The sequence below is a fragment of the Bidens hawaiensis genome, unplaced genomic scaffold (genome assembly GCF_021521415.1).
Source record: "Bidens hawaiensis isolate Kalapana, Puna unplaced genomic scaffold, B.hawaiensis_p1.1 tig00017357_1, whole genome shotgun sequence".
NCBI classification, from domain to species: domain Eukaryota; kingdom Viridiplantae; phylum Streptophyta; class Magnoliopsida; order Asterales; family Asteraceae; genus Bidens; species Bidens hawaiensis.
The window spans coordinates 160,721-304,899 of record NW_027492631.1 but is presented as its reverse complement, the minus strand read 5'-3'; the positions used below and the strand labels follow the sequence as shown (position 1 = coordinate 304,899).

Sequence of the window (144,179 nt, the reverse complement as noted above, 5' to 3'; positions counted from 1 at the left end):
GACCCGATCTCTTTCTTTTATGATTTAATATTTATTTATACTTATATTTTACTTTTAATAATAAAAATATATATTTCCTTCCCGCCTTTTTCTCTCTCTTTCTTTCCGCCGTCCCCTCCCTCTTCCTTCTCTCATTCCGCCTTCTTTTCCCTCTTGTCGCCGTCCCGCCCTTAAGCCTTGTTTCCCTCAACTCTTTGCTTGTCCTTTGGTTCTTCCCGCCTAAGGATGTCTGCAGCTCCACGCGCCAGACTCCTTACATGGAAGCCTGCGTGAAGACATCTTGTTCCTGCGATGCGTGAAGAGAACTCTTCTCGCAGCGCGCTAAGAATGCATGTTCTTCCCGCAATGCGCTAAGAATGTATGTTCTTCCCGCGATGCGCTTAGAATTCTAGTTCACGCAGCACGCTAAGGATGCGATTCTTCCCGCAGTGCGCTAAGGGTTGTTGTGCCAGCCTTCGCGCTCGCGCACTCAGCCTTCCCGCGCTTAACCCTTGTATCTTCTGTTTAAATCTAGCCGTTTGCTTTTGTGTTGTCTCATCTGTTGTGCTGTTGACCTAACCTATCTAATGTCTGAATAGTTACTTTCGGCGCAGCATGCGTACCAACCCCCATTGGTTGGTAGAAAAAGTGACTGACATTATCTTTTGAGATCTGCTTTTGCCATGCTTGACCAGTACCTTTATCTGAACCGCCCATGCTTTTTACTGTTCCCTGTCAGCTTTATCTTGCCCCCTGCAGCTGCCATATCTTTTGATATCTTTACTTTTCAGAACTTTTTACCGTTGATATCTTTTCTTTTACTTTTTGAGATCTTTTCCCCTTTTTCTAGGGTTTATGTCTCCTAGGGTTTTCCTATATATAATAATAATATTTTCCTAACACATCACACACAAACACTTAATCTCTCCTGTTCTCTTGCTCCTTGCTCTCTCTGCCGTCTTCCTCTCTGCCTCCGTCTTCCTCCCTGTTCTGCCCTGCTTTTCCGGTAATATATATATATTATATATAATAATTTACTTATTTAATTATGCTAACTTATAATCAAGACTTAAAACAAATCATTAAAACAATAATCTTAATTATAGGTTAACTTTGCTTGTTTAAGAGTTGATTCTTGCATATCTTTCACCGCATCGTTTATCAAGTGAGTTATCTCGTATCTAATCCCTTTTTATTTTAAATGCTTTGGGATGTTCATGTGTTCATACAAAACTTGAGTCTTAAACTATTTATGAACTTTAGTCGCGCAGTATCCCATGTGTTGAGGACGTAGACTTAGCTGTTTATTTGTATGTGTGGATCATTAACCGTATGGACGGTCTATTCCGCAGTTTTCATGGTACCATTAGATGAACACGGGAGAACTATCGTTTATGATTTTCTCTTTTGTATACACTTGCACAGTTAGTCTTGTTTGTGAGCTCAATTGTGAGCACTGGCAGTCTTGTCTCTTAGAGTTGGTCCCGATCAGATTACACCCTTGTTGAAAACCAGACATACACATGTTGCGCGCAGATTTATTGTTATCTATGTATTGTATTAAACTTGATTTCTCACCAACACGCAAGTGTTTGACGTTTATTTTAACACATGTTCAGGTTTGCAGTAGCTGTTTTGGAGCTTGTGGACACGTAGGAAGTTTTTACTTTTGGACCTAGAATTAAAATGTATCAAGACAAGTTAATGTTGTTCGAATGTTATAATTTATAATATATTGATTTATGTTTGATTTATGTTCTTTATTTTCCCCGCTGCGCGTGCGCGATAAAATGTGTATTAATAAATATTGACACCAATAGTGTCGCGAGTAATGAAGCAATATGTGGCGCCCCGATGTATAATCCGCCTTTGGTCGGGGTGTTACAATTCCCCCTCCCGCCTCTGTGCGGGATTGCTCCCGGCTTTGCTCATTCCTTCAGGTGACACTGAATGATCGAGAGCTAAGTACCTAGTGCATGTAGCCATGCTGCGCGGGTGGCCTTCCCTCATGGCTTGTATCCGAGGCTGCGGGAACAGGCGGAGTCTTTCACCATGGGAGGCATTTCCTGCGGGAACAGCTTGCGTACTGCGCGTAAGGACGTCACGTCTCTGAGCATGGTTGGTCCTGCGGATCCAGTTGGTTTTTGCGCAGACGTCCCTGTTTAAGGTGAGTCTTGCGGGACCAAATGGGCTCTACTGGGACCTACCTCTTCAAGTCCCCCCAGTCCAATGTTCTTCTCATGCGTGTTTAATAAAGTGAGGTGAACTTTTGGACTTTGAGCAAAGGGTTTTGAAAAGGGTTTTGTAAGGTTTTCCATGGGGATTCTTTCCGCGGAAGTCCTTGTCACTTGCAGAAATGCCCGAGTTTCCTGCTTGGTCTTTGGGTATGATGCGGGTAGGTCTGTAACCTCCTCGCAAGTCAGGAGTATTGAGTCCCAGTTGTATGGATTTTCCATGAGGTTTTGGTAGTTTTGAACATAGTGATCAATTATGTTAAGACCACCAATTCCATCCTGGAGCTTCAAACAACGTAGTTCTCGACGTTCCCGCTATGCGGGGATGTTATTTCCGTTTCCGCTAGCATTGCCCAGAAGATCCTTCTTGGTTTCAATTCCCAGCGGAGCGCTAGGTATGTGAAGGGTTTTGCCTTGACACTGTACCTGCGCTCGTCTTACGGTTACTTTACTTCCAAGGTATTCCTGGCGTCAATTCCCTGCGGGTGCTAGGTATGTGGAGGGTTTTGCCTTTACACTGTACCCGCACCCGTCTTGTAGTTACTTGGTTGCCGAGGAATACTTGGCTTCAATTCCCTGCGGGTGCTAGGTATGTGAAGGGTTTTGTGAAGGGTTTTGCCTTAACACTGTACCCGCGGCCGTCTTACGGTTACTTGTTTGCCAAGGTTTATTTGGCTTCAATTCCCTGCGGGTGCTAGGTATGTGAAGGGTTTTGCCTTTACACTGTACCCGCATCCGTCTTACGGTTACTTGTTTGCCAAGGTTTATTTGGCTTCAATTCCCTGCGGGTGCTAGGTATGTGAAGGGTTTTGCCTTTACACTGTATCCGCATCCGTCTTACGGTTACTTGTTTGCCAAGGTTTATTTGGCTTCAATTCCCTGCGGGTGCTAGGTATGTGAAGGGTTTTGCCTTTACACTGTACCCGCATCCGTCTTATGGTTACTTGTTTGCCAAGGGGTAAGGGGTATTTTCCCGCTTACCTTTTAATATTTTCAAATTTTTTGAATTTTGAAATTCGAAGAGTTGGTGAAAAGATAAGAACAGTCCAAACCTCTGAAACGTCGTGCGACGGTTTCTTCTGACTGTGTCAGGACGTGCAGGAAGTTATGGTGACGTGACAGAACATGGTCATTCCAGACGCTTTTCCTGGCGCGTGGGCACGATTTTTCGGGCGCGTGGCCGCGAAATTACTGGCACACGTCCTGTCAACAGCTGTTGCCAGCCTGCTTTTTGCCACGTGTCATAGTTTCATTGCACCTTCGATTTCTCTCTCCTCCGCATTAAATTCACCGCATTAATTGCGATTAGTATATAAAGGGGGAGAGGCCTCTTTGTAATCCACACTTTCACCTCTCTTCTTCTTCTTCTTAGTGATTTCCGGCAAATACTCCCCTTTTTCAGGCAAGCATTTTCCCGAAATCACTCTTCTTTCTGCAAAAATGTCTTCTCATGATGCTGAAGCTGTAGCCGACGATAGGAGTACTGCTGGCGAGTGCCAGTGTGCTCTACCTGTCGATCAGTACCAGTACATCGTCAGGAAGTTCATGCTCGAGTCTCTCGAGCCTGAGTTTCCTGAATCCCACCAGACTGTGTACGATGCCCCCAGTGGCAAGATCGGGGTATATGCTGCATTCTTTGTTTATGGGAACCTTAGGTTCCCATTGACAAAGTTTGTGTACCGTGTCCTGGAGAGGCACGGGGTGCACCTGACCGAGGTGCATCCGATGGCGATTGCCAAGGTCCGGCACTTCGAGTGGGTGTGTCGGATTCTGGGTATTGAGCCCTACGTGGACCGCCTGATGACCTTTTATACTTGGAGGTGCGTCCAGGGGTGGTACACCCTGACAACCCGTATTAAGGGTTTGAAGATCTGCGTGACCGAGCCCAGTCTCCGATCGTGGAAGCGGGAGTTCTTCTACATCTCTGCCCGCGCCATCCCCATTGCTATGAAGTTCAAGAAGGGTCAAGCGCTTCCGAGCCTTCACGCTTCCAGCTACCAGGAGGCGGAATGGTTCGCGAAGATATCCCGGGTCCAATCTCCGGTTTACCGGTTTGCGGAGTCCGGGATGGTGCTGCTGGGGATGAGCCGGGTATGGAAGGATGCGTCCCGGTTTCCCATCCTTCTTGAATATGGTTTGAACTCTATTCCTTATGGTATGTCTTGTCTTTCTTGCTGATATTGGTTAATTTTCTAACTGTTTCTTTTTCTTTCAGAGGGGAATAATTTGGAGTCGCTCCTGTTCCCGCGGGAAGCTGACAGTCCCGTGCGGGTGGGCACTCGTGCTCTGGACGACAATGAGTTGCCCATCCTGGAGCAAACGGCGGATAGGTTTGTGGAGGTCTATCCGCCGGGCCAAGAGATCCTGAGCCACCGGCGGCCAGGTAAGGAGATATTCTATCCTAAACCCCTCAATGCTGTACCCGTTGCTGGAAATCCTTACATCCTGTCTTCTACTGAGGAATCCGCAGATGGTCCTCCCCTTGTGCGGAAGAAGAAGGCTGCTGCCGGCGTGAAGGGGAAGGAGAAGGCCTCCACAGCTGATCCAGTGGTTCTCTCTGACTCGGAGTCAGATAGTGAAGAGGTGGCGGGGAAGCCCGGTGGTGAGGAGACCACTACTCCGGAGGCTACGACCGTTACCTCCGGAGAACCAACGAAGACGACGGTGACCGGTACCAAGAGGCCGGCTCCATCGGGTTCCTCCCCGCCCGTCCGTACGTTCAGGGTCAAGAAAACCCGTAAGTACAATCATAATGTCTGCAGATTTATCGCTATAAATTTATCTAACACTTTCTTCTTTGTGCAGGCGTGGGTGTTGACGCATTCCGGGGTGAAGCGCAGGGGAGTATCCCCCCGCCAATGACGGTAGGCTCGGTCAGCCTTCCTGAGGCGTCGACCCAGGCGCCTGCGCCTGCATCCGCTGGTCCAGTTGCTCATTCCTTTGAGCCAACTGTTCCGGCAGAGATGACGTCACTGCCGGCTGTGAGTGCGATTTTTACAGCATCCTTCACAGAGCCGGCGGTTACTGCTGCTGCTTACAAGGCGGCGACCACGGCGGCGACCACAACGGCGAGCACGGCGGCTGCCGCCATGCCCGCGCCACCGGCACCGATGGCCGGACCATCAGGTACGCGCAGGGCTTCCCGTCGATTTTTGCCACCTTCCCGTCTGCCTGACCTGTTGGATGGATTTCCTTTAGGTTCAGGTGATGGGTTTGGCGGCTATCGGCCTGTCATTGACCCTACAGGTGCGTAGGGTTCCTTTCTTTTTCCCTTATGTTTTTTATCATCTTTTCCTTACTGCTTTTGTTTCTTTTGCAGTGTCGGATTCCAATGAAGTGTATGTTCCTCGATGGAACATACGCCGAGGAACAACCCTTCGCACACCTGTGGAGTGCGTGGACTGGGCTCGCCACGCTGCTCCTCCGGGTGCGTTGGGGGAAGCCATGGTTAGCTACCAGGAGGGTAGGCTAACTAATGAGCTTCGGGTTCTCCAGGCCCGGATGCAGCCGCGCGTCGAGCTGCTTTGTCGTGAAAACGACAAGTTGAAAGCAGCTCGCGCCAAGGACATATCTGAGGCGCGTGCTCTTCGGGAGGAGAACCAACAGCTGGCGGCAGCTGCCGCCGACAAGGAGAAGGCCTTCAAGGCCCTCGAGGTTGAAGTTCAGGCGCGACTCGAGGCCCGCTCCAAGGCTGCCCAAGCTGTGAATGAACAGCTTCGGCTGGCCAGGGAGACTGCGCGAAACGCAACCGAGAGGGCTGCCAAGGCTGAAGCCGTTGCTGAGCCTTTGCGTGTGGAGAATGAGGAGCTGAAAGGCAAATTAGAGGCTCTCCAACGCGCTCATGATGCCTTGGCAATGGAAGATGCCAAGAAACTCCAGGAAATCCTGGACCAGAGGGGGGTGCTTGACCAGACCCAGCGGAAGCTTAAGGGCGTCGAAGAGGCTGCCGCAAAGGAAGTTTTACTTGCCAACCTTAACAAGAGCGAAGCCGAACGCGCCCATAACGAAGCTCAAGCTGCCCTCCAATGGCTTCTTCGAGAAGCGTTGCCTCAGGTATGTTTAGTTTTATCTTCACGCTTTTCTTTTGTAAGAAAAGGTTCTAATACTTGTGTTTTCTATGTAGGTTGTGCGTCGGGTCTTTTCAGAGACCTCTTACGATGATGCTATGACCGCAGCCCTCAACGCTTCTCATGAGGATGGGGAAAAGGCCGGCTTCTTGCTTGGTCTAGGGTTTGTTGAGAAAGGCGTCCCGCCTTCCAACTTCCCTTTGTTCAATGTGGATACCGAAGCCATTTATGACCAAGCATTGAACCAATACGCCGCCTTCCCGCATCCAGTGGTGGAGAAGGTGGACGAAGTAGCTGCTGCTGATGATGGGTTAGCTGTCCTCAAAGCGTTCCTCGAACCACCCCGTTCTTCTGACGGGGCGGGTCCAAGTGGAAGCGTCCCTGAAGCTTGATCCTGAAGATCCCTTCCCATTGCTAAGACTTGTAGTTTTTTTTTTTTTTTTTCTTTTAGGCGGGTAGTTTCCCGGCCATTCTTGTAATATATTCTTGAAATATTAATCTTTTTGCGTATAAGATTGTTATTTCCTTCTTTGGGTTCCTTGCTTTATAAACTTATGACTTGCATACTTAGTTTAAATTAGCAATTTTCCAAGTGTTTAGAATAAGAACCTTTGAACGTGGTTGATAGTGGGTTAAAGTTTCGCTTCCTCCTTCGTGATTGTGCGGGTGGAACCGTCACTTGCACTTGGTAGGATGGCTAAACTTTAACTTATATCTGACCTGCGTGTAGGTTTTCCTTTTCGAAATTTCTAAGGCATTAAGATAAGTTGACCTTTGAACGTGGTTGATAACAGGAAGTCTTGCTTCCTCTTTCGTGATTGTGCGGGTAGAACCGTCACTTGCACTTAGTAGGATGGCAAAACTTTACCCTTATCTGACCTGCGTGTAGGTTTTTCTTACCTTTTGAGGATAAGTTAACCTTTGAACGTGGTTGATAATAGGTGTGAAGTTTTGCTTCCTCTTTCGTGATTGTGCGGGTAGAACCGTCACTTGCACTTAGTAGGATGGCAAAACTTTACCCTTATCTGACCTGCGTGTAGATTTTTCTTATCCTTTTTAAGAATTTTGTTTTGAACCGTTCTACGCGCGGTTGTCGATAGGTTAGTGTTCATTTTCCTTTCATGATTCATGCGGATAGACCGGCATTTTCATTTAATGGGATAATTGAATTCTCCTTCAACTGACTCTGCGTGAAGGTTTGCCACGTTATTGGGTTCGTGCGGGTAAGACCGCCTTCCCACGCAACGACTTCACGTAATGTGAATGCCGTCACCAGTGTTGGATAGTTTAACCGTTCGATGCGCGGTTGTTGATAGGTTATTATTCAGTTTTCTTAATGATTCATGCGGATAGACCGACACTTTCATTTTTGGGTGCTGAACTTTTTCCCCTTCAACTGACCTGCGTGAAGGTTTGTCACGTTGCTGGGTTCGTGCGGGTAGGACCGCCTTCCCATGCAATGACGACGTAATTATGCGGTGAAAACCGGCATATTAGTTCAGAAAAGTATAAATGTAAAATCATCAGCTTCGGTGTTCTTAAAGAGAATCATTTCCATTAGAAGTGGCTCTTGGCCTTTTCTTTACAAATTGGAATTGATTTACATGCAGACTGTGTAAATGAGCTCCCTTCCATGTTGGGATGGGAGTGCCATCGAGCCGATACGCACCTGGTTCGGGATCTCGTTCTTTACGCAGCATGTAGTCTCGATTTTGAAGCTGGAATTGATTCGTGTTTTTCCCAGCTGGGGTTCTATACGCACTCGCCTGCTCAGCCTTTATTACGCCACGAGGTGCGCGAGCGTCCCATCTCTGACAAATGCTTCGACCATATCTTTTACATCTATGCATTCTTCAGTGTTGTGGCCCTTTGTCTTGTGAAAGTCACAGTATTTGCTCCGATCAGCATCGTGACGATATCGGATTATTGGAGGCTTTGGCCATGGGAGCTCTTCAGTGGCGAATATCTCAGTGACGCTTTTGGTGAGTGGCGTCCATCTGGAGTTCCGGTGCGACTGTACATTATCCCTTCCGTCCAACCGATGTTGCAAGCCGGATGAGGTGTCAAAGTTTACCCTTGACTGCCAAATGCCTAGCTTTCGTTTTTTATTTAGTCGGGCGGTGAGGACGTTGTCTTCTCTCGTCCTCTGGGTGTAGAGGTTTGTGCTCTGTGGGAGATCTCTACCCAGTTGCTTCTCTGTTTCCGCATAGCGTTTTGCTGCTGTCATGATGCCATCCCATGTGGATGGCATGCCATCTTTACCCGTTAGGGTGCGGATGAGCTCTGGGTCATGTGCGCCCTGGATGAAGGCAGCGCGAACGAGATCTTCGCTGATATTGCCCAAACTTAGCTTCTTTGAGTTGAAGCGAGTGATGAAGTTTGGCAGAGATTCATCTTCCTCTCGTATGCATTTGAGGATTGTCCATTGCTCCTCGGTATACTTCCGTTGCTGGCTGAAGTGTTGGCTAAATTTCTGTTGGAAGTCTGCCCAGTCGTAGATGTGGTTGACCGGTAGACGATCGAACCATGCTCTAGCAGCCCCCACCAGCGTCATTTGGAACATGTAACACCACGTGGGTTCCGTCCAATTACTGACGGTTGCCCCCGCTATGAACCTGTTCAAATGATCGTCTGGATCAGATATACCGTCATATGTGCCTATGTTAGGCATTTGTTTGGCACTCTTTGGGGCGATTGCTTCAGCAATGTCCCTTGCAAATTTGGACGTTCCTGCATTTGCAACGTTTGGTCTGAACGTTTTAGAGAAGTCCCGTGGACTTCCACCTGTGCTTTTTGGTTTGAAGGCTTGTCCAAAATGCCTTTTCGGTTGGGATTCCGTTTCCTTACGCTTCCCTTTTGCCCTATGGCGAGGGTTCGCGTCGGAGTCGGATTCCTCCGAGTCATCCTTCCAGTATTCGAATTCGTCGGCCTGTTGCACGGAACGCAAGCGTTCGTCCAACTCAGCCTGGAATTCCTTTTGTCGTGCCTCCGCCCATGCCTTAACTTCATCGAGAGTCTGGCGGGGGAGTCTTCGTTTCTCAAACTGGATATCGGTGGATCCCAATAGGTGATCATTTACTGCACTTGCCCCAGCTTTGGTAAGTGGGGTAGTGTTCGTAAAATTTACTTCACTTGCCCCGGCTTCGGTAGCCGGGGTAGTGTTCGTAAAAACTGTGTTGCCGGTGTTCATCCCAGTAGCTGGGGTTGTGGTTACCGGAATTTCTCTAACCATCTTTGTAGAAGTTTGAAAAAACCGGAGAAAAATAAAGTTCTAGCTTTATGCACGGATGGCGCCAATGAAGAAACACTAACCGGACCCCGGGCAGATTACTGGTAACCTGGGGGTTGGATAGCTGTTTCCCACGAGGGGTTAGACCCTTGGAAGATGGTTCTTCTGATAACCTGCAAAACAGACACCGTGAGCTCGTCACTGAGAAGGGGGGGGGTTCCTCCTTGTGACCACCCTCCGGCGTGAGAATCAGACTAGATTGCTCTTTAAATATAAAAGTATATTAAGAGATTGCTAGAGCAGATATCAGGTATATCATGATGATAATATGATAATGTAATAAGATATGATAAGATGAGATGGTCATACCATTTGTGGTATTTATAGCCGAAGGTAGGTTTCCAAGGAGGTATGGCCGGCTGCAACAGTGTTCCTGTTCATCAACAGTAGCCTACGCACGTGCCCTGCTGGTAGTTGGTGGGTAGGCAGCGGCTGATAGTGACCAGGCCTGCTGTATACTGTTCCCTTTCCACCAACTGCCGGCTACGCACGTGGTATGACAGTAGTTGGTGAGTAGGCAGCGGCTAATAGTGATACAGTACATGAGCATGCTGCTCGCCATGCTGTATCAGTGAGCTGTCGTATCTCTGATCAGATCTTTCGCCCATACCTCGTCAGGTACAGTAAAAGGTCCTTCAGTATACAGACTGGCTTATTTGGGCGGGAGTATTCCCCCTCCCGCCTCTGTGCGGGATTGCTCCCGGCTTTGCTCATTCCTTCAGGTGACACTGAATGATCGAGAGCTAAGTACCTAGTGCGTGTAGCCATGCTGCGCGGGTGGCCTTCCCTCATGGCTTGTATCCGAGGCTGCGGGAACAGGCGGAGTCCTTCACCATGGGAGGCATTTCCTGCGGGAACAGCTTGCGTACTGCGCGTAAGGACGTCACGTCTCTGAGCATGGTTGGTCCTGCGGATCCAGTTGGTTTTTGCGCAGACGTCCCTGTTTAAGGTGAGTCTTGCGGGACCAAATGGGCTCTACTGGGACCTACCTCTTCAATGCTGTTAAAAACACGGGCCAACTAGTAAATTATGTTGGACGACTAGGTCATATCAAATGAAGATTTTGAAAAGGCGTTATAAAAAATTAGGAACGACTAGATCGTGAACATGCCGACTAGATCATGATACAAAAAACGGGATGACTAGATCATGATGCAAAAACACCGAGACGACTAGATTAACCAAAACCTTATTAGATGAATTTTACTAAACGACATAAAAGGCCCTGCACTTTGCTAACCACATATAACCATACTTACTAACAGTTGACCGATGTTGACCGTCACATAACCCTCCAACAATACTTTAATAACAAATATGAATGCATCAAATTCTACATAAAGGGTCAAAAGACAATTTCCCTTGGGGCAACACTTAAAAGGGCAGCACCCCCTTTGTCTGAGCCATATTTAATTGGGCTTGGCTCTTGAATCATGAAAATAAAAACAAAAAACAAGAAAACAATTAAGATTAAGATATAACCATGTGAGAATCAATGTCATTAAACATTGCACATAAGCACACACACATGTGATGTGTTTAGAAAAATTAGCGAAAATTTATCATAACAACATGCACTTCAAAGTTATTTTAAAGACGTTTGGGTGAAACTTTATATTATATATATACACACACACACGTCTGTAAACGAACTGAACGTTCAATGAATAGTTCGTGAAATATTCGTTTATGTTCTTTCATTTAATAAACGAACGAACATGAACATAAGATTTGTGTTCATTTAATTAAATGAACGAACATAAACACATGTTCCGTTTGTTCATTTATGTTGGTGAACATATATTTATGTTTGGTTATGTTCGTTTGTGTTTGTTTACATTTTTTTCATATATGTTCATTGGGGAAAGTAACGTAGAAACTAAAAAACTGTATTAAGCATGCGAATCAAATAGTGTACTTATATATACAAGTAGTGTAAATACACATTTACACTACTTGTATATATAAGTACACTATTTCATTTACACTACTTGTATATATTAGTACACTATTTGATTCGCATGATTAAACATTTACACTACTTGTATATATAAGTACACTATTTGATTCGCATGATTAAAACGTTAATTTAATTTGTATCTTATCCAAACCCTATGTTATGTTAGTTTATCTTTGCTCAATTATGTTCATTTCTGTTCATTTATGTTCATCTATACTTTAAATGAAAATTGGTTTTAAATAATCCCAACTATCACTTATTGGCAAATAATAGGCCCAACTTTGCACTTGGCTGGTGGCGGTCCTAATTAAAGGGGTATTTGTTCTTAACGGGCCGCGACTAACGAATGTTAACCCCGTTAGTGATTTGCTGACGTTGACCTTCTTCTCCGGTAGGAAACCTGCCGGAAACCTGCAACTCGCCTCCGTTCTCCCTAATATCGTTACACAATCTCTCTCTCTATCTTTCCACTCATACGAAACCTAACCGACGTGTCGCCGTCGTTGTCTCCAGCGAAGTCCACCCTCGTCAATCGTGCGTCATTCGAGGTAATTGACACTTCATTTGACTCGTTTTGACACCCTTAACAAAAGCCCTATGCTTATTTTGTAGATCGTGTAACATGGATTTCGAATTTTTGAAAATAAGATCGGGTTTGGTATCTAGGAATTGGCCATGGAAGAAGATGTAATGTACTTCATTTTCAAATTTCCGATGTGTTTTGAAGAGGGAGGGAGACGGTGTGATGATATTAGAGAGAATGGAGGCGAGTTGCAGGTTTCCGGCCGGAGAAGAAGATCAACGTCAGCAAATCACTAACGGGGTTACATCCGTTAGTCGCGGCCCGTTAAAAACAAATACCCTTTTAGTTAGGACCGCCACCAGCCAAGTACAAAGTTGGGCCTGTTATTTGCCAATAGGTGATAGTTGGGATTATTTAAACCAATTTTCCTACTTTAAATGAACATAAACATTTTCATTTTTTAAACGAATAAACAAGAACACAAATGTTTGTCAGGTTAAGTGTTTGTGTTCGTTTAAAGTTAAATGAACGAACGCAAGCAAACCTTTATCCGTGTTCATTTGATTTGTTTAGAGGGGATAACAATATATGAGTTTTTTATCACCAAAAGAAAAACCACAAATAAACAGAAGTTATGTATATTGTATCATTGCATATTATTTATTGATTTGCGTGCCCAATGATTATTATTCAAATTTGTCTACAACCGGAGAAGATGTACATGCATCCAAATGCTTGATTGTATGAACGTATGATCGAACATACACAAAACCAAAAGAAGGTGATACACAAAATCTTATCCCAGTGCCAATAATACAATAATACATTTATTTCAGAAATCGGAACGAATAATATGTGAAGAACCAAGAAAATTATATAATGAATCGTCATCTATAAGATTGAATCTAATACATAAAGTAATTATGTAACTGTCTTTGTTTCGCGCTCTCACTATTTATGATTCAAGCCTCAACCATTCATCATCATATGTTATTTCACTCTACTTTTCTTGGTATTCGTTTATAGTTTTTTTATGCGTTGTTGATTAGATTGAAAACGTATGAAATGTATACGCCAATAATCATGTTTAATATGTACAACACCTCTTTTTATTTGTTCTATACACATAATCAAGGACATGTATGTTAGGACTAAAACTAGTGTTCATACGCCTGTATAGGGGACATCAATCTCTTCCATGTGGAGATAGGACCTCACCAAGGATTTATGTCGAGTCTATATCTTTTTATGTTAGTGTTGGATGAGTTGTCTATGTCAATTCAAAAGATAGTTCCATGGTGCATGCTTTTTGCATATGATATTGTGTTAGTGGCGGGGACTAAAAAGGGTCTGAATGAAGGGTTAAAAGAGTCGAGCAACTTTAGATAGCAAAGGTTTAAAAATTATTCACTTGATGACTGAGTACCTTCGTTGTGATTTCAGCAGTGTAGGCGACGACGACACTCCGATTACAGTTACCTATTAAGCATTCCGCAGGCAATAAGTTTATGTGTGGTCTTACGATACTCCCTCGCCATTTCTTTTGTAATTTGTTTTGGTAGATCTCTATTAGTATATATTTTAGGTCGGGTGGTTTGTAAAACTATTTCTTATTGGTGTTGATGGTGTCTCTTAAAGTAGTCTCTTTATCCTTAAAGATAAAGAGATAAGACTTGCTTACATCTTATCCTCTCCAAAATCAATCAGTAGATTTGTTTCTTATGTATTTACCGGGTAAAATTGTTACTGTCGTATTTATATTTGTATTATACTTAACAAGTGCATTTAATAATACGTGGCATGTATGAGCTAATGCACTCCTATTGATATTTTTTATTTTGTCACGTGGAGATTGCGTGTATCACTCATGAATATAAAAACCAAAAAGATAAAAAGAAGTTAGCAACAACTTAAGGGATGAAGCTCCAAACACTCAAGTGATTAACCATGATAAAATAAACACAAAATGATGGGTAGCACGTAATACTTAGTTGTTTGTGAATGTTCATTATTCAGATTTAATTACAAACTAATACATTGGTCTTCTAGTCCATGGCATGTGATGGTTAAGACTTGAGATTTTATAGTCTTAGGTTCGAAACCTAACTCAAAAAGGTTTTTTCACAAAACCCGACTCAAAAGGGTTTTTCTATAGTGATGAAGTTCTTCATTGATGGTGTTCCTACGTGAGTAAGCTTGGGACGTCAAAATCAATATGAAAGGCTAACATCAAATGCTATTAAAAAATTACAAATTAATATCGAAGCCCGTGAGGGTGTTTATTTGGACGGATAATTAGGTGGGCAATTAGAGTCAGTGTTGTAAAAGTCGGATTCCAAGGCCTTGGAATCAACGATTCCAAGGTCTCGGACATCAACCTTGGCGCGTTTTCCCAACTCGGTCACCATTACTCGCCAAGGTCCAACTCGGTCAAAAGTCGGAGTACTCGGGATTACTCGGCCTCCAAGGTCAACTCGGCCACCAATATATTTTTTTTTTGTAAAAAAATAAAAATAACAACAAAACATGAATTTTTGAATTATATTTTTTTTCATAAGAATTATGTTTATTTTGATATGAATTATGCTTGTCTTAACATATATATAATATCCAATAATTATTTTATGTTATATTTATCATGCCCCGAGTACAAGCCGAGTACTCCCCGAGTACTCCAAGTACTCCCTACAAGGGGGTCGGCCGCCTAGGGACCGCCTAATGAATTTTACAACATTGATCAGAGTGTAAAGGAAGCTTCCCCAAATTTGTTTAAATTGTAAAAGATATAGGCAAATTGGAAATAAACAATACCAACTTTTGTGTATTGACTGATAATAATCCAAACTTTAAAAATTAATATCAGTGGTCCCAACTTTCAACTATTTTTGCCTCAACGGATTTCCTTTAAAAAACACTTAACGTCGTTAAGTTTTTTTTCCAAGTTTCAAACCGATGCTTTAGGGCTTTTGATCGGAAGGATGATAAGATTTGACTAATGTAAAACTTATCACGAAACGATTATTCAATGACTTGATTTTTGTTAATTGGAAATTCAAACACCCGAATTGAAACATTTTTTTCGTCGCTTGGATCATTGTTTCGTGATAAGTTTTACATCAGTTGAATCATATCGTTCTTCCGATCAAAATCCCTAAAACATGGGTTTGAAACTCAGAATAAATTTAACGGCGTTAGGTGTTTTTTAACGAAGGTTCATTTGAGACAAAAATAGTTGAAAGTTTGGACTGCTGATAGTGATTTTTAAAGTTTGGATTATTATCGACCAATACACAAAAGTTGGGATTATTTATTTCCAATTTAGATAAAATAAAAAGATGTAAAGTCAAGGAAAGACATTGGAGAATATGAGGAAGATTTGGATGGAGCAAGTGAGTTCTGGCTAAGCGCAATATTCATATGTAGAGGGCAGAAATGAGAAATGGATAGACTTCCTACTCGAGGAGCTCAAGAACGGAAGAACATTCGGGTCTTCGATAGTGTGTGTGCCTTTTGCGAAGTGCGGGGGCTGGGGGTGAGGAGGCGATGGATCATATCATGATGGGTTGTGGGATAGCGACAGTGGTTTGGGAACACATAGGCGGTTGGTGCAATGTTCCCCCCAAGCTTCAGCCTTTCGGTTAGAGATATGTTAGAGCTTCAAAAAGATATACAAGCTTGGTGTTGTTGAAAATGAGGCGTTTCATGAAATTATAATAATCACTTGTTTAAGATTATGGAAGACGAGAAACGAAAAAACGTTTGAAGGCAAGGGGTAATTTTGAAAGGGATAATATGATATATAAAAACTTTTAGCTTTCTTTGGTTCATCATGTATAGGTATAAGCTTAGATAGTTAACTTGGTTGAATTAGTGTAATTTTATTTTAATGTAATTTCCTTATGTTGTTGGCGGTTCTCTTGCTTTAGGTAACTCATGAACGTGTTTTTTTGATGTCCGTTTATAAAAGTTGATAGTTTGAAAAAAAAATAAAAAAAAGCCCAAACTTTGTTGCATGTTGGTGTGGTCAACTTTGTGCCACGTGTTGCTTAATTAGTTTTTGTGGTCCCCACTTCCAGTATTCGAGGAGCATCACGAACATGTTTTCGTCTTATCCTAGGTATTATTTTCATTTTATTTATAAGTTAATTGCCATCCATAATAACGATAGCAAGGATTTATATCCACGCGTTCCGACGCACAGGCTTATATTTACATATAACTAGTTATTTACTTGCGCATTGCAGCGGTGAGTCAACGCGAATTCAATCGCTATTAGTTATGTTCGTTACGATACTAGAACTAAAACAAAATGAAAACAAAAAAAATAAAAATTAAGGTGAGTTAATGGGTGGCGTCGGTTGGTCCCGGATGACAGTGACGAGCCAACGCTAATTCAGTCATTATTAGGTACGTTCGTTACGATACTGGAACTAAAACAAAATTAAACAAAAAATAAAAATAAATTTGATGTTGGCCAATGGGTGACGTCGGTCGGTCCCAAACACTGAGGCAGTGGCTCTACAAATCTCGTATAACATATTATAAATATTTTGTTAACATGTTTAAAACAATGTTTATTCGGTCGGTAAACCCGGACATTGGTACAACCCGATCGGCAGTGGCAAGGCGACTCCTATTCGGGCGTTGGGGGCGGCGGTAAAAATCCGAGCGTTCCGGTGGTGGATCAACGCGAATTTTGTTGATTTTGTTTACATTTGTTACAGTAATGTAACTAAAATGAAGTTCAATAAAACTCGGGCGCAGGTAAAACCCAAGCGTTGTCGGTACCAGACATTGCTCGGTGAGTCGATAAAACCCGAGCGTTGTCAGTCCCGGGCGTTATGTCAGTGAGTCTATATGAATTTCGTCGGTTTCCACCACGTCCGTTACGGTGTGGGAATCAAAGCAAAACAAAAACAAAAAAAGAAAGAGGACAAAATGGCTGGACGAATGTGGTGCCGCCACCTGGCCCAATTAGGGTCTTACGGAATCGGTCGGTTTGTGTAAAACAAAAAGGTCGGTAAAACTCAGTCGTTGGTAACGTTGTCGGTCCTGGGCATGGCGGCGGTAAGTCGATACGAATAACCATTTAGTTATCAAATTTAAAACAATAAAAAGAATTGAAAAAAAAAATTTACTCGGCCCACTCACACGTTGCCAGGTGAACCAATCATCTTGTTGCGACACCAAATTTCAACTTTACAGTATATAGATAATGTAATCCACAGTCTACACCTAAGTGTGTGTCAATTTTGTCAAAGAGTCGTCTTAAGTCTCTATATTGCCCTCTATATTTCGACCCAGCAACACCATCGGTGTCATTGAACGTCGCTGGTTTCCCCCACTGCCATAAGGTTCGTTAAACAGCCGTTGGAAATGAAAAACCTCAAAATACAGACGAAGCATTCAACGAAACAAAACCAAAATCACTGTTAACAAAACTGATGTGACTCAACCGCCACCATTGACGCCGTTAAACACGTCGACAACGAAAATTAAACGGTTATTTTGGAAACATTAACCATGAGGCGAAAAGATTGGGAAACTAAATGGGGAAAACTGACTTTTTATGCCAAAAAAATATGAGGAGGTTACAAAACGTGTACATAAAATGCATTAAAAATGTGTTTAACAGTCACAAAAATCTTTGCTATTTTAATTTTTTAAAAGGATTAAAAAACAGTTTCAAAAACCCAAAATCCTGGCTTTTCAAAATGGTTTTTGAAAAAGCCAATAAGCTAATAAGCATTTTTCAAACTCAATCCCAAACATGCTCTAAGTGGACATCAACAATAGTAGTGAGTTGTATCAAAATAAACTCTGATGGTCAATTAATGAATAGTGGAATTATTGAGAAAATGACATTTTGGTATTTAATGTATATATATATATATATATATAATATATGGAGGTTTTCTAGGGATACCAAACACCTCATATATGTCCCGTATAGGGCCCTGTACCTATACAGGGCGCATAAGAGTAGTGTTTGGGATGTCTCTAGTATGACCCTAATATATTGATTCTACATTATGTATAGAAGGTAATAAAGTAATTAGAAAGAAAAAAAATTAGCGGTTATGCAACATCTTATGTATTATTTCTTAAACAGTGAATAATATGAAAGACGGAAGGTTTTCTTTCTTTCTTTTTTTTATCTTTTTTAAATCACCGATTTGTAGTTTAACCAATGGTGTTAATACTACATTCTACATTATCGGTAGGTCATCCATTGTGGATTAACGTCACCACCACCATCCGTTCGAAGCCACTTCGACAAAGCTTGCAGGTGCCGGCCTCCCTATGCCCCTTTGAGAATTAACTGACTATCGCCCCCGCCCTTCACGCCCCTTTGGCACAATATTTAGTGCCTTCAACCTTCAAAAGCGTTACTGACTCGGCTGGTGGCCTCCATAGGATTAAACTACAACATACAACAATGTTATTGTTCAAATTTTGACACCTCATGATATTGGTTTTTATTTTTCTTTAAATTTCATTTTATCATTTAATTTAATTTGATTTTTCTTTTAACAAATTGTTTTCGTTGACTTGACACAAAAAATTGAATAAAACTAATTAAGAAAATTGTTGTTCAAAAAGAATAATCATATGAGTAACCGGCGGTCAAGTAATTCTACGAAGGAAGACAAAAACAAGAAGGATGAAAAGGACTTGTAGTCACACCTAAAAACCCTAAAAATAAAAAAAATTAATAAAAAAAAACATAACTCAAACTTTAAATAGAAAAGAAAAAAGTAAAAATACAAAAATATTTCCACCGTCTTTCTCGTTCTAAAAAAATAAAAATAAAAATAACACAATGTTGAGTGAAAAAACATCATTGTGTCTTTTAGTTTATCATTGTGCTTTGTGTTTATTTTCGTCATTAATTGCTTCTATTTTTTCTTGATATTGTGTTATATTACTAAAAATTGTGTGATATTTTGTTCAGCATTGTGCCATATTTTGTGATCTATTGTGTCTTTTCTTAGTTATAATTGTGTCTTTTGTTCATTTTCGTCATTGTTTTTTTTCGTCAGTTTTTTTAACGGGAATGATGGAGGAAACATTTTAATTTTTAAAATTTTTTGTTTTTTATTTGTATTTTGAGTTATGATTTTTTTATTTTTAGTTTTTGAATTTATTTTTAAGGAGTTTCTTTTTGTAGTAAAAAATCATTCTCACACTTCTCATTTTTGTCTACCTTTGTATTTAACTTTGCCCGAGTAACTGATATCTATTATTAATTTAGGAAAAATTTAAAATACAAAGAAAGACAAAAATAGAAGTGTGGGAAAGACTTGTTGCCCAATAAAACCCTAAAAAAATAAAAATAATAATAATAAATCATAACTCAAAAATACCATAAAAAAGTTAAAAAAAAAATTAAAATATTTCTCGTCTTTTCTCGTTAAAAAAACAAAAATACACAATGTCAATGATAGAAGACGCAATGGCGAAAATAAATATTCTTAACGAGAAAGATAAGGGAAACTTTTTTTTTATATATATATTTTGGCTTATGATTTCTATGTAATAATTATTTTTTTTAGCTTTGTATGTGGCCACAAATATTTTCTATTCTTAATTCTTATTCTTCTTGTCTTTTTCAATTTTGTCAAACCTGTTATAGAATAAATTGACCCAATAAATATATATCCGGGTAAAAAATAAGTTTACTTCAGTTAAATTAGGTGAGTGGAAAAGAAAAGAGGTAACATGATTTTACAATATATATATTTTAATTTAATTTTATTTTATTTGGCAATGAAGGGTCAATATTCAACAAGACCTGCGCGTTTGGAAAGCGAATGAAGTCGCAACTTGGTACAAAGAGCCGACAAAGGCGAATTAAAATTTTATTTCTCTTCTTAAATTAACGGTTTGAAAGCATCCAGAACTATTTTTTTATTTATTTTAATATAAAAACAAATCAAATGCGTCAGTCAAGTTGGACCATTATTAATTGATGCACAGAAACATGAAAAACAAGATTTTTTCTCGTTGTAATATGCTAAAAATATTACATACCAAATATGCTTAAAAACACATAGTTGCTCTCTCTATTCTAGTTCATTTTAGGATTGAAGATTAAATTGTTGACATTTAATTAGAAGAAATGACATGTTTTTGGTAAGACTAAGTGTAGTGGACGGTAAATATGGGCAACAAGGGGTGGTGATAAGCCGATAACATTAGAGATGAGCAAAAATCGGTACGGTACCGAATCAGTATCAAGGTTTTGAGTTTTCGGAACCGGTACGGTACCGGTATTTCTCGAATTTTACCTTAAACACCGGTACCGTCCCGGTACCGAACCGAACATTTCGGTACCGGTACCGGTACGGTACCGAGCTCATCCCTAGATAACATCGCTCTGCTAGGCGACAAAGGGGCGATAAGTTGGGGGCGACATATATTTGTCGTCAGGTGTGTTTATAAAGATGTTAATATGGCGATCAACTATAGACGGAGACGATTTTTAGGCTACAACACTGCCCCACAGTCTACATATCACCTCCTTGCCACATGTCAACTATAGGTGGGGTGATTTCTAGATCAGTTGCAATGAAGGTAGGTGAGCTAGCAAAAGCTTAGCATAAATGTTCTGGTAGTTACCTAGCTTATAAAATATGCCCAAAAACGACGTAGCAAAATGTACCTTTTGTTCAAATAGTATAAACTGTTTTTATAACTTTCAGAGCTAATGTTATTCATTTATTTTTTTTAACGGCCAACGAATCTTTCAAATGAGCTACTAGTTAAATTCACTGCATCGAAATACCCTCGTCTTTTGATTTCGAAAAAACCCTCACCTAAGACCAACGCCTATAAACACTCGCCCGAAGACACGACAGTGTGGTGAGATAAACACGTTCAGTTCAAGGATTCAGCTAGTGAAAGACACCTAATCGTTTAGTCTCTGAAACTAAATGTTGTGGGCAGGAATCAAACCTGAGTCACATGGAACACCAAAGTCTCTTCTTACCACTAGCTCATTGACCATTTTAAATACCCAATTTTTACTTTGCTATATATTTTTTTTCTCAGATTTATTGATTTTGATTTCTTTGTAGTCATTAAAAAAGGCGTGAGTTAGGGTGAACGAAGCGGAACCTGTCCATCCCGATCTCTAGCAAAATAATTCCACCCATCTCTCTACTATCACCCAAATTCCTTCCCGTCCACGCCTATTTCTTCTTTGCTCTTCCATAAATGCATCAAAAACAACCCAATCAAGTCACATATTTCCAGTACCAGTACCAGTACCAGTACCAGTACCAGTACCAAGACTCCCGAAATGCTTGACGAAGGTCTTTCCAAACTCTCACGTATTTGTTCCTTTAAAATATAAATAAAGGTAGGTAAGGATATACAGGCATGCTTACCTCACGTGCCACTATTAGACAAGTCATCTTCCACGTAGCACACCTTCCCCAATTAACACCTTCGCCGTCACCGTCGTTTCAACCTCCGTCAACTCGCCGCCTCATTCTCCTATAAATATTCAAACCCACAACTCATTCCACTCATATTATTCAACACCACCTTCTAATTAATCAATTAATCACTTTCAAATTCACCTCAACAAAAAATGGAAACTTTAACCGGACTACTCAAACACATCGCCGGAATATTCCCCGACCGCCGTGCTATCTCCGTCTCCGGCAAGTTCGATATCACACACTCGCGTCTTGATCAGTTAATCGACCATGCCGCCGGTTTACTCATCTCCGCCGGAGTTAAACCACACGACGTCGTTGCACTCACGTTCCCAAACACCGTTGAGGTATTTAATTTAGACCTAATTTCATCGATTAATCTGAAATTGATGCGATTAATTTGATTTTTTTGCGTTTATAGTACGTAATCATGCTTTTGCGACGTGGGTTTGCGTTAATTTTATCAATTAATCTGAAATTAATCCAATTTGACTATTATTCTGCTTTGTGGGTTTGCCTTAATTTCGTCAATTAATCTGAAAATCCACTTTTAATATTATTACGGTACATATGCATGCTTCTGCTACGTGGGTTTGTCTTAATTTCTTCAATTAATCTGAAATTAATCCAATTTTATTATTATTACAGTACGTGATCATGTTCTTGTCGGTTATTAGAGTCCGAGCAACAGCTGCGCCGTTGAATCAAGCCTACACAGCAGACGAATTCGAGTTTTACTTATCGGATTCCGAATCGAAGCTCTTATTAACCGGAAAAGACGGAAATGAGTCGGCCGAAACCGCCGCGTCAAAGATCGGAATCCGTCACGTAACCGCTGCGTTAAACGATGTCGGTTTAGGTATTCACCTCTCCGCCACGTCGGATGCGTCATCCGACGTGGATAATATTATTAACGAGCCATCCGACGTGGCACTCTTCCTGCACACGTCGGGGACCACTAGCCGCCCGAAAGGCGTCCCGTTGACTCAAGTCAACTTAGCTTCGTCCGTTAATAATATTAAATCCGTTTATAAACTAACGGAGTTAGACTCCAATGTTATTGTGTTGCCGTTGTTTCACGTCCACGGGTTGCTAGCCGGGTTGTTAAGCTCGCTCGGCTCGGGAGCCTCGGTGACTCTCCCAGCCGCGGCGAGATTCTCCGCGACCACGTTTTGGTCGGACATGAATAAATACCAAGCCACGTGGTACACCGCGGTCCCCACCATCCACCAAATAATACTCGACCGACACGAGACTAAACCCGAGGCGAGTTACCCGCGGCTCCGGTTTATCCGAAGCTGCAGCGCGTCACTCGCACCGACAATATTAGCTCGGCTCGAGGAGGCGTTTAATGCGCCTGTTTTAGAAGCGTATGCGATGACAGAAGCCACGCATTTAATGGCTTCCAACCCGTTACCCGAAGACGGGCCCCACGTGCCCGGGTCGGTAGGGAAACCCGTGGGTCAAGAAATGGCGATTTTGGATGAGAACGGTGTTATACAAGAAGCCGGTGCGAATGGTGAGGTTTGTATTCGGGGGCCGAATGTTACAAGCGGGTATAAGAATAACCTGGAAGCGAATAAATCCGCGTTTTTGTTCGGGTGGTTTCATACGGGTGATATCGGGTATTTTGACTCGGATGGGTATTTGCATCTGGTGGGTCGGATCAAGGAACTGATTAACCGTGGAGGTATTGTTTTCTTAATCTTTTTAACTTTTTATATTAATATTCTGTTAATTAATTAATTAATTATTATTAATTTGTGATTCAAGTATTTGACATGAATCTGATGCTGTTTTATAGTTTGTGAAAGAGAATATTTGATAGATAACTTATATGCCAAGCTAGTTACTTAACATTTAACAACTATTTATTTTATATTTTATGTTAATATGGAATATTTAAATAAACAAGATTTGTTATTTTTAGCAAGACGTGCTAAAATGTTAATCTCTGTCTCATGTGTTTTGTGCTGTGAAGCTTTACTTTATGTGTGTGTGGGGTCCACAGCCTTTTAAAACAGGCCCCCTAAATATTGCCGTGTCATTTAATAATAATAATAATAATAATAATAACTGTGGATCTAACAAATTTCAAATCTTAAAAGCAATTGGATCCGAGTGTCACGTTTCATGTTATGTCACACTTTGACACCATGACACAACACATGACACATCCATTTAGTATTTTGTTGTTTATAAATTTTAAAAATTAAAAAGTAGCATGAAATAAAATTCGGTTCGATTGGTGTTTACAGGTGAGAAGATATCACCTATCGAAGTGGATGCAGTTCTCTTGTCGCACCCTGATGTCGCTCAAGCGGTTTGCTTTGGCGTGCCAGATGACAAATATGGTGAAGAGGTACTACCACACATCCAAAACGTTGGTTTTGTTTTTTCTTTTTTAATTTTGACATTTTATTTTAAGAAGTATCTAAACGGGATGAAATTGCAGATAAACTGTGCGGTGATACCTAGAGAAGGATCAAACCTTGACGAGGAAGAGGTGTCGAGATTCTGCAAGAAGAATTTAGCATCGTTTAAGGTTCCTAAGAAGGTGTTTATCACCGATTCTGTTCCAAAGACTGCAACTGGGAAGATCCAAAGGAGGATTGTTGCGGAACACTTTCTTACACGTATTTCGACTGCTAAAGTACCCAAGTTTGGAGCTTAAATGCATCTTGTGTTATGCGCTGTCACAGATTATATGAAGAAATATTAGAAGTGTAATCTTCAAATTGTTAATTGGGTCTCTTAATTCTTTTGATATATTTTTTTTAATTTTTTACTATGTACTTGTTTTACAAAGATGTTATAGACTACTTATGATATATCATAATACATTGCATATGCTTTATTATTACTATTGAATTAAAATATATAGAATATAAAATTAATGCATTTTAAAGGGTTACATTTTAAAATTGATGAGTATATAAAGAGGTGTTTGCTCTGATAGCCTGTTCAGACAGTCAGACACCATTCAAATATTTATAGCATTTTTTGCGCAAAGGAACGGCATTGTGATTCAGTTAGACGTTAAAAATGTTTTCTTAAATGGGGAGCTTAAGGAAGCTATTGTATACATGGACCAACCACAAAGGTTTGTCAAAATGGGTGAAGAAGCAAAAGTTTACCGAGTAAAGAGAGCCTTGTATGGCCTTAAACATGCTCCAAGATCATGGTTTAGCCGAATTGAAGGCTATTTAAAAATCAAGAAACGAGAATGATATAATAAAGTAATATGATCATACACCATCCGTCAAGAAGGTTTGGAATACCCGAAATCTCAAAGACCAGCCTGCTTAGATCCGTTTTGATCGGAACCAAGTTGATTAAAAAAAAAGACAGCTCATTTAGACCGGAATGCATTTTGCACATAATCTGTGCCGACCCAAACCTGTTTTAATATATTACCTGAATTTGTCCAACTCGTTTAATTTGCATGGTCAGGTTAAGTTGTTTATGAGGCCGAATGTTACAAGGCACGTATAAAGTTAACACCGAAGACAACAAGTCTATCCGGGTGGTCCCACTCGGTAATATCGATATATGCATTTTGTTGGCCAAGATGCCGGATCAAGGAAGTAGGAATTGATCAGCCGAGAAGGTATTTTATTTATTATTTTCTATCAAATATTTTGTGGAGTTTTATAAAAGAGAATATGCTTTCTGTAACCACTAAATATTATATGCCAAACTCGTGTAAATTAACCAATTATTTTGTTGTTTACGTATTAATTGATGACAACTAAAAAAACAAGATTCATGTAAGGTGTTTATGGTTGATTTTGGCTTTAAATCGAACCAAAAACTGAAATTTAGGTTTATTGATTGTAGAAAACCGATCGGTTTCAATTTTTGGGTTAGAAAACTTATACGTTTTGTTTTCCAATTTAATATATATCGGTTCGGTTCAATTATGAAGTACCTTTTTATATTTTATCTGTGAGCTTGAAATATTTGGATCTAAACAAAAAGGTAATAATAATAACATAAAAAATACTATTTTTGCCCTTAAAAGCTTGGTCTATAATTTTGTTAAACAAGTTACTATTGGAATAATAAACCCGGTAACAAACATTAAAACAAGTCCAGTGCGATTTAGTTCCACTGTTCAGTTGAATTTTGTATGGATTTTTCCGGTGTGGTCAATAATAGATCCAGAGTTTCTCATAAGTGTTGGTATAAATCGATCAGATCAGAACTAGTCAAGTCACATAAATTACATAATCAGTTTATTTCTTAGGCATAACTTATTATTCATGTTGATATCATTCTCTCGTGTTTTCCATAGCTATAAAATACAAACAATAAAAAATTTGGCATATTATATAATTATACATGTGGACATTGGTATTTACAAGGTCACATATTTCTTGTCAAAGAAAGAAATAAGTCGTTTTCAAACCAGAAACTCCGTTGATTGTCGATTGAAGGCCACACGTAGTCATGCTATGTGTCTTGATTTTATTTCGTGATGGAGATATAATAAAATATCATATCAACATATTGTTTTATTATTGATTTATTTATGTTTAAGTTATTTATAAAATGTTTTATAACATGACACCTATTCGCATCCTGATGTCGGTCATGGTGGTTGACAAAACTTTAAAACTTTTTATTATTTATATTTACATAAATAATATTGGGTTTTGCGAGTAGTGGTTTCGCGGTCGGTCAAGCCGCATTAAAAGCTGCTTCAGGTAAGGTGGCAAAACATGAAAAGGCGTGTCTTGACAACCAACATGTATTTATTCCTTTTGCTTTTGACACTTTTGGTTTCCTCGCGCCTGAAGCTGTGGAGCTACTTACCCGTGTTCAGCGGGTCATGCATAGTAATGTTATGACTCCAAGATCAGCAAATATAGTTTTTAAAATATTGGGTTTTGCGATTCAAAAAGGGGTAGCGGCGCAGCTTGTTACCCGCTTGCCTTCTGTTTCGATGTAATCCAATAAACAATTAATACGGCAATATCATGATTCAAGTGGTTGTGTGAAAAAAAAAATTTACATAATAAATTGTACTTCTGTCTAATAGCATGGGTAATTGTTAAAGCATGAAATTTTTATGGTTTTAGGTTTGAAACTTGACTTTATGGAGTTCTCTTATATTGGTGGGTTTCCTCATTTATGATCTTCATGTGTGAGCCGTGAGGCATATCTGAAACGTCAAAATCAGTATGGATGGTTGGATTTTCGTCTCGGAAGGCTCACTCGAGTGTTGAGAGTAGTTCTTAACGTTGTTTACAAAAAAGCATGGCCGGCCTTGAGGGTGTGCGAGCCGCAGCCTCGGCCGAGGCACCATCACATATTATATATAATCATATATATGGTTAGTTTTATTTGAGAACTCAAAAAAAGTTAAGAACTTTTAGGAACTCTTAAAAACCAAATATATTTTTAACTTTTTTTATATATTAACATTATTTGAGACTTGTTTTATCATATTTATAAAAAAAAAATTTTGATTACATATATAAATCACAAGTTACACATGTGTAAAATTTATGTGATAAAAATTTACATGTGTAAAAAAAACATAGATATGGGTAAAAAAAAACTAATTTTCATAATAATAATCGTAAATATAGATGTCAAACAGTACACTTAACTAACATTAACATACAAAAATTTTTATAAAAAAAGTTAGTTATTAAGAGTTCCTTCAAGTTTTTAAATAATTTAAGAGTTCTCGAATGATACTAATCACATATATATATATACACACACATACACACATATCTAAAAAATAATTCTTATGTATTATAATTGGATATCTCTTAAATTTGTCGGGTCCAAAAAAAAAAATTTAATTCACAATCTACTGGATAAAATATGGGCCCAAACAAAATGGCAAAATTAATAATAAAAAGAAATAATCATCAGTTAATAAAAACGTCGAACAAAATAAGGCTTCTGAGCTTTGGCAACGCCTTGTCGTTCTCGCTCCCACTCCTTCAATTCCCTACCACCATCTCTAGCAGTCCACCACTGTCGGTGCTGCCGAACAGAACACTAGCCACTACCATGCCAACTCAGTGACTCACCAAGGTATGATTTTGAGTTTTAACTATTTGATTATTTTATTTTATGATTGTTCCGTTATTCGGTCGAACGGTTAGATATTTGGATAACTACTTGAGTGATAAATATTATTTATTAGTATTTGGTCAATTGTGGAAAACTTATTGTATTTGATTTTTAGGCTTGTAGCAATCGATCCATTATGTCTCATAAACAATTATCCGGTGCTCAAAGGCGTAAAAAGAGAAAACGAGATGATTCAATGAGAAAGTCTCAAACCGGTGCTATATATAAGCTGGAGTTATATCGTTAATGTCGATTAAAAGTTTAGCTTATATATTTTGTTACTTGTTATGGCCTACGAGTCTTTTTATTTCAGCTCGGCCAAGGTTTATGAACTCTCGAAGACGGCCTTGTAAAAAAGTTTACGATGACATAATACTTACTAAAAAAAATTACATTTAACTTTTGAAGAAGATAAAGTTGTGACAATCCCTTAAATGGAATATTGAGCTACAGAAATAAATTTTGATTAATACACTAGTATCCAATGAAATTTGGCCTAAAAGCCACGGGACGTCCAGACATTCCTTTAGTTAAATCGGTTCTTGGTTGTTTACCTTTGTATTACCTTTATCTGATTAATAATTGTTGAAGTATTGGAAAGAGTAAGGAGAAACTTTTTGCGGGGAGGATTTGGAAACGATAGGGAGATACATTGGATCGCATGAAACAATGTTATTAAGCCGAACAAGAGTAGTTTACGATCCATCAATGTGCCGCTTCTTGTTAGATGATGGAGGGAGAATTGAATACATTGCTCTATGCCCTATGGTTCAAGTGTACCTCGTGGTGTGGGCTGCATTTAAACGAGGCTTTTGATATAGACCCGCAAAATGTGTTAGCCTTCAAAAACTTGTAGAAGATCATAAGGCTTTTGGGACAATTTTCTGATCGTTTTATTTCTTAAACGAAGATGGATTTTGATAATAACTTGGCTTTCAAGAAAAGACTCGGATTCCTTAATCAAGAAATCAAGTAGGGATCTTCTTAGGATCATATCATTTTTGTCCATTCATTTGCTAGTTTCATCGTCCAAAAAGGGAATAAAGTTTCGCGTGGCACTATTTATTCAGCCTTTTGGTTCATATGGTTTGCTACGAATGGTGTGATCTTCAAAATATTGAAACTCTATGGAGTTCCTTGTCCTGTTTTGTTGTTACAACCTGTTACTATTTTTTTATTCGGTCCTACCATATTCTAGTTGTATTGCCCGGCCTCTTGCTAGCGTGTTTAGTTATCAATGGTCGTTCTAAGAAAAAAAATGGTTTTAATTGTTGCTTCATTCAGCTTCATATAGGTTTTAGCTGTTGTATTTTATGACTTATTCACTTACAAACTTTAAATTTTTCAAACATTTTATAACTTATAAGTCATAAGAAGGTTAAATAAGGAATCCCAAACACGGAATTTCATAGAAAGCTAGCTAATGCTCTCATTAATGGCCAAATCACACTTAAGTTAAGTATGCTGTCTAACAACCAACTAGTTTGTACTTTGTTCTTAGTTATTATTATTGCTTACATGTACACATTTAGTCTACATTCTTAATTCAAGTACAATATAGATGAACACTACTTGACCACTATGGTGAAGTATTGAAGGTTGTCTTCATACCAAACTTGGGCTTCAATAAACAGAAAATTGTTTTTTTCAGACATTTCAGTTGGGCAAGCCCAAGTTTAAACTGTTTTTCTCCATTAAATATTAATTTGCAAATCATTATTTTATACATTTTTTAAATGTTAAAAGATGTTTCATAAGTATTAACTGTACTATGCATGACAATTATATTCTTCCTCCCCCCCCCCCCAAAAAAAAAGATAGACAGAACAGTCGGTTCGGTTTACATATAAGATCGAAATAGTTAACAGGACCGTCAAACCTTCTTTTTAAGCATGAAATGAACTAGGGATGAGCAAAAACCGAACCATAACCGAAAACCAAACCGTTAACCAAAAAAAATTAACCATAACCAAACAAAACCAAAGGTTATGGTTAAGTGAATATGATTAGCCGAGCATTCGCCTATGGTTACGGTTAATGTGTCTCCGTTAAACGAGTTTAACAAAACTAAACTTCTTTTGTTTATGCTTTTGCAAAATTTTCAATCTTTTATACTTTTTGTCCAACTTCAAACATTTAAATTTACGTCGCAACTATTTTAGCATTGTTTGAAACACCATAACCAAGCTTGGAACCAACATATTTTAACTTCGGAGCTTGGAACATCATAACCGAACCAATTTCAACTAGGACAAAGGAAAAAAAAATACATTGGACAATTAACCTAAATTAATCAAAACCAACCTACAGCCAAAGGTTTAACAACCATTGAATTATGGTTAAGCAATCTTCAATAGCCAAACCTCGGTTATGGTTATGGTTATGGTTATGGTTAAGGTTAAGCCCCATAACCAAACCAAACCGGCTTTGCACGCCTCTAATATGAACCGTATAGATCTCAAACCAACTCAGTTTCTTTAGATGATATGGCTCAATTTCAAAATTTTATCACAAATAGAAGTCAAGATTTACCAGATAACAAACAAAAGATGTAACCAAGCAAACAAATTCAAAATAACCAAGCAAATCATCATCAGCATGTCTGCAAAACCACTTAACAAAAAAACATAATCCTAGTATGCAACATAGTACCACTTCAAACCATAGTAAACTAACTACCAACATAAATCCAATAGCATGCCATTAAGCAAATGACAAATCCATCAACCAAAACAAACCTCTTATCAAGCCCCGTCCGCAAGCTCTTCTTCATCTTCATACTCATACCCTTCTTCGTCAGCGGTTGCATCCTGATACTGCTGATACTCGGAAACCAAATCATTCATGTTACTCTCGGCTTCAGTAAACTCCATCTCGTCCATCCCTTCACCTGTGTACCAATGCAAGAAAGCCTTCCTGCGGAACATGGCAGTAAACTGCTCGCTCACGCGCCTGAACATTTCCTGAATCGATGTCGAGTTACCAATAAACGTGGACGCCATTTTAAGCCCGGTTGGTGGGATGTCACAAACAGTTGACTTCACATTGTTAGGAATCCACTCAACAAAGTAAGACGAGTTCTTGTTTTGAACATTAATCATTTGTTCATCAACTTCTTTCGTGCTCATTTTGCCACGAAACATGGCGGATGCGGTTAGGTAACGCCCGTGTCGGGGGTCGGCTGCACACATCATGTTTTTAGCGTCCCACATTTGTTGAGTTAGTTCGGGTACGGTTAGTGCACGGTACTGCTGGGACCCACGTGAGGTTAAAGGTGCAAAACCGACCATGAAGAAGTGGAGACGGGGGAATGGGATGAGGTTGACCGCAAGCTTTCGAAGGTCCGAGTTGAGTTGACCCGGGAAACGTAAGCAGCAAGTCACACCACTCATTGTAGCAGAGATCAAGTGGTTCAAGTCACCAACTGCAAAACATAATGACAGCAATAACTAAAGTTAACCACTTTTCAAGTTTTGAAAGTACTATTATTATGAAGGCAAGGGTATTTTGGTCATTTTACAGCTTGGTGTGGTGAGCTTTAGTGTTCTGAAGCAGATGTCATACAAGGCTTCATTGTCAAGCACCATACATTCATCAGCATTTTCAACAAGTTGGTGAACTGAGAGTGTTGCATTGTAGGGCTCAACAACAGTGTCTGAGACTTTTGGTGATGGGAATACAGAGAAAGTGAGCATCATGCGGTCCGGGTACTCTTCTCGGATCTTGGAAATGAGAAGGGTTCCCATTCCTGACCCGGTTCCACCACCCAATGAGTGGCACACCTGGAAACCTGCAAGTAGTCAAGAAATGTGTATGTAAATCAGTAAATGCTATTTCAAAGTTAATCAACACTCAAAATTATAATTAATCAGATAAAAGGTTTATAATTATTCAATATTATACAATACACACACACACAAAATTTTATATATAACTTTTCAGACTAAGTATAAATTTTCAAATGCTTCAGACTTCCCAGTTTACTGAAATTTGACCAATTTTACTGTTTTTAACCAATTTTGACCACAAATTGACTGATTCCAATTTTAGGGGCCGATTAGGTGAAATCAAATCGGTAACCAGACGATTTTTACAACACTGATAGTAATCAGAATAAAAATCAAAACACAGCAAACTATGCCAACAACAAAGATATAACTAATGACTGTTATCATTCAAAATCAACTCAATAACACTCAAATAAATAAATGAAATGAACTTTATACCTTGAAGACAATCACAGTTTTCAGCTTCTTTCCTTACAACATCCAAAACTGAGTCAATAAGCTCCGCGCCTTCAGTATAATGACCTTTCGCCCAATTATTCCCAGCACCAGACTGTCCGAACACAAAATTATCCGGCCGGAATATCTGACCATACGGGCCTGATCGCAGACTGTCCATAGTACCAGGCTCCAGATCCATCAGCACTGCGCGTGGAACAAACCTTCCACAACTCGCTTCATTGTAGTACACATTCACTCGCTCGAGTTGCAACTCATTGTCCCCGTTATACCTATATTACAAGATATTGTTGATATATTTTATGCATTTCGGAGATAATACAAGTGTTACACAAATAAGGACTAGTTAGCAGTTAATCCCTAGTCCGCCGGTGACTAATTAATTTTTAGGTAATCAGTGAGAAAATCAGGCGTCGGACCTAATCAGCCCTAACCAGACCTGGTCGGACATTAATTTCAGCCTTTATTCCCACTGTTTGTGACAGTTTCCGGCCAATTTCCAGCAATTTTGTACATATATATACATAAAAATGTGTGTGTGTGACTGTGTGTGTATAAACTATATATAAAAATGTGTATATATATCAAAATCACATATAAAAACATGTGCATACGTAAAATTACATATAAAAATGTGTACATATGTAAAAATTACAGATAAAAATGTCTGTGTACATATATAAAGCTGATGCTTACATATAATAATGTGTACAAATGTAAAATTACATATAAAAATATGTACATATGCAAAAATTACTAATTAAAATGTCTGTGTACATATGTAGACTGATAATTAAAGATAAAAATGTGTATATATGTAAAAATTACTAATTAAAATGTCTGTGTACGTATATAAAACCGATAATTACAGATAAAAATGTGTACATATGTAAAAATTACAGATAAAAATGTGTGTTATATCAAAATTACATATAAAAATGTGTGCGTGCGTAAAATTACATACAAATATGTATACATATGTAAAGTTAAGGATCAAAATGTCAGTGTATATACATAAAACTGAAAATTACATATAAAAATGTAGGTGTGTGTCTAAATATTACATATAAAAATGCGTACATATGTAAAAATTACACATAAAAATGTCGTTTTATAACTTTATATATATAACTATAAAACTAAAAATTACATATAAATATAAAAATGTGCATTTATGTAAAAATTACACAAACAATTAAAAATCGCTAATCCTCACTCCACCGCGAAATAACGAGTTCTAGAACACTGTATAATACAAAATTGAATCCTATTAAAGATGAATTAATACTAAAACAACATATATTTAAATTTAAACATATACATACTGAGTATTACCTTCCGGTTGAGTCAATCCCGTGCTCTGCACACACGACCTCCCAAAACTTAGCTCCGATCTGGTTGCCGCACTGGCCGCCTTGCACGTGCAGGATCTCGCGCATTTTGGATGGTGATTTTAGAGAGAGAGAGTTAGGGTTTTGAATTGTAACAGACTGAGAGGAAATGAAGGTTGAGGAGGATGAAATGGGTGTTCTAAATGGTGTGGAGTAACGGAGACTTCTGTTTGCCGTTAAGTTTGTGGTGAGTGGTAACGGGTAAGGTGGGTTTGACGGTGACGTGCCGTTAAGTTATTGAGTGGGAAGTGTTTGAATTTTGAATTTTGGTTTAAAACTCAAAACCGGTTTATGATCGGTTTCGGTTCGGATTTTGATTGGTTTCTCTTCGGTTTTTGTCCAGTTTTGATTCAGTTAACCGGTTTTGATGGAAAAAATTACAAACCGGTTTCGAACTTACGATTTCAATCGGTTCCAAACCAGTTTCTACATAATCGGTTTCAAACCGGTTCGGTTTCGGTTCGATTTTCGGGTCGGTTTGGTTAGCCGGCTTATTTGCCCACCTCTAGTTGACTATCTAAACAGAGGTTATCTGCGTCAGCGACTCGGTATTTGTTGATTTTTGTTGTCGAAATACAGTCTTAATTTAATACTTGGCTGGTGGCGGTCCAAACGAAAGGTGTATTTTGTTTTTCCAAAGGTTCGCGACTAATGGAGTTTAACCATCCGTTAGTCTGATGCTTACATGGCATGATTAATGGACCGTTGGAAAATAGATACATCTTTGGTTGAGACTTTTATCAATATCTATACTATATATAAAGCATAAGTGAGGGACCTCTTAAATTTTAAGAGGTACCAAACTTATTGTTTTAAGTACAAACCATAATGCATAAAATTAAGACATTTTAGGGGCAATATTGTCTTTTAACAATTTTGTCTTTTAGCAAAATCATGTACACTAATTTTAATTTATTAAAAAATAATTACAAGTTTGGTCATTTAATTTTAATCATGTTTTGTTAATTTATTGAATAGCTAAATATATACCCCTTATTTTAAACCAACTACCCCCACGAAGTTTAAACGTTTATAACTTTTTCGCACGTTAATATTTTTTTAAAAACATTATACCATAAAAAAGTATTTTATTCTCTTTAATTTAAGTATGGTGTTGCTATATTTTTCTCATACTAGAAATTTAATGTGTTACGTGATTACCATTAGGGACCGTCAAACGGGTTGGACGGGTTCAGACGTTTGGGTCATGGGTCGAAAAGGTTAAGGTTGGAATGGATCGATACAAAAAAGGTTAATTTGGTTTGGGTCAGGTTGGGACGAGTTCGGGTCAAAAGGGGTCAAATCATAACAGATTTCGGGTTAAAACAGTGTCAGGCGGAATGAGTTGCGGATCAAGATGTGATCAATTTAGCTTTACATGCACACCGACACCTTATTGCGCGCCTACAGTCGTTGTGTGACGTGCTTGCTAATATCGGTTAAACTTCCAATACCACATTACCAACATACTATCGTCGGGTTATGTAACATCCCGAAATTTCTAAAGTAATATTTAATATATTATTTTGTCGGATGAAATAAACGAGTTAGTGGAACAGCATAATATGAAGACTTAGTAGGATAATTAGATGGGATTGGATATGGACCAAAAGGAAATATGGGCCTTCGGTCCATGGGCTTGAGGGAGTATAAATACTCCCTTAAACCCCAATCCTTTCCATTCCATCCATTTATCCATCCTAATCTCTACACACACCAAAACACGCACGACCCGAACCAAGATCCAAAGGCGAGGACCCGAGCTTGTTGGTGCTAGATCGTCGTGACGAACCAAAGTAACAAGACCAGCTCGTGTTCGTAGTTCGACTCATTTACGGTACGTTTATATCGAGAACTTGTTCGTTTAGGTTTGGATTAGTATAGAAATGATATATCTGTGTTTGTATGGTAAAAACGAATCCAACAAAGCTAAACTTACTGAAAATGGTTATGATTTGATGGGTTAATCGATTGATAAAAGAACCCGTAACCTATATGCCTAAATCGCACCCTTTAAACATCGATGTTAGGTCGATTTGATGGTTGGGGTTTGTAGGCGCTGGTCAGACGATTCCGTGGATACCTAAATCGAGTTATTTGGTTAAGAAACGAAGGATTTAAGAGCGAACAGTACCTGCAGCTGATGAACTTCGCCTGCAAGCTAAGTTCGCCTGATGAACTTCGCCTGCAAAGCTAAGTTCGCCTGATGACAACTTCGCCTAAAGCTAAGTTCGCCTGATGACAACTTCGCCTAAAGCTAAGTTCGCCTTATGACAACTTCGCCTAAAAGCTAAGTTCGCCTAAGGTTTAACTTCGCCTAAAGTCAAGTTCGATTAGAAAATAAATTAAAAACCTAATGGAAAATGTGTTAAGACAGTTAATGTAAATAAAATTTTTCCAAGCTAACCTGGCAGCTCGACCCCAGCCAGGGGCTCTGCCCCTTGGACCCTGCTAGGGGCTGCCGCCCCTAGACCCCGCTGCCAGGGGCGCTGCCCCCGGACCCCCGTTCGTTGTGGGTCATATAAAGATAGAAATACAACATGAGTAGTAGTAGTTAATTGATACATGTAAATATTATACAGTTAGCCGTGCACAGCTCAAGAAGGGAATAACTATTAACGGAGAGCGTAACAGGATTCAGGTGAGTTTCTAGCCCCCATTTCCTTGTTATGTTTTCGGGGCTGTGTGCATACTCGATGTGAAGTGTGAATACACTTACCTTAAGTGGTAAGTGTATGCTATAGATGTTATACGAGGTAGCTATTATATAATACTTGTTGGTGCGTGAACGATCTTCGGATATTGCACGCATCGCCAAGGACAGTGATTGCCAAGTGGTTATTAGTGTGTATGTATGCTATGATGTGACTTGCTTATTATGTAAATGATATGAAGCATGTTGTAGATAAGTAGAGGTAGAGCGTGTTAGAAGTGACAAGGATGTAGTAAGAGTGATAGTGGCATGACGATAGTACGTGGTAGGGTAAGCCTATGCGTAACTACGTCATTAAAGTGGCAAAGTGGCAAAGTGGCATAACGCTAAACGTTATTAAAGTGGCAAAGGGGCAAAGTGGCATAACGTTATACGTTATTAAAGTGGCAAAGTGGTAAGGTGGTAAGTGTAAATAAGAGGCTAAGTGGTAAGGTAAGCAGGTTAGATAGTGGACTACGTGTCTTCGGATACGTATATGATGCATGTAGTGGTTGTATGATAAGTTGCTTGATTAACTAGAACTCACTCAGCGTAGCTGACTTTTAGTATGCACGCAGGTGAGTAGGAGGAGGCAACTCGCTTGAGGAGACACGTGGCACTGAATAAGAGGCTGGCATCGGAAGACTCAAGATGTTTAAGTTTAATGTTTCGTTTATTTTGAAAGGCAAAATGATGTTTTAAGACAAGACGTGTTTTGATATGAAATGTTTTAAGAAAGTTTTTATATTCCGCGAAAGTTTTAATGAACTCTGATTTGTAAGAACTGTGTTTATGAGTAAATCCGACGCGAAAGTAGGGCTACTGGGTTCGGGGCCTTACAAGTTACGTGTGCACTGTTGTGAATTCATACGCATACTTAAACAGTAACACTGGTTACACATTCGATGTCATGTTTGCGTGCATACCTCGCCGCATCGGTGGGCACCCAACTAGTTAGTCAATAAAACATAGTTGAGATTATTTAAAAATTAAAACCAATTTTCTTTAAAAAGAAGCTGATGATTATAGCCACGTAATGCTGCCACTTAGTGCTACATAGATGCTTATTGACAATTAGGCGTGTCAAGTAAGCATCAGACTAATGGATGGTTAACTCTGACAATCGTGTACCTTTGGTAAAAAATACACATTTAGTTAGGACCGTCATCAACCAAGAGTGAAGTTGGGACTTTTATTTGCCAATAAGGCATAGTTATGATTATTTAAAACCAATTTTCCTTGTTTTAACGTTGTAATTAATGACGTTAAATCAGTCGATATCTGTTAGGTTTGTAACAGTAGTGAAAAAAGACCTTTAAAAAGTAAACGCGTTAAAATTATATTGACACTCGAGTAATTTATGATGAAAAAACATATTTAAAGCAATGTATTGTCGGTTGATAAAACTCGTGTGGCACCGTAACTATAAACCAAAAAATAAATTTGTCAATGCCCAAATACAACAAATTAGCGTGTTATAAAAACATGTACATTTAGACGGCAAACCAGCACAAATACGGTCATTATCATGTTACGACACCGGAATTGATTAAAAACGTTTAATAGGTAGTGATTATATAAAGCTGATTAATTTCTTTTTTCTTTTCTAAATTATTTTCTTTCACATGAATCTTATCATGATTTTATTTTTAACGTCACATCTATTTGGAAAAGTAAAGCATTATGTTTTACAATAAGCAAAAGAGCCATCCTCATTCATAAGCTAACTTTGAACATAAGCCAAATGAATCATGGGTCGCCCTATATAATTGATAATGATTCTATACAATTCAACTAGCTAGTTAAGAACTTAAGAAGATCATAAAATTTTGTATTAGGCAGATTTAATATAATATTTTGTCTTTTTATTTTCCCTCTTCTAATATAAAAATACGTACGTACACAACATATGCATGCATTTTTGTATTAGAAGAGGGGAAATAAAAAGGCAAAATAATATATCGATAGTATCTAATACAAAATTTTATGATATTATAAATGTGTGTTTTAACTTAAGAACAAAATATTATAAGCTTTCGTGATGTTGTAATCTTTATTAAGAATTTAAAAGTATTCTTAGACTGTATGTCATGAAAGGACTTTCAGTACGGCCATGTCATTGTAAAGTATGTGGAAGGGTAATAATTAAGCTCCTAAATAGGTGTAATGGTTTTAACCTTCATTGTATCTAACGCCGTTAGCCACCAATGCCTTGGTGCTCTCTTTGGCTTGTGTATAATGGAAGTTAAAAGGATGATGTGGCATGGTGGTGGCACCTCTTTGAGTCTCCACAAAACACAGTCTTATATACCTTTTAAAAAAATAAAATTTAAACATGTTTAATTATAGGGTTGCAAGCATTTAAAATGAAATAGAAAAACAAGGAAATTATGTATGTATATCTAATCTAACAATACTAATAAAAGAAAATAATGAGGATGATGTGTCAATCTCACATTCATTCCTAGTCTAATCTTTATTCTCATTTATCCTATCTATTCATGGGTTATGGGCAAAAAATGTTTTGACAAATGGGTTATAATTTCCTCTCCAATTCCTTAATCACTCATCTTATTTATCCTATCTATCCATGGGTCATGTGTCAAAATAATTTTGACAAATAGGTTATAATTTTCTTTCTAACTCTTTAATTTCTCATCTAATTTATCCTACCTATCTATGGGTTATGAGTCAAAACAATTTTGAAAAATGGGTTATAATTCCCTTATATTTCTCTAATCTATCATTTCCTTCATCATATCTATCAATGGGTAATGAGTCAAAACAATATTGACAAATGTTGTATATAAAGAGAGTTTTTTGAATTTGTAAATGAGATTCTAAACTTCTTATTATTTGTACTATATATTTTATTTTCTTTTTTATCTTTAATTTTGTTCATGTCTTTTAAATAACGGAACTTATTTATTTTTATTATTTGACAAATCCCGTGTATTACACGGGTTCAAAAGCTAGTATATGTATATATCAAATAATGAATGAATTATACATATCTTTAAACAGAATTCAACTGAATGACATAAATGATTAATTTGTAGAAAATGAAACCTCAACACACAAATGAAAGTAATGATGAGATCTTTGTATGAAAGCAAAGCATTAGGTGAAATGAAAGTTCATTATAATCATTGTATTCTTCATTTACAATTTTCATATTTTTGATACCCACAGTTTCAATGGGTCTTGTTTTTGAGTTAAATAAAATTGTGAGAATAGTTGTTTAATGATACCTGTTATAAAATCTAAATATAAACAAACTTTTAATAGTTCAATAGCATGTACTCATTAATATATTAATATTTAGTCCATATATTAGCATATCTATTTTGAAGTAATTAGTGTTCTCACGCATGTCACATCGGTTTTTTTTCACATTTTTCCGGTTTTTTCACTTATTCCCAGTGTTTCTCGTTTCTTTCTGAAATGGTCTACCATCACACACAACACCAAGGATAAACTGTGGAGTGTTCCCGGCTTCCGTGAATTTATAGTTGGGACAAACAGGGAGACGATATTCCCACTCTTTCCCGGCTTTCAGCGGACTCCACTCTGTCCCCTCTAAATGGATGAATTTGTGTTCAAATTCTAAAGTTGGATTTTAGTTATATATGATCATGAAAGACAACCATGTATATGACCAAAATTATGATCGTGCTTATGTTAGGATGAGTATGAGTGGGTCGGCAGGTTTTAGTTAATGCTTAAAACCACACATCTAATTGTTTGTACTTTAAGTTACAAAGGGTACAACTAATTTAGTAATTGAAACAAAAAAATGGTTTAAACAGAAAAAATAAAAGCAAATGTGGTTGGGCCCCACAAGATTTTTGATTCCGAGTAGGCCTGTAAACGAACCGAACGTTCGGTGAACTATCGTGAACCGTTCGGCGGGAAGTTCGTTTATGTTCGTTTATTTAATAAACGAACGAACATGAACAAAAAATTTGTGTTCGTTTAATTAAACGAACGAACATGAACACATGTTCCGTTCGTTCATTTATGTTCTTGAACGTTCATTTATGTTCGTTTATGTCTGTTTATTTATGTTCATTTATGTATTAATATTAATAGAAAATAATTAAATATTATCCGGATAGGTCATCTACTTAAAGGTTTTATATTTGTTAATTTGTGTTCATTTAAGTGTTTTCATTTAAGTTCCTTTATATTTGTGTTCATTTAGGTTTGTTCATACACATTCGTTTATCTTTATTCAATTATGTTAGTTTAGATTTTAAACAAACGAACACAAATGTCCATTTTTAAATAAACGAAAATGAACATAAATATTTGTTCGATCAAGTGTCCGTGTTCTTTTAAAGTTAAATGAACGAACACAAGCATGCCCTTGTTCGTGTTCATTCGATTCGTTTACAGGCTTTCATTATTCACATTGATGAATACATCGGTTTCAATCTCTAGGCTCTGCCAATTTTATTTATGTTCGCTTGTGTTCGTGAACCATTCGTGAACACATAATGTTCTTAATGAACGAACACGAACATAAAATCTCGTTCGGTAAGTGTTCGTGAACCGTTCGTGAACACATTATTTACTTAACGAACGAACATGAACAAGGCCTTGTTCATGTTCGTTCAGTTCGTTTACAGCCCTAATTCCGAGAGTCCAAGGCAAAAAAAACATTGAAAGCATAAATTAAACCTTGTATTTTAACGCCACCTGACCCATCGTGAAAACACTATCCCAAGCCCATAAGAAGAAACACCCATGTTAGATCTATACACGTGTGTTTCTCTGATTCTCTGCCATCCGTCCAAAGACAAAATTGTCAGTTGGTTTGAGTACTGACTTTCCTCGGTCAATAAATTCATGGGAAAAGTTAAAATGTAAATGGAGATAAAATGAGAAGTATGAGAAGAATTTGTGACAAAACAAAAAACCCCTAAAAAATTCAAAAAAATAATAACAAAATCATAGCTCAAAATATAAATAAAAAACAAAAAAATTTTAAAAACCAAAATGTTTCCCCCGTCATTCCCGTTAAAAAAACGCCGAACAGACACAATGCCGAAAATGAACAAACAACACGATGCAAAATAAAAAAAGCACACAATATGTCGCAAAATATAACACAATGTTGAGTAACATAACACAATATCAAGAAAAAGAAAGAAACAATTAATGACGAAAATAAACAAAAAAACACAATAATCTTTTTCCTCAACATTTTTTTTTGAATGAAGATGATGGGAAAAACATTTTTTTTTTGTTTTTGAGTTATGATTTTTTTTATTATTTTCTTAAGAGTCTTTTTTGGCTACAATCTTTCTCATCATTTTCATTTATGTCCTCATTTGAAGAATAAGTTGACATTTCACTATATATACTAGCCAACCAAACAACATACAACATACTATCTTTTCAGTTGAAACCTTTTCTGTGTTTACAAAATGAAGAGGGAGGTTTTTCTTATTGGTATCATTGTCACATTCATGTTTCTATTGTCCAAGTTGGATGCTCACAAATGTGATGCATATCATGACATTCCAAATTGCTTTGATGGTGGAAGGATTCGAGATACGACAACTTCGGCTTGTTGCAAAGAATTAAAAGAACATATACATTGTGTGTGTCAATATACCGATATTCATAATTCCCCCTTGCCCAAAAACCACCAACAAATTCCTGAATTGGTCATACAATGTAATATCAAATTTGACATTAGGTGCATAGAACTTCACCGGTAATTTAGTTGTGTCATGATACACATATTTATGAATAAAAGAATGATTGAATGTATATTGTGTATGTTGTTTTCCATTTTTAAGTTCCGGATGCATCTTCTCAGCATGATCGTGCAACAAAAACAAAAAATATACTAACGTATAACGTGTGTTATAAACTTCTAGATTTTCTCTCTTTAACATCCTAACTTGTCAAAACTAGTCTAGAACCAATAACTTTTTATTAACTAATTATTACAAGCATAATAATAGAAGTAGAAACATGGAATTTATATCTCTAATTAAAAAAAATTATCATAAATAACTTTACTATAGAAATCATTGTATTATATTAAAGTTAAGCTTTAAAGTCACAGTTCATGGCTTTCAATTTAAACCACAATATGTTATACGCAAGTAAAACTCTCATTTGGATTTGGATGAATTTCTTCCACGAATTAGGTTTGATAATTGAGGAAGAAGATGACACGAGCTCATTACTTTAATAGCAGCTGTGATCGAAATTCGGTCCCATGATTATTGAAGAGCCTACCCATAAGGTGGCCTTATGGGCAGGCCCTAGCCCAATAATCCGAGCAAGGCTCAATGAAAGCAAGCCTAATAGCACAAGATATTCTAGAAGACGGCTGGAGGGAAACCATTTGCGAGGGAAACTCCATATAGCACGTCCGATCTAGTGGGTGGCCCGAGGCACGCATGACCCGGGATAGGAGGCAATAACCAGGAGATAAAGATCTTCGGACGGACAAAGCCTAAGGGAAAGAGGATCGGACCAAAGGACTCGGACGGAAGATATAAACCATTAGACCATATGTATAAACACCCTCTTCTATAAATAGAGAGAGGATAAACATTGTAAGACATACATAATCAATACAAAGCACTTTCACTCTTCACTACTCTTTGATCTCCATTCTTGTGATTGTTAGGAACTTTCCCCGTTTACTCGGAATAGGTTCCAACATTGGCGCCATCCGTGGGACCTCTTGATCACGGGTCTCATTAAACCTCTAAAAGAATGGTCGATCAAATCCACCGCTGTGACATCTGACCCGATCCGACCCGACCCAGGTACCCGTTTCTCCGATCCGATCTCTCTCTTTTATGATTTAATATTTATACTTATATTTTACTTTTAATAATAATATATATTTTCCTTCCCGCCTCTTTCTCTCTCTTTCTTTCCGCCGTCCCGTCCCTCTTCTCTCTTTCCGCCTTGTTTCCCTCTTTTTCTTCTAACTCTTTGCTTGTCCTTTGTTCCTTCCCGCCTAAGGTTGTCTGCGCAGCTCCACGCGCCAGACTCCTTACAAGGAATCCTGCGTAAAGACCACCTGTTTCAGCGATACGCGAGACGAACTCTTCTCGCAGCGCGTTAAGAATTGTAATTCTTCTCGCAGTGCGCGAATGAATGTATTTATTAAATAATGACACCCAATAGTGTCACGAGTAATGAAACAATATGTGGCGCCCCGATGTATAATCCGCCTTTGGTCGGGGTGTTACAGATTGGTATCAGAGCTCGTTGACTTTAGGATATGTGGTTAGACGTAACGGCCTAGAATACCTAAGAGTCCCTTCTCGCGCATGAGAGAAATCTCATGTTTGTGCGCTTATTGTTAATTACTCGTTATTTATGAATATGCTCGCGCTTGCGCAATATATGATTTTATGTTTTATTTCGCGATATTTCGATTTTTGTTGAATTTCGATTTTTATTGATTTTATTTACATATTCGTTTGTTGGGATTGAAAATCCGAAAAGTCATGGTGATACATGAATAGTTGATTTTCAATTTCCATTTACGATTATGTTCTGAGGTTGGAGACTTGAAAAGTCATGGTGATACATGAATTGTCAACCTCCAATACTCATTTTCTTGTATGTTTTATATTGAAGATTGAAAAGTCATGGTGATACATGAATCGTCAATCTCCAATACTCGTTTACTCGTATATTTTAAATTGGGAATTCGGAAAGTCATGGTGATACATGAATTGTCGATTCTTGATTCGAATTTGTTACCTTTATTAAGTCTGCATTTTGGGTCATTTATTTTACTTTAACTTTTGACAGTAACTGACTCCGTGAAACCAAGCTTTATAAGATTAAAACTTTGCGATAAAAAAAAAAAAAAAAACCAAGATATTAACTAAAATTAAAAATTTTTATAGAATGCCTCCGCTATCTCGCCGATTTCAGAGAAGAGAAGCCTCGCGCATGCGTAGACAGCAACGTTCCCAGGAAATGGCCGCCGCGATAGCCCAAGCTTTGAGCCAAAACAATACCAACACCTCTGGTTACAACATTAAATCCTTTAACGCGGGTAACCCTCCAAAGTTCACAGGTCTTGAAGGAGCCACCGTGATGCTCCAGTGGCTTGAGAAAATAGAAAACGCTTTCCTCCACACCCAATGCCCCTCAGACAGACGAACCCTATATGCTTCCAGTGTCCTGGAATCCAGAGCGCTTACATGGTGGAATGGAGTAGCTCATGCGCGTGGCGCAGAGGCTGCTTCTAGCATGACATGGGAGGAATTCAAGGAAATTCTTGCGCGAGAATTCTGCCCTCCCAACGAAGTTAAGCGCCTGGAGGAAGAATTTTGGAACCTGAAGCAATACAGTGGAGAAGCGCGCGAGTACGCGACGCGCTTCCACGAGCTAAGCTTACTGGTCCCTCACCTTGTTACCCCTTCACGCCGAGCAATCGAGAAATTCCTTGGGGGTCTCCCCATGGAAATTCAAGATTCTGTATGGGCCAGAAACCCAGTTACCCTCTCTGACGCCATCGAGTTGGCCGCTGTGCTCAGCGACAACCATGTCAGAGCAGGAACCCTGTTCCTGCGGGGAACTGAGAAGACCAAACCTACCAAAACTGTCCCTGAACCAACAGAAACCAAACCTGAACCCTCAAACCGTAACAACCTCAAGCGCAGGCGCAAGGCCTATGCGCTTACCAACACGCCCATTGTCCAGCAACCCATCTACCAACCCCCAGTTTACGCGCCTAACCCTCTGTCAGCCTACCCAACACCTCCTGTAGTCCACAACTATGCCTTAACCAACCCAGCACTCCCTGCCCCGCCAACTAAGAAACCTTACACAGGAAACCATCCCTTTTGCCCAACCTGTAGATTTCACCACCCAACCCAAACCCCGTGTCGACTTTGCAACCGATGTGGCCGTACTGGTCACACTGCTGAAAACTGTAGAGTCCTTCCCGCCAACCCAATTGCGCAAACACCACCAGTCTACCCGCAGAATCCACAACCAACCTACCAAAACCCACGACCCAGATCGTGCTTTAACTGCGGTGATCCCAGTCATTTCCGGAACGCGTGCCCAAGGCTACAAGTTCAGATCACACAAGCGAATCCGGTGAACCAGATTTCAAACCAAGTGACGCGTGGACGAGCTTTTAACATAACCGCGCACCAAGCGCAAGCGAATAATGACGTAGTTAATGGTACATTTTTGCTTAACGGATTTTATGCTTCTGTACTTTTTGATACTGGCGCCGATCGAAGTTTTATCTCTCGCGCCTTCGAGCAGAAGCTTGCGCGACCGCGCAACGATTTAAAAGAAGATTTTTCAGTTGAATTGGCTAACGGCGAAACTGTTTTAATAAACTCGGTGATTAAAGATTGCACGCTTAATCTTAACGAAAACGATTTTCTAATCGACCTCATCCCTATGCCTCTTGGAAGCTTTGATGTTATCATTGGTATGGACTGGCTCTCGAAGAATCGCGCCGAAGTTATTTGCGCCAAGAAGTTGATTCGCATTCCTCGAGAAAATGGTGATCTTCATATCTACGGCGAAAAACCCTCCAGTGGTCTTAAACTTATGTCTTGCGCCGAAGCCCAAAGACTCATGCGGAAGAAGTGTATTGCATTTCTAGCCCATGTGGTTAAACCTGCTGAAGAAAAGAAGCTTCGCGATATCCCCGTCGTGCGTGATTTCCCTGAAGTTTTTCCTGATGATCTTCCTGGTATCCCTCCCGCTCGTGAAGTCGAGTTCCGTATTGATCTTGTCCCTGGTGCTTCCCCCGTAGCTAAATCTCCTTACCGTCTTGCGCCCGCTGAGATGCAAGAATTGGCCAGCCAACTTCAAGAGTTGACTGCTAAAGGATTCATTCGCCCTAGCTCTTCGCCCTGGGGTGCTCCGGTGTTGTTCGTTAAAAAGAAAGATGGATCGTTTCGCATGTGTATAGATTACCGCGAGTTGAACAAACTCACCATTAAAAACCGGTATCCCTTACCGCGTATTGACGACCTCTTTGATCAACTCCAAGGTGCCTCTTGTTTTTCCAAGATTGATCTCCGCTCTGGTTATCACCAGTTGCGCATCCGCGATGAAGATGTCCCGAAGACTGCTTTTCGAACTCGTTATGGCCATTTTGAATTCTTGGTCATGTCCTTCGGTCTAACCAACGCACCCGCCGTTTTCATGGATCTAATGAATCGGGTGTGTAGGCCTTTCTTGGACCGTTTTGTGATCGTGTTTATCGATGATGTTCTGGTGTATTCTAAGACCAAGGCCGAGCATGAGCAACATCTTCGGTTGGTGTTGCAAAAGCTTAGAGCCGAGCAGCTCTTTGCCAAGCTCTCCAAGTGTGAATTCTGGTCTGATGAAGTACAGTTTCTTGGTCATGTTGTAAACAAGATGGGTATTCATGTCGACCCATCCAAGATTGAAGCAATCAAGAACTGGATTACGCCATCCTCTCCTTCTGAGATCCGTTCCTTTCTGGGCTTAGCTGGTTATTACCGGCGCTTCATTTCGAACTTCTCGAAGATCGCTTTGCCTTTAACAGCTCTGACGCACAAAGGTAAACCGTATATTTGGGGCTCGAAGCAAGAAGAAGCCTTTCTAACGCTCAAGCGTTTGTTGTGTGAAGCTCCTGTTCTTGCGCTACCTGAGGGTAATGATGATTTTGTCGTGTATTGCGATGCATCCAACCAAGGTCTCGGTTGTGTTCTTATGCAACGAGGCAAGGTTATCGCTTACGCATCAAGGCAACTTAAGGTTCATGAAAAGAATTATACAACTCATGACCTCGAACTTGGTGCAGTTGTTTTTGCCTTGAAGATCTGGAGACACTACCTTTATGGTACTAAGTGTATCCTCTACACTGACCATAAAAGCCTTCAGCATATCTTTGATCAAAAGGAACTCAACATGAGACAACGCCGATGGAACGAACTCATCAGCGATTACGATTGTGAGATCCGGTATCATCCTGGTAAGGCTAATGTGGTAGCCGATGCGCTCAGCCGAAAACCCTGCCAGCTTAACTGTATCTTGCCGCGCACCCAGCTTCACTTCGCGCCGATTCAAAGCAACCTTGAATCGCGTATTCGTGACGCGCAGCGCGCATCCATCAGTAATGGTAACCTTCGCGCCGAGCTAGCGTGTGGCGCGGAAGCACTCTTTGTGCCTAATCTGAGTGGAATTCTCTGCTATCTCAATCGCATCTGGATTCCCTTTGATGAGAATCTTCGCGCTGATATCCTGAGTGAAGCGCACAAATCTCGGTATTCTATTCATCCTGGCACTGATAAGATGTACAAGGATTTGCGCATTACTTATTGGTGGCCCGGTATGAAAAAGGATATTGCTGTGTTCGTAGCTAAATGTCTGACTTGTTCTAAAGTGAAAGTTGAACACCAACGCCCATCTGGTTTGCTCGAACAACCAGAAATTCCTACGTGGAAATGGGAATGTGTAGCGATGGACTTTATTACCAAGTTACCTTTGACAGCAAGCAAACATGATAGCATTTGGGTAATAGTGGATCGATTGACTAAGTCTGCTCACTTTCTGCCCATTCGTGAAAACTACCGTGTTGAGCAGCTCGCGCAGCTTTATGTCAAGGAAATTGTCTGCCGCCATGGTACTCCTTTGAGCATCATATCCGATCGCGATGGCCGTTTTATATCTCGCTTTTGGAAATCTCTCCAATCTGCGCTAGGAACTCGCTTGGACATGAGTACGGCATATCATCCTCAGACTGACGGTCAGTCTGAGCGAACTATTCAAACTCTTGAGGATATGCTCCGATCTTGTGTTCTTGATTTTGGAGGTAATTGGGATTCACACCTGCCTTTGATTGAGTTCTCTTATAATAACAGCTATCATTCCAGTATTGGTATGGCCCCATTTGAAGCACTTTACGGTCGTAAGTGCCGCTCCCCGATTTGTTGGAGCGAAGTGGGTGAAACTCAAATCACAGGACCCGAACTTGTTCAAGAGACAACCGATAAAATCGCCAAGATCCGTGATCATCTGCTGACTGCCAGAAGCCGACAGAAGAGTTACGCAGATCGTAGGCGGAAGCCTCTCGAATTTCAAGTTGGTGATCTTGTTCTCCTCAAAGTGTCGCCTTGGAAAGGTGTTGTCCGCTTTGGGAAGAAGGGTAAGCTTGCTCCTCGATATGTTGGACCATTTAAGATTCTCGCGCGTGTGGGAAAAGTTGCCTACAGACTTGACCTGCCGCCCGCGCTCAGTAATGTGCATCCAACGTTCCATGTATCCAATCTCAAGAAGTGTTTAGCCGACGAGAACCTTCACATCCCACTTGATGAAGTTCAAGTTGATGAATCTATGCATTTCGTTGAGAAGCCTGTTGAGATTATGGATCGCGAGGTTAAGCAAACCAAGCGCAGTCGTATCCCTATCGTGAAAGTTCGCTGGGAGTCCAAGCGCGGAGCCGAGTTTACATGGGAAAGGGAAGATCAAATGAAGATCAAGTACCCGCACCTGTTCTCTGCGCAACCTACTTCGAGATAAATTTCGGGACGAAATTTCTTAAAGTAGGGGAGACTGTGACATCTGACCCGATCCGACCCGACCCAGGTACCCGTTTCTCCGATCCGATCTCTCTCTTTTATGATTTAATATTTATACTTATATTTTACTTTTAATAATAATATATATTTTCCTTCCCGCCTCTTTCTCTCTCTTTCTTTCCGCCGTCCCGTCCCTCTTCTCTCTTTCCGCCTTGTTTCCCTCTTTTTCTTCTAACTCTTTGCTTGTCCTTTGTTCCTTCCCGCCTAAGGTTGTCTGCGCAGCTCCACGCGCCAGACTCCTTACAAGGAATCCTGCGTAAAGACCACCTGTTTCAGCGATACGCGAGACGAACTCTTCTCGCAGCGCGTTAAGAATTGTAATTCTTCTCGCAGTGCGCGAAGGACGGAAGTTCTTCCCGCGACGCGCTAAGGATTTGTAGTTCTTCTCGCAGCGCGCTAAGAATCGTAGTTCATCCCTCGACGCGCGAAGAATTATAGTTCTTCCCGCGGCGCGCTAGGAATTTTAGTTCCTCCCGCGGCGCGCTAAGAAATGTGATTCTTCCCGCGGCGCGCTTAGAAATGTAGTTCTTTCCGCGACGCGTTAAGGATAGTTCTGTCTGCCTTCGCGCTCGCGCTCTCTTGACCTTCTGTGTCTGCCTTCGCGCCTTAGCCTTCTCGCGCTGAATCCTTCGAGTTTTCTTCTGTTTAAATCTAGCCGTTTGCTTTTGTGTTGTCTTATCTTTTGAGCTGTTGACCTAATCTGCTTTATGTCTGAAAAGTTACTTTCGGCGCAGCATGCGCACCAACCCCATTGGTTGACAGAAAAAGTGACTGACATAATCTTTTGAGAATCTGCTTTTGCCATGCTTGACCAGTACTTTATCTGTCCTCTCCCATGCCTTTTTCTGAATCCTGTCAGCCTTTTTCTCTTTTTCCCTGCTACCATATCTTTTGATATCTTTTCTTTTCAGAACTTTTTACTGTTGATATCTTTTCTTTTACTTTTTGAGATCTTTTCCCCTTTTTCTAGGGTTTGTGTCCCCTAGGGTTTGCCTATATATAGTACTATTTTCTTAACACTTCACACACTACACTTACTCTCTCCTGTTTTCCTTGCTCTCTGCCGCCTCCCTCTCTTGCCTCCGTCTTCCTCCCTGTTCTGCCCTGCTTTTCCGGTAATATATATTATATATAATAATTTACTTATTAATTATGCTAACTTATAATCAAGACTTGAAACAAATCATTAAAACAATAATCTTAATTATAGGTTAACTTGTGCTTGTTTAAAGTTGGTTCTTGCTTTATCTTACACCGCATCGTTTATCAAGTGAGTAATCTCGTACCTAATCCCTTTTTGCTTTTAATGTTTTGGGATGTTCATGTGTTCATACAAACTTAGAGTCTTAAACTTGTTTATGAACTTTAGTCGCGCAGTATCCCATGTGTTGAGGACGTAGACTTGGCTGTTTATTTGTATGTGTGGATCATTAACCGTCTTGTCGGTCTATTCCGCAGTTTTCATGGTACCATTAGATGAACACGGGAGAACTATCGTTTATGATTTTCTCTTTTGTTTACACATGCACAGTTAGTCTTGTTTGTGAGCTCAATTGTGAGCACTGGCAGTCTTATGAATCTTAGAGTTGGTCCCGATCAGATTACACCCTTGTTGAAAACCAGACATACACATGTTGCGCGCAGATTTTATTGTTATCTATGTATTGTATTAAACTTGATTTCTCACCAACACGCAAGTGTTTGACGTTTATTTTAACACATGTTCAGGTTTGCAGTAGCTGTTTTGGAGCTTGTGGACACATAGGAAGTTTTCTTTATTTTGGACCTAGATTAAAATGTATCAAGACAAGTTATTGCTGTTCGAATATTATGATTTATAATATATTGATTTATGATGATTTATGTTATCTACTTTTACCCTGCGCGTGCGCGAATGAATGTATTTATTAAATAATGACACCCAATAGTGTCACGAGTAATGAAACAATATGTGGCGCCCCGATGTATAATCCGCCTTTGGTCGGGGTGTTACAACCGCCACCACTATTGTCTCACCGGAAAAAGGTTTTGGTTCGTCTATCCACTATTTCGGTAAACAAGCACCAACCTTGTTCAGGATCTCCGGCGTTATATCCGTCGCCGGAATCTTTTTCCCGACTCTTCGGAATATTCCGTGAAGTCAAGGATCTGGAAATATCCTCCAGCGAGTTTTGAGAAGTCAGACATGACGATTGCTTTCAACCAACAAGACACATGCTCGTTTTCTTTTACTAATTCCAGCCACTTCGGCGACAGGCCACCGCAGCCGCCACCCCCGGTTCCATCGTAACTAGCACCGTCGCTAAGTCCATAGGGCCCACAAGTGCACATCCGTACCGGGAAGATATAAAGAACACCGATGGACCAGTTTTGTTCGAAAATGAAGACGATATGGAGGTTGAAGACAATACGGCCGAAAGGCCCAAGATAACCTCGGAGTTCATACGAACTCACCGAGACGCTTAGCAAGCGTCGAAGAGCAAGAGTATGAAGAAAACTTCAAGTGTCTACATGATATTTAGATCTACACATGTTTAGTATAAATGGAGGAGTGAATAAGCTCGATTAGAGCCCATTCTGCCCCTGTTCGCGCCATTCAACTAAGTTTGGAGCCCCCATCCGCACACGTTCAAGCCTATTTAGTTAGGACAGCAAGTCTTCTAGTTGGACTCTGTCCAAAGGGACAGAAAAGCCTTGTGATATTACGGAATGGTTTTTATTACGGTGACGCCAGAGACACCTAACCGGTATCTCCACTCCTAATGAAAGTAATCGGTTTGCCCTCTTCATCTTGTTTAAGTTACTTTAACACACCATATAGGTTATAAGAATTTTTTTTATACTATCATTAAATCTTGACGTTCCACAAGCATGAATTTCTATATGAAAAAAAAATGTGTCTAAATATAAAAAGTAAAATAATAAAGAACGAAAGAAAAGTGAGGTCAAATCATACAATTACTGTGACATTTGAGCCAAAATAAGGTACATCTCAGTACGCAGTTATCGATTAAGCAAATAAACGCGTAATACGTAACAATCAAACGATTAACTGAACAGGTCTGGTTATGACCCAGATATCCCGGGGGGCCATCAATAAGTGATATACGTTTAATATAAGCTAATATACTGATATTATGGCCTTAGTTCGATAGCAAACAAGTAAAACGAAAACATGCTCGTTTAACTACCCGCTATAGATTTAAACGCGAAAGATAGTTACAAGCCAAGCATTGTATCATCTGCTAAGCCGAAAAAGACTTACCAAACACTTATTTGAAATATTTTAGGCGATCCGTGAAAATATTTTCGATTTTTACAAATGAATACTATATTTTTATGAATTTACACAAAACTAGCCGAAAAACGATCGTTTTCGCACTGTTTAACGCATCCGATAAGTTTTTCGCGCCTAAAACCGAATCCGAACTAAATTTGGATTGGGCTTTTCGTATTTGGGCTTGTAAAATAGATTGTTGGGCCAAAAATAAGCCCAAGGGGGCCCAATATGTGGTCCGGCCGCCAAATTTTAACCCCCCCCCCTAAGTAAACTTTTTTATATATTAAATTTGTGTAGATATTTTACAACATGAAAATTTGTGTAATCTGATCTTCTACAAGTCTCCAGCAAAAACCATCAAGAAAACTAGGTAAAAACTTTATGATTAATCGATTTTTGATTCATTTAAACTCGTTTAATAACATATAAACATATCTTGATTGTTAAAAATCATAGTTAACCATGTAAAACCTTCAAAAATCATTCAAAAACATACTTTGATGTTAAATCTAGTTTCAAATCATAATCATGATCTTTTTTGGCCATAAACACGGATTAAAGGGTTGAAAGGGCATTTTTACGGGTCAAAAGTTCGTTTTTGGAGCACTAGCCGAAACCCTAATTCAGGGCTGTTATGTTGATGAGATATTGCTTGGTTTGTGATATAGGACTTTTATCTAGCCTACATAGGAGCACAAGAGTTTGAAAAGTTGATTAGAAAGGGGGAAACGAACCAAAACCGCTAAGGTAATGCCGAAACACTCGCTTACGGGCTGTTTAGGTCAAGGTTGTGATGTGCATATTATTAGGACTTGAAATTTTTCAGGGACATCAGGGACCATGTCAATGAGTCCCTGTTCAAATTTGGTAATTTTTTGACCATCCGAGAATATTTGACAAATTTATTACCGAATTGGAATGTTTATTTGGGAAAAATAGCTAAAATACTTCAAAAATTATGAAATTTTTCTGGCAACTCATATTTGATGTATTTTGATCACATATGAATTTTGGGATCATTTAGAGAAGTCTAAAGGTGTTTTGTGTATATGCATTCGTGTGAATTTTTATAGCCGAATTTGGGCCGAAAAAAATATTGCACGAGCTTTTTACTTTCTAGAATTGATATAGGTTGTTTTGGGACATGACTTGAGTATTCAGGAATTTTTGTGGAATTTTTGGAAATTTTTTGGGATAAACGGACGATTTTCAGGTAAAATATATATGATAAAATGAATTTTTATAAATTAATAAATCTGTAAATAATTCCAGAAATATTTTTATAAAAATATACATATTTAATTGATAAGTGACTAAATTTTCATAATTTAATGATTAATGGTTAATTAATTATGCTAATTTGAAGATTAAACAAATTCAGTTTTTATAAAAACCGGCAAGTTCGCGATTAACGAACCTGCGGGAATATCAAAACACCAAGAGTAATCAAAAATCATATTTTTGGACTAATTAAGTAAAAACGAACTTTTATATGAGAAACCTGGACAATCCGGGTGGATTGTGCGCGTTTCTTCTTAAATCAAACTGAATAAACGGAAACGGGCCCCGTGGCTAATTCGGGACCCCAGTATGTGATCCTTCTTTATAACTTAATTATTTTATTAACCAATACATTTACCCAAGCTTATTTCCCATAAATATTTTCTGAACGCGTAAACGAACAACTTGGCCCAGCTGGGAAAACGGGAATCTGAGCCAAGTTCAGTTCTAAGTATTAGACATTGAACAACATCACAGCCTAGGCTTCTTGCCACTTTCTGGGCGTTCCAGCTATACCCAGATTAGTTATACAGCCCAGTTTGGTATTGAGATTATAATAATATTAAAATATTAATATTATTATAATATTGATTATAGGAAACCGTGATTGCAAGTTATACAAACTCGAACCGACGTGCTACTGATTATCTACTAAACAGTGAGTTTCATGACCCCACTCTTTAAACAGTTTTACGAACTTTTGGGGTGAAAAGCATGTTTGATTTCATATACATACCTGAAACATGTATTGATATGAATTATCTAAGTGCTAACACACGAAAGTCCCCACGATCACAGTGATTAACTTTGAGCCGGTGGCTTGTGAATAGTACTATTGGTTTGACAAACCCAAACGGAATCGGCCTGGTTGCCGTGTCACATAGCGCCGTTTGCACATGACCATATTTATACAAACAGGCTATGTAGTGTTAGACATAGTTATCGGGGCATGTTGTGGGTGGAAGGGGAGCCACAGTGGTTGATTGAGCGTGGGAAATGGATGCACGCAGCACATACAATCAAGGCTTCACTGTTGCTTAGCATAATTACATCATTTACATACATACATACTTATTTCATGATTACAAGTGTTAACTTGTGAATACTCATTACTGTTTTCTTGAAACTCGTGAAACTCACCAACTCTAGTAGTTGACCCATTTTAAACTGCTTTTCAGGTGTACCTAAATCGGAATGATTTGGTGATCTGTTACTTGCCCAAGGTGTGTGGTTGATGCTATGTGAATAGAAGCAAGGAAGTTAGTAGTAAGATCGTATAGTTAACGAACTAGTTTGGTTTGTATCACCTAGACTATAAAACGATAATAAAACAAGGAAATGTAATATATTGTAAATTAGTTTGTAATGTTTCTTTATAAACAATATGTTGATACCAGATGTGTATGTTACATTCCCGTTTTACGCTTCCGCAATGCGCTAGTCGGGGTGTGACAATTACCTACTTTGTAAAGTCTCTGTTATTATAAAAGGTTGTCAAGTCACTTTTGTAAAGTATTACTTTAATATTAATATGTTGCAAAATAGGAGACATGGTCACATGGGGAGACACATTTAACAAGGATGATGGGAAATTTGCCTTTTAAAAGTTGATGTGACTTAACCACAAGCATACATCTTTTTGGACAAGCCTTACCTGCCCATACATTATTGAACTTTATTTGTATTTTAAACATTGTTAAAGTTTGAAGGCTGCTCCCCTTCTTAGGGGGTGTCCTGGGCCATTACTTTAATATGAAGGCCCTTCTAAATGAAGCTCCCTATTTAACAATTCCTTTAGAATGAAGCTTCTGCTAAAAAAATCCTTCAGAATGTAGCTCCCTACTAAACAATTCCTTCAGAATGAAGCCCCCTGCTAAACAAATCCTTCAGAATGAAGCTCCCTACTTAACAATTCCTTCAGAATGAAGCCCCCCTGCTAAACAAATCCTTTAGAACGAAGCCCCTTACCAAAAAAAAATACTTTTATAGCAAAGCCTCTTACAAAATAATTCCTTTAAAACAAGTTCCTTTACTAAACATTCCTTCGTAATAAAGCCCCTTCCAAGGAAAGCAAGTCATAATGGAACCCCTTCCAAGAAGGAAGCCTCCTTTCAAGACAATCCATTCATAATGATACCCCTTCCAAAACAATCCCTTCATCACAAACACTCCTCCCAGACAATCCGTACTAAAGCCCCTTTCCATATTGCAAGAATCTTTTTCAAAAAAGGAGATTCCCTTTCCAAGGGATGAGGTGTTTAAAACCTCCTTCTAGGAAGAAAAAATATCATTTGGGCAAGAGTTAACTGCAAAGGAAAATAACCTCTTCCAGATTTTCTTTTTTAAGAAGAATAATCCCTTTCTAACGATGGAAGTATTTGAAAAGTTCCTTCCGTAAGGAAGGAGAGACTTCTATAACAACTTTTTGCATTACAAAAATTTTATCTGAAGGAGAAGAATCCCCTTCCAAGGGATGAAATGTTTAAAGGTACTTCTTTCTGTCAAATGTCCTTGCTACATCACAACATCCCATACTACAATAGTTTTCTAGAAAGAAGAGAAATCCCTGTCTAGGGGATGACACACGTGAAAGGCCAATCCCATGCAGAAGAAAACCCCTTCCTACACCAACATGGAGCCGGGGGACTAATTTGACATTGCACCATTGTGTCATGGGTTTTCTTCATTGAAGTCTTTTTACTACGGCAAGGGGGACCCCATTCATCAGCTTTTATGCATAAAGACGTATCATATAAAGAAATCGCCATCTTAAAGAGACTTCCAAGAAAAATAGTCCCTTTCCAATGAAGGAGGTATTGGAAAGTCTCTTCCAAGAAGAATGAAAGCCTCCTACAGCAACACCTCAAGTTTCAAGAGTTATCCTTTTAAAGAAAAAAAGTCACATTCCAAAGAGTGACAAAGTCTCTATGGAAGGAAAAAACCTCCTGTAGCAGCACCTTACATTCCAAGAATTTTCAAGGAGAAGAAACCTCCATATCCTTATCAACTTTTATCATAAGGGAGTGGTCCCCTCCTATTAGCCTCTTCCATCAGCCCCTTTCACCATCCTTCATGTGTAAGACTCCTAACATGTATTAAAAATATGCTTTTATAACAAATATAATTGGTCGATCATTGCTTATAATTCCTCCATGTGGGATAAAGCTCTCTTTAAGAGGCATAATACTTAGAATTCCCTCATGTGGGATAAAGCCCTCTTTAAGAGGCATAATACTTATAATTCCCACATGTGGGATAAAGCCCTCTTTAAGAGGCATAATACTTATAATTCCCCCATGTGGGATAAAACCCTCTTTTAAAGGCATAATACTTATAATTCCCCCATGTGGGATAAAACCCTCTTTAAGAGGCATAATACTTACAATTACTCCATGTGGGATAAAGTCCTATTTAAGAGGCACAATACTTATAATTCCCCCATGTGGTATAAAGCCCTCTTATAATTCCCCAAAAATGGAGTAAAGCCCTCTTTAAGAGGCATAATACATATAATTTCCCATAATGGGAAAATGACATAAATTCTCCTTCATGAGTGTGAAAGGAAGGCCCGGCTGAGGGGCTTGGATCCATATACAAAATAGCCCCATCTATGAGGCTCAATACTAGTAATTTCCCTCAAGGAAAATAGCCTTATGCACGAGGCCCGGTAATTATAATTTCCTCAGAGGAAAATAGCTCCTTCTAAAAGGTTTGGAACTTACAACCCCCCTCCACCCCCAGGCAGGAGGTATAACCCAAAATGTGCTCAAATGCACCTTTGAGTCGAAATGCAATATCCACTCACATCTTTAACGTGATTCATTCATCTTAACAAGAACTTATAGAAAGAATTAAAATCACCATGATTAATGCTAGTGGTTTGATACATTTTCATCACTTATTATCACATCAGAAATTGTCTATGCCTTAGTTTCTATGTCCAATACTAATAAAGCAAGAATAGCATGATCATTATTAGAGCCTGTTAATCTGTTACTAACAACTTTGGTAGGGTTATTCAACAAGAAGAAAGAGATTACGTGCAAGCAACATAGTAACCCAAGAAAGAAAGCTTAGCATTGTCTTGGTTATGATAAAGAAACTTCGGTTTAAAAGTCCCTTATCCCAATCATAAATAATTAGCATAAGGGACTGGGGGACTTGAAGAGGTAACTCCAAGATCAGGCCCATTGTATGGGGATGATTTTAGAGATGCGTAATCTTTGTCTCATCCATGACTTCTCCATCTCGACTATACTGGGACCAAATTTGAAAAGTCAAAATAGAAGAAGGACCGCGTGTTTCTATTGAGGTAGATTTAAATTATCAAGAGAATTGGATCAAGATCATGTGAACAAAGTATCATCTACCTCAACCAAAATATCAAAAGAGGATCTCGCCCGAAACTGGTCCAAGGAGTGGGTTTAAAAGGGATGAACCTATCCCGTATGTGATAGATGAGCTAGGACTACATTAGTCTCTTGTTCATATCAAAATAGGGAGGGGGACTTGCAAATCCTGCTGTGGAAATAGGTCTCCGTCCCATGATGAGGTCCAAGTCAGGAAAGCCCAGAAGAAACCAAAATACTTAGGGAGTTCTAGTTACTCTAACCAAACATCCTACTAACCAGATAAGAAGGAGATAGAAAATGCAACTTTGAAAGTAAGAAAAGGGAACAAGCAGTTATGAGAAAGGTTGGCGAGTCGAAAGGTGTCATCACATCTTTCGGGGAGCGTGAGAAGCTTTTTCAGAATTGTCACCAGTTTAGGTATGGACCTGACCATGGGCTGAAAAGATAAAAGGGGGATTGGATAATTTAAGTCAATGAAAAGTCCGAGTTGGTTCATCACCTTTACCACCGATGGGGGAGACCTGATGAAGCTACCCTACAAAAGGAAGCCCAAAAGAGAGTAACCAAAAGACCTCCCAAAGTAATCAAATGAAATCAAAGGTTCCAGAAGGATTAAGGGCATGTCCGATCAATCTAAACAAGTGGTGATATTAACCCAAAAGAAAGGATTAGAATAACACATGTTTCTAGAATGGATGGGGCCTAAGTTAAAGAGAACAATGGCCCAAAGGAAAGCTCGTAGGACAAGAACCAACATATAATAGTTCTATGGATATTCTTTTGGTATCAAAGATATCCCCCGGACATATAAAGGTCAATCGGAGAATAAGGAAGATCACATAAGAGGTCACGATAGAGTAAGAATAGGGACTTGTTGTGAGTTTATTGTACTCGTCATAAATAACGAGTACAATGGACTGGGAGACTTGAAGAGCCTACCTCGGAATTGGATCCGGAGGTACTAAAATTCATTAAGTAAGAAAGAAGGCCCAATGCTGAAGGGAGAAAAGGAACACAATGGGCTAGGTACCAAAAGCCCAAAAAGAAGAAAGTGAAGAAAGACACGAGCGACAATAGTTATTAAGTCTATTACCCTTATCATAAATAACAAGGGCAATAGACTGGGGGACTTGAAGAGCCTACCCATAAGGTGGCCATATGGGCAGGCCCTAGCCCAATAATCCGAGCAAGGCCCAATGAAAGCAAGACTAATAGCACAAGATATTCTAGAAGACGGCTTGGAGGGAAACCATTTGCGAGGGAAACTCCATATAGCACATCCGATCTAGTGGGTGGCCTGAGGCACGCATGACCCGGGATAGGAGGCAATAACCAGGAGATAAAGATCTTCGGACAGACAAAGCCTAAGGGAAAGAGGATCGGACCAAAGGACTCGACCGGAAGATATAAACCATTAGACCATATGTATAAACACTCTCTTCTATAAATAGAGAGAGGATAAACATTGTAAGACATACATAATCAATACAAAGCACTTTCACTCTTCACTACTCTTTGATCTCCATTATTGTGATTGTTAGGAACTTTCCCCGTTTACTCGGAATAGGTTCCAACAATTATTTTTATGTGTATTTTACTTTTGAATTCCGCATTAGGCAGTCTAGGTTTCGAGTCTATCCAATATTGTTTTCCTTTCTGGTTTGAATAAAACTATATGTAAGATTAAAAATTTAAATTCTTAGGGAATAATCAAAAGACAACCCCTTCTTAAAAAGAGAACTTTAAGCTACTAAAGAACTCGCGAAAATTTGCGTGATTTGACATATTACATATATGTAATAATTTTGTATTAAATATATGTAATACAACAATATTGTTGTATTACATTACGCATTTACGCGTAATACAATACTATTACATATGTAACAATATTAGATATATGTAATATGCAACAATATTGTTATATTACATATATATGTATATGTAGGGGAAAGTTAATGTATAAATAAAATTAACGTGCTAAACATGAGAATCAAGTAAAGTAATTATATATACAAGTAGAGTAATTATGTAATTACATCATAGAGTAATTACGTAATTACTCTATGATGTAATTACATAATTACTCTACTTGTATATATAATTACTCTACTTGATTCTCACGTTTAACACGTTAATTCATTTGTATTTGATCCAAACCCTGTATATGTAATATAACAATATTGTTTTATATTACATATATATCACATTTTTTAACAATGTTGTTATATTACATATATCTTATTTTAAAATAAGATAATAAATAATAAAATATATATAATATTATTTCAAAATAAGATATTAAAATAGTTTATAATTTAGCTTAAAATAGATAAAAACAAAAACAAGTTAAATTGAGTTTTTTAAGTATAAAAATATATTAAATAATAAATAAAATGAAAAAAAAGTACAAACAATGAATAAAAATAAAAACAAGATACAAAATAGAAATATTTGAAGCAGTATAACAATTCTCTACAATATACTGCATGCTCTCTAAAAGAGTTTAAACACGTCTTGTGACAAACAATAACTCTAATAATAAGTTGATGTTGGATTTGAGTTTTTAATTGTGAAGGCATATTCAAAATATGATTATTCAACAACTTTTCACAAATTAAGAGTTGATGTTGGAATCGAACCCGTGACATTCTGTTTACAAAACCAGCAACTTACCAGCTAGTCCAGCGCTTGTAGTGTAAATAGAATGGTTCCTTCCTAATTTATAAGGTGGATCCTCTAATATTTTCTATATATCGATACATTATTATTTCAAAACTCGAGTGGTTATGGGGAGCCATCATGTTTTTCCTAACCTGCAATGGCTACATGTGCGGATGCGTGATGTAATAGCCCCATCGTTTTAGTAGCATCATTGTTACAAACGAGCTTGAGAAGAGAGAGAGAGAGATGATTTGTCTTCCTGTGCTTTATGGGCGGGATCACGTTACAAGTCCCAGTCCGATTTTGCGTGTTGTGTGCCACTGTTGTTTATCGGCGGTCTCAATCTGTCCCCGACTGTCAGTGACTGCGCTTCGACCCGTTAAAAATGTTGAAATTACTTTTTTGCCCCCGAATCTTCAATAGTACATTGTGGAATCCGTCTTTGTCATCTTCATCTCATCTGGCTCAATACTCTTTTTTGTTGGCGATTATATTGGAGCTCGATGTGTCAATACTCTTCTTCGTTGTTGTCCGACTCACAATCCAAGTCAAACATTCGATCGATCTGAGGTGCGATGCTCGTGTGGTGTAGGGACTTGTTACCAGACACGCCTTCATGGAAAATTTTTATGGTGAACATTGTCTTACCATCACCTGTAACAACCATTAATCAATCAATAACACTAATAATTTGAAACTTTTGCAAACAGAGTAACCAGTGATCACTTACCGTACAAGTTATAGGGGTCGTAATACTCACTTTCAGGCCTAATACTGTATGAACCATCCTCCATTGCTACTTCCACACCAGTAATCGACCAAGAATTGATTATCGATTGAAGCTTCGATCAACAAATTACGGAGAGACAAGGAGTTATGGAGGCCGACGACTCAAGTTTGACCAAAGTTATAACCTAAATCGGAGGAGGTAAAGGATGAATCGCAAAAAGACGGTCCTGCCCTTGCTCGAAGATGGTCAATAGACGGTCCACTAACGGCCGGAGACAGACTAAACCCGCTGATAAGCACACAACGCGCAAAATCGGGCTGGGACCTGTAAAGTGCTCCCGCCCATATAGCACAGGGAGACAAATCATAATTAAAAAAAAAACAAATAAAAAAAACTAGCATTTTTGATCTTTGGCATAGGCTTGATGCCATTCTATGTTTGATATTATTCTTTCTTGTAAAAATCGGAAATCATACCTAACTACATTGTGATAACATGATCATTTACAGATATGTAAAGAATGCACTCATATGATTTGTAGCGTGTTTGTATTTTCATGGTATATTAACTAACATAATATGTTATGCACAAATATGACCTGCTAACAAAAGTTAGAAGTAACAAAAGATAATGAATGCATAAACTAGTTGGGTGGTAATGACTCTAATAGATATAAATAAGGGTCCAGCTAGGGACACCGCCCCAGCACCGTCCTAGGCGCCATGTATAGGCCTATACGCGGCGTTTTAGAGTACGATTTGACGTTCTAGCCTGGCCTGTCATAGGGTTGTCGGATCGTACGGGCTATACGCCTCGTATAGCCCTATACGCGGCGCCTAGGGTGTTGTATATTTTTGAAGCCCAGCTCCCTCCCCCCCCTCTCTACCATTTCTTCTTTTTTCCTTTATTTTTTTTTTCTTAACCCTCACCCTCTTCATTCAACCAACACCAACAGCCATATATGTTTCCGGAGTCGGACGAGGAGATGCCGGACGGGTAACGGTCAGTCGGAGTTGAACCATGTATGTTTCCGGAGTCGGACGAGGAGATGCCGGACGGCGCTAACGGTCAGTCGGAGTTAAACCAGGTTTCGTTTTATCTTTATTTTTTACATGTTAGGACATGGTTGTAGATGTTAGGACAGAGATTTGGTGAATGATTTACTTTAGAAATTTGTCTAGGCACCGACCGTTTGACGGTAACCCTAGTTCGCCGGGCCTCCTAAACTAAAAATAGATTTCCCGTATTGTTACCGTTAGCGCTAAAATTTTTATTATATTATTACTATTAAAATATTAATATTATTATTAAGATATTGTTATGAAAATATTATTGTTAGTAAAATAAAATACTATTATTGTATTTATTAAAATAGTATTATTATTATTAAAATAATAATATTTAAATACTATTTAAATATAAATTATTATATTTTTATTATTATTAAAATATTATTAAAATAATTATAGTAAAATACTATTAAAATATTAATTATTATATTATTATTATTTTTATTCTAAACATATAATTATTAGTATTAAAGCATTTAGTTTCGGATTATTATTAGTACTAAAATATTATTATTATTATTAGGTACCTGATGTACGCTAGAGAGTCAGATGTCGGGGTTAGGCGGCGACGCAAGACTTTCGGAGGTACGTTTGTATAACGTATTGTATAATATAATATAATAATATTATTATATGATTATATTATATTCTGTTATATTGTATATTATGTTATATTTATGTTAGTGAGTTTTTATAGAAATGTCCACCAGTGTTGTTTTATTATGGTTTTTTTTCCTTTTTTATTTCTTTTCTTTTCTTTTGTTATTATTAATGTTATTTATGATTATTATTAATATTAATAATATTTAATTATCTATAACATATTATTATTGGAAATTCGATAAAGCGCGTTTAGTAGCAGGACTTATTTGGGAAAATTGACAGTGCGAAACGAACTTTTAAACTATTGGCTGCTTTCGTTATGGACATCTTCAATCAGTTACATTGGCTTACTTGGGAAAACTGCCATTTCCAAACGAACTTTCAATTTCTTGGCTGCTTTCGTTATCGACATCTCAAATCTGGCTCTTCGATTTCTTCGAACTCCAACGGTCTTGACCGCCGGTGACCACCAGCAACCGTAGTTGTGTTCACTCAAACACATATCAGTCGTCACTAAGCTTAAGCTTAGGCTTGTTATTAGTTTAATTTTTAGTTGGGGGTATTCTAAGTTGTTCATGTTGCATATATTAAAGAATTATCGGCTTTTATATATACGTATATATATATAGTAGATGTGCGGTATAAGAATTCATTGAGTCGAGATAACCAGCACCAGATCGAGACGCTAGTTTGATGAGTTTGAATCTCTCGGATCCGCGGTATCCGCTAACGGCAGCGAGAACAGGAGCCCCTACTTTGGACAGATAGGTGGAAATTCGGTCATTGCTCCAACATAACGAGCACCAGATTGAGATATTAGTTCGCACTTAGCTGAACCGGTTGACACGTTTGCAGACGTGGGTTTAGGTTCGGTGCTTTCCCGGATATTAACACATATGTTTACAACATTCGTTGACACGTTTGCATAATACACAATGAAAGCACAAACTCAAACAACAATCCATACAATAGCAATTGTCTTCGTTATTTTTCTCTTCTTCTTGTTTGACTGGTCGTTGAAGAGAATTGCTATTGTATGGATTGTTGTTTGAGTTTGTGCTTTCATTGTGTATTATGCAAACGTGTTAATATCAGCGCCAGCACGGAGCCTAAATCCATGTCAGCATATGTGTCAACCGGTTCAGGTAGGTCCCGGCTAATATCTCAGTCTGGTGCTCGTTGAGCTGGAGCAATGACCGAATTTCCACTTATCTGTCAAAAATATGGGCTCACGTTCTCGCTGCCGTTAACGTATACCGCGGATCCGAGAGATTGAAACTCATCAAACTAGCGTATCGATCTGGTGCTGGTTATCTCGACGCAATGAATTCTTATAACGCACATCTACTATATATCTATACGTATATATAAAAGCCGATAATTCTTTAATATACGCAACATGACCAACTTAGAATACCCATAACTAAAAATAAAACTAATAACAAGCCTAAGCTTAAGCTTAGTGACGACTGATATGTGTTTGAGTGAACACAACTACGGTTGCCGGTGGTGGCCGAAGGTCAAGAGCGTTGGAGTTTGAAGATATCGAAGAGGCAGATTTGAGGTGCCGATACCGTGAGCATCCAAGAAAGGGTTCGTTTGGCACTGTCAATTTTTCCCAAGGTTATCACCGTAACTAATTCAAGATGTCCATAACGATAGCAGCCAATAAATTGAAGGGTCGTTTTGCAATGTCAATTTTCCCATATAAGGCCTGCTACCGAACACGCTTTGCCGAATTGTGAATAATAATATATTATTCATAATTAAAATAATATTAATAATAATTATTATAAATAACAAAAAAAAAGAAAAAAGAAAAGAAAAGAAAAAAAAACATAACAAGACAAGCGGGTGGGTTTTTCTAGAAAAGCTCCCCTATCGGCCTCCTATAGACCTATCCACGGCGTCTTTTTATGACTAAGACGCCACGTATAGGCCTATACGCGGCGTCTTAGTTGGATTACAACCTGCCCTGCAAAGGCTGGGCTAGGTTGTCAACTCGTACCTTAGACGCCACGTATAGGTCTATACGTGGCGTCTTGATGTTGCTGAATTATTGGAGGCCGGCTCCCCTCCTTTCCTTTCTTTATTATAAATGTTTCGTCGTTCAATGAAAAACAATACAACATTTGTACTATATATACCCAGAATGTCTTGGTTTAACCATTTATTTCTAGAGGAGGACCCGGGTTACGCTGCTAACGATCGGCCTGGCACGTCGTGGTTACCCGACTTGAACCAGGTTTCGTCATATATTTATTTAGTATGAATTTGGTAGTTTTTTTTTACAAACACATGTTGCATTACGTTTTGTTAGGAGTATGTCGGGTATGATACCCAGCCCGAACAGTTTTATGGTAACACTGGCTCGCCGGGCTTGCCAAACTTGACCAAGTTTTGTTATACAGTCTTTTTGTAAATATACGGTTATCTTATTATTATTTTAATATTCTTATTTATTATTAAAATATTATATTTTATATTATTATAGGTATTATTATTATTATTAATTATTACCGCTGGCACTATTGTTTGAATTTCTAATTTATGTATGGTAGGAGTACTTCGTGTCGGATTACGGTAGACAGCTTTCGTATCCTTCATCTGTCGCCTGGTCGGATTACGGAGGTCAGGCTACGTCATCGTACCAACCACCAGTAGCAAATGATCCGTTTTATGGAACCAAGTCTTCATCGCACCACGGGCGAAATGATTATGCCAGGCCAAACCCAAATAACGAAGATGGGTACGATGACGACTACATACGCGATGTGAAGGTTTCGTATAAAACAGATGCTGTAAGACACCGTGTGTTTTGTTTAAGTTAATATTATTTGTTTGTATGTTATTTAATAAACGGATTAAGAATTAGCATAAAATTGTTTCAGATTTTTGAGGGCCGCGAGGAGTTGGAGAAATGGGTAAAAGTTAGAGGACGAGAGCATGGGTTTGTTGTTGTGGTCCAGCGGTCAAGGAAAAACGCCGTGGACCTTGCATGCAATCGTGGAGGCGAACCCAAAATAAAGGCGACGGTGAGACGTACCGGCAGCATCAAAAAATGCTGTCCGTTTAAGATCCTGGGCAGGTACGACTCGAGGAGTGTATGTTGGAGGGTTCAAGTGGTAAACAAGACTCACAACCACGATCCCGTTGAATTCGAGGAGGGGTGTGCGTCTTTAAGAAAAATGAACACCAACCAGCTGGATATGGTTGAGATTTTACTCAGGGCCGGCGTGAAGCCGCAAGAAATCGAAGCAGCCCTCTGCGAAAAGTTTCCCGGTGTGCAACCTGCATTAAAAGATATATACAACCACACCGCCAAGATTAGGAGGGATGGGCTACTAGGCGACACCCCTATGAAGGTAGTTCAAAACACTTGTAGTTTTAATGTGTACTTGTCGTGCTTGTAATATTTAGCAGGCGCCGGAAAACTTTCTCGCAGGCAACGGTTTCACGTTCCATACCCGGGAGAGTGATACCGACGACAGGACGGAGGAAATTTTCTTCTGTCATAGTAAGTCGCATAAGATGTGGCGTGCGTTCCCCGAGGTGCTGATGGTTGACACGACGTACAACACCAACATGTACGACTGGCCGTTGGTTCAGTTTATCGGTGTGACACGACATCACAGTCGTTTTGTATCGCCGCCGCGTTTGTGATCAGGGAATGGCAGAGGAACTTCGGCTGGGCTATGGAGAAACTTAAAAAAATTCTCTACAACTGCATGGAGCCACACGTGATCCTGACTGATGCGGACCAGGCCCTCATGAACGCATGCGACGCGGTTTTCCCTAATGCCACCAAAAATTTATGCAGGTGGCACATATCCGAGAATATAAGGAGAAAATTTAAGGGCCTATATAGCACGGAAATGGGGACGGACTTTGCGTACTGGTGGAAGATCCTGTATCAGTCGCCGACGATTCAGGAGTACGACCACCGTCGCCTCAACATGGAGCGTCATTTGATACGGGACGATAGAGCCGGTGAGTCCTTCGTATCACCTGACAGTTTTTAATAGCCTAAACATACGTGTTAATAACGTTTCCTTTTCATTTTTCAGAGGTTTGACAATACATTCGCAAGAGCTGGCTGGATCCATACAAACACAAGTTTGTAGCCTGCTGGATCGACGAACGCCGAAACTACGGCGAAACTACGACGAACCGAGTTGAGAGCCAGCACGCAAATCTGAAAAGCTACCTCAATGGAAGCAACAACTCGCTCGACACAATTGCCAGGCAAATCCTTAAAATGGTCAACTCGCAGATGAAAGAAATCGGTAAATCTTTTGAAGTCTCCCGCTCGAAGGTCATGGAAGGACATCAACAGCACGTCTGGTTGAAGAAGCTAATAAACAGGGTGTCGATTCACGCTCTGGGTCTACTTGTGAACGAGTTTGGGTTGATACACAAGATGCGTGACGGCGGCGCTTTATGCGACCACCATTTGTATTCGTCTTCGGGGCTGCCATGTGCCTGTCGGATTGAGGGATACATAGTTAACGACACGTGTATCCCAATAGAGGATGTTGACCCGTTCTGGAGGAGGCTTAATTTTGATCCAGCCTGTCCGCCGAATGAAGAGCCAGACTACGCAGCAGGTCTACGGGACATCACAGATACGCTATCGTCCATAGATGACCCTAATCAAAAGAAAAGTTTTTTCTCCAGGCTCTTGTCTGCTATTCTAGGGAGATCTAAAAAGAAAGAGCCAGAAAAAAGAGAGGATCCTCGGGGGCGTCCCAAAAAAACAGATCCCCCAAGGCACAGTGTATACACCCCCGCTCCAAATCTCCCCAGACACAGCTCCTACAACCCATCCTCATCACAGGGGCCCAGCCAAGAAAACCCTACCCCATCATCGCTGAATCGTTTGTTGTCCCAGTCAGCGTCGCGGTTTAAAACTCCTCGTGGACGACCTACGGAAGCTCACCTCGGGTTTCCTTTGATGGTTTCGCCTGCGCAAGTATCGGCGATAGAAACGTTTAGGAGCATCATTCCTAGCTCGGCCCAGCCGTTCGTCGCAGACATCAAAAACGTACGCCCAGATGGTAACTGCGGTTTTCGATCAATTGCAGTGGGTTTGGGGATACATGAGAAAGTTAGGCCGGATATTAGACGGGCGATGCAGAACGAGCTGGAAACGAACGAAGGGTGGTGGAGGGCGATGTTCAACAAAGAGGATGACAGATTGTACGGCTGGGTTCATTCCAGCATTCCGTACTACAACACGGTCAAACCGGTGCCGCCGAGTCGTTGGTTCAGCTTACCCGGTCACGGGCACGTGGCTGCTCAGACATACGCGTGTGTGTTAGTCAACCTAGTTGGAAATCAGACCGAATCTTACTTCCCATTGAGAATCGGTCCTGACTTGGTTCCGAATCCACAGGTTATAAGCATCACTAACTGGGAAGGTGATCACTGGATATATATAAACCTGGTAGGGGATTTCCCAATGCCTAGGCCAAACCCTAATTGGGAAAGAAGCGCCGTACCGGCGACGCTCGAATGGAAAACACGGTTCGGACAACGTTTGAAGGAGTACGAAGACATACGGCAGGGTTGGCGAAGGGAATCCTCTAACGTAGGTCTAGACAGCTTATAGAAGACATGGTATCAATGAACAAAAAAGTTTATAATAATAATAATAAAAAATATTAAATAATAAATAATAAATAACAATAATTAAATAACAAACTAATATTAACATTAATAACTAAATAATATAAAAAAATAATAAAATTAATAAAAATAAAAATAATAATAAATAATAAATAATAATAACTAAATAACAAATTAATATTAATATTAATAACTAATAAATAATAAATACTAATAAATAATGATAATTAAATAAAAAAACAGGCCACAGACGCCACGTATAGGCCTATACGTGGCGTCTAAGACCCCTTATATCAGCAGACGTCTGCTCAGCTACCAGACTTAGGCCTAAGACCCCACGTATAGGCCTATACGTGGCGTCTGTGGCCCCATATTATCAACAGACGCCTGCTCAGACACCCACTTTCAAATTTCAAAACTCCCGCGCGAACGACCGAGCATCCACACACGAGCCTATATCGGACGGCGACCGAAATACCAAACGAGCCGACGAGATTTCACCCGACACCGACACCGACACGATATGGAGGTAATTTTTTAATATTATATTACTGATGATGATTAGGTTAACATGATAATTAATATGTGTTGTTAATGATGTGATGATGTTGATTATGTTGTTTGGATGGATAAAACTGTCTGCCGAACTCAGGCTGTAAAATGGCCGGAGTCCGGCCGTCGGTTTACCTGGACTGTCAGACGCGGCGTATAGCTCTATACGTCGCGTCTGATATAATTTTTTTTTCTGTTTATTTTTAATAATAATAATAATAATATTATTATAAATATTATTATTAATATTATTATAAATTTTATTATCAATATTTATTACTAGTATTTATTATTATTATTATTATTATTATTATTATTTGTTATAAATATTATTAATAATATTTATTATTAGTATTTATTGTTATTATTAATATTTTTATTATAATAATTATTATTATTTGTTATAAATATTATTAATAGTATTTATTATTAGTATTTATTGTTATTATTAATATTTTTATTATAATTATTATTATTTGTTATAAATATTATTATTACTATTTATTGTTATTATTGTAATTGTTATTGTTTTAATTATTATTATTATTTTTTATTATTATAGTTTGTGGACGATGAGATTGAGCACGAGCTCTAGCAGCTCGGGCAGGGCCGCGGGGCCCAGGGGCGGGGCCGCGGACCCCCCGAGGGCAACAACGTGTTGCTCACCTACCCTCATGTGCAGTTCGCTGAGGGTTCGGACGCCCACACACGATACATTCGCCTACGCCAGATGCATCCGTTTCCCAGCACGATTATTTCCTGGTCGTTTTTGGAGTCCTGTGACGCGCACCAGCGAGCGGCTGAGTACATTGGACAGGATACGCCCTGGAGCCGATGCTTAAGTATGCCGCTATCAGCTCACCGGGAGCTGACACTGGAGGTTTACTCCACGATACGCGTTACGTAAGTTTACTCCACATGGTTATGTTTTTAATATATTATATTATATTATATTATTGCAGGCCCTGTGCGCCTGGTACGCCAGAGATTCAGATGAGGGTGCCAGGTGCCGATACGACACAATCGGAGGTTTACTTCCGCATGTTCGGGCATGACGTCCATCTCTCGATGGAGGAGTTCGCGGTTGCTCTGGGCTTATACATCGCGCAGGAGGTACGCAGCCCGATATACACGGAGAGCATCCACCAGATGTCGGAGGACGAGCTGCGGGTATGGTGGCGGGCCATCAGCGATCACGACTTCGGGAATAGGACCTTGGGCACCAGTTCCAAGGTCTCGTTTATTAGGGACCCACTGCACAGGTACGTTCTTAAAATGTATTCTATTGTTTAGTATAACGTAATATATATTAATAATATAATATAATATAACAGAATAGAATAGAATATAACATTATATTATTATTATTATTGTTAATAAATTATATTATCTTATATTACACAAGTACCTTCATAGGCTGATTGCGATGTCCATTGCGGGTCGTAATCAGGGCGCGGATCACTGCAGCCTACGCGACCTGTTTTTTTTAGGTGTTTGCTGACTCACAGGCACTGCAACCTCGCTAGGGGGTTTGCAGACTATTTTGTCGCCTACCAGTTCAGGCAGGGACGAGGGTCCTTGATGGGTGGCGGGTAAGTCACCCAGCTTGCGATATCTCTAGGCCATGGAGACCTGGTGGACGGCCTGCGTATCACTCCGACCCGTCCCCACCCGCTGGATCGCCAGCGTTGCGGCGGCATGCACATTGTGCGTTCGTTCCCCGGGCCCCACGGCCCTCGGGACCGACTGGTGGCCAGGGCGGGGGCACGTGCGCCTTACGTCCCGGTGCCTTTAGTCGAGCCTCCCCCGATCGCGGCACCGGAGGTGGAGCTTGTACATGAGTCTGTCGACGCGTGGAAGGGGGCCGGCGGGGATCCTGACGACGGTGGTGCCGGACGTGAGGATCCCGGCGCATCTCAGGTACGTTTTAATATATTATCGTTTTATCGTTTCTTTTAATTCGACTTCGTATTAAACGTATTTATGTGGTTTTGTTGTTAGGGGCCGACGCAGCACGTTCCACGCACATATCGCGCGGTGCGTCTGGGTCCCGCCACCGACGCTAGGTTGGAGGCCCTAGAGTTGGAGATTAGGCGGATGTCGTGCCAGACAGACTGGCGGATGAGCCAGATTTCGCGCCAGATCGACTGGCTTGTTGCCCGTCGGGTAGCGGAGCTGTCTGGACAGCAGTACACCGTGCCACCACCACCGCCACCACCCCCCAGTTTTGACCACGAGGTAAGCACGTCTGGCGTGAGACACGGACGGGGCGACGACGTGGATGCCCCGGACGGTTCGGGGCTGAGGCGCAGGGGAGAGGACGACGTCGACGTTGGCGACGCATTCGGGGGGCTCGTGGGCCACCACGACGACATGGGCATGGACATGGGGGACTTCACATAGATTTTATGTTTTAGTTGTCGTATTTTCTTTTATTTGTACAGATTTAACAATGATTTTTTGTATATATATGTGTTAACTGTTTTTCACCGAAAGAATATTAAATAATTAATTAATATATAATGATAATAATAATAATAACAAAATAACAAAGAAAAAAAATAAAAAAAAACATAATAAGACAAAATTGGTTGGATTTTCTAGGAACACCGGCCTATACGCGGCGTATAGGCCGGTGTTTTAGTAATTGGGCGGTGTCCCTAGAAAATCCGATAAATAATCAGTTACATCAAATGTTTATTTTCATCAAATTGGTGCGGGTTTGACTCCCACACAATAGGCATTAGGTGGATTTAGAAGTAGATGTTAGGATGCGTATTCGCCATTCAAAAATGTAAAAATTGTAAAACCGACTGATTTAGTTAATTTTAAGTTTCATTTGCCACCTATTATAATACTAAGTAATCCAAGGTTCAAGGGCATTTTTTGCAATATGAATCCAAGAATATTAATGTTTAATATTGATTTATATTGATGTATGCCATAATAGAGGTGAGCAGAAAACCTGGTTCCGGACTTGACACGGAACTAGACTCGGTTCTATCTCGACCTGCGGAACCGGGTTTCAGTTTCTCCTCGGAACCGGTTCCACCTCTACAAGGCCACAAAAACTAGTCAAAACCTGACCATACCTGAAATCGGCTGGTAAAACTCGAACGTTGATAAAGCCCGACAGTTGTCGATCCCGGGCCGTGAGTACGAGAATTCGGTCGGTTTCCATCATGTTTGTTATGATCCCGGAACTAAAAATATTGACGTTCGTTCGGTTTCCGTTACGTTCGTTACGGTGACTAAACTAAAAAACCAAAACAAAATTTACGGACCGGTTCGGTGCCGCCAAGTGGCCCCTTAGGGTACTTGCGACACAAAACTTCTTATTTATTATATAGTATAATATAATATAATGAACCTTTATCCAAATGTAATTTAAAATACAGAAGATGTAAAGTTTAAATGTACAATAAAACATCAAAATCAGACATACAAAGTACCAAAGTTTAAACATAAGTTGACAAAATAATAAAGTTTCAACATAAAAAAAAATGTACGAAAATATATAATTATTTCTACTTGATTTATTCGCAAGGATCATTTCAGTTATATATAGATTTCCAAATTCGAATTTGATTCAAAACCCACATTCGAAATTTGGTTCCAATAAGAATCCAAATCGAATTCGGTTTGTTTCAAGTCTGATTTAAATAATAACACCTCTGGTTGGCATTGAAAGTAATATTTTTAGATATATTATCAGAAGCTAAGATATTTTTTTTTATTACACAAAAAGTGACTTAACCTGATCGTATTAAAATCTTAAATCTTTTAGATATATTGTTAGACTTTAGTAGTTAACAATAAACACTCGTCCGTATCATTTGTGTAAAATATATTTCAATAATAAAAAATAACTCAACGTAATATCATATAAATAAAGTTAATAATCATGAGAAAAATAAATAAAAACAGAAATAAAATTGTAAGGTGGTGCACAAGAGGCTGAGAGACAATTTCTCACCCCTTATAATCTCTTGTTTCTCCTTAACACAAATATTAGTTTAATTTGTTTTCCATTTTAATCTTCTTCATTTGTAATCCTGTTCTTCAAGCAATCATCCAATCATGGTGTGTAATAGTTAATTCTTACATGTTTCTTCTTTCATTTGTTGATACATGATCATATGATATTTAAAATATGTAACATTTGATCTGATTCATGCATGTTAATTACATAACAAGCTTCTAGATATTTGGGAAGATGATACATAACATAATCATTGGCGGACCTATGAAATTTTCTCATTAGGGTCGGAAGGGTCGCTATCAAAATTTCATAGGGGTCGGTCGGGATTTTAACTATACATACCTCTAAACATAAAAATTTTCACATGGCATGCCACAAGTGTAGGTCCGCCCCTGAACATTATACATGTTTTGATTTATGTTAATCATGATCAAACGCCCACTGATTGCGCTAGATTTTCTATGATTTTCGTTAATCATGACATGATAATGTGTTCGCTTTTGCATGATCGCTTCTAAATCGCCAATAATGATTGTCATTCTATCAAATGTATTCAAATGAGTCATTTGATTAGGCGAATTTGGCTTCTGGATGTTCAAGAATGACGATAATGATTAAACAATGTACCTATAGGTACTTACATTATGTTTTTTATTTTTTGTAACGATTTTTGTTGGTTTCATTAGGCGAACGCGGCATCTGGAATGGCTGTGAACGATGAATGCAAGCTGAAATTCATGGAGTTAAAATCGAAACGAAACTACCGATTCATCACCTACAAAATCGTAGATCAACAAGTGATTGTTGATAAGATTGGTGGCCATGATGAAACTTACGAGGATTTCACAAACTCTCTTCCTGCTGATGAATGTCGCTATGCTGTCTTTGATTTCGACTTCACCACTGATGAAAATTGCCAGAAAAGCAAGATTTTCTTTATCGCCTGGTAATGATATACATGTCCTCCCATTCATGTTTCATATGTTACGCCTATAGTTTTATCAGGACATCTTGTTTTGTTGTTGTGTTTGACTACATGTTTCACGCTTTATATTATCTGGATACTATACTTTACATGCTAAGAAAAGATTTAATAATCATGGTCTCAACGGGTGCAACTATGCTATAAACCGAATGTTCATTGAACCATTCATGAAGCCGTCCAACAGAAATTTCATATATGTTAATTTAGTTAATAATCAAAAGAACACAAACAAAAGTTTGTGTTCATTTAGTAACTAAATGAATGAAACACATGTCTCATTCGATCATTTATGTTCGTGAACGTATGTTTACACTCATTCTTTTAAAATTTAGCTATGGTCATTCGTTTACTTTCATTTACATTCGTGAGTTTACGTTAGTTAAGTTCTCCGTTAACATATTCACATATATTTTTTAGACCATTACAATTTACTCTAGTTTTAATAACCTTTTAGGTCCAGTGCATTGTTATTCACGTTTACTTTTAATTGGTTTTAGTTTAATTATGTTTGGTCATATATGTCCAGTTATGTTTGTTCATTAGCGTTCAAGAAACATTCATGTATACGGTGAGTGAACGAACATAAGCGAACGCAAACACATATTTTTTTCTTAACGAACGAACAAGATAGTATAGTTCTTGTTTTACACATATGCAGGTTTTCAAATTTCATATAAGCATATGATTTCATGAATAAAAATGATAACCTAGATATGACTGTTTGAATTAATACAGGTCACCGGAATCATCAAGAGTGAGAATGAAGATGGTGTATGCAAGCTCGAAGGATCGCTTCAAGAGGGAACTTGATGGAATTCAAGTTGAGTTGCAAGCTACAGATCCAAGCGAGATGAGCTTCGATATCATAAAATCACGGGCAATCTGAATAACGTTCCTCAATGAAGGAGCTTCGCTCGTTGAGTTAATTTATTTCTTATGCATAATTGTTTTCGTTTCTTTTTTAATTTGGGTATTTTCTTTCATTAAGAAAAGATTATCAACGTTGTAGTATAGCGTAACATTACTATTCATTTGATTGTTCATGTTTGAATACTATTTGATAACTCTGAGTGCTCTTAGAATACATTCGGTGACGCACCACATGAGTCGTGTCAACTCTGGCAATGACCCGAAGTCGGGTTAAAAATTAATGACAACTATTAAGTGTTAACTCCATTATAACATACTTACAATCCTTAAAAACACACATAGACTCATATATTGAAATTGTTTGATGCTATTTTACTATCCTTAACTATGACATATACCGAAAGAAATTTGACGATGATACAAAAAGGTCGAGCATATGCACGAAGGAGTTTTGCACACATGTTGGCTACAAGCAAAACAAATCCGGTTAGTATCAACGACGCCAACATAAATTCATAAGCATAAATTAGTAAGCCAAAAATATATTTTAAAGACGAGATATCAAATGTTGAAACGCGGATATAAAACCATGCGACGATTGGATATTTTTAAACCATGAAAAAAGTTTCGCTCATTGTAAAGACGAACTATAAAAAATATGAAAGCAAAGGTTAAGAAAATCGTTTAACCAACAAATAAAACATGTAAAGCCGACACTTGCCCAAGTTTAGTGTTTAAAAATATAGTTTGTTAAGTATTTTAATTAGTTGAAGCAAAAAGAAAAATAAAGGGAATAAAAAACCATCATTTTTATTTATGGCTAGTGATTTAGTGGTTATAACTAATAAAATATTAGAAAATTGAATAATAACTTTGTGAGAAGGATTTATTGGTTTTAGAATATCGGTTCTATACCCGGACCATGACCCGAATCCGACCCGAGTATTGTCAATATCCGATTTTCCAATACCCGGTCATACCCGAATCTGGTTCCATACCCGGAACCTGTTATTAGAAAAAACCCGATTTGTGCACCTCTACAATTTAACGTGAGATGACGTTTTAACATGGGCTTTAAAGCCCCTCTACAGCAACCACTCTTACAAGTCTGACAGTCCCTAACTATCTAACCATTAACTTTCAGTCAGTCCCTATAGCAGAGGTAGGCAACTAAACCGGTTAACCGAACTGACCCGAAAATCAAACCGAAACCTAACCTGTTTGAAACCGATTATGTAGAAACCAGTTTGGAACCGACTGAAACCGTAGGTTTGGAACCAGTTTTCTCCACCAAAGCTGGTTCCAAACCGGTTAACCGAATCAAAACCAGCCAAAACCGAGCAAAAACCGGTCAAAACCGAAACCGATCAAATCCGAACCAAAACCGATCGTACTCTAGTCAAAAAAACCGGTTTAAACCCGAACAAAAAACAATCATAAATCGATTTTGACTTTTATTAAACCAGCTTCAACCCTAACCAGTAATCCAACTTCTTGTTATTACAAGAATAGTCCCTAGCCTCTTATATTATTCGTAACAAAGCTGCACCATAACCAATCCACCAGACGCATAATCCGTGCCCTAATTACAGTCATTCAGGTATCATCTTCAATCTCTTCTTTCTTTGTATTCATTTGATTCACAATTAGCCTCATATATATATATATATATATATAATTTCCCCTAATTGATATCCATTAAACAATTCCAATTTTGTTACAATTTAGGGTTCTCAATTCATATTCATATTAATTCATTCAATCATTCCTATAAACATCAAATTATATATATATAAAATCCAATACAATACAATTTATGCAGCTATAGTAATCAATGACCATCAAAATCTTGCCTCATAAAACCACCGATTTAACCTACAATTTATATGACGTCACATTCTTCGACACCACCGTCACCACCACCGTCACTGCCGACTCATCCGCCGTCGACAAATGGATATCCGAAACCGAACAGCATTTGATCCGAGACCTCTCTGCGCAGCCGCTTGTTATTGGCCTCGACGTCGAGTGGCGCCCTAACCGATCCCGAGGCGACGATAACCCGATCGCGGTCATCCAGCTCTGCGCGGGGAACCATTGCCTTGTGTTCCAAATCCTGCACTCGCCAATTATTCCGTACTCGCTTGTGCGTTTCCTTGCGTGTCCGTTTTACGTTTTTGCGGGCGTTGGGATCGGTGAGGATGTTGGGAAGCTAATGAAGGATTATTACCTTGTGGTTGTGCGGACGGTGGATTTGAGGATGGTGGCGGCGTCGGTGTATCGTAAGAAGGAGATGAAGAGTTCGGGGTTGAAGAAGCTGGCGAGTGTTGTGTTACGGAAGCAGATTAACAAGCCGAAGAAGGTTACGATGAGTTGTTGGGATAATCGATGGCTTGTTCCTGCGCAGGTGCAGTATGCGTGCGTTGATGCGTATTTGAGTTTCGAGATTGGGAGGATTTTGATTTCGAGCTTGAGAGGATTTTGATTTCGAGTTTGCAATCTATGATCTAGTGTTTTAATGATTGATTCAGGTGTTGTATAAACGATAACCGAGCCCCAAGCCCGTGTTTTTTGTTATAAGATATTTTTATTATGTTATCACGTTAGGGGTGTGCATGGTGCGGTTCGGTGCGGTTCGGTGTGGTTTTGGACTAAAACCGAACCAAATACCAAACTTTCGGACTTTCATTTTTTCAAAATCGTTCGCTTTCGGTTTTTTTGGTTTCTAGTTTTCGGGTTCAATTCGGTTTTATGGTTTTTCTACTCGGGCTAAAATATTTTGGGCCAAAAAATTTGACCCAAGATATTGAATTGGGCTTGATATTTTTTAAAAAAAAATTAATGATTAACAAAATATTGTATATTTGTGCATAGAATATTAAGAGCTAACAAAAGATACGTACGTTCAAAATTAACAAAATATTGTATATTTGTGTATATTTTTATTATGTTACTAATCGCGTGAACGCGTCTTACATAAGAACAAGACAACATAGTAAACAATAAGAAAGCTATAGCATTACATATTTCTCGTAACGGGCCACTATGTTTATATAACTATATACAACGCGTATTCGTACTCGAATACGAAGTACGAATTGAATTATTGCTCTTGGCTAATTTGCTCAAAGTATTCTTTTTCCCATTTTTCGACTTGTTTAATTGAACTCACTTTTGCGTCAAGTATAGAGTTAAGGGTTTGTGGGTCATAAGGTGGTTGCATGATGCACGGGCTAACATCTGCGGGTCTGTTTACAGTAGATTCCTCCATGAATTGCTTAGCAAACCCTTCTGAAGTGCAAGCCATTGCCTCTGAACAAAGTTCGACTGCGTTTGGGGGTACACGCGGCTTGTATTTCATGAGCTTTGAGTACGCGGTTAATAGATGGAACATGTAGTCATATACATTATCCATTTTTAAATCATTTTGAATAAAACTGCTTGCTGCCTTTCCCATTGCTTTTGACTGTCATAAAGATACAAAGGTTATGCTTGGCCCGTTTGCTTTAATGAGTTGGTTTGGGTTATGTTTTTCTCAATAATGTGTCAACGAGTGAAACGGGCCGAAAATTGCTCAAAATGTCATTTTCATTTAATTTGATAAGTTAGATTGTTATTGAAATAGTATAACTTTTGTAGTGAAATGGAAACTGTTGTTACATGTGTATGTATAAAAGTTGGGAGAGTGCATGCATTGGTTGAGTCAGGTCTTGGGCTCAAACTGAACCAAAAACCAAAATTTCGGTTTTTTTGGTTAGGGTTAAGTTTGGTATCGGTTTTGTTCGGTTTTATAATTTGGGCTTGGAACTTTTGGGCCAAATACAAAATTAGACCAAAATAATGAATTTGAGTCTAATTTTGTTTTAAGTAATAATTAATTAATTAATTATTGTACATTTGGGCTAAAATATTTGGATTACACTATTTGTTAAATTCATATTTATTACTTAAAATTCAAAATAAAACATGAAAGTTAATTAATTTGGTTTCCCGGTTTTAATTACATGCAAAACCGAAATGAAAGTACGTTTTTTTTGAAAACATAAAACCAAACCGTAGATTTTTGTTCGGATTCGTTTTTTGGTTACATACACACCCCTAATAAAAATGTAATAATTTCCCCAAAAAAAAGACTGTTTCAGGCCAACCCAACCCTTTTGACTCATACCTGTTGCTCATGATTGTTGCCCCATTCAGTAACAAACTTTATAGATTTACACTTGTCATCCATCCTAACGGGCCAGTAATGTTTGCCAGGCATTAACCCTCTCGTGAAGAAATCATAGTAACGGGGTGTCACCATTAACGTAACTGAGTCACACGCAAGAATGTACTTTTCACTCACGGACCATGCAGACCCCTCTATGTAAATCTTATATCTGCAGGAATACATGTAAAAGGTAATTCTCGATAACAGGCGGTGTTACTGTTAACGGGTTGGTTGTTCTTGCCTGTAGGTGCATTGGTCAGCCAACTTTGATTCCTTAAAGCCTTGCTTTGATTCTTTATCCCAGTCCTGGTTAACAAATTAAGTTAATATATTTGATATATGTTTATTATAATAATAATAATAATTGCAATAGTAAACTATAACTTTTAAAAACCTGGATATAGAGACGAGCATTCCAGTCGTGCTCATTAGAAACGTTGCATGTAATGAGATCTTTCCTGTGTTCAGCGACCCGTGGATTACCCTTCCAGTAGGCGTACGGCTCTCGGTCGATCCACTCCATCCTTTTGTTGCCTTCATCAAGATCCTTCAACAAAAAATCCCACGGTTTTATATTAATTTCGGCCCTGCAACAAAGATTCAATGTCAATGAAAATAATTCACTGTTTGAAAGTGTAGTTAGGGATTCCATCCCCGACCAAACAAACTGCAAACTCCCATGGTTCATGCTAGTTAGCTTGAGTCTGAACTCGAGCTTATAAACGAGCCCGAGATTTACATATCAAGTTTGACTAGGTTCGTGAGCTAATCGACTAACTTGTTTGTATAATTTTATGTAATATATTAAAAAACTATATATTTACATAACTGTTTTATTAATACAAATCTATGATAAAAAGTATTAAGTATATTATATGCTAGGTTAGAGCCTGTGTTCCACACGAGTGAAAAATATAATAAAAATAAAAAAATTGTTATATGTAATACATTAATTATAAGTGAATTAACAATATATCATTTAGAAGTCAAGAAATTTAACACAATAACTACTTAAGTGGAGTTGGGTAGCATCTTTAGTTTGAATGCTCGATATTATGTTTGGAAGAAGAGATGATAAAATAAGAAACTGCTCACATGGCATCTATGTGGCATCCTATGTTGAAGCCCTAGAATGATGTCATGTGAAAAAACTATGTTGCTTTAATATATAGTTAGATTATCTAAAAGTTATAATTATAAATGTACACAAAAATACTTAATAAATTAATATACGAGCCGAACCCAAGTTTAGAAAAAGCATTCTTAAGGCAAACTAGAGCTCTCTTAAATTAAACGAGTTGTTTCAACTTTTATGTATTATTTTCGTAAATTATCAGAATTTTTCTGAATTATGAAACAAAGCTTCTTTCATGGAGGCCCAAGTTCAAACTGCGGCAAGGGAATATAATAAAAATAGTGTTTGTTTAGTGTTAAAAAAATGAAGCACTCACCAGCCCCAGAACGACCAATCCGGAAAAACAATATTAAACGAATCATCATCACCACAGTACCGAAACAACGGTGGTGGGACCACTTGTTCCACCGCCGTTGTATTCACCTCATCATAATCCTTCTTCAAAACAAGCGGGAAATCAAAGCACTCAAACATAATATCCAATTCCGGTACCAACCCCCAAATGGTGAACTCGTCTCTTGACTGAACCGACTTCTTATAACGTTCAACATACGCTGTTCCGTTAATAACCACAAACCGAAAATGAGCCAGTCCTTTAGCCTATTCAACTGATTCTTCTGTTATTCCAGTTTTGTTCCATGGTTTTAAGTCTTCATGAATCCAACGGAAGAAATCCGGACATGTGTGTTCGGGTGCTGACGCGTGTCGTTTTTCATAATGTAGGTTGTAGTTTTTGGGGTAATAGTTTTTGGGACATGTTTGAGTGTGGTTCCATATAGAACAGTTAAGTGGGATTTGAATATTGTTGTGAATTGCGGTTGTAACGATTGAGGTGACAGAATTTCGAGCGGTTGGCTGCAAATAGTCGAAACAAAAGTTGAGATTTAAATCCATGATTCTTAGATCTAATTGATTAATGATTAATATCGACGTGTTTGGTGCCCTAGCTTCAACATTTTGTGATAATCATTGTCGTAAAAAACGGTATTGGTCATCGATTATATGGAAATTGGTGGTCAACCGATGTGATTGCAGCTATAGGAGCTAAAAACTAGTATTCGGTCAAAGTCGGTCCCAATAAGCCCAAATTGGTCAAAATCGGTATTTTACTGAAATTAGTGTTGTAAAGAACGAAAATCGGTGATTACCAATGCGGTTTCTGCTAAAAACCGGTATTCGGTCAAAGCCGGTCCAAATCAGCCCTAATTGTTCAAAATCGGTCGAATTGGCGAAATTTGAAGTATACTTGATAATCCAATCTGATTAATAAGTTTTAAGAATGATAAAAGTTTGAAAAAATATGTATGTATAAATAATTTTGAAAAATTAAATATAAAATTCCAATCCGACTAATCCCGATTAATCACTAGTCGGTACACACCGCCTGATTAGCGCCTAGCAAGTTCCACAACGCTGCTTATTATCAAAATTTAAAACATATGTTGAAACTCAAATCTTGAATTCTCAGATCTAATCGATTAACGATTAATATCAAACCAAACATGAATTTAAGAAATGGCGAGAAGATTACCGATACAGTGTAATCAAGCAACCGAGTTGAAACAAACATGCCAATGAACAAGCAAACAGCGAGGAATAGTAAGCAAACCGATGATCTAGCAGCTGCATTCTTGAAGCAGATCAATAGCGGCGGCCAGATGTTCTCTAAAAACTTGCTGTGAATCCCTCTAAACCTCAATCCGTGTTGCATCATCGTCGGTCGATCGATATGATTCAAAATAAGAGAAATAATTCTTTTAACTTATGATCAAGTTTGATTTTGCAAAAGTAAAATGCGTTATGTATACATAGTGATATTAAATTGTAACAGGAAGTGCATTTAAATGGATGCATTCATGAGTTATATTGAGATGATGATGAACAAGAATGGAAAGAATACTCCTTCCATCTTTCCCTTGCAAATTGCTAAATTCAAACTTTACGTGTAACGTTTATTAATGATTCATTTCAAACTAAAATTTCACCTCATTAAGAACAAACGAGTATAGCTGGCACATTTAACTTCGAACCGGAGCTCGAGATGAAGCTTGCATGGCTTGACACGCTCGTTAAGCAGCCCTAGTGTTAAGTCCGTTACCGGTTACTACTGTAATTTTATTTACCTGGAAGTTATATAGAGTTTTTTTTTCTCATTAACAATTTTGAACGGGATGTGATCCTCATATACCACACCCATGCCGACTGGACATGTCTATACAGTTTGTATAAGGCTATACAGGCCGTATAGGCTACATATGACTGACAAGGGACAAAAAAGCAGCTTTTTGTAGCCTATATGACCGTATAGGCTTATATGAGCCGTATAGGTGTTTAATGGCTCGTATTGCTCCCTGACACGCCATAAAACTTATACGGTCGTATAGGGCTATACGACCACATAGAAAACTTTTGCGGAAAAAGTCAGTCTGCCTTTAACCACTGTTAAGCGCTGTTGAAAAACGACTATACGAGCTTATATGAGCCGTATAGTGCTATACGATCTGTATAGACAGATTTTCAGGTCTCTAGCTTAAAACATGAAAGTTTTTTATTATGGTTGATAAGATTAAGCTAATGTATTATACGGTGAACTGTTTTCTTTTATGTATATGGACCATGTGTTTGAAATGGGTGCAATTTTATTTTTATGTGTGTGGACCAGATGTTTATCAGTATGTTTTGGTCAAAAATTTTCTTGTTTGCTTAATCATTGATTGATTATTGTGTATAGATTATTATAAAGTGTAACATAATATAATCTTAAATGAATGTTCTCGAGGTACAACTACAAATTATTTAACCTAGTAATATCAATGTATTAATATTTAAAACGGTGTCCAAAAAATTGTCTATATGGCCCGTATAGGGTTATACGAGGCACTACAAACAATGACCGACAAGCATCCGACACAAACTGACACGATTAAGGTGTTATACGACCTTATAGCTCTATACGAGCCGTATAGGGGAAAAAAATGGTGTGTGAGGATCTCTAGTGGTGTGGGAGGATCCTGACATTACTACTACGTGGAAGTTATATAGAGTGTTTTTTTTTCTGATGTGAAATATGTCTAATTAAAAACACTGACATTAATATTTTTGAACACTTAGAACATCACTTGTTAAATTTATCAATGCCGATATTTTTGAACACTTAGAACATCACTTGTTAAATTTATCAATACCGAGTCGCCTTTTAAAAGAAAGTCACAAATACGTACATTTTAAATTAATTCATAAAAATTAGATCGGGTGATTTTTCTAGTAGAATTTTAAAACCCGACCTATCGACATTCTACCCGTAAAGTTAACATAAACCCCTTTTTAATCGAGTGCCGGCTTAATATAAATTTATCCTAATCAAGTTCTTACTTGAGTAGATCGTATGACTTATTGAGTTGATTCCCTAACGTAACTAGGGCAAAAGTAAATTATACAAATTAATAATGGTTTATGAACCGTTTCCAACAAGTATTTTTTCCAAAACGGGATTAAATTAAATGTTATATTTTCTTAATTAGATATTCGAACGGAAACACTTCTCAATAAATACGAATTCAAACGGAAACATAAGTGATTTTCAAATGAAAATTTTAACTTCTTTTTTCCTAAATGTGTTGGAACTCTTTTAAAAATGAAAGTAACTTACCATTGGTTAATCTAATATAAAGAGTATTTAATATTGGTTATTTTAAGTTCTTTCTAATTTTATATACAAGTTATTCATGTTCTTATTAGTATTGGCATGTTTTTTTATGTATACATGATCTTACGTTATTTATATATACATCTATCTATAATATATATAAACGAAAACCCAAAAATCCTATGTGTCGCGGTGTGGTCGCTCCCCCTTTTTATGGAAGCCACCAGATTTCTTGATTTTTAAATGGAGGCCTCTCATTGATTTAACCTAAATTCATGGGTATGGGTTTTACCAAAACCAGATAACTCTTAAACGGGTTATAACATCTCATTCAATTAAAAATTAATCCTACCAATTATTTGATATGAAAATTCTACAAAATAGAAACATACTAAAATTTAATATCCAATTTAAAAAGAAAAATATATTATTTATAATTAATAAACAATTTTATAGTAAAAAACATAAGCGGGTCATGGGTCACCAAATCCAGATAGCTTTTAAACGGGTTATAACATATCATTTATTTATAAAACCCTTTCATCATCAAACCCTAAGTATATTATTAACTTTCTTACAATAAAGAAAATTAAAATCCAAAAAATAAATATTAAAAAACGAAAAATGTAAAATAACCATTCTCTCAAGCCATCAGATTATTTTATTTGTAAATGAATGCTTCTCACGCATTTGACCCAAATTCATGGGTAAAGGTCTCACCAAACCCAGATAGCTCTTAAACGGGTTATAACATCTCATTATATTAAAAAATAATCTCATCAAATATTTGATATGAAAATCCTATAAAATAGGAATATACTAAAAATTAATATCCTATTTTATTTTAAAAAAAGATATTATTTATAATTAAGAAACAATTTTATAATAAAGAAAATAAACGCGTAATGGGTATCACCAAACCCAGATTGCTTTTAAACCGGATTATAACATATCATTTATTTATAAAACCATTTCATCATCAAACCTCAAGTATATTAATTATTAATTTTCTTACAACAAATAAAATTAAAATCCAAATATACATATATAAATATTAAAAACGAATAATGTAAAACAATCCTCGTAATATGGGGGATAAATCTAGTATACTATATTCTACAAACATATACAATAATAATACTATCAAAAGATTAGACAACTTAATCAAATCATTCAATAAATACTGGATAAAAAAATATATATAGTAATTCGGGTGGGTGTTATTTAACCACATTACACGCCTTAAATACACTCCTTAATATCCACCAAGAGCTTATGTTACATTTACAACTTTGCCAATTTCACTAATATCGATAGTGATCACTACTCTATCTTCTCACTCTTAATGGCAGTGATCACCTTTACAAGTCTATGTAATCTCGGAAAAAACATATCCTATGCATCGAGTTCGGGTCGGGTATAGAACCGAGTATTCTAAAATCAGGTAGTTGAATACCCTATTTTTGGGTATTAAATAAACCCTATTTTCAGGTTTTTTTCTGGTTTTTTCCCGGGTATTTTTCAGGTATAGATTGGATTTTTAAGGGGTTTCACATTTTAGGGGTATTTTCGGGTATTTTTCAGGTAATTTCGGATATAAATTGGGTATTTGAAAAACCCGGGTTCGGGTATTGGAGAAACCCGGTTCCGGTTTTCGGGTATTAATGGGTATAAATCGGGTCCAGTTCCGGGTACGGGTTTTGGTACTGAAATGCATACCCTATCCGTACCCTACGGATAGGGTGGGTACGGGTTCGGGTATCAAAAACCCGGGTATTAAAAAAACCGTTTCCGGATCCGATTCCAGGTTCGGTTTTTTTTTTTTTTTTTTTTGCTCCTCTACACGCGGGCACCCAACTAATGTGATTAATAAGTTAACCCGATATTGATGATATTAAGGCTTTTTGTAAAAAAACTGGATAGAAGATTAGAATCATAGAAAGTGGTTTCTCTTTTATGGGTTGGGCTTTGGGTCCTGTGTTCAAAGTTATGGGCCCATTCCTCAATTCCAGCCACTTATTGGCTTTTATGCCTTTATCTCCTCGGCGCCTTTGAGTTATTCAAAAATGTTCATGGCCCACCAACCCTATAAATGTTCTCTCACTTTTGGATATTTTAGATTATAAATGTTTCGAAAATTTTTAAGTAATAAACTTATAAGCCAATAACATATTATATAATTCTCTGTATAGGCGATAAATCATTTCTTGACTTCTTTTACTAACTTCATTGACAAAAGTAATATTTTATATGTTCTGAGATAATATATAATAAGAAAATAAATAACTATGATTTGCAATCTTTAAAACAGAATAATATTTCAGTTTATATAATGAACCAAAATAAAATAATAAATAAATAAACGGTGTTATCTTTTTAGACTTAAAACCACTGGTGTAAACGACTCGCACTGTTATGATCTACTCAAGATTGTATAACTAAATGTTTGAAGTCAATCTTGAATCCAGACACGTTTAGACAAGCTCGACTCCAAACTCAATCATAAAGTATAGCTCGTTTAGTAGACGACTTGGAGTATAGACTTCATATACTAAGTTTAAATATGTCTACAAGTTCAAAGGAGTTTTTACTTTTATAAATATAGTAATCCTTATTTAATATATAGCAGTGTTGTAAAAGTCGGATTCCAAGGCCGACTAGTCGGTCCTCGGACCCCTACCTTGGAGACTTTTTCCAAGTCGGCCTGGATTAGTCGGAGGCGGTCAAAGTCGGTCAAAAGTCGGACTAGTCGGGCTAGGCGGTCAAAAGTCGGGCTAGGAATTCCTAAAAGTCGGAAAAAAGTCGGACAAAAAGTCGGCCTAGGCAGTCAAAAGTCGGGCTAGAGTTCTCTAAAAGTCAGTTAAAAGTCATTCAAAAGTTGCTGAGTTAATTAGAGTACCCTTTTGACGTGAATTATACTTATTTTGACAAATATATAATGTCCAAAAAATAATTTTCATTATAATTACCATGTCCGAGTAATCTCCGAGTACTCCCCGAATACTCCAACTACTCCCAACTCTCCGCTTAGGGTCTGCCTAGCGACTTTTGCAACATTGATATATAGTATGACAAGATAGCTAAAAAAATGTAGTTATAACTTATAACTATATATGTATATAAATAAAATACTTAACAAGATAATAAACGAGTCTACACTCAATCAAGGTTGAACGAAAAACTTTTCATGAGCCAAACTCGAACTTTAAATATAAAGCTCGAGTTCTATAAAATTAAACAAGTTAAACTTTTTGTATTAAATTAGAACTTGTGTTTTTTTTTAAAAAGAAAAAAACTAAGATTACAAATATTATAACCGTTGTTATATTATATTTAATAATTAAAATATCTTGTTGTACACTTGTACTCCATATTTATAGTGGGGGGTCTCTTGAGTGTTTTAGTGTATCCTTCCATTAATCATACTCCAAACCACTCTGTGTTTGCTCCACATAACCAACCATGTCTGTAAGTCTATCATTTATAACTTCATACATATGAAATTATATGTGTATAGCAAAATATAATATTTAGAAAATAATATAATTTGATAATGTTTGGTGTTGATGATGGTGGCCGCAGGTGGTGGAAGTGAGAGTTCCAAACTTGGATTGTCATGGTTGCGCTTCTAAGCTTAAAAAAACTCTTTTTAAACTCAAAGGTAAACTTTTCTTCTATCCTATAGATTTGTTTTCTCGAAACATTTTAAGCCAAACCATCATAAACATACAGTACATTACACTTGTGTCTTTCATTTTAACGGTAATGTATAAAATGTTTATCACTCTATGTAACCACTTACTTGCACATCTATAATTGTCATTATATTTATCGAAGAAGCACCATCGCGCAAAACTGTATTATGTGTTTCTATAGTTTTTACTAAAAATTGGTTTTGTATATATTTGATGTCTTGTAAAACTCTAGTACAAATTTGTGTCTGATATTATGTTATACCTTGAGAATATTTGTTAAGATATAAAACATAATGTAAATGTTTTTTAGATTTAAGTTTATTTAACTTTAAAAATATTTTAAAAAAATACATTATTGTCCGGTTTTAAAACACGTCTATTGGTCCATTGGTTATTGCCTATGGTTAGACCGGTCCAAGTCCAATGCCATTCTCTGCATTTGACCAGCAGAAAAGTGTTGACCATTTATTTAAGCTATTTTTTTGAACGGCAAAAATACAAAATAAAAAATAATAAAATAAAAAAAATCATTTTTATATTCTTAAAAGGTATATACATAATTTTATATTCTTAAAATGTAAAATTGTTAATATGTGTTAAAAATACAGGTTAGCAACTTGCTATATCCTTTTGGTAATTAATAAAAACTTTTGTTGGTTATTAAAAAAAGGTCGGTTCGGTTTAAACAACATGTTCCAAGCTCTAAACCACTAAACGGTAAACCAGAATGGTAAATCGGACCTTGTATATTTCAAAGTTACCGACTCTCTTTGGTTTCTACCGTTTATTTATATTTTGAAATCTTTTAAGAAAACAAAATGTTTATTTTCTCATAAAAGTTTTATGCATTATTAACCATTACAAGCTATTAATATTGTAGTATATAACTTTTTTAAAATTTGTGTTATTTAGTAATATATTGTAATTTTTTTGAAATAAACATACTGTTTTTTAATTTTACTAAAGGAGTTGAAGAAGTTGAAATCGAAATGGAGATACAAAAGATAGTGGTGAGAGGATACTCATTAGATCAAAGGAAAGTGATCAAAGCAATAAAGCGGACGGGCAAAGCCGTTGAGCCATGGCCCTACCCAAGTCACACTCATTTTGCTTCGTTTTACAAGTACCCGACTCATATTGCCAACCAATACTATCATGAGTTGTCGACACAAAAGAACTTGTCACAACATAACCTCCATGCTTTCTTCCACACCCCTTCGGTTTACTCGGTCGCTATTGCGTCAGATGAAACTGCCGCCTCGCTCTTTAGTGATGATAACCCTCATGCTTGTACAATCATGTGATCTTGTCATTCAAAATGTCTTGAAATTGTCATTTTCGATCGTTTGTTTATTGATATATTTTTGGTGGTTTATAAATTACGCATCTGTAATTTGTAATCATGAATTGTTTGTCTGTCTGATTTGTTCGTGAGTTCTTTACTTCTTTCAATGTATCTTGCATTTATGGTTGCAAACAATGTTACAATGTGTAAAAAAACAAACAAGGTGCTCGATTTATAAGTAACATATCACAAACAATGTTACATATCTTGATAACTTTTTTTTATTGCTTTAATAATGACACTAATATAATAATTACCATAAACATTATACAAACAAACATTTCTAAGGACACATTTTTTTCAAGTAACCTTAACATGGACCTTTCATTCAAAGCTAGAACCTTAACATGAACACTAATATAATAATTACCATACACTTTTTATTTATTTATTTATTTATAGTGATCTCAAATGAAAAAAGAAAAAAAATCTAAAAGTTTACGAAAAATATGTACTATTGATAAACTAAATTGATAGTTAGGATGACCTGGTTATAAATTTGTAGTTAGATGAATTTGAATTGTTATTCTAGCCTTGGCTGGTCAGTAGGATTATTGACCAGAGTTTAAATCTTGACATGTGATAGATTACTGATGTGATTCGTTTTCTATGAACATATAAAAGTAAAAAATGAAAACATTTACACAACAAAACCAATCTAATCTATTTTCATTTAGTTATGTTTATTATTAAGTAAAAAAGAAAAATGTTCTAAAAATGTTCCAAATTTTTTTTGGAACGACCAACTAAGTAACGCCGGGTACTCCGTACGCGGCTCCCAATGACTAAAGGTAGCCCGAGCCGGCCATGAGTCCGGACGGACGAAGCCCCTAGCGGTCCACCTATTGAGGGATTCCCCGGATAAAACCCGACCCCACGCCCGCCAAACGGCACGACAGCGAGGAGCCAATAAAACCGGGTGAGATCAGGACTCGAACCCTGGCAAGCCAGTATGTTTATAATTTCATTGGTATATAAAGGAAAAAAATATATAGAATAATCCACATGAAATGTATTTTCGTTTTCTTTTATTAATTTCATACATCCTTTGAAAATAAACAAAACTTAAAATGCTGAGTTGGGTTTAAAATGGGCTTGAGCCTTACAAGTACAACGGCTCATCGAAACTAAAAAGAAAATAATGGGCCGTAGAAGTTGGGCTTGGAAAACTTCGTGGAATGCACAATTATAGTTTACTTTTTAATCAATAATTAATTTTTAAAAGCGTTATTCAAATTTTATAATTATAATTATAAAGATTCTGATATAACTTTGATCAAAAACTGAGTTGGTTGTGAAAATTCAGTATTTTATTTGTCTTAGTGTACGACTTTAGCACGTACTTGTACGACTAACTTTGATAGAACATATTTACACACTTCGACTACCCAAGAGTGGAAAGGGGGAGACGTCTAACTAGCATGGGCGGACCTTATTAAGGGCATGGAGGGGTTGTGGCCTCCTTGGGTTTTCGGTTCAGAAGTAGAATATATAATACATGTCTTTGTAATTATGCTATGTTTTATATCTTTTGTCCCTCTTATTCGAAAGCTCATATTTATTTATGTGAAAGAACATGTTATTTTTTGGGAGTTATGTTCTTATTTGATGAAAAAAAATTCGATTGTTTTATATGTATAAACTTATGACTAGTTTAAAATTTTTGGCCCCTCCAATGTAACTGTTCAAGTTCCGCCACTGCGTCTAAGCAAGGGCGAAGCTTGCTCGGTGTCCGGGTTGTCCCCGGGCACCCGATTTTTCGCTTTGTAATGTAAATTTTCACGATTCTGTCCGAATATTATTATAGTATTGAGTCCGGTCACCTTTGAATACTTTTTCTGGCCGCGTCCAGGCTCGTGCATGGGGAAAGCAAGTGGCAACCTTGACCGCCCGACGTATGGTGTATTGGTGTTCGTGGGTAACCCCGGTGCTGATGCTAGTTTTTTAAATTCTGTATAATATTATTACTTATACTAAATATTATCATCTAGTTATTGTCAAATCTTAGCATGAAACATTATTGATCGTTCTGGTCGAAAAGATAGCGAGCTAGACACTGAATAATGATTTAAGAATTCAGCATTTCTCTTTCAAATGATTTTTCCATAGTTGTCACATCTAAATTTAGTAATTTACGTTACTAGGAAAATATTCCTATGAGAGAACTTCAGTTTTGATCCCTGTGAATTCTTAAAATTATTAATTTTGGTCTAATAGTTTATTTTAGGCTATTATGGTACAATAGTTTCAATTAAATATCAGTTTTAGTCCAACCCACTAACGTCATCCACCAACCGTAAGTGAATTCGACTTTGAGGGGCCTTTTTATATTTTTCACAAACTTTAAATTCATATCATTATTTCTTTTTTACTAAATATAAGTTTATACTTTTTGTTATTTTCTAACTATTATGGTTTATTATATTGTTTATATATAAATATATACTTTTTAATTTTTTTTAAATATTTTTTTTAAAACCGGAGCTTTTTATGCAACTATGTATTTATTTATTTGTATTTGAATAGTTTTATTTTTACTTTTATTGCCGTAATAATATCTAGGCTTTAAAAAACAGAATATTTATTTTTTAAAGTTCCAGTTTAATTCTACACTTCTACTAACTATATATGATTTAAAAAAACTTAAATTTTCGGCTTTTATTTCTCAGTGATAAAAAGAACATATATTTATTTTATATTGTTTTTTTTTTGCTTTTCAAATGACGGAGGCTTTTTGAAAATTTGTTTATTAATTCTAATTTTTGGTTTTTATTTTTTTCGAACAACTAAAATTTTGTACTCGATACAGTTTGAAACAATTATTTCACATCTTAATCACCTTGCTAGCCATCAAAATGGGAATGACCTCTTGGTTTGTATTTATTAAAAATATACACATGCATAAAAGCGCCAGTTTTGAAAAATTATATTTATTAAAAATAAAAAATGTATAGATATTTACACACAAACAAATATAGGAAACCATAATACTAAAAAATAACAAAAAGTATAAAACTTAATTTTGGTAGAAAACCCAAAAATTCATACGAATTAAAAGTTTGTGAAAATATAAAAAAGCCCCTCAAATTTGTATTAGCTAACGGTTGGTGAATGACGTTAATGGGTTAGACTAAAACTGATAGTTAATTGAAACTATTGTATCATAAAAGGCTAAAATGAACTATTGGACCAAACATTATAATTTTAAGAAATCACGGGGACCAAAATTGAAGTTCTCTTTATTCCTAAAGATATATATAAATATCTGCTTTCACATGATTGCTTTTATGACAATGTTGTCCAATTTTCTTTTAATAGCGATAGGAACTATTTTTAATTAGTGGTGGACAAAAGAACCGGTTAATTAAACTGATTTGAAAATCAGATCAAATCCGAATCAGTTTGGAACTGATTGAAACCGTAGATTCCAGATTGATTTGTAATTTTCTCTATCGAAACCGGTTTCAAACCAGCTAACCAAACAGAAACCGGCTAAAACCGACCAGAAACCGGTCAAACCTGGGCTGAAACCGATCAAAACCCGAATCAAACTGATCGTAACCTGCCAAGAAACTGGTTTCACCCCAAACCGAAACCGATCATAAACTTGTTTTGGCTTTTGTTGACCAAACCAAACCGGTTTCAACCCAAACCGGTTTTGGGTTTTAAACCGGTTTGTGCACATCTACTTTCAATGCCTGACGGAATATATATATATATATATATATATATATATAAATTTAAAGAGTAAGAAAAACATTGTGGACTAACGACAACGAAAAGAGGGGTGACAACATTGCTCTTATGACAAGAGGTACAATTTTGGTGGGCAAAAAAACCACACACTCACACACACTTGCATGCACATAATAAATCTCTAGGCATGACGTTAAAGAAAGAGGGTCGATAACCAACCAAGATCTGACAGAGAGAAATGGAATGTGAATTATCGAATACCTAATGTTTGAATAGTGGTGTGGTTGGAAAACCAAACAATAGAGATACCATTTAGACATCTTGTAATTATGTAATTTGTGTTGTTTTGATATAAGTATCAACATAAGAAACAAATGAACGTGAGAGGGATGAAAGAATATCAAGCATAAATGGGAAAATAAAAGAAAAAGGCCACACACGTCTTGAAAAGCTTTAGCTAGCGTAAGAATCATATCTTGGTAATATTTACATGTTACATTATATTCGATACTCGTTTTTTTATGTATTAGATTAATAATAAATCATGTTACCAGTGACCTGAGGCTACTATGGTAGTCACGCATATCCGTGACTAATTAGATTTTTTTTTCCAAATATTTATAATATTAAAAAATAAAACGGGTGGAGAATAATGGAAAACAGAATAAATTATCCATAAACATAGTTGAAGGGTGAAGAAGAATGAGATATGTAAAGCTGACGTGACGAAAGAATGGAAATGGTGCAAATGAATCATACCTTTCAGCCTTACAATCAGAACCGGCATGGCTCGTCTAACTTTGAGGACGAGCCTAACCTGGCTCAACTCGGACCATTTTGAAAGACGAACCGAACTGAACCAAATACGAGCACAAATGTACCACCAACAATGCACAAAGTACAAGTTTTGAAATGAGCACGGCTGTAACCTATAGTCATACGTGTACCATCATTGATTTATTATAAAACAACAAAAAAATAAAATAGAAAATGAAAGCATTTCAATTCCTTTTTTTCTTCACACTCCATCTTTAAATCAAATCAAATCAAAATTCTCACTTTCTTCTTTCATCCTCTCACATGGCTCAGGTCCAACAATTTCTTCATCATTTATCAATCCTTTTCATTTTATTTTATTTTTTTTAATTTACATGTTTGTGTATGATCTATGATAATATTAAGCAGAAGGTGGTTCTCAAAGTTCTCACCATGACAGATGACAGAACCAAACAAAAAGCCATTGAAGCTGCTGCTGATATCTATGGTACTTACTATTCACAGTTCATCTCTCTGTCTTTTTTTTAGTGTGTTTAATTTCATTATTGGTTGGCTGGTAAAGACTCTGATCATAGTCTATCTTTGATCACATGGGCTTTTTTTTTTCTTTTTCTTTTTTTTTGTTATATTTTCTCCTTTTTGCAATTTTATTGTTGGCTGGCTGGTAAAGGCTCTGACCCGAGGGTATTTTTTAATATTTTTTTAGCAAAATTTTGATCGTTAGTAATTAGTTGGATGGATAAGGCTCTGATTACCACAATTTATCTCTGATGACATTTTTTTTTTATTTTTATTTTTGTTGGACATTTGTCATTGGTTGGATGGTAAAGGCTCATCAGAACTTTTTTTTTTTATTTTTTATTTATTTTGCAATATATATATGGTAACATTGACATGAGATATGCTATTCCGTGGTTCGAAAAAAATATAGTTTTTTTTCCCGCTAATTTGAGATTAAAAAATGATCGGGGTTCAAATCTTAACATTGACATGAGATATACTATCCCGTAGTTCGAAAAAATATAGTTTTTTTTTTTGGAAATTCGTTATTGGTTGGATGGTAAAGACTCATCAGGGTTCAAATCCTAACATTGACATGAGATATACTATCCCGTAGTTCGAAAAAATATAGTTTTTTTTTTTGGAAATTCGTTATTGGTTGGATGGTAAAGACTCATCAGGGTTCAAATCCTAACATTGACATGAGATATACTATCCCGTAGTTCGAAAAAATATAGTTTTTTTCTTTTGGAAATTCGTTATTGGTTGGATGGTAAAGACTCATCAGAAATTTTATTTTTTTTTATATTTTTATCTTTTTGCAATATATATGATACGGTCAGAGTTTATTTCTGATCAGGGTTCAAATCCTAGCATTGGCATGAGATATGCTATTCCGTAGTTCGAAAAAAATATAGTGTTTTTTCCCGCTAATTTGAGATTAAAAAAATGTGTTTTTTTTTTTTTTTTGTAAATTGAGATGAAGAAGATGGTTTTTGCAGGGGTGGATTCAATAGCAGCTGATCTGAAAGATCAGAAGTTGACGGTGATCGGAGAAATGGACACCGTGGCGGTGGTGAAGAAGCTAAAGAAGGTTGGGAAGGTGGACATAATATCGGTGGGCCCCGCGAAGGAGCCGGAGAAGGAGAAGAAGAAAGAGGAAAAAAAAGAAGAGAAAAAGGAAGAAAAGAAAGAAGTGAAAGAAGAGAAAAAATAATTTTTGTTTATTTTGTTATGCAAATTAATTTTATATAATTATAAGTTTTTATGAATTGAATATATATGAGAAGATCTGTAATGGGGTTTTGGATACTTCATATGAATATGTTGACATGTTGTAGCTAGCTTCATTTGCAAGCATTGGGATATAATGATAACTTGAATTTTATTATTGTTGTTACTAGGTTGTTGACCCGTGTACGACACGGGTGGAAATATAGAAATCGTCTAACAAGCACATATAATTTTAAATGACAAGATAATTTTAGTATATATTTTTTGGGAGGACGACATAATATTTATCACGTGCGTAATTTAAATACACAAATAAATATAATGTAAAATCATATAAACATGAAAAAATCTATAAAAACATATATATTTCACAAATAAATGTTGTAATAAATACTACAAATACATAATATAGAACTTAATGACTTAACATAAGAAATTATATTGTCAAAAAGATAACTAAAACTAATCATGTTGGTCGTCCTTACAAAGCATCATGCCAAAAAATACGTACACACTATATAAAAATTATAATGTAATTGTATTTAGGCGAATTAGCTAAGTATTTAAAATGAACCTAAAAAATATTATCAATTGTACTGAGGAAAGTAAACTAATGTGTTAATATATGTAGAAATTAATATATTTTTAAAAATTCATAACTTCAATAAGAATATCTAAACAATATACTTTAAAATTTTAATAGTCAGTAAACTAATGCGGTATTTTATTTTTTATTTTTAAATTTTAATATAATTAACACTTTTTTATATTTTTTAAATTTAAATACATATATTGTAAATTCCGGCCCCCACATCTTATCCTCCATTTATTTCTTGACGCACAAAAAAACCGGTAAGACTCGATTTGAAGATTTAGTGACCCAATTTAAGGAAAAAATACATGAATGACTTAATTGAAACACTTTTGAAACTTGGTTACTATTCTATGAGATATTCCCTTTATTATTTATTACAAGCTAACAAAAACGACCAAAGTTGAATTTCGGCATTAAGTGTTAAAATGTATTTAAAATTTGTTGTCAATCAGCATTGAAAATGATGGTTACAATATATCTCATTATGTTAGTTTACTTATTTTTGACAAATTATGTTTGTTACATTTTATATAATTGATAGTACATTAAAATCAATTGTTATTTGACAATACATACATACATATATATATATATATATATATATATATTAAAAACCATTATTTTCTACACTCACACATTTACTATTTATATCAATTTTCAAATCTTCCTACATAATGTACAACTAACAATTGCACGAGTATTATATATGCATTTAAAAGGTAAAGGCTAAAGTTTTTTTTTCTTATAATTTTATAACTAGTTTTATTACAAACTTTGTTTTATTAGACTTTTGGCATAAAGGTTTTTACACTTATATTTTCTTGACGCCTAAACTTAGTTTCATATATTTACTTTTTGGCCCATCAACTTTGTTGATGAAATTTTTGCCACAAAATTTTTACCATAATAATCAAACCAATATCAACTGACTTCTCGACGCGTGCCCGTCGCAAAACGTGATAACCTTCGAACATGTAATGCATTTAACCCGCACCGTCGCAACACGCGGTGTAGAAATACATGTTCACGTTTATAATATATTGTATCCTTTGATGTAAGCTTTAACTTGAAGCTAATAACTTAAAAAATGAATTTAAATATATGTTACTGTATTAAAGAGTTATAAATAATTTGTTACCGTCCAATGCTACTCGGTGGTTCTCTTGATGTTGACACTGCACTTTTATATACATGTATAAAAAAAGCATTATTATATAACATTTGAAGGGTAAATAAAGAATATTAAAATAACTAACCATTTGAATCACTCATTTTATTGGAAGAGGTTGATTGAACAAAATTGCGCTTCTTTGATTTTAAAGACATGTAATATAATATAACAAAGTTATTATATAAAAATGAGGAACACCATAAATGTTGACAGAAAAAAACGTATATAGCGTGCCATTTAGTTTTGCTGTTTAAAAGTTGGGTTTTGCAATTTGAAAATGGATAGCGGCGCAGTTTGTTGCCCGCTTGCCTTCTGCTTCGATGTAATTAAAAAACTTTTAATTATGAAGGATTTTAATACACAAAACGTAACAATTAGAAAAACGGGACAACAGAGAGTATTAAATTAAGTCACAATTGTGGTTTTTTTATTGGATGTTCATAATATAATTGTAAAAATATGGAAGTTATAAACATTACCCGGAAAACGTAAATAGCATACCTTAGTCTACTTGACATGAAGAATAACGGTTAACTTCAAACGGCATAAAGTATTATAAAATCATTAATGTAAAAGTGTCTAACCCACCAACATTATGTGTTGAATATATATGACCAAAATGTATAGAGTTAAATAGTATTCAACTTTACATATGTAAATTAGGAGTTACTATTTTATTTAATATCATAATCATTAGCATTAATATATGAATTGAATTGTTACTTTTGAATAATATTATTTATTTTTGAATTATTTAATTATTAAGAAAATTTAAGAAGCCTTAGTATGTATGGAAACTATAGTAATGAACCAATAGGAATTAATCCAAATGAATTTTTTTAATAGAATATATATAGATTATTATTATTATTATTTATTATTGGTATTTAATTTTCTGGTGTTTATTTTCCGTTTATGGGGGCTTTTGTGACTTTAACATAAAATTTTGTTTTTTTGTTTTGATTCTTTTTCTGAGTGTTTCATAAAGCTAGTGTGTTTTCTGCTGCTTCTTTGGATTTATTACCAAAAGATGTTCATTTTATTAATAAATAAGTTTTCTCTTAACGACTATGATAGAACCTGAGACCTTCTTGTTGCCGGTGCTTCTAGAGGCATACCCTATCCGTACCATACGGTAGGGTCGGGTATGGGTTCAGGTTAGAGGTGCACAAATCGGTTTTTTTGAAAAAACCGGTTCGGTTATTAACCGGACCGGTTTTTTTTATCCAGAAAAAAACCGGTTCGGTTAATAACCGGAACCGGTTATTAACCGGTTTTTATTGCTGAAAACTCAAACCGGCCAAACCGGTTTGGACCGGTTTAAAAACCGGTCTAACCGGTTAACCGGTTTTTTTTTTTTTTTTTTTTTTTTTTTTTTTTTTTTTTTTTCTTTAGGGTTTAGGGTTTAGGGTTTCGTTGTTAGCATTCTTTGCTTGGAAGATTAAAAACACATAACTTTCATTTATAGCTTTTACATTAAAAATACAAACATTAAATCGTTATCGCATATTCGTAACTCAAAAATACAAACATTAAAGAATGCTTAGACACGATTACATTAACAAGTTGATGTTTGTTACTCATTTTCTTCGCTACCCGATCCCGAGCTATTCCTTAGGTAATCGTCGTACGCGGCTTCTTCATCGGTCATTGGTTGAATGTGTCCTTGATTGACCTCGTCTTCATACAAGGCCGCCTCATAGTCCATTTCCCCATCGAGTGAGCGTTGATGTTGTGCCCTGTCTAAAGAGTCCAAGTAATCCTTGTAGCAAATCGACATCTCTACAGCTGCTGGAGTGAGTCGAGTCCTCCTAATCGATATAACCCTGCCAGAAACAGAAAAAGCAGACTCCGAAGCTACCGTGGAAGCTTGGACCGTTAGTAAATCTTTGGCCATGGCGGCGAGGATCGGAAACTCATCCTCCTTACCTCTCCACCAAGCCAGCAAATCAAGACTTCTAAATTCATCCGGAGTCATGTGTTTCACAAAGTTGGTACCCACCATACCTTCCAAGTTCACTGCTTGGGGTGTTTACCCTTTGACGTTTACCGGCGTCTTCCCAAATCATGTAGTACATCCCCATTTCAAGGTCGGTTTGGGATTGGGATTGGGCAACAGCTCTTAACGAGTCATGAATTTGGGAAGACGACCCGTGTTTTGTAAGGTAAACATCATACATGTTTGCCAATGTGGTGTTGAAATCATTCTTTAAAGTTTGGCTATAATAGGGGTTTTGATCGTCGTTTAACCCTAGCTCATCACAAATTTTTTCTATTAAAGCTTCAACACCACCAACATTGATGCAAGGGTTTAACGCAGCCGCACAGGTCAAAACAGCGGGTAGTTGTTGAAAATATTTTATAAATTTTTCTTTCATTTTTGCACCCATATCAAAATAAGGTGCACCCCTACAATGAATTTCAGTCAACTTTGTGCACATGACAGCAATTTTTGGTAAAGCAATGGGGCTTGTTGGATAGTAAACCCCGGATAAACTAGTTGTGCAAGATTTAAAAATTTGAAGAACCTCCGTAACGATCTCAATCAATAACCAGTTTCTAGGATCGTACGGTGCACATTTACCCCTACTTGACATTATTTGATGAAACGCAACTAGTGATTCTTTTTGTTGGATGGCTTTCTCAAACATATCACAAGTCGAGTTCCATCTTGTTGGACAATCCCAATTGGGCCCCAACCATTGACAATTAGCTTCATCACAAAATTTTTTGTATCTTGAAAATGTTTTATTGTTGCTAAAAAACATCTCGTAACATTCTTTTAAAATTGTTTCTTTGCGTTTCGATCACGTTTAACCCATCTTGCACGGCCAAGTTGATAATATGTGCAATGCATCGGCTATGAAAAAACGCTCCATCACAAATAGGTTTATACTTTAATTTTAAATGGCCAACCGCGGCCGTATTGTTGGACGCGTTATCAAACGATATTGAAAAGATTTTATCTTCAATCTTGTATTGTCGAATGACTTTATCCAAGAGTTTAAAAATATTTCTACCCGTGTGCGGGTAATCAAACAATTGAAACGCAACGGTTCGTTTCATCATTTGCCACGACCGGGGGTCAACCCAATGAGCCGTCACACAAATGTATGAGTCGGGCGAACCATTAGGTACCGACCACACATCCGTTGTTAAGTTCACACCAGTTTGTAAGTTTGAAAAGTATGAAATTAGTTCGGATTTAGCGTTTTTCCATGCTTTAAGCATATCTCTTCTAAGGGTCGAACGACTTACGTGTTGGTAGCGTGGTTGAACATACTTTTGCATCATCTCCGTGAATTGAGGGTTGTCGAAGTGGTTGAAAGGAAGTGATTGTTGAATCACAAAGTTGCCAAACTGTTGACGTACCGCTTCAAGGTCGTACGTAAACACCGTTCCTTGATTCGTCATCTCCGGCTGCGAACTACTTCCGGATTCGTCCTTCAAGACCTTGCAAGAGGGCCTTTCTACATGAGCTCTTAAACTGGAGTTTGCTTCTTTGTTATAAAACTTCAAACAATGTTTGCATCTAGCTTTTTGGGTTCCGTTAGACATTTCGCATAGGTCGAAATGTTGCCAAATATCTTGGTTTCGTTTCGTGGGGATGACCCGAACGACGGTTTCTCCCGTGTTCGAGGCACCCATGTTGACCGATGAAGCAGCACTTTGGGAGGCCATGATAATCGACTACGAATTAAGAGTGGTATACTCGAGTATGAAATAAACGACTACGAAAGAAGAGCGTTTGGAGTTATAATCGCGTATGAAATAAACGTTTAGAGCTTTTGGAGTTGTATAATCAAGTGTGATCTAACCAATACCCAACCTAAACTATATATAGATGTTTGTGGGGGTAAAAAAACCAAAAAAAACGGCTAAAAAAAACGGGCAAAAAAAAAAAAACGGCTATAAAGCCGTTTGGTAACGTTCGAAAAACCGGTTTTAACCGGTTAACCGGTTATTAAAAAACCGGTTAACCGGTTTTTTTATAACGGCTATAAACCGGTTATTTTAAAAACCGGTTAACCGGTTTTTTAATAACCGGTTATTAAAAAAAACCGGTTTTTTTTATAACCGGTTATAAAACCGGTTTTGGCTCCAAAAAGTATAACCGATACGTAAACCGGTTACGTAAACCGGTCAAACCGGTTTTTAAAAAAACCGGTTTTTAAAAAACCGGTTTTCCGGTTAACCGCCCAAACCGGTTCCGTAACCGGTTTTTTTGAACACCTCTAGTTCAGGTAGTAACAACCCGGGCATAAAAAACCCAGGTCTAGTTTTTTTTTCCAGGTCCGGTACCAAGTTCAGGTTTTTTGTGCACCTCCATCGGGTTTTACCACAGTAGGGCCTTTAGACGGTAGATTTTTCTTAGAACAGAAGATAGTTTGTTTGGACTATTCAACGTTGTTTTTGTCATCTTTTGCCAATAAGTTACCCAGGATAGCCGAACTTTATTTTTTTTTCACGTCTGGTAAATGTGATGGACCTGACCGGTTTTAATGTTTAATTCGTAATCTTTTAAAATCGTATTTAATGATGCCGACTTAGATGCATGACTATGTATACACCACCAAAGGTCAAAAATATCCTAATTCCTCAATAACTACTTATAAAATAATATCCATATCCATGAATCTATTTTATTTTGATATTGACTGGTCTAAAAGTGACGGCATGCTCCATGTTAGGGGTGTTCAGCAGTCGGCTTAAAACCGCAAAACCGTCCAAGCCAGTCATTGGTTTGGCTTCGCGGTTGGATTTTTTTTTGACATTCGGTCGGTCGGCTTCAAAATTTTCAAACCGTGGTGAACGGTTTGGCTTGCGGTTTTTAATGAAAACTGGCCGTAAAAAACCGGACCGAACCGTATGATTTATTTATATATAAATTTTATTTTTTTATATTAGATTTATATAATTATTTATAATATATCATTTGTTTTAAACATTGGGCTTCTTGTCTTAGCCCACTATAAGATGCTAGTGTGTAATTTAGCCCAACTTTACTAAAAGTCCAGTATCCCGTTATGTTCTAGGCTTAAATTCTGGACAATATGATTAATTATGGGGAACTTGCATTTTGGTTATTTTATTTTTGGACAGCTTGAAATCTGAACTTGTGAATTAGAGTTTTAAGTTTTTGAATTAAAGCCTAAACCGTGAAACCGGCCGGAGCCAAACCGTTAGTAACGGTTCGGTTCGGCTTGGCTTTTATTTTCACGGTTTGGCTTCAGTTTTTTATTAGCAAAAACCGTACTAACGGTTTGGCTTACGGTTTTACCGGACCGTGAACACCCCTACTCCATGTATAGAGTCAATATATTACAATACTTTCTATTTGTTTAATTAGCTTAATTAAACCTAATAATTAATCAAATGTATAAAATGGTTATAACTTTTCAGGCATAATATACAACTAATAATTTACAGTAAATAATACATGCTTAATTATGTTTTTACTATAAATTAAAACATAAACACAATTAGAGGTACATAAACCTGGTAATTTCAGGAACCGGTACCCGAGTATGATCAACAAAATTCAAAACCAGATCGGGTAGAAACCAGTTTCGGGTATAGTCGGATTTTGACCGAGTTTTCAGGGTTTCAGGTCGGACTTTGACCAGGTATTTCTGCGGGGAGAAATCATATACCAGGTCGTACCCGTGGGTCGGGTACAGATAGAAACCAATTCCGGATCAGGTACACTAGGTCGGGTCCGGAACAGGTATTTTGTGCACCTCTAAACACAATGGTCTTTACACAAACCCGTAAATCAACAAGTTTGCTATTCCATGCGGTTTTCAAAACTGTAAATACCAACTTTTGTCACCATTACAGTGGTGTAGCCAGGAACTTATTCCTACGGGTTCGGAAAATTTCGATGGACGGACGACCGATCGTCTATAACTTAAGTTTGAGTTTTCTACGGGCTCGATGTATAAATTTCTACGGACGCAATGCCAAAATACATGAATATATAACAATAAAAAGAAATTTATACGGGTTCGACTGAACTCATTCTCCAAAAGCTGCCTACACCCCTGGTTACCGAAATCAAAGAAAAATAATTAGAATTCTGGTAATGGACCCGCGGATTATGTCATTAGACACCTGATTGTTTATAGAAAGCATACATATGTGTATATTTTAAATGTGATAAACAAACACATGCCTATAAGATACAAGAAAAGGGTATGCAGATAATGATTTAAAGGTATGAAGAGTCAGATCTCACTTGTTTTTTTAAGTTAGTAAAGTGTCATCTACATGAGTCATCAGCAACAATAATAAGTACAAGCCATATATAATATGTTAAGTTGGATCACAGGTACCCAATCAAATTAATCAACACTTACATTTATGCAGCAAACATTATGGGTTAAAAAAAAAAACTCAACCTAATTTTGGTATCATAAAGTACATCAACTCATAAATTAGGAATGAGATCGGTACTGGTATGATATTGAACCAGTTTGTACCGAAAAATACCGATATCGAAAACAAGTGAAAGTATACACTGAATACTAGAGTGATTTTGACAGTTCAGTACCGGTATCAGGCCGACGCAGAAGACATGAAAAACGAATACTAATACCAGTATCGTAAGTGTTCAACCGCTATTGGTAAAAAAGTGCTCATCCCTGCTTGTAAATAATACATGAAAAAGTCACTGAACTAAATTTGTATATTAATGTCCCTAATTTTATCTAAACTACACCACCTTCTAAATATTTTTATAACAGTAACTTGTTAACTCTTAAACTGATCAAAATAAGACTGTTTCTTTTTTTTTTCTTTTAAATGTTGAATGTCACTTTACCAAAATTTGACGAATTTAATAGTCATTCTGAAATAAACTTAACAAATTCGGGCATTTTAACAAAGTTTAGGGACTTCAGTATACAAAAATTAGTTTGTTGAATCTTTCATGAAATATAAGAAAGCATACTGCCTTTAGTGGTACACATGAAACTAAAAAAACTGATCCGTAACCAGCATAACTGAACCTAACCCAACCCGAAAACCAACTGTTTGTTTTTATGTTCTTTCAAAAACCAAATTTTCGGGTCAGTTTCAATTATGCATGTACCGAAAGGTCCGAAACCGATAAAACCGAACTGAATTGTAAAAACCGAACCAAACTGACTTTTGTTATTGAATATGTGAATTATAAATAGTGTGGCTTAAAATTTTAGGCCCAAATATGTAACAATCAATCATTAATTAACAAAAAAATATATATATATAGACCCAAATTTATTACTTTGGGTCATTTTTTTTACTTCCAAAAAATTTCAAGAGCAAATGATAATTAAAAAAACCGAAACTAACCCGAACCCATTGTGAAAACCGAACAGCTTTGAAAAACCAAAAAAAATTGATTTTCCAGTTTTCGGTTCAATATGAGCCCAAAACCAGCCCATGCACACTCTTAAATGGCTTTTAAATTACTAAGTTATTAACCCTTACAAAGACAAGAATCATCAACATAATAAGAAATCTAGCACATTAAAAAACCGGAAAAAATTAAAATTTTAACAAAATTAAGGGTAGCAGATGCAAACCTTAAACAGCTTACAGCATTGACATATCCTTAATTTTGCCACCAATTAAACCTGCACAAAACAATACCAGACAAAAAAACAGCACAAAATAACAATGACCAAAATGGAGATAAAAAAAATGGTGTCTTTCATTTTGTTAAATACAAAACCGAAACAAAATTCCTATTACAACATTAGCATCTTCGATATCTCCTAATTTTATGAAGAAGATGCGTATACCGACCCTTTTCGACCATTTCTTTTATTATCTCCTGAGCCTCAAAATACTTTCCATTTTTCCTCAAATAACTAATAAGTGTACTATACACAACAAAATTAGGGTTACACCCCCTTAACTCCATTTCTTTAACCATCAAACACGCGTACTCAAACTTCCCATTCATACAAAGCCCACGAATCATCGCATTATACGTATAAACATTCGGTACTTTCCCATTATTAATCATTTCTGAAAACAATCCCTCTGCTTGTTCTAACCGCCCAACCGCCACGTACCCGGTTATCATAACCGTGTACGCCACCACATCCGGCTCACACCCGTAGTTAGCCATTTCATCAAAAAAGTACTTGCACGCTTCCATGTTACCCGCCCGACTCAACCCGTCTATTAACGTGGTGAAATGAAGCACACTCGGCTCGATTCCAACTTCCTTCATGTGGGTCAACAAGTCAACCGCTGCTGCGGGTTTGTCGCCTTTACCAAGAATGTGAAGCAAGATATTAAACGTATGAAGATCGGGAGGAAACCCGCTTCGGGTCATTTCATCGAATAAGCTATGAAACTGACCTAATTTCCCAAGTCTATATTTTGTATACATAATAATATTATAAGTCAAAAAATCCGGTGAATAACCATCGGTCAACATTTGCTGATACACCCATTCGATTAGTTTATACTGTTTAACCGCAAGAAGAGAATGCAGTATCGCATTAAAGCAATGATTAAACGGGCGAAAGTTAAAAGATTTCGACTTTATAAACCTCTCCACAACTTTCTTGGCCACACCCGCTTCGCCACACGAACATATCAATATATTAAACGTTCTCGACGTAACAGGGTACCCTTTCTCAGTCATTTCATCAACTAATCTCCACATCGTTTTATACTCCTCCGACTCCGCAAATATCTGCATTATCAAATGATACGTATTGACCGTATGACTGTAATTCTGTTTCCGACCCGACCATGTAAAAAACTTGTACCCGAGCTTCGCACAACGTTCGCGGTTAACATGATTCATATTCTTCAAGATGCCTATAAGAACCTCTCGCACGAGTAAGCCCGATACCTCTAGCTCTAAACTATCTAAAGCCGATTTGGTGTCGAATCCCGGGCCGTCTTGTTGGAGGACTTTGAGGGCTTTAACAGCGTTAACTTTCGCATTTCGTATAAAACTTGCTCTACTGAATGCATTGTTATTATTATTATTATCATGTTCGTGATGTTCGTCTCCGATAGCATTAACGGAATCTTTTCCTTCGTGGGTTTCGGTTTCGGCTTCTAGGGTTTCATTTGATGCAAAATTAGGGTTTTGATCGTTAATGTGGGCTAATAAGTGTTTTTCAATTCGACGAAAGGCGGCATCGAAACTATTAGTGTTGTTGTTGCTACATAAAGATCGTGAATTGGCGGGAAATTGAGGTAATTTGTGACCTAATTTGGCAATTGGGAACATGAACAGAGGCAATGGTTATTAGGGTTTTGTTAATCGGGTCGAATTGACCCGGATCAAGTTCGATAACACCTAATTAATTAGTCCTATGAGAGGAGTTGAATAGAATCTGTATATTAGGTAGGTACCTTGCAGTTGTGACGGTGGTGGATGACGGCGGCGGTTACGGCGGAGGGTTTATGATCGACGGAGAGGTGGTAGGTTCCGTTTGCGAGGTTTAAGGTGTGGAAACCTGGATGTGAGCGCCTACGCTAGAGCTCGGTTTGTTTTGACTTACGGAAAGTTAAGCCGGAGCTTGGTTCATTTCGAGCGCTTTTTTTTTTTCTCTTTTTGTTTAAAGCTCTAGACTGATTGTGAGCTTTTGTTTCAAAATGAGAAGTTAGAGCCCCCGCGTGCTATAGCGGCTTGAACTTGATTCTCAAAATGAACCTTAACGTCTTTGATTAGGGATGTTCTTTGAGTTCGTTTTTCAGGTTTCGGGTTTTTCGGATCAGGTTCTTCGGGTTTTCAAAGTTTTATATTTTGACCCGAAACCCAACCCAAATCTCTCACGGGTTTTTTGGGTTCGGGTAATTCGGGTTCGGGTTGGGTTAATCGGGTTAAAAGTATCCTAAAAAACAAACAAACAAAAGGAAAAAAAAAACACAAAAACAAAAAAATTTAAAAACTACAATGCTAAAATTAAAACAACACATTCTTTTTTGTTTATAACATAAATAATCAAATAACAAACCAACATAACTTGATAAAACAATTCAAAGAAGAGTAAAACTAACCCGCGCCTTAATCGTATTCAATTGAGCGTGATTTGGTTGTTCGATTTCGGTTGCTATTAGTAATAAACAGAAAACATAAATTAATAATAAACAATTGATCCATAATAGTTAGTGACAACAATCAATTAGAGCTAGATTATGATCACTTTAGTAGCTAAGACTTAGTTTTTTTGGTTTATTATACCTAAAAATATATTTAATTTTAAAACTAGAAGTTTATTCGGATTGACCCGAAACTTATAAATCAAACCCAAGAACCAACCCAAATTACTTCGGTTCGGGTTCGGGTTAGTCTTTTCTCGGGTTCGGGTTCTACGGGTTGGGTTAGTTCGGGTTCGGGTATGGGTTTTTTCGGGTCGGGTTTCAGGTGAAAGTGGCAGCCCTACCTTTGATGATTCATAGAAAAATCAAAAAAATCAAAACACTCTATTTGTAGTTGATATAAGCTGACGCGTTGCGGTCAGAAAAATATATCGTTATCGGTTCTGCTGGTTACGATACTTCACAAAAATATTTGGTGAGAAAAGGTTGAAAGCGGAAAAGTATTGCAATTAAAAAATGTAAAAAAATGCACGAGAAAAAATTGCACAGAACCATAAACTATGGAGTCACAATTAAAAAGCGTTAAAAGTTTGTGCCAAAAGTTTGAGAAATCAAAATTATAACTTGCTTTTTAATTTATAAAAAGTGTAATAAGTCATATGCTTTAAGAGCTTGCACATCAAGCTAAAAAACTTGTATAATTATGATGAATAGTTAATTTGTGAGTGGTGAATCTTTTGATTTTTAATATATATATAATTTTAGGTTTAGATTCGTCTTGTTTATTATTTACTAATTAATTTATATACATTTTAATTATTTTTGTATATGTTGTTAGTTATAACTTTTATATATAACATATATTATATAGTTGTTTTTGTTATAATTTTATTTATATGTAAGAAATATATTTATCACATATTCACATTAAGTGAAAGTTATATAAATAATGGGTAAGTTTAGGCTGGTTAGATAGCTCAAGCTCAATAAATGAAGCTCGGGTTGGGCTCTTTTGTTAAAAAAGCTTATTAAGGCACGAGTTCTTGCTCAAGCTCCTTTAAGCCTTATTTGATTCGAGATTTTAACAAGTCGATCTCGACTAACTCATTAACCGGCTCGCCTTATTATGTTCAATCTACTCCAAAACTATTCGACTTAAACAAACCTTGCATCTTGTTTTTAAATGGTATTATTTTTGTTAGACAGTCACTGGTTGTCCAAAGACTAGCCAAACCGTTTCGCTTATGACAATGATCATTTTTTCCGTCCTGCCATGGACTCATTAGGAGAGAAGCGATAACTCTCAACCAATGTGTGTTCAATGTGTAAATGGGCACATTCACGTTACTAACCGTTGGGGTTTGTCCTCGATGAGGTCCGGACTCGCCGGTTTAAGTGATGATTCTTTAGAAGCTGAAGTATCTAATGATATCGAAAAGTCAACTTATTTAGGTAAAAACGCAAGATCTGATGCCCACGTAATGCTGACGAGTCCTACTTTGACCGAGACATCATTTTGGTCAAAACATGAAAGTGCATACACCCATAGTGGACAAGTTAGGCACCCACACTTATAAAGGAGAAATGATTAACACTCATCATGATGCTATGGTAGTTGAAGACTTCTATTTTCTTAAAATAAAAAAAATAAAAAAAAAATAAAAAGAAGACTGATTCAGTCTTCCTAGTTTTTTCTATATCTGCTGAATTTAAATCAGATTCAGATTTATGGACTCCTACTAAAGATAACGGGTCAAAACGGGCTCGTGATGAAACGGGCCAGGTTGATCTCGAACCATTTTGAAGTACTTGTGACACTACTCAACATAAGATGAAACACAAACACAAAAATCAGATTCAGATTTATGGACTCCTACTAAAGATAACAGGTCGAAACAGGCTCGGGTTGAAACGGGCCAGGTTGATCTCGAAACATTTTTAAGTACTTGTGACACTACTGAACATAAGATGAAACACAAACACAAACACAAAAATAATTTTGTATTTAGTTTGTTAATGGATATAATATCCAAACACAATATCAATTGTAACCTATATTATTGTTCTGTTCACAACTGTTACAATTTTATGAACCGAGCATCTACAGTCGCGTTACATCTTTTTACCATTTCGCAAGTTACGCACGGCCATTACCAGTTCTTGTCTTTCACCTTCCACCTCAGCAAATCTAAGACTGACTTCTGAATATTTTTCTTGCATCTCTTTTAGCTCATTTTCCATGTGTTTGTTCTTTTCTTCCAATGCTGATATTTCACTTAATAGTTTGTTGAGTTTCTGCTCAGATCTTTAAACACAAAAAACAAAGATTTGTTAGCGTACTGGTTGGGTTGACCCGAAAGACCTTTGTACAAAATTGTAACTTTTTTTGTTGAATAATCAACAGAATAGTAATATAATTTTTTGAACAGAAGGCTTTATGCATTTAAAAACAAAGATTTGTTAGTTTACTGGTTCGGTTGTCCCGAAACACTTTTTGTCTAAAATTTTAACTTCTTTTGTTGTTTTTGTTGGATAATCAACACAATAGTAATATAATTTTTTGAACAAAAGGCTTTATGCATTTTGAACACACTTTAAACTACTTCCAACATGTTTGACCTTTTAGAGATATAGTGTATTTCAGATCGACCCATTCACAAGTTAACAAGCCTGCAAATGCCAGACGTGTACACATGTCGGTTTTGGGTCAAACTGAACCAAAAACCGAAAATTTGGTTTTTGGTTTTTAAAAACTGTTCGGGTACGGTTTGGGACTATTTGGACGTCAAATTTTTGGTCAATAAAAAATGGCTTAAACATTTTCAAAAACTTTTGCTACACCATTTATTAATTTTTATTACTTAACATTTAAGATAAAACTTATAGTCCATAAATTCAATAATAAAAGTCGGGTTTTTCGGTCTTTACGGTCCGGTTCAATTATAAAAGTTGGTTCGGTTTTTTAAAATACATAAACCAAACCGTCGGTTTTGAGTCTGGTTTAGTACTTTAGTTATTTTGGTTCTGTTATCTTGGTTATTCAGTTACAAGTTAGTTATTTCGGTTTTATGTACACCTTTACTAAATGGCACCAAATGCTTAACATAACAACTTAGATTATAAACATAAGCAAATAAGTTTATTTAAGTTAATTGTGCATACCGTTTTCCTGAATCTGCTATAGATCTGCTTTCGTCATGCTTGCTAGTCGCGACATCACAAGCTACTTTACGTTCCTGAAATAGAATATTAACCGCACAATAAGTTAACCTTCTTCCTTACCCATATACACATATCAAATCTCTATATATATTTACATTACCTTGACCAAATTACGGTTTTCTTGATCTAATCTATAAACTTCTTTCTGCAAATTATCTTTCTCGGACTCAACTACCAACAACCTTTGTTGCAGTTGATTATAATCACCTCTCAACACCTTCAACTCTGACTTCAAACTTCTAATCACAACATTCTTTTCACTCATCAAACTCGTCCAACTCATCGATTCCTTCTTTAACGAATTAACTTCCGCCACCAACGCTTCTCTTTCCTTAACCATTTCTTCCAAATCATTATTATTTTCTATAACTTTTTTACAACTTTCAAGCTCCAACGACATTTGGTCATAAAGCTTTTGCACTTCTTTCTTATGCGCGTCTTTTAGTTTCAACAGTTCTTGATTCAACTTCTCGACAACCGCAGCGTTGACCAACGTTGACTTTCTCAACGCCTCTTCCGCTTGTGCAACTCTTTCCTCTTGCTCTACTTTAGCTTTCATTAAATCTTGTACATCATCTTCAAAGTCATTTACTTGTTTCTCTAACTCTTTTTCTAATCGTTTAATATGCGTTTCCAACTCCGCGTTTGTATCCAATGTTTTCGAAATCTCTAAAGCTTGATCCATTATCTTTTCCTCTAGCTTCTTTACTTGAACATCATATTCTTTATTTGTTGTTAAAGATTTTGATGACATGTCATCATTTTCTTGTAGTAAGTATTTATAGTCGAGCGTAATATCTTCGATATGAACTTTTAACTCCTCTTTCTCTTTCTTTTCAGCCTCTAACTCTGCATATATGTTCTCAATATCTTCAGAAAGATGAGATATTTTTATATTTTTATCTTCCAACTTTTTTTCAAAATCTTTAACCGCCATAACTAACTCTTCGTTCTCCTCCTTAACTCCCTCTAACTTTAATGACAAATTATGTGATCTGTTATTCTCTTTCGTTATTTGTTTCCGAAGCGATTCTAATTCCAACTCAGCTAACTCGGCTTGTCTTTCCAGCCTGGCGACTTCGGCTTTTAACGCGTTTACATCATCTTTTTCCTCTGGGCTGTGTAACAAATCCGTCATGCTTCTGTCTGAAAGCGAACCGAGTGACCAATCGGTTATTGATCTTTGTTTTACAATATTATTTCCCTCGGTTTTACTCGCAGGGTTTGACTTTCCATTTTCACTAGTGTCACTTGCTTGGTTTCTTGATTTGACTGATTCGGACTGTATAGACTCATTCTCTTCAGACTCTCTGAAACTTGAATGCTTGAATATTAGATTAATCAACATTAAATCCATAAAAATGATAATAAATAGTTAAATGCACTTGCTAGTTGTTATACCTTGATTCGTCCGTCCGTTGCATCTTTTGTATAAAAACCTGTCACATGATGTATAACTATTACTAAAAACTGAAAACTATAAACATCACACATTTACATTATCTTTTCGTACAATTTGGACCAGTTGGACAAGGGGAAGCAGGGTAGAAATGACACAAACTTCAAACGACAAAACAGCATAAATTGGGCTAGGAATGGAGTTACTGGTCCCATAACTAGCGGACATAATTTTTTTGACGTTTGTATTTTTAGCCTAAAACGCGTAAATCATTAATTATCTTAATTTATACGTCTATTTATACTTACGATTACAGTAGTTTATCATAAATTTGTAATTTCAAAAACTTGTCAAACCTGCAAAATTTAGAATTCTTGTAAAATAATATTAATATTACACGTCTCTTTAAAGTTTTATTTACAACAAAAATTAGTCGATTTGTAATTTCGAAAGTAACGCCACCGGCAATCAGTTATAAATCAAATTTCCGTGAGCATAATTATTCTCTATTTGCTATTTACTATTCTTGCTTCCGCTCTGCATCATATATTAAAATATAAAGACAAGTGTAGTCATAACCCCCTTTGTGGGGCGTTATGCGACACGTGTCAGCCACCGTCAACAAGAGGGCGTTTTAACAAAAAAAAATAATTGGTGTATTATTTTAATTCTTTTCTAAATTTTAATATAAATAAAATAAATAAATGTGGGAAAAAAATATGATTGGTTTGAAGAGATGGAAGGAGGCATTTTGTAGGAAACTCTCCAGCCTAAAACTAAGGCCAAAACGCCCCGGGAGGCGGTGTGTCCGTGCGGGGGGGGGGGGGTGTTCTTGGAATATAAACTTACATGTAAAATTGCACCAGTGTCTGAAGCTGTAAGTGGAAGAGAAAGCTGAAATGGCTCATTAGTCTCAGCAAAATTAGAAAAATCAACTCCCACTTCTCCAACAAACCCTGACTTTGAAGATCCCTGTGACCATCCACACACACACATTACACCAAAACTAAACAAAAATATTTGCAAATATTCATGGTCTTACTGTTTGCACATTAAAGTAATAAACTTTCTCCTTATATGTATCTGTTTTTTGATGTTTGACCAGTTTGACCATTTCATAAATAGGGTCTGCCCATGTACAAGCTCCATCAACTACAGGAGTTCTTGCTAATTTAGCTACTGGTTTCCCTGTTTCTGCTGGTATCAAAGCAATCATTAAGCCTTTACCTTTAATCTTTGGCACCTGCAAGTTTTACAGCAAACCCAGAAATAAAGTTTAAAACTTTTTTAAAAATATTCAAGAATTCAATACTTTCTTGATCATAGTTCAGCTGTTCAGCATTCAGGCCTGTTTTGCTGTTTTACAACAAAACCCAGAAATAACGTTTAAAACTTTTTACAGAATATTCAAGAATTCAATACTTTTTTTATTATAATTCTAATCTTTGGCACCTGCAAGTTTTGCAGCAAACCCAGGAAATAAAGTTTAAAATATCATTTAATCACATTTTACTTAAAAAAGATTCAAAATTTCAATACTTGATCATAATTCCAATCTTTGGAACCAGCAAGTTTTGCAACCCAGAAATAAAGTTTAAAACTTTGTCATTTAATCACATTTTAAATAATAAAAAATCAAAATTTCAATATTTTCTTGATCATAATTCTAATCTTTGGCACCTGCAAGCTTTGCAACAAACCCAGAAATAAAGTTTAAAACTTTTATCATTTTATCACATTTTAAATAATGAAATGTCAAAATTTCAATAATTTCTTGATCATAATTCTAATCTTGGCACCTGCAGGATTTGCAACAGCCCAGAAATAAAGTCTAAAACTTTATCATTTAATCACATTTTAGTTAAAAAAAAGATTCAAAAGTTCAATACTTTCTTGATCATAGTTCTAACCTATGGCACTTGCAATCTTTGCAGCAAACCCAGGAATAAAGTTTAAAACTTTATCATTTTATCACATTTTACTTAAAAAAGATTCAAAATTTCAGTACTTTCTTGATCATAATTCATTAATTCTAATCTTTGGCACTTGCAACTTTGCAACAAACCCAGAAATTAAGTTTAAAACTTTTATCATTTTATCACATTTTACTTAAAAAAAGATTCAAAATTTCAATACTTTCTTGATCATAATTCATTAATTTTAATCTTTGGCACATGCAAGCTTTGCAACAAACCCAGAAATAAAGTGTAAAATTTTATCATTTAATCACATTTTAATTAAAAAAAGATTCAAAATTTCAATACTTTCTTGGCACTTGCAATCTTTGCAACAAACCCAAGAATAAAGTCTAAAACTTTATCATTTAAATATTTAATCACATTTTAATTAAAAAAAGATTCAAAATTTCAATTCTTGATCATAATTCTAATCTTTGGCACCTGCAAGCTTTGCAAAAACCCAAGAATAAAGTCTAAAACTTTATCATTTAATCACATTTTAAACAATAAAAAAATCAAAAATTCAATACTTTCTTGATCACAATTCATAAAGTTTAAATCTTTAACACATAACTTCATCCAAATTCCAAATTATAAAAAAGATTCAAAATTTCATCACTTTCTTGATCACAATTCTAATCTATGGCACCTGCAAGCTTTGCAAAACCCCAGGAATAAAGTCTAAAACTTTATCATTTAATCACATTCTAAAAAATAAATTTCAAATCTTTGTCACATAACTCCATTCAAACACAAAAAAAGATTCAAACTTTCATCACTTTCTTGATCATAACTCATAATCCATACCTGGGTTGCTTGAAACTGGAGCTGAAACATGGCATTGATCTTGCTGTTTTGCTTTGATCTTCCAGATTTGAACATTTTGCTTTGTTCTTGAATATGTTGGTTTTTTTAGCTTAATGTTGTTTCACATTAGGATCAAGATTGGCATGGCAAATAGGTTATGATTTGTAACATTGGGAGATAGCTGTCAAAGATGAAGCATCATAAATGCAAGGTAAGAAGGCTTTTTCTTTATTAGCTTTAAAAATATATATGTGAAAAAATATTATAAAAATGGAAGAAATTAATTGAAAAGATTTTACTTTAATTAGACAGCAAGGTAGGTAGCAAATTTTAGAATATTGTTTTGCTGTGTGTCAGGGTAACGTTCACATATTGCAAAAACCAATGGTTTATTTGTAAAATTTGGATCAAATTTGTGGGTTATTATAAAATAGTTAGAATGCAGATTTATGGATATTAATATGTGACCTAAAACCAGAGAGGATATGGGTGTGGTGGGGCCCATTTATCTCCATAATTGAAGCTTGAAGTTGATGGGTACACAGTTGTTCTATTTATGATTGACTTATCTTGTATAATAACTTGTATAATTTTTTTTTCCTTTTTATAGAACGGTAACTTTTTTGTATTTAGGCTACCGTACTCTTTAAATTTAGAGAGTTTATATGCTTCACTCTGGCCAGATTATATTGTCTGAACCGGGCTCACGCTGGCTTCAGAGTTTGGTTTGGGCGTTCCCCCTGGAAACTATACCGCCGACTGCCACTTGACAATCATTGTACCACCACAAGAGTAGAACTTTCTGGCGTAACACATTGTGGGACGAAAACCTGGGTGGGCTCAGGGTTCGAACTGGCAACCTTTGCACAAGGCTTAGCTCAAATTCTACATTGACGATATCGACCCAAAAGTGACACAAGTGAGATTCGAATTTGAGTCTCCAATGGAGAACCCAAGCATCCTACCACTAGGCACCAAGTGGGGGATACTTGTATAATTGTTCTAGAACGGCGATTTAGGTTATAGCACTCTTTAATTTGGAGAGTCTGTTGTTTCATTCTTGTCACATTATGATGTTTTAATCGGTTCACATCGCCTTCAGAGTTTTGTTTGGGTGTTCCCCCAGTAAACTATACTGTCGGCTGCCACTTGGTAGTCGCGTTGTATCACCACAAGAGCATAACTCTCTAGTGTAATAGAGATGGGACGAAAACCCGAATAGCCTCGAAATCCGAACTGACAACCTTACGAGGTCTGGCTCGAATTCATACTAATTCATGAGAAAATTCTCAACATAGTCCTTTTTATGAGAGAAAAACTTTATTTAATCCTTTTTATTTGAAGATTCCATAACTGATCCTCTAAAAAATCGTTGATCGAGACAGATTTTGAACCAAATTTGTCGCCGACAACTGTTGTTCGAAATCCGTCGTCCCCAACAAATTTTGAACTAAACACGTCGAATCCGATGTTTTTAAAAGTCAAAATCTGTCGCCTCCGACTCTTTTCCCAAAATTTTGAAATATGAATATTATATTATTATGATTACTTTTATATCTAATTTCAAATATATCATTGCGATGTCGTTATTTTTATCTACGTGCCGATATAAATTTGTTCAAAACCGAGCCCCGATTAAAATTATATCGAAACGTTCAATAAAAATTGGACCCGACTCGGTTTTGAGTAAAATTGATGTTAACATATAGATAAAATTAAGCACGTCTTAACGATATATTCTAAATTTTATGAAAGTTTATTTTTTAAAGTTATAAAAGAAAAACAAAATATAAGTTAAATTAATTATAAGAATATAAACTTCAAATCAAAACTTCAAAATGAAACTGCCATCAACCGAGAACTTAGGGTCAAAACTGTCGAGAACGACAAATTTTGTTCAAAAACTGAAGAAACACTAAGTGACCCTGGGTAGATTACGGATAATCTGGGGGTTAAGTAGATGTTTCCCACGAGGGTTAGGTCCGGCAAAGATATTTGTTCTTCGGATGACCTGCAAAACAGACACCGTGAGCTCGTCACTGAGAAGGGGGGGTTCCTCCTTGTGACCACCCTCCGGCGTGAGAATCAGACTAGATTGCTCTGAATATAAGTGTATATTAAGAGAAATAGCTAGTAAAGATAAGATGATGATACCATTCCAAGGTGTTGGAGTATTTATAGCCGAATGTAGGTTTCCAAGCAGGTAAAGCCAGCTGTGTAATATTCCTTTTCTACCAATTGTGGGCTACGCACGTGCCATGCTGGTGGCTGGTGGGTAGGCAGCTGCTGACAGTGACATGGCCGGCTGTGTACTATTCCTTTTCCGCCGGCTATGTACTATTCCTTTTCCGCCGGCTGCGTACTATTCCTTTTCCACCCACTGCAGGCTACGCACGTGCCACGACAAGGGTTGGTGAGTAGGCAGCGGCTGATAGTGACATTTTGTACTAGAGCGTGCTCCTCCTCGTACTGTTGTCGGTGAGCTGTCACCCTGTGATTGGTTCACGGGCTGCTCTGGTCAGATCTTGTCTATTTTGTCCATACCTTGGCAGGTATAGTACAAAAGACCTTCCAGAAGCGTACGGACTGGCTCATTTGGGCGGGAGTATTCCCGCCTTGCTCATTCCTTCAGGTGACACTGAATTATTGAGAGTTAGTGCCTTGTGCGTGTAGCCTTGCTATTAGTGCGGGTAGCCTTCCCTGATGGCTTGTATCTGCAGCTGCGGGAACAGGCGGGGTACTTCACCATTGGGAGGCTTTTCCTGCGGGAACAGCTGGCGTACTGCGCGTAAGGTCTTCATCTCTGAGCATGGTGGGTCATACGGGACCAGTTGGTTCTTGCGGAAACGTCCCTCTTCAAGGTGAGTCTTGCGGGTCCAACTGGGCTCTGCTGGGACCTACCTCTTCAAAAACTCACGGGGACAACAAACTTGAAACATGTGTCTGTTTCCTATTGGTTGTTGAAACTTGTCCGTTCAATTACCAATATGTCATCACCGACGATTTTGGCATAAACTTTTGGAAATTTATAAAAAAAAATAAGGACCAAATAAGGTTTCTTTCTCCTTAAATGACCATATTTTGAGAATTTTCTTTTAATTCATGAATGTATAATTAAAGTCTTAACTTACAGCCTTGTTAAACCCATGTGAGGGCATGTGCTACTTTCTCTCTCACATACACATAATGGGTATCAAAGACTTGATTGTTTTAACAACTAAAATATTATGAGGAATATTAAGAGTGATCGTGTTAAGATAATATACATGTACAAGTAACGGTTAAATCTCACAACAACCTAGGTTAAATAAAATATCATATATTTAATGGGGAGTTTGGCTACACTTATGTTATTGTAGTCTAAATATTTATGAAAGAGTTGGTATTCATGTCATAAATATGGACATGAGTATACTTTGGCCAACGGTATATCTTAACGCTTGAGGTGCTAAGGCTGATTTGGCAAGGGTAACAAATGGAACACCAATATCACTTCTTTTTATGAGTTAAGGGGTGTTTAAAGGCAATATGGGTAAAATAATTTTCTTAGGTGAGATGAAGTGAAAAGGGTTAAGTGGGTGATGGACGTGAGTGTATACCCCATGACCTTAGTAGTACGATTTGTGTTGAGATATGAATATTGCGAAAGTTAAGAGGAACATTTGAAGTCAAGGGGTTGATCTTGTCGGATTAGTGAGTTTTGGTTTGGCAAGGTGAGATCTTTAACCGATGATCTATATTGTTATGTGTTTATTATGTGTATGTGTAACGCCAACACACATAAAATAATGTTAAGTATGTAACCCAAATATGATCTGTTTAATCCATCTATCTTAACGTGTCAAACACTAAGATAAAGTTGTATACACAATTTTTTTAATTAAATATGTTAAGAGTTAAAGTAAGTTGATATAAAGTAAAGTATCATTTTCTAGGGATTAGATTTCAACAAGTAAATGGAAGAGAAGAACATGATTCTCAAAACTTTTAATCAAGGCCCACTTGAATAAAGTCATTATTTGACCTTCCTGCTTGTTTTACATTTAGTCATCTATTTACCACCTAATCATACCATCATTATCAAAATCTTCTACAAAACATGTTCCTTTCAACTTGCTTTTCTACAAATTAATGCATTTGTGATTGGAGCTTTCATAGAATCGTTAAACATTACGAAACTTTGAAAGCCACATAAATACATGTACTTTCGAATTATCTATGATATCTAAGACAATTAGACCACATGTAGCGAGCGCTTTGGTGGTTGAGTTTTGACACAACCCCCCCCCCCCCCTCCTAAGTTTTTAATACATTTTTGGGTTGGAGAGTTGTATAGGAAACGCTAATAAGAGAGAGAGAGAGAGAGAGAGAGAGGAAGCAATAATGTAATGATTGCAGGACAGTTTAGAGGCTTTTTTTTATTACTACACCACTTTTTGCAAAATTTTTCATCGCTGGCTGGAACGGCACGTGTCACACAATGCCCATATATAAAGAGTTTTGACTATACATGATATATTATAAATTATAATTATAACTGCATATCTGTCGCTTTATATTTCTCTCAATATACTTTGTCACCGCTACATAAAAGTGGTTATACGATTCTCACAACACTAAAATGTTGATTTTTTTTCCAACATGTTGAAAGTAAATGATATCTACCTAAAATATTTAGTTTGAAAATCTACTTTCAATCAGTCAATAATTTAGTATATTTATTTTCACCCAAGCACTAAAAATCAATTCTTTTGTACACCATATAATATAAATGAGAATGACCAGTCATAATAGGATCAACAACTTTTGTCTAGTAATAAAGGAGGTTGATAGTGTATTCACTTTCCAATTTCATCTATTTATCTTCAACATCAGGTGTGGTTTTAGTAGGTTGGGGAGTAGGGACCATAAGTTATGTGGGTGGTTGTTGGGAATATTTAACCTACCAAACCTTTCTGCCTTCCTCCTAGCGCCTCATTTACTGGTATATAAAAAAGTGTGATACACGTTATTGTGTCAGAATATTTGATATTGAAGGTTTTTTAGGCCACTGATAGTAGTCGTGAAAGAGAGGGAGAAAAGGTTGCGGATGTAACATTGAGAGAGAAAGGTGTCACGGTTTGCGAGGGTTGAGAGAGAAGCCGTTAATTCATGGGGATACCTCTTGCTAGTGTTGTAAAAATCATCAATTGCTAGTCGGACGCGCAATGGAGACAGCGATTAATCGGGATTAATCGAGTTTAATCGGGGTTAATCGGTTGGACTTTAATGTTTATTTTTCAGTTTTATATATCCACACACATTTTTTTATGTAATTTTCAGTTTTATACATACACAAACATATTTTGGCCGGAAATTGGCTGGAATCTCGCTGGAAACCGCTAGTTTTTGTTGAAATTTTGTCGAAAACCGCTTATTTTGGTTGGAATCTCGCTGGAAACTGCTGATTTTGGTCGGAATATCGTCGGAAACTGTTGATTTTGGCCGGATTTGACTGTCGACCGATTAAGTAGCCGACTAGCCCAAAATTAATCAGTGAAGTGGGGACTAGCGATTAATCAGGGATTAATCGATGCTTAGTCAGGATTTTTGCAACACTACCTCTTGGGCAGACTGGCGGGGAGCTGCTCGAAAACTCCAGCATTGCTAACGCTCTCACTCTCACTCTCTCTCACTCTCACTCTCACATATCTAAAGCTCACAATATAAAATTTACAGAAAATCATTTTGTATAATTTCCTAGCTGAGGTGAGCTTACTTAGCAATTATAATCTGTCCAATTAAAATATTTTATTTTGTTTTGTTTTATCTAATTATGCAAGACCAACTTTCTCTTGTATTAGTGGCAAACACTCTTGACAAATGCTACATAACTATTTTTTTTATATTGGGCCCTTTATTCCACTCTACACACTACAATATATGCCAACACGCTAGCCCACATCGCTCAAATATAAAGCTAAAAGGTTCTCTCTTAAAAATAGTGAATACAAGCATCTCTCTTTAATGTAACTCAAAAGGTAAACCGTGTAAGCTTGGGTTGGGGTCTAGTGGTAGAGATAACGATCCTGAGTTCAAGCTCATGTTTTGACGAGTATGAGTATTAAAGCTGAGTTAACTTTTATAACTGAATTTAAATTCGAGCCTGAGTCAAAATAGACTACTTGTGGATGTAAATTAATAGTTTAACTTTTATATAATAATTGTAAATTAATAAATAATAATCCCTTTTGCTACATTATCCAACTCGTCTCATGTGAAATCAAAACTCCACTATACAATTTTGTTTTCACAAAATGTTAATTGACACAAAAAGAAAATCGCAATGCTAATAACTATATTAATATGAATTATCACCTTTCAGGTTATAAAAACGTGCCTAATTGAAGTCTATCAAGTTTGGTAGAAATGAAAAAGAGGTGAAATGTCACAAACTAATCAAGCAAATGTAACATAAAATTGTATTACACAGCTTCTATAATCGTCTAAATCTTTCATGAATTTACCATATACTTAGCGTATATACAAGTTATAATACGCATGTTTTCTTTGATTGTATAATTGAATAGTTATAATTTACATATTTAAAATTATGCCATTTTTATTAAAATTCATTCATGATTAACGACTACACATGCCTCTTTTAGTTCTTTATCACCATAACTAGCCTGGCCTAGAATCGAAAGTTGAAATGGTAACTTTGTGCACAATCTTGAAACAAGAGAAAGATAAAGGGTGCAATGTGATGCTACATAAATGTTGGAGGTTGGTATTATAATTAATTCCATAACCTTTGTTGAAGTTGCACCTGTGTGTGGCTTGCATAAATGATGAGCTGTTTTGTTTTTGTTTTTGTTTTTGTTTTTGTTTTTGTTCTTTTAATATTATTTTTTGAAAATAATTAAAGAAATTTAAATAGTTCTTTAGATATGTTTTATGAAAATTTAATAGTTCTTTTTAATAGATTCAACTTCAAGTAATAAATTGCGATAATGACATAATATAATGTGTGAAGTTTTTTTCTTTTAAAACATAGTGTTGTTTGGAGAGACATGCCTTTTTTTTTTAAAGTATTTGCATAAATAGTTTTATTTATTTTCTAAATATGAACAAGCACATTATACTTATCTTTCTCTATCCTTTTACTCAACCAACCATTATAATTATATATTTTTGTTCATAAATAATGTAACCACTCTATCATAATTTTCTTTTTATTTTTTTTATATCTTTTGTCAATCAACTCCTGTCAAATGCAAATTAAAAAAATAATGTCAGATATATTTAAAAAATAAAGTAAAAAACCTTTAAAAAAACCAGTTTTTTTTTTGTTGATTGTTAGCGGATTATATTTTAATGTTGACTTAGGGTTTTTATCTTATTTCATGTTTTTAAATTATTAGGCATGATTTCTTAATTGGTATTTGACACAGGTTAGATTTAAAAAATGGCAAATAATTAAAAAGAAAAAACAGTTAGTTGAATGAAGAGTAAAAAAGTATAATGGATTAGTTGAATAACAAGATGAATAAACTACATGCGATGGTAGCATAAATTAAATAAGTTAAGCAACTTTGGTAAATATTTATAAAACAACCATTACAGTAAATATTATTTCCAAGTTCCAACAATAATTGTTTTGTAAAAAGAATAAAAGAAAAAGCAAATTCAAGCGTACGTAATTCTTTGTTGGTGATATTAGTGTCATCAATGTCTTTTGGTATTAATGAGTTTACCTAAGACCAAATGAATAATTTGAATAAATATCGAGTTGAGTTAAGGGTTGATGAGTATATACTAGATTAAATATTCTATGATTTCGAGCACAATGAAACCTCAAAAGTTAAGAGACAATTATTCCTAAAAAGTGTAAAAAAGGATATTATTGGCCGTTTCTTTGTTACCGGTGGAAGTGACAACAAATCTACAAGTGGTTGGATTTTTACACCCGGTGGAGGTGCCATTTCTCGGGCATAAAAAAACAAGCATGTAAGGAGACAAAATGGCTTTGAATTATGTTGTTACATATAGGGTTGTGGCATGTGGGCACAAGTGTACAACTGATGCCAACCATTTCCTTAAATTGCTATACTGATAAATCTAGACATATTGGTCTTAGCTATGTTTGTTGGTCCACACGGATCAAACGAACAAACAAACACGAGATATTGGGGTAACAACCCTTGACTCTTTTCATATAATCAAACTAACTTAACAAACAAACATCACGAACATAACAAACTTACATGGAGAAGAAACTCCTCTTGACTCTCACACTAATAAACAGTAAACTAGACCCCTATTTATAGATCTACTAAACTTGCTCTCCAAGCCTAATCTAACTTGAAAAACAATACAAACTTATTCTAGAATAATCCATAATATTCTTACCATACTAAACAAATATTAATATCAAATTTAACAAAACAAACCCTCCACTTTATTGATAATCAAGATTAACCTTCATTCACCCCCTTAATCTTGAATTGTTTCGCTTTTGTGCCGCCAAGGTCTTGAATTCCCAACAACACTCTCAACTCTTCAATTTTAATCATTGGTTCATCTTTACCCTTTCTTTTCAGTTGTTTGTAACAAACCTGCTTAACAAGTTTTTCACGTTCATCATTCAAACCATCCACATTGATCTCAAATACAACTTCATTCTCCACGTTCTTCTTTCTCACTTTCCTTTTCTTTCTTTGCTCATCAAAACTTGTAGATGGGCTATTCATTCCTTCTTTATCAGACCCTACAGCGCCCTCCATTCTGACGATTCTTCTCAACCTTTCATTCAGTTCTGACTTTTCATCAACAAATGCTCGATTGTTGACATTCACACATACTTTTAAATCTGCAATCTTGTTAGCTGCATCATTCCTGTCATTCAATTCCGTAACCTTTCTCTCATCATCACGATTAGTAGAAGATTTCTTGCTTCGTTTCTTCTCACTTATCTTAACACTTTTCTCATCTTCAAGGTTGTTTGAGTGAGAAAAACATACCTGAAGATTCACTATCTTCTCTTCTTCTTTCGAAGAAATTCTCTCCTTTTCTTTATTCAATCTTTCCTTTCCTTCACTTCTCAAAACAGCTTGCAAAGCTTCTTCTTTTTCTCTGCAGCTTCCTAAACTTCCTTCTCATGTGCTTGTTCTTCTTGAACAATCGCATCCAATCTTTCTTTCCCAGCTGCTTCTTGAGCTGCCTTTTCATCTTCTACATTTCCTACATAATCAATTCCAAGATATCGAATCTTCAAAGCACACCACACTTCCTTAGCATTCATGAGTATGCCAACTTGTACCAAGATATCTTCCGGTAGGGTTTGACATATGAACCCCAACGCTGTGTACATATTCCTTTCATCTACAGCTACGTCAACTGTAGGTCCAATAACTTCCCAAAATCCATAATCTTTCAAAAATCCCTCCATCTTGGTCGACCATACTTTGTAGTTCGATTTCGTCAATACTGGAAGTCCTCCACTCACCATCGTGTCTTTCCTATCTTTACTTTGTGTAAGAACGCTTTTTCAGTTGGAATTAATTCCCGATCCCGAAACCAATCTCCAATAAATAACTAAACAGCACAAACTTTTCTTTTCTAATTCATCAAGAAAAAATCTTGATTTCCTACTTAGCAGGAAACAATCTTATGAAACCGGTTCCTCTTTGCTCACATTTTCTTCAACCCGAAACAAACTTGTTACTTGCCTTCAAAATTCCTTTTTTCTGCGATCACCCTTTTCTATTATACTAACATGCTTACTTTCTTGATTTAATTAACCTACTTGAATATATGCCTCGAAATAATTCACCAACTAGTCTAAACCTTCCACCAAATTCACTCTAATTCTCCATTCAAGACTCACAATGAATTAAATTAATTCAAAGTATCCACTTTTGAATTCTTTTCTCTACTTCAGTTATGGTGCCAATAAAATGATAGTGGGATAATTCAACACCAAACAATTAATATAATATGTTGGTGGCAGTGGCTTTCTACGCAAGAAAATAAAGGAATTCAAACACAAATAATATCATGTGTGATGTCGGTTGTGATATTCCCAAACACAATTCAGCAATATATTAATTCACGCGACGTTTTTTTTTTCTCACAAACAGCAAACGGCAACGGAACGAACCTAGCGAACGTACGAAAAAAAATAGATAATCAAACTCTCCTTTTGCAAATGAGCTTAACCTCTGATACCAATTGTTGGCCCAGACATATCAAACAATTAGATCAAACGAACAAACAAACAAACACGAGATATTTGGGTAACAACTCTCGACTCTTTTCATATTATCAAACGAACTTAACAAACGAACATCACGAACATAACAAACTTACATGGAGAAGAGACTCCTCTTGACTCTCACACTAATAAATAATAAACTAGACCCCTATTTATAGATCTACTAAATTTGCTCTCCAAGCCTAACCTAACTTGAGAAACAAGACAAACTTATTTTAGAATAATCCATGATATAGAATAATTCATAATATTCTTACCATACTAAACAAATATTAATATCAAACTTAACAAAACAAACCCTCAACTTTATTGATAATCAAGATTAACCTTCAATGTTTATGTGAAACAGCTGTTTTTCAATGGAATTATTACTATAGTTTATGCTCGCTCTTGTAGTAACTTAGCGGATCTTTTTTGAAACTACAGATTGATATGGGTATAGTGTATTGTAATGGAAACCGAATCTTTACTTGGACTTAAATATATTTAAATGTTTAATGAGGTAAAAGTGTAAAACCGAGTTATTAATCACCAATTTGGATATTAGCTTAATTAACTAATGAGTAATATTTTGAGTGAGTCATATACTCTCATTTATGTACCTTAGCAAAGGCATACCTTGCTTTTGTAGGCGTCTAATCGAAAGAACAAGAACAAACTCTCTTAAGTTGAAATGACAACTTTGTGCACAATCTAATACAAGAGAAAGATAAAGGGTGTAATTCAAACTACTTATTTGTTGGAGGTTGGTTTAGAAAATTAAACCAATGGAATCTTTGTCGAATCTGCACCTCTGTTTGTTTGTTGGTTTGTAAACGTCACACTGTCACAGGATGAGTTGTTGACAGTTGACAGTTACTTCTAGGACTTCTTTAAGAAATTTAATTAGTTATTTTCTTGGAAATATTAATATTATAAGAAATTTAATTAGTTGCAAAAATGCTTTATGTTCTACTTATTTCTACATTTGTGTTTTTATAACTGGAAATGGTTCCCCTTATTTTATGGAACTTTGTAGATTCTTTTAAAAAAAATTTTCAAGTCATTAAAAACATAATATATAAGTAAACTCAGATTTTATTATATGAAAGTTACAAAATATATGGTGTTTAAATGAATAGTCTTGTATGAGTAGGGCAGGGGGGTGTTTATGAAATCGAGTTTCGGGTTTCTTGAGACAATCAAAACAAATTTCTCGAATTTTTTAAAAATTCAACGTGAGTAAATCCGTTGAATGTTTCTGTATATGATCACGTGTGATTCTAGTTTTTGAACAATTTTGCGGAAGGAAGCCATAACTAGTTATTAGCTGGTTTGGTCAGCGGATAATATTTTTTTTTATTAAACGACAACTTACATACTCTCTAATTTACTTCAATATTACTTATTTAATGTCAACCACATAATTTGAAATATATCCAGTCCCAAAGACCATTGTATTTTGTACTTGCAAATACTTGTACATAGAAATTTAAATCGACATATTTTGTCACATAACATGTACTCAAAGGTATCATGCAAATTTTTTGAGAAAATCATAAAACTATTGTGAAATCCGTTACAACTAAAAGTTAAATTATTATTAGTTATGAATATATTGTTTGAATCGATGAAAACAATGTTGTCTTATGTAATAACATAATTAAATGTAGCCATAATCATAACTGGGATACATGTAACATAGCTTATGTTTCTTGTTTAAATAGGGATAGATGGTAATTTAAAGCCTTGGTTGTTGATGATGCGTTAAATAGTTGTTAGTTTTTAAGCTCGCCGATCGAAGCTTTCGGACAGGGCTATTTGATAAACACCATATTGCTCTTTAGCCATTTGAGTATATAAAGCGTATGACTTATTCGGTATCAATGAATCAAGATTGTTTTTCAATGAAACTTCTATCGGTCGAGTACTTTAATTAAGCGCAAATGTTGATGGTAAACGGAAAATGTGTCAAATTACATTCGCTGACAGGTTGTTTTGTTATTAATTGCTATCAGACCTCATATCATATTCATCACAACTACTTGTGATAACATTGTATCATTAAACGAAACGAAAATATCCTTATATTATTACATATATCTAGAGATAAGAATTTCGAAGTTAGATTTATAAGTGTTCTAGTGCTTAAGTTTTGTTATCATCATGCAATAGGAGTTTGTTAGGAGTAGCTGCTTTTAACATTAATCAGACGATGATTTAGAAGCTTATAAATCGGCTTAAACTTTTTTGTTTGTATAATAATTGTTGTTTCCAGCTTAAAGCTTACACAACCAACAAGTTAATAGTACTCACTGTTAGACTCGAGCACCGAAAATTGTTTCAGTTAGTCCTAGCAATAAATCAAATCATACATACAATGTCAATTGACCTTAAGTTATGCCAAACAAACTTGACGTATTACGTTGCACGAACAATATGTAGTCACCCTTGTAGTCATATTTTAACACTCTAACATATAGATCAATTTATCAGGATAAAAATGATTTCTTATGCTAATCATTCAGTAGTTGGCCTGCATTTTGTTCGAGCTGAATATTTAAAGCTACGACACTCAAATATGAAGATCAAGATATGATCTCGTAGGCAAGTAAGCATTTAGACTCGTTACACGTCAACAAGTTAAGATAGGTGTCTTTAGCAAACTCGAACAAAATATGAACAAAATTCACGTGTTGCTAGCAAGAATTATCAACTTACAACGAGTTAGCTATTATAGAGCTAATCAAATGCGTCACATCACCTATATAAAGATCATCATCTTCTATATTATTATATATCTCTTGCAGCATTTTTCTTTAGAACTTAATTATTAGATATAGAAATTCCTTTGTAGTTGAGGTAGTCCCTTATCAAATTATAGGGGTTTTTTTTTTCAATTACCTTTTATTTATATTTTTTTGAAGAGTGCGGTTCTTTAAATAAAATAAAGTCGTCGTTCTAAAAAAACCTTTACTTAAAATGTACTTCATATTTTCAGAAGGGAGTCATCCCCAAACTTACCTTTAACCGCACTGAACGTGTATCCTATAAGACTATAAATGTTCAATTTTTCTATTAGTATTCATGCCCAACATTATCATTATTGTTATAAATATATTAATATTATGGTTATCAACACCTAGTATAGATTAACTTTTTATCCAAGTTTTCCTATTCTATATATACTTCTCATTATACCTTTTGGAATACACATCTGATTAATGAAATCTCTCCCTTTCTCTCTACATGTCTTTCTTTTATTGTTTTGCTATTAGCCTAGTTTCACAACAATTATTTCTTTTTATAGTTTACTTCCTGAATTGTTGTTAGAGTAAATGTGAACTTTCCTTTTATTGTTACCTAAATTAAAGTTTCCTATTTTTTCACCAATTACTAGATGGTGTATATCTTTGGATCGGTTTTAAACCAAAACCAAACCAAAACCAAAATTTTAATTTTTGATGAGTATATTCTCTTTTATTTTGGTGTGGATTCGATTTCAGTTTTCGTTCTCCATTTGAGTTTGAAATTTTTGGTTAAAAAAATAGATCCTAAATAATGAATTTGGATGTAAATATTTTTAATAATTAATAACTAACTAATTGATATATATTTGGCCTAAAATATTTGGGTTACAACCCATTACTTAAAATTAGGGGTGTAAACAAGCCGAGCTACTCGAGATTAGCTCGTTAAAGCTGATCCCTAAGTTTCTGATGCAATCCACCTCATCTGCTATATATGTGATCCCTAGTTAAATACACTAACTAGGTAGAGTAGATGGGGGTCCTTATGACAGTTCAGAAATTATTAATAAAATAAAATAAATAAAATCAGGCAATCCATAACCATCACTCCAGCTTGTCCTCTGCAACACGACACATACCCACCACACCCACATTAAAATAATAATAATATCTTTTTTATCTTTATTCATTTCCAATCATTTCAATTCTCCAATTTTCACCATGGCAGCAGCTGAAGAAGAAACCAAGAAACTTGAACCCGAATGCCCATCGGACCCACCACCACCGGAAGACAAACCCATCGTCCCGGTTGAACCGGTTGTCGCTGAAGAACCACCAGCCGATGAATCCAAAGCTCTTGCTGTTGTTGAAAGTAATTTTGAAACCCTGATTGAAGATGCTTGCTTTGGCAAAATTGATTATGTTTCGGTTAATTCGGTTAATTGGTAGGTGGGTTTGGGTCGGTTTGGGCTTAAACCGAACCAAAACCGAAACTTTTTGGTTTCGGTTTTTTATGGTTTTGAAATTTTGGGCCGGAAAAAAAGTTTGCTCAAATTAATTAATGAATTTAGGTGTAAATTATTTTGTTAATTAATAATTAATTTTTTTTATACATAAGGGAAAAACAATATTTGATTTACATATTTATTTATTGAATTCTTATGAAAAAAAATTATTGAATTCGTATAAATTACTTAAAATAAAAAGTAAACTCTAGATATTCTGTCTGGTTTGGTTTTTTCGATTTTTGTTACATCAAATAGGGCTGTCTCCGAGAGTTGTGAAAAGTGAAAAATGTTTAGGTTGAAGGCGAAAAAAAATCGAGCCTTAAATTAGTTGAGTAATTGGGCTTAAACATTAAGAATACATATTTAAAAAAAAAAGTATATATATGATTTAAAAAAAAAATAAAAATTCGGGCCTATCGGGGTGTTGGGCGGACTTGGGCTTCTGGCCCTGCCTCATAGCCGGCTCTGCATGCAAAACCAAAACTGAATTGTAAGTTCGGTTATTACAACAACATAAAACCAAACCGTTGGTTTTTGGTTCAGTTAGGGTTTTCAGGTTTCAGATCGGTTTTTTTCGGTTTCATGCGCACCCCTAATTCTCGGTTTTTGTAGGGATTGTTTAATGAATTTGGATTTGTGTTGATTTTGTTGAATTAATTAGGGAATTTGGGTTAATTTTGTTTATCAAGAATATTGCAGTCTAAGTGTTTGTTTAAAACTTTAAATGCCAGAACCAACTGAGCCTAGTGAAGAGAAGAAGTCTGAAGAGGGTTCTGTGAATAGAGGTAATAAAAGCTTTGATTTTGATTAAAACATAATAATTATAATAAGTAAAGGAGATTAATTCATTGATTTTTTTTTTTTGCAGATGCCGTTCTTGCTAGAGTTGCAACGGAGAAGAAAGATGCGTTGATTAAAGCATGGGAAGAAAGTGAGAAATCGAAAGCAGAGAACAAGTGAGAACATAGAGTCATAAATTATTAAATCTTGATTTTTTTACTAAGCAAATATTTTTATTAATTTGTTTGGTAAAATTAATGGTTTTTAATTGAATTTGTGATGAATAGAGCTCAACAGAAGTTGTCTTCCATTGGAGCATGGGAGAACAGCAAGAAGGCAGACTTAGAGGCTGAACTCAAGAAGATTGAGGTACCATTTTTTTAATTTTTATTTATTTATTTATTTATTTATTTATTTATTTTTTATGGTTAGATTACAGATTACTGATAATATTCAAAAGAGTAAACTGCGGTTTGTTTAAGTCTGCGGTTTTAGTCAAATAGTTTCAAATATGTGATTTTCGTCCCTGTGGTTTCATTTCGCTTGCAATTAAACCCGACCCCACTAACACCGTTAAGTCTGGTCGTTAAACTCATCTGCGTGCCCTTCACGTGAAGGGCAGTTTTGACCTTTTCTCCCAAAATAAACCCCAACCCTAATTCGCAAGCCCCCTCACGTGAGGGACTGAGGTTTATTTGGGGAAAAAAGGACAAAATAGCCCCTCAAGTGAGGGGCACTTTGATAGGTTTAACGATCAGGCTTAACGGGGTTAGTGAGGTCGGGTTTAATTGCAAGTGAAATGAAACCACAGGGACGAAAATCGCAGTTCATTCTATTCAAAAAGAGGTAGAACGTGGGTTGCTTTAGCAAACTATCACTCTGTTGGTAATTTGCTGATGTAGAGCGGAAGCAAAAATAAAACGAGAATAATCTCAAGAGGAAAATTGATATATTGTTGAATGAAGTATTACATCATGCTCCTAGTTATATTGTGCATATAAACATTTTGGACAAGCCAAGTTTGGAAAACTGAAAGCGGCTGCATAGTTATGAAATTGATTTCCTAAATAAATATTCACATGTTTTTACACACACAAAAATAAATTAAAACGTGAAGTGTGGGAAACAATCCGAGTCACGCTGGGCTCGTAGAATCCAAGCCAAACCAGCTCAACTCGTTTATCTTAGCAAGCTAAAATGTTGAGCTTGAGCCGGCTCATGGCTTGCTGAGCGAGCACGCTTAATTCAAATTTTTTAATATATATATTTTTACACATATTGAAACATATAAAAATTATTAAGTATTTTTAACGTATGCATAATACGTATAATGCATAACTAATAAACTACAAACTTCATAATTTATATTTATTATGCTTTCGTATACATGAGCTGACAAGCGAGCCAACGAGCCTAACAAGTGAGCCAATGAGGCAATGAGCCAAGCTTGTCTTGGCTTGAGCTCGGCTTGTTTACAAACCGAGCCGATTTCAAGCGAGCTTCAAACGAGCAATGAGTTGCGAGCCTTTTGAAAAGCCCTTCTCGTAACTCTAAACGCAGCCTAATAAATTGCCATATATGTTGAAAAAAAATCATTTTAAGTGTGAAATGATAATGAGCAGGAAGATTTGGAGAAGAAAAAGGCGAAATATATTGAGAAAATGAAGAACAAAATAGCTCTACTCCACAAAACCGCAGAAGAAAAGAGGGCGATAACGGAAGCCAAACGTGGTGAGGAAATCTTGAAAGCGGAAGAGCTGTCGGCTAAGTATCGGGCTACCGGAACAACCCCAAAGAAAGGATGGTTTTCAAGCTAAATCTGTTCTCATCAACATACCACTATGCTGCATGTGTAAATTCCGCCTTTTGGGATTTGTTAGATGTGTGTTTACTTGTATTTTGAAATATTTGTTTAATGCTTCATTATTTGGTGTGCATAGTACTTATATATATATATATATATTATGTGTATATGCATCATTTGTAAGAAACAAGTTTGAATGATATGTTTTATGTTTGTTCCATTAAGTGTGAGACCAGCCCTTAAGACATAAACATAGGATCAGCGACATTTCGATTCAAACTGACAACGGTGTCATAGATATGTCAAGATGAACGCAAGATTAGCAAGGCGCTAGCATAAGATTCGAATACATGACTTAAATGCAGGTTAAACCTCATGAAAGTAGAAGGCATTTGTACATCAAAGGGACCAATCTATGCTACTAGCTTGTGCTCAATTTTGGCTGGATGCATGTTATTGTCGAACGCATTAGCATTATTTTCGAGCTTTCTGAAGAAACGTGGATCGGCTCACTGGTAGACGATCAACTTTCCTCGGGTATGAGTGTGCTATTTCACCGATGGTTTTCCGGAGTATGAATTCTTCCACCTACAAAACGAGCAGCACCGTGAACTTACCCCTCAGAAAGGGACAGAGGGGTCCTCTTTGGGGTAACCCTCCGGTGTGAGAATAAGATATTGTAGGAGAAAATAATAATAATCAGAAAGTGAGTAAGGATTTAGAGTGTATTTTCTTGCTTACCTCCCTCTGTGGGGGTGGTGTGGTATTTATAGTGTTAGGGTTTCCAATGATTGGGCTCAGATCCCATTAGGGCCTTTTTGGCCTCCTCCTATTGCTTCGCGCCACGTGTCCTTAGGACACCTGGTGCTTTTTTATTGATTATTCTCTGACCAAGGTATTTCACCTGACCCATGTGCAATCACGTGGTAGCACATTGATTTTGCTGAGTTGTCCACCTTTCATTGGCAGCTGTCAACATCAGCATATTCTTTATTCCTTAAAGGATACCTTCTGGAAGGTTGTCTGATGAGCACAATCAGGGTTGTCCTTATCCTGATTTGGATAAGGACGAGGCTGATTATGTGCATGTGTAATGTGCGCCTATCCTGGGGATGCGCGAGGTTTCCTCCTTATTCTCACGCGCAGATGTTTCATGCGCAGATGTGATATGCGCAAGCATATGTAATATGCGTGAGCATATGTGATATGCGCCACGCGCAGATGTGATATGTGTGAGCATATATGATGCGCGGGCATATGTGATATGCGCCACGCGCAGATGTGATATGCGTGAGCATATGTGATATGCGCGATGCGCATAGGTTTTGGCTTTGTGCCTTCATGACATCCTGATTTCAAGCCTCTTGTCTATATCTTGTGGGTTGACCCGCCCCGCTCGATGTTAAGGCGGGTGCATACCTCTTCAAGCCCCCCCAGTCTAATGTGTGTCTTGTCTCGCGCGAGCGAGGTAAGATAGATATTAGACTTTAACAGTTTGCTCTTTTAATAGGGTTTATCTTTTCTTTTTTGTTTCTCATATGTGCGTTGCGCGAAATTCTATCCTTTTGGTTGAAATGAATCGTCCATGTACGTGGTTGGTTGGTGCTGACATGCGTCAGAGATGGAGACATGTGTCAGACTTTTCGTGTGCTCGAGGTGCTACAGTTGCCTTTCATGTCTCCTCACACAGTGTCAGGAACACGTGTCGCGCTCATGTTGGCCTGCACCTGCGAGTGGGGGCGCGTGAACTCTGATCAGTACTTGCTTCTTTCTCTCTCCTGGGCCTATAAAAGCAAGCATTTTGAGTTATTATTCTTTATATTCATTGTTATTTCAGAGCTCTTTCTTCTTCAATTTTCATTCCGATTAAGAGCTTTTGTCTTTTGCTTCCAGATTTCCGTTCTTGAAGTAACCGCTGTTTGATTCACAGTTGTATGTCTGATAACCCAGACACCACAATATTCCCCAGCAAACGCCGTGTAAAATCATTAGTTATGTCCACTTTGAAGAAGACCGGCAAGGGAAAACGGGCTGCCGAGGCCTCGTCGGAGGAGGTGGGGAAGAGCAAAACGGTGAAGAGATGGGATGAGATTCCCTGCAAACTGAAACAGTCTGATTTCGACAATCTCATCGCCTCTCAGGGTTTTCTCCCTGAGTACGGCTGTTTGCTCCCGGCGGCCGGGAAAACGGCGGCAGATCCGCCCACCGGCTACATCTCTTTATACTCTCACTTTTTCACCCACTGTAACCTTCGTCTTCCGATGACAAGGTTTATGGGTGCGCTCCTTCAATTTTATGGGATTCACATATCCCAAGTCCATCCTTGTGGACTAGTGCGCATGACTCATTTTGAGTTCATGTGCAAAGCTCAGCGCGAGGAGCCCACCCCTCGGCGCTTTCAATATTTTTACAAGCCAAAAATCCAAGATTCTTGGTTCTCATTCATACCTCGCAGTCAGAAGGTTAAGTGCTGCACTGTTTCCTTCAAAAGCCTTCATGACTGGTCTGAGAAATTTTTTTATATTAAGGCTGGTGTGATTCCCATCCGCATGACCATGCGCGCGATCACTTCTGCGCCCGCGGATGAGAATGTTCTTAAGAACCCCACGGGCACGTGGGTTAACAAGTTAATTGCTGAACCATCCCCCGCCAAGAATATTTGCGAGGAGGCGCTGGTGGGGGTTGGTATGAGCAAGAGGTGGACCGACAGCGCGACTGAGCCTGTCATTCAAGTTGATGGCTTAGGTGAGTTATTAGCTCATTGCATTATTTCTGCGCGAATATAATTCGTTTTACTGATATCATTTGTTTTGTATTATGCAGTCAGCAAGGAATACGTCCACGCCGCCTATGATGAGCATATGGAGGGTGGCTCTGTCGCGCTGGGCGCTGGGGAAGTTGCTTTCCCTGATCGCTTCGATGATATGTTCATCCCTGTTGATTTGGGATTTTGCTTTGACAGCGATGCGCCTGGTAAGCCTTTGTACTTATGCTTATGCCTTTAGAATACCAAATTTGGTTAACATTTCTGTTGCACGTATTATAGATGCGCTCGAGAACTATGAGCTGGAGCTCGCGGAAGAAGAGGCGGAGGAAGAAGCTGAGGCGCCACAACTCAAGCGCAAAGCTAAAGGCAAAACTGGCGCAGGGGCCAGTAAAAAACAGAAGAAAAATGATGCCCCTGTTGCTCAGGATCCTCCTACTCAAGCGAAGTGACTTGAGAAAACCAAGGGGTTTACCTTCAAGTTTTCCTCGTCTTCCTTGCCTCAAGGTGTGGGCAGTCCTCCTGTCCACACGAGGTATGGTGCCGCCACCTCATCTCTTCGCGCGGCGGACAAGGGAAGCGGCGCTGCGCCTGCCGTTTCCTCTTCTCCAACAGGTATACTTTGTTTATATTTTGTGGTTTTATGAGCGTGATTCCGATAGAGTTATTAATGAATCTTTGCTCGCTCAAATGTTTGTAGAGCCGGCGACTTTGGTGGCTCAACCTCAGGCGCAGCAAGGTACCGAGGCTGCGCCGAAGGTTGCTTTGAAGTCCCCTGTTTTACCCTCGAAGAGGGGAAAAATGGACTTCATGGCGATGCTCAATTCGCGGACGGCGGTGCGCCAAGGTATTCATTGCGCTTTGATTTTCTGATTTTTTTTCTTTTAGATCAAGTCATGAATCATTTCTCTTTGTTGGTTTTTTCATAGGAATTATAGCTGGCACAAAAGCTGCTGGCGGCACTGCTGGCGCCGGCGCCGGCGCCGTTGGTTCTGCTCCTGCTCCAACAAGCACTGAATCTCCTCTCATTGGGATTACTAAGGAGCAGGAGACTATTTTACGCGCTGATCTAGCGGCGTCGAGACCTCCCTCACCTACTCCTGCGCGCAGCCCTCCTCGCGAGACTGTTTTTGATTTTTCCAAGTCGCAGGAGAAAATACCTGTTACAGAGGATGATGAGGTCAATTTTGAAGATTCCGATGGCGACCGCGCAAGCCCTGCAGCGCCACGAGATTTCGTGGCGCAGCCTTCTCGTGGGGCTGGCGCTGACTTTTCTGCTGGCTCTCCGCATGTATAAGTTTGTTTTGCTCCGCTGTGCGGACTTCCATATTAGTGTTTAGATGACTAAAACGTTGCTTTTGCGTTGCTTTGTGTTTGCAGGAAGCCGATCACATATACCGCCCGAGATGGAATATTACTGAGGATAGCTCATTTCAGTCCATGGGTGTGTGTGAAGACTTCTGGGCTCACTCTGTGCCTCCGGCTGAAAGGAGGTTTCAGAAGGACCGCGCCCGCGTGGACTTGCTCAACGACCATCTTTTTGCTGGGTCTGCGTTCTTTGCTGCCTCCCAAGAGCTTCGCAATGATTATATAAAAGTGCGTGATGCTCTTGTGGAGGCCAAGCAAGAGGCTAAGGTTTCTGCTTGGAATCTTTCTGACGCTCGAGAGAGAGCGGAGAAACTCCAAGCAGAACTTAGCGAGAACCGAGCAAGTGCCAACGCTGCCTTTGTGAAGCGCGGGCATGAGCTGCAGGCTGCGCGGGAGAAGCTGCAGGCGGCAGAGGCGGATGCGGCCAGGTACGCGCGGCGAGCGCGTGATTTGGAGTTAGAGGCAGAGGCGCGTGATCAAACTCTTGTGCAGGCTATCACTGACAAATCTTTATTAGAGAGTGAGGTTGCGCGCCTGAAGAAAGAGCTCGAAGCTGCGCGGGCAGAAAAGGATGAAGCCCTGGCGGCAGCAGCGTCTGGCCAAGAAGAGCTCGATGCTGCGCGAGCGGAAAGGAATGAGGCCTTGGCGGCAGCAGCGTCCGACAGAGAAGAGCTAAAACAGACCAAGGAAACTGTTGAGTTGTTAAACTCTCAGATTCCTGCTCTTGAGACGTCTGTTTCTTCCCTCGCGCAGGATCGCCAATGGCTAGTTTCACAGGGTATGACTCGTTGCGCTTATGCGATGAAATACTCAGACGAGTTTCAGACCCTTGTGATGGATTGCAATGCTGCGTCGCGCTTGGTTGGTCGAGCTGAAGGGTTTAAGGATGGCTATGAATATGGCATGCTGAAGAAGAATCCATCCGACTACCCTTATCAGCTCGACGTTGTCTGCGCTGATATGGCCGAGGTGGGGGAGAAGTACTTGAATACTCCAATTCCCATCATTGAGCAGGTATTTTAACCTTAATGAGTTTACCTTGACTTATTTTCCTAGTCTTTTGTACTCATACTTTTCCTTATGACTTGCAGATAGCCGCGCTTGCTGACCAGCCCGATCTCGGCGCGCTAAAGAAATTACTTGACGAGTATGAAGGGACTGGTGGCAGCGATGATGGCGCGGGCAATGCTGCCTCTGCTAGCGGCTCTGGCGTGGCCAAAGGACCCACTCCTGACACTATCGTGATAGAAGACGACTCCATTCAAGACAAACAGCTTGATTATGGTAAGTTTGGAGATGACGAGGAGCGGGCTGCGCCAGATGCTGAGGGAGGTAATGATGAGGGCGATGAAGAGGCTGATGTTGATATAGAGACTTGAGAAGCCCTTCATGTTTTTTTTTTTTTTTTTTTTTTTTTTGTTTGTAGTTTGTATCTCATCATTTTGTAAATTTGTAAACTTCTATGTTTTGGAATGAAATTTTGTTTTTCCCTTATTCGCATCTTGCGCATTCCCAATTCATCTCTTTATATTGCATGTGTTTGCTTGTTGAATATAAGATATGCTTGCACATTGAAACTTGAACAAGGTTGTAAGGAAATTATTTTACTTAATCCTTGTCATATTTCAAGTTATTCTGCAATATTCTGAATATGCTGACACGTGCCTTGGCATTTCATTATTCCCCCTTTTGCGCGACATTATCGCGCATTTATTATAGGGAATTATGAATGAGTTTTTTAGCCTTTACGTGTCAGTGTGTGTTACTCTGATATCCATTACAATCCCATGCGCGACCTCGACCTGAGACCTTAACAACTATGTTTTGGCATGTGCTTTGCCTTAGCTGTGCTTAGGTATTTTTATGGTCTAGCTGCGCGGCATGTAGGATGGATGTTGTGAGTAATTTGAGCTAAGGCTCGTATTATTGGGCTAAGGCCCTGAGCTAAGGCTCATATTATTGGGCTAAGGCCCTGACGTTTTAGAGTTAAAACTCGTTAACGCGTTTGAGCTTGAAGCTCGCGCATGTATGTTTTACTTCGTTTTATTTTTAGTTTTGATGTCATTACAATGTTGTCATATTGCTCAAAATTAATAAAGGGAAGTGTGAAACATGTATGCAAAAGGTAATAGAACACACATTAAGAGAAGATAGCGCGTATCATTATTCATAATGGCTTAAAAAGCCTTGATTACAAACTTGACAATTTTTACATGAAACATTTTCTAAGCTGCGCTGCGTTCCATGTGCGCGGGATCTTCTTTCCATTCAAATCTTTTAAAGCGTATGCGCCTTTTCCCAATTCTTCCGAGACTTGATAAGGTCCCTCCCAGTTGGGGGACATTTTTCCCGGAGGTATTGCGCGGCTAGCTTCATTGTTCCGAAGGACAAAATCATTCTTCTTGAAGTGGCATTCTTTAACGCGCTGATTGTAATATTTCTCTAGTTTTTTCTTGTATTTGGCTTCACTGATGATAGTCGCCTCTCTGCGCCCTTCAAGTAAGTTGAGATCCAACCTCCTTTCTTGCTCGTTGTCTTTTTTACTCATCATGAGCACTCTATGGGATGGGCATCCAATTTCTGCTGGAATCATAGCCTCCGTTCCATAGGTTAGGCTGAACGGGGATTCGCCATTGCTGGTTTTGCTTAATGTCCTGTGCGCCCACAGGACATTAGGTAGCTCCTCGACCCATGAATGGGATTCTCCCTCCAACCTTTTCTTCAGCCCATTCAGCAAGCTTTGGTTCGCGCGCTCCACTTGGCCATTCCCTTGAGGGTGGTATACTGAAGTGAAGACTTGGTTGATGCGCAATTCCTTGAGCCAACTGGATATTTTCCTGTCAGTGAATTGTTTGCCATTGTCGCTCACAATTTCCATTGGCAGGCCAAAACGGCATATAATGTGGCTCCAAATAAATTGCTTCATTGCCTCGGCTGTGATTTTTGCTAGTGGCTTGGCTTCAACCCATTTTGTGAAATAGTCTACTGCCACTACCAAAAATTTTACTCGCCCTTGCGCTTGCGGAAGGGGACCCACAATGTCGATTGCCCATTTGTGGAAAGGCCATGCGGAGGTCACTGGAATCAAGTTGTTCTTTGGCCGCATGGTGTTTGGCGCATAGCTCTGACATGCTTTGCATTTTTGGATCTCTTTTAGAGCGTCCAAGTACATGCCTGGCCAATAGTAACCTGCGCTCATTGCCTTGGCAACCACCATGCGCGGGCCAGCATGTATTCCACAGATTCCTTCGTGTATCTCTCTGATCACATAGCTTGCTTCCTCGGCATCCAGGCATTTCATGAGCGGTCCAAGATAAGAGCGTCGATATAACGTACCATCAAGCAGTTCGTAGTTCTGCGACTTGTGTCTTATCTTCCTCGCCTGTGCGCGATCGTCCGGTACCTTTCCCTCCTTCAAGAATTCCATTAATGGAGTTATCCATGATGAAGGTGTTGTATGAATTACAAGGATAGACTTCGCTCCCACCGACGGGTTGCTCATTACTTCCACCCTGACATCTTTGCCAAAGTGATCGAAGCTGGTTGATGCCATCTTGCTCAGCGCGTCGGCGGACTTGTTTTCACTGCGCGGAATATGTATTATTCTGAAGAAGTCAAATTGCTCGGTGAGCTTCTTTGCCTGCTCTAAATACAGAGGCATAGTGTTCTCCTTGGCATCATAAAGGCCATTGACCTGTGCTGCTACCAAGTATGAATCGACATGAGCCTCTAGCTTTTTAACTCCGAACTTGTGCGCGATGCGCAGACCAGCCAGCAGGGCTTCATACTCAGCTTCATTGTTGGTGCTCTTGAAATCCAACCTGATTGCGTAAGTATACTCATGACTTTCTGGATCCACCAGTTTGAGGCCTGCGCCGGACCCTTCGTTGTTTGAAGCTCCATCAGTGAATAATCTCCAAACATTTTCTTCATTATTGGCTTGCGGAGGGTCTACCTCGCGCTGAGCCTCTTCAATTTTTCCTTCAGGGATTTCTGCGATGAAATCAGCTAAGACTTGTCCCTTTATTGCTGGACGGGGCTTATAGGCGATCGTGTGCTCTCCTAATTCCAGCGCCCATTTTGTCAGCCTTCCTGAGAGCGCGGGACGCCGCAAGACTTGCTGGATGTTGTAACCAGTCAGGACTTCAATAGGATGACCATTGAAATATCTGTGAAGCTTGCGTGACGCATGCGTTAGTGATAAAACTAACTTTTCCATGATGGAGTAGCGCGTCTCAGGATCTGTCAGCACCCGACTTACAGAATAGATTGGTGTTTGGATTCCCTTGCGATCCACCAACAACACTGCGCCGATGGCGCGCTCTCCTGCTGACAGGTACAACGTTAGAGTTTCGCCAGGTAGTGGAGCTGTGAGCGCAGGCAGATTTATCAGACACTCTTTTATCTCATTGAAAGCTTGCTCGGCCTCAGGCGTCCACTTGAATTGGCTTTTCTTTAAGCAATTTCTCAATGTGTTAACGAATGGGGTAGATTTGCTTGCATGGTTCGCTAGGAACCTGTTAATTGATACCAATCTACCATTCAACTTTTGAACTTCTTTCATGGTGGATGGTGAGGGCATGTCAAGGATAGCCTCCACCTTCTCTGGGTTCACCTTGAAACCATCTTTGGTGACCATTACACCGAGAAATTTCCCTTCTTCTACGCCGAATGTGCATTTGCTCGGGTTGAGCTTCATGTTTACTTCCTTTAGGCGCCAAAGGGTTTCTTCGATGTCTTTGAGCATTTGTTTTTCCTCCCTGCTTTTAATCACCAAATCATCCACGTAGACTTCTAGGTTTATTCCAATTTGCTCGTTGAAAACCGCGTCCATGAGTCTTTGGTAAGTGGCTCCTGCATTCTTCAAACCAAAGGGCATTTTTGTGTAACAGAAAACACCCTTGTCAGTTCTGAAGGCAGTCTTGTCCTCATCTTGTGGTGCCATTTGAATTTGGTGATAGCCCTTATAGGCGTCCAGGAAACATTTGAGCTTGAATGGCGCCACAGAGTCCACCTTCGCGTCAATGTTTGGGAGGGGGTAACAATCTTTTGGACATGCTTTGTTGAGGTCCTTGAAATCAATGCACATCCTCCATGACCCGTTGCTCTTCTTTACCATCACAGGATTGGCTACCCATGTTTGGTATCGTATTGGGCGGATGATATTTGCGCGCAGTAGATCTTCTACTTGCTCATTCATGGCCTTTGCCTTCTCATCCCCCATGACTCTCTTCTTTTGAGCAATTGGCTCTACAGACTTGAACGTGTTGAGAGAATGTTGCGCCAGGTCTCGCGGAACCCCAGTCATATCAGAATGTTGCCACGCGAAGACCGACATATACGTTGTGAGCAATCTTTTCATTCTCAACCTTGTGTCGTCCGATATCGTAGCTCCAATTGTGATTGTTTGCTCTGGGAATTTTGGGTTGAGAATCCATTCCTCCGGCGCGTTGTTTGCCACTGGAAGTCTCATTCTTCCCTCTCGCGGTATACTTGTCACTGCGCACAAATGATCTCGGTATACAAATGTTACACCTGTTGGTGTTGGGAACCCCAACGCGCCGTGCGCTGGTGACGGTATGGCGTTGAATTGGGCAATCGTTCATCTACCCAAGATCATATTATGGCATGAAGTGGTGGGAAAGACCAAGAAGTTGACAATTTCAGCTCGCTTGTGTTTCTCATCCCCCATAGTTAGTTCGAATTGTATCTGACCTAGGGGGTGAATAATTTCATTTGAGACACCCGAGATTGGTGCATTCACAATTTCGAGCCTTGCTTGGTCTGCTGGATCCAACTTCCTGAAACATTGCTCATACATGATGTCTGATTCACTGCCGGTGTCCACCAGGACTTTTGACACCTCATAATGAGCAATGTGTGTAGTGATGACTAGAGGACTGCTGATAGACGGGCCTCCTCTGATTCTTGGGAAGATTACTTGTTGCTCGCGCCAATCTTCTTGGACTTGCGCGCTTCTCTTTCTCGATCTTTGCCCTTGCCTTCCTCCCTCGGCTACACAGATTCTTTTGAATTTTTTACTGGCTGGGGCTCCATCTGGCTGTTCATTCTCTGGTCTTGGGTTTTTCACCAGGTGAGCCAACTTGCCTGATTTCACATCTCTTTCAATCGCATCCTTCAAATGGTGGCATGCATCGGTGTTGTGCCCTGTGGACTTGTGAAATTCACAATACTTGCCACTGTTTGGTGGTCCCTTATGGAGTAATGGCTTGGGGCTTTTAAACTGGACATTCTCTGTGCTTAACACTTGCGAAGGCGTTTTGGTGAGGGGAGTCCATATTCTTGGTAGAGGTCTGTTAGGCTCTCTGCCGCCTTCCCTCTTGTCACCCTCTCCGCGATTACGAATGTCTTTTTGGGGCTGGGGTGAACTTGGTTGCGCTTGCTTTTCTGCGGGAGAATAGCTGGTTTGTTGCAACCTGGACCATACGGAGTTTTGTTTGCCCATCCTTTCATTGTTGCGTGGTGCTTCTGTTTGATGCCCTCTGTTTCTTGCTCTATCTTGGGCAATTTGTTTTTCATTTCGCGCGAAGACTCGCGATGCTTCCATTAGCTTAGCCCAAGTGGTTGGCATGCCATCTCTGCTCACGAGAGCTCTGCGGAGTTGATCACTGCGCGCACCTTGTATAAAGGCCACGCGCAAGAGTTGCTCAGTGATACCTCCAATTGCAAGAGATTCCTGATTGAAACGGGTTATGTAGTCTTCAATGGTTTCATCATTCCTGCGCACGCAGTGTATGATGTCATCGGGGTCGCGCGTGTGTCTGCGCTGCTGTACAAAGTGAGCCTGGAACTTCTCCGATAGCTCTTCGAACCCATCGATTTGTCCAGTCGGCAAGCTTTCGAACCAGACACGCGCTGCGCTCGTGAGGCAGCGAGCAAACATGTGACACCATGTTGGCATCGTCCAACTTTCTAGGTTTCCAGTGTTGTAAAAACCTTGTAAGAAATCGTCTGGATCTGTTGTGCCATCGTACTTGCCCAAACCACTTGGCATCTTGGTTTTGTGTTGAATGGGAGCCTTCGCGATGCGCTCAGTGAATTTTGAATGCTTCACCAAGATGGCTGGCCCATATGGTGTGGTTACGTCCACTTGCCCTCTCGCTGGTGGGTTGTACGGTGTGTATAGATCCATATCGGCTTTGGCTCCAGGCGCTATGTTCATGTGCGCGCGGAGCTGTGAGCCTCCTGCATGAGTATCTCGCGTCTTCCTCATGCTGTGCACTTCTTCATCACTAAAATCAGCATGTTCGGTGTGAACAGAGTGACCATCTTTTTGTTGTCCCCTGAATGGTTTGTTTGTCAAATGCGAGCCTTTGTGTTAAGTCAGCTAACTTTTTGTGTTTGACCAGCTCATTGTATTTGTCCATTAAACGCCGTTGTTCGTTTATGAGCCATTCTTTAGGGTCATTGGTTTCAACTTCCGGACCCATTGGTCCTTTTTGTTTTGCGCCAGTCAGATTCTGGAACGTGAGATCGTCTGGAGGAGTTTCAGTCTGGCTATGAGGTGTTGTGATGAAGGGATGGTTACTGGTGGTGCGCGCAGTATCACGCGGCGCCCTCAGAAACTGCTGTCCCTCATTAACATCCTCAAGCTCATTATCCTCCAGAACTTGATCGCTGTTTCGAACACCGGAAACCATGGTGAAGTTTTTCAGAGAGAACTGATGAGATAGTGATTTTGTTGCCGTTGTCCCACGGATGGCGCCAATGAAGAAACGTGGATCGGCTCACTGGTAGACGATCAACTTTCCTCGGGTATGAGTGTGCTATTTCACCGATGGTTTTCCGGAGTATGAATTCTTCCACCTACAAAACGAGCAGCACCGTGAACTTACCCCTCAGAAAGGGACAGAGGGGTCCTCTTTGGGGTAACCCTCCGGTGTGAGAATAAGATATTGTAGGAGAAAATAATAATAATCAGAAAGTGAGTAAGGATTTAGAGTGTATTTTCTTGCTTACCTCCCCCTGTGGGGGTGGTGTGGTATTTATAGTGTTAGGGTTTCCAATGATTGGGCTCAGATCCCATTAGGGCCTTTTTGGCCTCCTCCTATTGCTTCGCGCCACGTGTCCTTAGGACACCTGGTGCTTTTTTATTGATTATTCTCTGACCAAGGTATTTCACCTGACCCATGTGCAATCACATGGTAGCACATGGATTTTGCTGAGTTGTCCACCTTTCATTGGCAGCTGTCAACATCAGCATATTCTCTATTCCTTAAAGGATACCTTCTGGAAGGTTGTCTGATGAGCACAATCAGGGTTGTCCTTATCCTGATTTAGATAAGGACGAGGCTGATTATGTGCATGTGTAATGTGCGCCTATCCTGGGGATGCGCGAGGTTTCCTCCTTATTCTCACGCGCAGATGTTTCATGCACAGATGTGATATGCGCAAGCATATGTAATATGCGTGAGCATATGTGATATGCGCCACGCGCAGATGTGATATGTGTGAGCATATATGATGCGCGAGCATATGTGATATGCGCCACGCGCAGATGTGATATGCGTGAGCATGTGATACGCGTGAGCATGTGATACGCGTGAGCATATGTGATATGCGCCATGCGCATAGGTTTTGGCTTTGTGCCTTCATGACATCCTGATTTCAAGCCTCTTGTCTATATCTTGTGGATTGACCCGCCCCGCTCGATGTTAAGGCGGGTGCATACCTCTTCACTTTCCATGTACACCACAATGCGAGAATGACCCGAGCTAACTTCCTACACCGAGACTGGAGACCACCTTGATCTTTTAATGATAGAATCCTATCCCATGCGATAATAACAATAATAATAGCCATAATAATTATGATAGTTAAATTAATAATATTTTAATTACAATTTACTTAAAACCCTATCAAATCCCAAATCCGTCATAAGTCTTGTTATTTTTGTTTATAATTAATTAATATTATCGTTAACAACTAGGGATTTTGTCGACGTATTCCGAGGAGCTCGACCGTTTCTACCTTAACTTTTTATCGTCTTCTTATCACTTATTCCACTC

The 144,179-nt window shown here is 37.6% G+C and overlaps 9 protein-coding genes and 2 pseudogenes across 10 annotated transcripts; 7 read left to right on the top strand and 4 right to left on the bottom strand.

The window, feature by feature from the left end:
• The first annotated feature begins 21,614 nt into the window (after positions 1–21,614).
• Positions 21,615–24,232, top strand: LOC143553760 (oxalate--CoA ligase-like). Its single transcript, XM_077043674.1, has 4 exons — positions 21,615–21,845; positions 22,147–23,188; positions 23,757–23,860; positions 23,954–24,232. Exons 1-4 carry the CDS (start codon positions 21,651–21,653, stop codon positions 24,170–24,172), a joined length of 1,560 nt encoding a protein of 519 aa, XP_076899789.1. The 5' UTR covers positions 21,615–21,650; the 3' UTR covers positions 24,173–24,232.
• A 6,106-nt stretch (positions 24,233–30,338) lies between these two features.
• LOC143553759 (tubulin beta-1 chain) lies at positions 30,339–33,313 on the bottom strand. Its single transcript, XM_077043673.1, has 4 exons — positions 33,174–33,313; positions 31,821–32,110; positions 31,115–31,384; positions 30,339–31,018 (listed from the first exon to the last, which is right to left on the bottom strand). Exons 1-4 carry the CDS (start codon positions 33,275–33,277, stop codon positions 30,339–30,341), a joined length of 1,344 nt encoding a protein of 447 aa, XP_076899788.1. The 5' UTR covers positions 33,278–33,313.
• Positions 33,314–66,734: 33,421 nt separating this feature from the next.
• On the top strand, positions 66,735–68,087 carry LOC143553771 (uncharacterized). The gene has a single exon (XM_077043681.1). The coding sequence runs from the start codon at positions 66,735–66,737 to the stop codon at positions 68,085–68,087; it is 1,353 nt and encodes a 450-aa protein (XP_076899796.1).
• Positions 68,088–73,315: 5,228 nt separating this feature from the next.
• Positions 73,316–74,557, top strand: LOC143553744 (actin-depolymerizing factor 7-like). Its single transcript, XM_077043663.1, has 2 exons — positions 73,316–73,584; positions 74,359–74,557. Exons 1-2 carry the CDS (start codon positions 73,343–73,345, stop codon positions 74,507–74,509), a joined length of 393 nt encoding a protein of 130 aa, XP_076899778.1. The 5' UTR covers positions 73,316–73,342; the 3' UTR covers positions 74,510–74,557.
• A 1,770-nt stretch (positions 74,558–76,327) lies between these two features.
• Positions 76,328–76,978, top strand: LOC143553770 (3'-5' exonuclease-like). The gene has a single exon (XM_077043680.1). The coding sequence runs from the start codon at positions 76,328–76,330 to the stop codon at positions 76,976–76,978; it is 651 nt and encodes a 216-aa protein (XP_076899795.1).
• Positions 76,979–77,596: 618 nt separating this feature from the next.
• LOC143553769 (uncharacterized) lies at positions 77,597–81,552 on the bottom strand (annotated as a pseudogene).
• Positions 81,553–87,057: 5,505 nt separating this feature from the next.
• On the top strand, positions 87,058–88,630 carry LOC143553768 (heavy metal-associated isoprenylated plant protein 31 pseudogene; annotated as a pseudogene). Its single transcript, XR_013138895.1, has 2 exons — positions 87,058–87,145; positions 88,146–88,630. The product of XR_013138895.1 is annotated as a heavy metal-associated isoprenylated plant protein 31 pseudogene (transcript).
• Positions 88,631–93,238: 4,608 nt separating this feature from the next.
• Positions 93,239–94,714, top strand: LOC143553743 (heavy metal-associated isoprenylated plant protein 39-like). The gene is made up of 3 exons (XM_077043662.1): positions 93,239–93,309; positions 93,406–93,484; positions 94,500–94,714. Exons 1-3 carry the CDS (start codon positions 93,301–93,303, stop codon positions 94,712–94,714), a joined length of 303 nt encoding a protein of 100 aa, XP_076899777.1. The 5' UTR covers positions 93,239–93,300.
• A 9,492-nt stretch (positions 94,715–104,206) lies between these two features.
• On the bottom strand, positions 104,207–105,816 carry LOC143553742 (uncharacterized). Its single transcript, XM_077043661.1, has one exon. It carries the CDS (start codon positions 105,739–105,741, stop codon positions 104,239–104,241), a length of 1,503 nt encoding a protein of 500 aa, XP_076899776.1. The 5' UTR covers positions 105,742–105,816; the 3' UTR covers positions 104,207–104,238.
• Positions 105,817–108,668: 2,852 nt separating this feature from the next.
• Positions 108,669–114,300, bottom strand: LOC143553767 (uncharacterized). Its single transcript, XM_077043679.1, has 7 exons — positions 113,943–114,300; positions 112,220–112,420; positions 112,027–112,149; positions 111,180–111,217; positions 109,879–111,088; positions 109,719–109,792; positions 108,669–108,861 (listed from the first exon to the last, which is right to left on the bottom strand). The coding sequence occupies exons 1-7, from the start codon at positions 114,015–114,017 to the stop codon at positions 108,669–108,671; spliced, it is 1,914 nt and encodes a 637-aa protein (XP_076899794.1). The 5' UTR covers positions 114,018–114,300.
• A 13,815-nt stretch (positions 114,301–128,115) lies between these two features.
• On the top strand, positions 128,116–131,213 carry LOC143553741 (remorin-like). Its single transcript, XM_077043659.1, has 5 exons — positions 128,116–128,298; positions 129,166–129,219; positions 129,303–129,390; positions 129,502–129,583; positions 130,837–131,213. Exons 1-5 carry the CDS (start codon positions 128,148–128,150, stop codon positions 131,029–131,031), a joined length of 570 nt encoding a protein of 189 aa, XP_076899774.1. The 5' UTR covers positions 128,116–128,147; the 3' UTR covers positions 131,032–131,213.
• Positions 131,214–144,179: the final 12,966 nt, after the last annotated feature.

What these genes read in the sequence shown, in the direction of transcription:
- LOC143553760 (XM_077043674.1), top strand. Translation starts at nt 21,651, where the DNA reads ATGGAAACTTTAACCGGACTACTCAAACACATCGCCGGAATATTCCCC. An exon ending in CGTTCCCAAACACCGTTGAG is followed by an intron (nt 21,846 to 22,146) that starts GTATTTAATTTA and finishes TTATTATTACAG; the next exon opens with TACGTGATCATGTTCTTGTC. An exon ending in GGAACTGATTAACCGTGGAG is followed by an intron (nt 23,189 to 23,756) that starts GTATTGTTTTCT and finishes TGGTGTTTACAG; the next exon opens with GTGAGAAGATATCACCTATC.
- LOC143553759 (XM_077043673.1), bottom strand. Translation starts at nt 33,277, where the DNA reads ATGCGCGAGATCCTGCACGTGCAAGGCGGCCAGTGCGGCAACCAGATC. An exon ending in GGGATTGACTCAACCGGAAG is followed by an intron (nt 32,111 to 33,173) that starts GTAATACTCAGT and finishes CTTGTAATATAG; the next exon opens with GTATAACGGGGACAATGAGT. An exon ending in AAAGCTCACCACACCAAGCT is followed by an intron (nt 31,019 to 31,114) that starts GTAAAATGACCA and finishes TATGTTTTGCAG; the next exon opens with TTGGTGACTTGAACCACTTG.
- LOC143553771 (XM_077043681.1), top strand. Translation starts at nt 66,735, where the DNA reads ATGGTCAACTCGCAGATGAAAGAAATCGGTAAATCTTTTGAAGTCTCC.
- LOC143553744 (XM_077043663.1), top strand. Translation starts at nt 73,343, where the DNA reads ATGGCTGTGAACGATGAATGCAAGCTGAAATTCATGGAGTTAAAATCG. An exon ending in AAGATTTTCTTTATCGCCTG is followed by an intron (nt 73,585 to 74,358) that starts GTAATGATATAC and finishes GAATTAATACAG; the next exon opens with GTCACCGGAATCATCAAGAG.
- LOC143553770 (XM_077043680.1), top strand. Translation starts at nt 76,328, where the DNA reads ATGACCATCAAAATCTTGCCTCATAAAACCACCGATTTAACCTACAAT.
- LOC143553743 (XM_077043662.1), top strand. An exon ending in AGCTGCTGCTGATATCTATG is followed by an intron (nt 93,485 to 94,499) that starts GTACTTACTATT and finishes TGGTTTTTGCAG; the next exon opens with GGGTGGATTCAATAGCAGCT.
- LOC143553742 (XM_077043661.1), bottom strand. Translation starts at nt 105,741, where the DNA reads ATGTTCCCAATTGCCAAATTAGGTCACAAATTACCTCAATTTCCCGCC.
- LOC143553767 (XM_077043679.1), bottom strand. Translation starts at nt 114,017, where the DNA reads ATGTTCAAATCTGGAAGATCAAAGCAAAACAGCAAGATCAATGCCATG. An exon ending in TCCAGTTTCAAGCAACCCAG is followed by an intron (nt 112,421 to 113,942) that starts GTATGGATTATG and finishes TAAAACTTGCAG; the next exon opens with GTGCCAAAGATTAAAGGTAA. An exon ending in ATAGCAGATTCAGGAAAACG is followed by an intron (nt 108,862 to 109,718) that starts GTATGCACAATT and finishes TTGTGTTTAAAG; the next exon opens with ATCTGAGCAGAAACTCAACA.
- LOC143553741 (XM_077043659.1), top strand. Translation starts at nt 128,148, where the DNA reads ATGGCAGCAGCTGAAGAAGAAACCAAGAAACTTGAACCCGAATGCCCA. An exon ending in AAATCGAAAGCAGAGAACAA is followed by an intron (nt 129,391 to 129,501) that starts GTGAGAACATAG and finishes TGTGATGAATAG; the next exon opens with AGCTCAACAGAAGTTGTCTT. An exon ending in CTGAACTCAAGAAGATTGAG is followed by an intron (nt 129,584 to 130,836) that starts GTACCATTTTTT and finishes GATAATGAGCAG; the next exon opens with GAAGATTTGGAGAAGAAAAA.